At 34.8% G+C, this 144,179-nt stretch overlaps 2 protein-coding genes across 2 annotated transcripts; both read left to right on the top strand.

Annotated features, from left to right (window-relative positions):
• The first annotated feature begins 8,964 nt into the window (after positions 1–8,964).
• Positions 8,965–10,560, top strand: LOC145685155 (uncharacterized). The gene has a single exon (XM_081757508.1). The coding sequence runs from the start codon at positions 8,965–8,967 to the stop codon at positions 10,558–10,560; it is 1,596 nt and encodes a 531-aa protein (XP_081613634.1).
• Positions 10,561–61,924: 51,364 nt separating this feature from the next.
• Positions 61,925–135,859, top strand: LOC145685154 (pickpocket protein 11-like). Its single transcript, XM_081757507.1, has 6 exons — positions 61,925–62,001; positions 70,975–71,050; positions 75,013–75,304; positions 98,957–99,059; positions 119,734–119,840; positions 135,729–135,859. Exons 1-6 carry the CDS (start codon positions 61,925–61,927, stop codon positions 135,857–135,859), a joined length of 786 nt encoding a protein of 261 aa, XP_081613633.1.
• Positions 135,860–144,179: the final 8,320 nt, after the last annotated feature.

Genomic DNA, 144,179 nt, shown 5'->3' with positions numbered 1-144,179 from the left:
AAAAGTGCATGTAAAGAAAGCTGGAACAGAAAAACTATGCACATAAATATCAATGCAAGAATAGCCACCAAGATAGTAGTTAATAGATTACGATTACCATTATTGAGCATCGTAATCGCTCCAAGATTTTCAGTTACATGATCACCATTATCGTGAGTTTGAATAGTGCCCCAAAGTTGAAGATTCACATTCTTAACTTCGACAAGGAGCACGTATGGCTCAAGTAGATTATAAAACTTTCGAGCTGCTACGGCAGATTACGAAAACTTTTATTTAGACGTAACCACACCTACTAGACCTAAATTGATTCTAATTTGATTTCAGTTAGGTGTACTTATCAGCAGCGAGGCTATATGCGAAGTGGTCCTAGGGCTATCGTGGGATCTGAATCGTATGAACACCAGCCAGGAATCCAAACCGAGTCTCCTACGACTACTAGCACGACTATTAGCTACGATTACTAGCTAGGTAGGACGACTTTCTAGATTTGGAAACAAACATGATGTTATTTTTTTTAAAAATATCGTTAAACAAAAATCCGGTAACGTATGTATTGTATAAATGAATTTAAATGTAATTTGTGAGCATTCCTGATGTTACTTGATACTAACTATCAAGCTATATTACATTGTATTATATTTGCAGTATTTACAAAATATAACCAAGAAGATATAACCTTTAATTTGGTTTGCAGATGACACAGCCTCTTCCAGTTTGCAGATGACACAGCCTTTCTTGCTCTCGGCAAAACGGTCCATCAATTGAACACAGCACTCCAATCTGCCATCGATATCTTTGTTAGTTGGTGCTCGAAATGGCGATTACGCCTAAATTCTGAGAAGACTCAAGCAATAGTTTTTCTTGACCCTAATAGACATTCCCGCGCTCATAGAAACCCAACACGCCTGAACCTTACTGTTCTTGATACTCTCATCAAACCTACCAAACACGTTAAGTACCTAGGCGTTACATTCGATACTCACCTCACCTGGCGTCCTCACGTAGATCAGATTATCACTAAAGCCTACAATAGACTGAATCTTTTTCGCCGAATTTCTGGCACAACCTGGGGCCTACGAGCAGATACCATTCTCACAACATATAAGGTGTTCCTACGACCCGTCCTCACCTATGGGTTCACAGCTTGGGTCGCCTGCACATTCAACCTTTTACACCAAGCTCCAGATCCTAGAACGACACGCCCTGCGTATTGCATATCGTATAAAGCTACCCAGCCCTACACAAGGTTTGTATGATCGCACCCCCTTTCCTCACATCCTGTACCATATTGAAAAGCTTCGACTTTCCTACATCACCAATAGACTGGCACAGAAGCATCCCCTTTTCCTTGATGTTCTACACAGTGATATTGATTACGCTCCACAACATCCTGTTCGCCACCCGCAACTCTCCCTTCTCTTTACTTTATACCGTTATTCACTCCCACCAAATCATCCAGATCAAGACATCGCAGCTGCCTTTGCCATTCATTCAGATTCGCACTACATCTTCTAATCATATGCACAGTAATTTATCTCTTCTAACAGGGCTCATTGTGTCCCTCATCATGATCCTGAGCAGCACCAGGATAAGAAGATAACATTCATTCGTCTAACAGACCCTTCCCTTTACTGTGTTGTGGTGTTCAGTGCACCTCACTCTCATCTTCATCTCATCACCCATCCTAATAATTATGGCTAAAGGCCGTAATGTCTATGGTACTTTAATATTATATAAGTTATGATCAATAAAGTTAATATAAATTATTAAATCATTTAGAGCATCCCTGCTGCCTTCTTTCCACATTAATATTCCTTCTCTTCGCGAGAAAAGGGCGGGTAACCCTTGTAAGGGGCTAGCATGCCTTCAGCATGCTACCATTGTAAAAAAAAGAGCTTGGTCAACGAGTTTAATACGATGCTGAGTGATATGTGTGACCATTCTTTGCATCTAACGAAACTAAACAGATGGAAGATACAGATGCAGTGTTATGGACTAGGCTGCAAACAGATCTATAACCCTAGCAAGAAAATAGTCTCGATGATGCGAAGGCTCGAGATCTGAACAGTTAATTAGTGGTTAAAATTAAAGTTATATATTTAGTTAGTATTATTCTAACTATCGAAGTACATACAATTGCTTTTGAACTTGCATTAAATAGCAAATAATTAAAACCCAAATTGCGGTGACAATACAATAATGATCTATCTTGATGTTAGTGGATAAAACAAACTGCTTTCTATTAATATTGTTTTATATCCAAATACTCGTAAAATTTTATCGCAATTGTAATCAAGTGTCAGCTATGTGAGAAGATTGGGAAATGAATTAGGTCTCAAGTGACCCATTGGAGGTTCTTGTGTAATTAAAAGATTGATTAAGTTAATCAAACTGTACGAAATTACCAGCCTTATTACATCAGTAAGTTTTAAGTTATTTGGATCCTTAAAATGAAGTATTGTACTTTCAGCTCATATCCTATTAATTCCGTCAAAGTTATACATACTTACCTGTACGTTATTGTTTTTCAGTTTGCTTTGGAAGTGTTGGGAATCTATTCTTCGGTTGCAGCTTAATATCCATTCTTGAATATTGCTTCTTCTTTTCGTACAAAGTTATTTACTGTGTTGCATGTGCTATACAGAAAAGAAAGAAAAGACAAAGGATAGGGATAAGTGAAATACACAATCAATATGCGTTTATTCCACGTCCGAGAAGATGTGTTCAGATTTCATTAGGACAATATTCAGGCTCATTACCTCTTTCACATGAAAAAGGGGGCAGGAGTGTATGGGAGATTTTAAGGTAAGAAATTAGAATTGAGACCACATGTTACAAGTTTATTCCTATCTTAGAATAGTAAGACATCCTTACATTTCGTCTAAGAACAACCTAAAAAATGTTAATACTGCGTATCTAAGTAATAGTAGACAATCTGTCTAATTACATATTGATATGTAATCATTCAGATATTATGTTTCCTGCTCTCATTCACTTTTTCTTTTTTTAGATCATGGATGGATATTTGTTACATGATACAAATCCTATAATATCGGTATTCTACGATGTTATATATTTCAAATAATAATTCCAGAACTATAACTTTTGTCAAGCTTATTAATGTTAGTTTTAAGGTGATATAATGGCTGCTGTATTTTATCAAATTTCCATTGCCTACAATATAATCAATAATAACTTTTCACATTTTGATTAATTATGTGTGTTGTGCTTCCGAGGATCAGTGTAATTATTTATGAATTTATTTTATAGCTTTGCTTGAATTATCTGTGTTAAAATGTAGCTCCGAAATCACACACCAAAAACTAAATAATGTGAGTGATATTATTTCATTGATTTCTTCATTTCAATCTTAACGCGTTAAGACCCAAGAACAAATTTTTGAAAAGGGTTTCGATTTTCTTTCAATTTCCTTTAGTACGAACGCTAAGCATAAGCGATTTCACAGAATTTCTAAGAAACAAGATGCAATGGGACCAAAGGACCCTGTCCTCATTTAAGAAATGAGGAATTATGATATATACTTTTATATAAATTTTAGTAAATTAATTTAATGATAAGTTCCTAACCCTGCACTTGAGGTTTATAATGTTCCCTTCTTTAACAGAAGTTTTAATCTGTTTGCTTCGTTAAAAAATGTACCTAAATTTTATTATTATTTAGATGTGGAAAAGCATTACATACGCATAGCAAATAAACATATATGGCATTGCATTACAAACTTTTTTAGCATTTAGAAAGCTAATATGGACCATTGAAATATCATTTGAAAAGATACATATATTTCGAGAATTAGAAAAATAAATTATATATTAGAATACATTCCCAGACAGCATGCTTGCTTGCCGCAAGCTTGCCTGTTGCTTTTACTTCGCTTTGGCTTATACACAAAAGCTTATTTCTGCTTAGCGCAAGCTGTAGTCTCGGCAACCCATGCTTCACTTGTGAGACGCTTTTGTTTAGATTGAAGTAAAAAGCCAGCGGGCGTTCGATTTTCAGTTGTTCTCAAAAACCACGTGACGCTAAACTCTTAACTTTCGACGACAAGATAGTGTTCGCGTTGTTAGCGTCTTTTTAGCATTTACCTTGAATAAGGGACAATTTTATTTTTTTTAAATTGTGCCGTAGTATCTAGCCCCACGTACATATAATGTAACTCATTATTTCCTTATATTTCAGTAACCATGAGGCATAGCGAATTGTAGTATTTATGTATAAAGCATAAATGTGAACATAGATGGCAGCAGATTTGAGCCTACTTATTTCGCGAAGGAATACAGAATTATTGTAGATATTTTAATATAAACTTAAAGTTTAACTTACACTATAAACTTTATTTGAACGTTGTGTTCAAAGTGTAAATATTTTTCGGCGTTTGTATACAAAAACGTAGAAATTTCAACTAATCGCGGCTAACATATTAAGATATTGGTTATTACTAAGAAGCAACAGTGCGTTGCTTGTCCGAACACAACATCACGACGGTCTATTTTCGAGGCTGCACAGTTACTCTTGTCACCATTTACTATCGTCCAGGACGAGCTATTAATTACGATTTCTTCCGCCACATTGATTCCAATTTCCGGCATTACATTATCATGGCCGATCTAAATTTTCATAGTCGCTCACAACGTGACAAGGACAACTTTTTAGATTTTGTTCGGAATGAAACAGGAACTGAATTCCATAATTTACCGAAACCTACGCGTCCTATCAGTAACACTACTCCTGATGTAATCATAACCTCATCTTCCCTCTCTCAGTCCATCCAAATAACTGTGCTTGACTCCATAGGTAGCGACCATGTTCCCATCAAAGTCGAACTTCACTGTTCTCCTAGCACTCAGCCTAAGCCCTCTCCTCAGAAGGTCTACTGCTACCGTACGGCAAATTGGGAGCAATATCGTTCCGACTTAGACGCTGCAGTAACTTCATTCACTATGCCTAGCACACAACACGAACTCGATAGGACAATAACTGATCTAACTACAGCCCTTCAGGACGCAGCACAACGTTCAATTCCAACAATTGAAGTTCAGTTACATAAACCTAAGCTACCTCCGCAATACTTACCATTTATTACAGCCTCACGCAGAGCTTTCCGTGAATATCTAACTACGGGCAACCTAGAAGCACTTCGTCTGCATCGCCAATACTTAAGGATAACTCATAACTATATCGTTGCGTTTAAGAAACGTCACTGGATCGAAACTTGCAACACACTTGCTAATGAAGCACATCCTACAAAATATTGGCGCAAATTTCATCAACTAACTGGTAGAGTTTCTCGTACGCCATACTCCATTGTTCATAACCACCAAGCAGTTCTTACGGATACGGACAAGGCCAACATATTTACTTCCTATTTTCAAGGCATTTTTACACCACTACCTGGTTGGTATACACCCGACCGCCTACAGTCAGCTATCAACCGACGTACTGATGCAACATCTGCTTCCTTTCGCCCATCTGCTGATCATACTTTAGAACCAAATAATCCTCTAACCATGGAAATTCACCCCGAAAGTATTAGTAATGCACTTACAGGCAAACGGAATACTGCACCAGGCTTTGACTCTGTTACATATGTTCTCGTCAGACAGGCGTCTCATTCTTTCCTCCTCTTTCTTAGCAGCATTTATAACTTTATTCTACGAACAGGATTTTTTCCGCTCGACTGGAAGTACTCCAAAGTTCTTCTTTTCCCTAAACCAAAGAAACCTCCATCAGAAGTCACATCGTACCGTCCTATTCACCTCACAAGTTGTCTCTGCAAAATCTTGGAACGAATCCTTGTACGTCGCATGCACGAGCATCTCAATTCACATAACCTTATTCCAATTCATCAAGCTGGATTTAGGCCACATTTTAGCACTCTCGATCAATTATTCCGTCTCACCACAGCAATTTATAATCAGTTTAATACAGGATATCCTTCTTGCCTTGTAACCTTTGATTTAGAAAAAGCTTTCGACAAGGTTTGGCACCCTGGTTTACTATACAAACTTCGTAACTACCTCCTACCAACCTCTTACATCAGATTCGTACATTCCTTCTTAATAGGGCGAATAGCTTATATCTCGATCAATGGAACGTTATCTCATCCCATCTTCTTACAATCTGGGGTACCGCAAGGATCATCTTTGTCTCCTTTATTATACTTATTGTACGTCGCGGACCTAGTCGTTCCTAATACTACCACAATATTTCAGTTTGCGGACGACACTGCATTTTTCACAACTGCCCGTACTGTACGATCTCTTAATAAAACCATGCAAGTAGCTATTGACGCATTCGTGCGTTGGTGTCATATATGGAGGTTGAACATTAACTCTTCAAAAACACAAGCCATAGTTTTCTTGCCACGTAGACGCCGCTCTCGAATACATCGAAATCCGAATCTACTTCGTCTTCAGGTTGATCTTACGCCTGTACCCGTGTCAACCACTATTACGTATCTTGGTGTCATTTTTGACACTCATCTTACATGGATTCCACATCTTACCAAACTCGTAGGCCAAGCACAAAACCGACTTAATCTCCTGAAACGACTAGTTGGCACAACCTGGGGGCTTCGAGCACGTACCGTAATCAATACATATAAAACATTCATGCGGAGTACGTTAACATATGGACATACAGCTTGGATATCTGCACCGTTAAAATTCTACCAAAAACTTGCTATCCTCGAGCGTCATGCTATACGCCTAGCATATCGTATAAGACTGCCGCATTCAACGACATTACTTTATGAGATGATAGACTTTCCGCCATTACTAAATCATCTTGAACAACTTCGTATACGTTATATCTGCAAACGATTTGCTCAGCACCATCCCCTGACGTCTGAAATCCTCCGCTACGACCGTGATAACGATGCACCGCCCAATTTCGTTGATACTCCTCTTCAGCACTTCATGACACTATATCATTTACAGTTAGATAACGATATGCTGGACCCCGAAATCTTTGCAATTTATCGCCCGCATGAATTTTCATCTCATATCTATCCATCATACGCACCGTAAGAACCTACTAACAAGGGCCTCCTCTGTCAATCATCAGTTCCTGAATCGCCCCAGGAACAGAAGATAACTTCATTCGTCTAAACTAACATAACCTAGTGTTGTGACGTCTAGAGCACTTCATTTCATCTATTTCATCAACTCCATTTGCACCTTTATTATTATTATTTTTTTGAGTCCAATTTACCTTTTATTCCATGCTTTGTGTTAATGTAATACCTCACAATGCTAACATGTTCATTTGTAGCACTTAAAATATTCCTGTTCATGTACGTGTTTTTCAATTTCTGAATAACTTCACTTAATCCATGTTAATATAATGAATGAATGAATGAATAAAGAAATAATAAATATGAAACCTCTTAGACCACCTATATTTCCTTCAAATCAATAAATCAAATTGAAGCACTTACCCGAAGAAAGGGCACAACCCTTTAACCGGGATGACGGACAAAAAAAATGCGTTGCTTGTCACACGATACTTAACCAAGAAGCCTAGCCTCTCTTGTGTTTCTTACTGTGTCACCGAGGACCAAGTATTGCAACACGTACTTGCGAGCATAACACAATTAGGACACTTAAGGGATTGACTAAATTTTCACTTTAGGAGGGCAAGCTTGCTTTTTGAATATCATTTAATCATCTTCCTTTTCGCTTCCATCTTCATTTAGGCTTCGGCCCTAGGCTCGTTACTCATCATGACTGACCTTAGCAACGCTTCCGGACCACTGTATGTCGATCAACAACTTCTGTGAATATTGGACCAAATGGACGCCAGAAAACTCAACCCCGGATTGTTACCGGCACTTCACGATCAGGACTCAACACCTCTGGTTCGCTTAGTTACGCTTATTGCATTAGTAAAGGCCATCGCATTCGATCTCGGTCTCTCTCTGATGGAGAACAATCTCTGGATCCCAAGAAACAGCGCATTAATCCTATAATCGATCAGAGTAGCAGCTCCAACATGGATTGGGCATCAACTTCAGTCGATACTTCTAACAAACGCAACCAACCAGAACCCGTATATAATTTTCTATTAACAGATTATGATCGGAAGTATGATACAGTTCGCGCAGTTTTTCAGCAGCTTGTTAAATATGTACCTCGTCCTGAGATACGTGAAATAGTCAAAACTCGTAGAGCCATAATCATAAAGTCTAGGAATTCACACTTTGTAACGCATGTGCGTAACAAGGCCACTTTTGAAATATTTGGGCCAAAGGCTAAACTAACAGCACTAACTCCTACCATACGCAAAACTCCTCCTCCTCCTAGACGATCGCCAATGCTCTCAGTAGTTATACGCGGAGTAGAACCGATGAGGAAATTTGTGAGGAATTACATCAGAAAGGATTCCCTGTAAAACGATGTATCAGGATAAGGAACAACAATGGTGCAACTTATCTTGTAAGGGTACTCACAGATCAGCCACAATTAATAGACCAATTGTTATCCACGGGAGCTTACATTTATCGACGAGGTTATAAGGTCGAACCCTCTCGCACACCTCCTCCTCTCCCGTTACGATGCGAGAGATGCCAACTCTATAATGCACATCCCACATCCGAATGTACAAATGATATTAAATGTTGATATTGTTCCTTACAACATTCTACCAAGGATTGTCCCAACCAAAAGGCACCGCTTCAATGCAGTACATGTCCTGAGAAGCACCCAACTTATAGCTACAGATGTAAGGCTAAGCCACAACCTGAGCCATCTAAACCAGAACTTGTAGCACCTATAAGGTCTGCTGACCGTCCAACTCCACCTGCTAAATCTTTACTACATCCGGTTACTGTCGAAGATCTGCTCCGCTTTCTCACAATTAGTTTACAGAATATCCATCCGTTTCTTCGCACTCACATTCTCAACCAAATCATTCACGCAGCTAAAATCTTGTTTAATCTCCAGCTACATGCCACCTATTCTGGACCAACAGTCCATTTTCAAATTCAACCTCTTGAAGTCTACGTGTAATATGGCAGCTCCTATTTGCTACTATTTCTGTATTTTCGTGATGACGTACAACTTATTATTTATGGACATTCGTTCTCTGTTGACACATCAAGTGCTGTTTACGCAGTTATTACAGGAAGAACATATCTCAGTTTTTGCGCTCAACGAAACTTACCTGGCTCCTTACCTACAGTGTTACATACCAAAATTCAATATCCTACGCCATGATGCTTCGTCCGGACCACGACTATATGGGGGTACAGTTCTCGGCATTAGTAGTCGTATACCATACCGCACTGTTACAATACCGCAGGATTTCAATGTGCCTAAATACAATATAGCAACTATCTATTTTCGCGGTCGCACAATCACATTTGCTACAATCTATGTTCGCCCCGGAAAGATTATCAATTACGATTTCTTTCGTTTCATTGATACACAATCTAGGCATTATATTATCATGGCTGACTTAAATTTCCATAGTCGAACACAACGCGACAAGCAGCTCTTCCTTGATTTTATATATACTTCCACTACTGGGGAATTTCACACTTTGCCACAGCCTACGAGACCAGCTAGTAACATGACTCCTGACGTAGTAATAACTTCGTCTTCTTTATCTCCTCTTATCAACATTACTGTACTGGACTCAATCGGTAGTGATCATGTTCGTATTAAGCTGGAACTACAATGTACAGCAAAGCCAACAAATCCCTTACCAGCTAGGAAGATTTATCTCTATCATAAGGCTAATTGGGATCAATATCGATCTACCATCGATGATGCCATTACCGCACTCACTGTACCTACCTCGCAACATAGTCTTGATCACGTCATCACGGAACTTACTGACGCAGTTAAAAGTGCAGCGAATCATTCCATTCCATCTACTCATGTCCATCCGAATAAACCTACTTTGCCGCCAAGGTATCTTACATTAATTTCTCCTTCACGTCGAGCTTATCGAGAATATCGAACAAGCGGCAACTTGGAGGCACTTCGTTTACACCGTCAATATCTCCGAATAACTCACAATTATATTATAGCCTACAAGAAAAGACAGTGGATTCACACGTGCAACACCCTTGGCAAGGAAACTCATCCCTGCAAATATTGGCTTAAATTCCATCAACTCACTGGCAAAACGTCTCGCACGCCCTATCCTCTTATTCACAACAATCAAGCTCCTAATACTGACATCGACAAGGCGAATCTTTTTGCTGCATTTTTTCAAGATATTTTCACTCCGCTTCCTGGATGGCACACACCGCAACGCCTTCAATCTTCGATCAACCGTCACGCTGATCCTTCATCTGCTCATTTACAACCATCTGACCAGCATGTTCTGGAACCTAATAATCCACTAACTCAGGCTATAGACCCAGATGACATCAGAACTATTTTAGCAACTAAACGCAATACGGCGCCTGGATTCGACTCTATTACATATACTCTCATCAAACATGCACCTCCTTCTTACATTCTGATTCTCAGTCATATATACACGTTCATTCTTTCTAACTGGCTTCTTTCCGCTCGATTGGAAATACTCTAAAGTTCTTTTATTTCCTAAGCCAAAGAAACCACCATCCGAAATACAGTCGTATCGTCCAATTCATTTAACAAGCTGTCTTTGCAAAGTATTCGAACGTATACTCGTTCGACGGCTTCACGAACACCTCCTCACATATAATCTTCTGCCAATCCATCAAGCTGGTTTCCGAACGCGTTTCAGCACACTAGATCAATCATTGCGACTTACCACTGCCATTTATAACCAATACAATAAGGGATTTCCTTCTTGTTTATTTACATTTGATTTGGAAAAGGCATTTGATAAAGTTTGGCATCCTGGCTTGATATACAAATTGCATAATTATCTGCTACCCATATCTTATATACGCTTAATCAATGCCTTCTTAACCGGACGTATTGCATACATCTCTATCAACAACGCTCTATCACACCCAATTTTCTTACACTCTGGCGTACCTCAAGGTTCTTCTTTGTCTCCATTGCTGTACTTACTTTACGTTGCTGATCTCAGAGTCACTCCTCACGTCCAAGTCTATCAATTCGCTGACGACACAGCATTTCTAACAACGGCTCGTACTATCCAACATATCAACAGACTAATGCAGCCAGCCATCGACACATTTGTCCACTGGTGTGACGTATGGAGACTCAGTATTAACTCTGCGAAAACACAATCTATTGTATTTCTACCGCCTGGTAGACGATCCAGAGTGCTTCGCAATCCAAATCTATTAAACATTCATGTGGACAACACGCCAGTTCCTCTTTCATCTTCTCTTACCTACCTTGGGGTGATATTTGACACAAAGCTCACTTGGACACCGCATCTTAAGAAAATTATTACCCAAGCCAAGAACAGACTAAATCTCCTTAAACGCTTAGTTGGAACCAACTGGGGTTTACGACCACCTACTGTCCTCCAAGCTTTTATGAGGACTACTTTAACTTACGGCCATACAGCTTGGGCCGCTGCCCCCGACAAATTTTATAAACAGTTATCAATAATGGAGCGACATGCTTTCAGATTGGCCTATCGAATTAAATTACCAAGTCCTACTAGGTTCCTCTATGACCTCATAGATTTTCCACCATTGCTTGCCCATCTAGAACAGCTTCGCATCCGTTATATTACGAACACAGCACTAGTGACTCACAACACTCCATGCTTCAGGACGTAATACGCTATGACCGAGACAATGATGCACCACCACGATACGTTGATTCTCCGCTACAGCACTATCTTACATTGTACCACTTGCAAATAGATCCTGCCGACCGCGACCCAGAAGTATTTGCTATATATCATCCACGTCATCTGTCATCTTCCATATATCCATCATATGCACAGTAAATACCTACTAACATGGGCCTCTCCTGTCTACATCAGTTCTTGAATAGCCCCAGGAACAGAAGATAACCGCATCTGTTCACTAACAGAACCTCGTGTTGTGGCGTCCAGAACAATTCATCCTCATTTCATCTTCATTCCAAATAATTATTCCTATGAGTTCTATTATTCCTGTTATGTTTTGCTATGACTTGTTATTCCTTTTTATGTTTTTCATATTTGTTGTTATATTCACGCACTGAACCTAATGCACTGCACTAATTTTGTTATCTTCTTGTTTCATATTACTCATCGACTCCCTGCACATTTTCTGTTATTATTATTATTATTTTATTTATGTATATCACCAGTTCAAGTTATTTCTAATGTATATATGTTCATGTTTTAAAAAAATGAATAAAGAGAAAAACCCTTAGACCAACCATAATTGTTATAGCCTCCACAATATGAATGCAACACTTCCCCGAAGAAAGGGCGCAACCCTTTAAACGGGTAGACTGTAAAAAAATGCGTTGCTTGTCATAATAAAACCGTTAAAATTATGTTTTATTTTCATGTTTTGTACAAGCATGGGGAAAACGTGCGTGTTTTCACGGTTGTGTATTTGCTTCAATAATTTGGAAGATTAGGAAAAATGTATTGTACCATAGATTTAGTCAGACGATCGATATATACGGATTTCTTAGTGGTATGTTTTATCTAAATTCGCTTACCGCAAGTTTCCATATGGCTTGTTTGGCGTATCTTTTGCTCGCATTTAGCTTAATAACGCTTGTCATTGATGAATTTCGCTTATACTTGGCTTGCCTTTTGGGATAATTTGACTTGCGTTCCACTTGAGAAGACAAGCTTGCCGCAAGCCTTGCCCTGATGTAATAACTACCTTGTTGCAAGCTAATTGGCTTGCATCCTAGAGCTTGCGGTGAGCTAAATTGACCTGCAACAGCAAGCTTGGGCAAACTTGCAACAAGTTTAAATTGCTGTCGGTATGTGAAGAGTGGCTCTGGAAATTTTGTCCTGCTCTAGGCCAAAGTAATAGTTCTTCGAAAGTTCAACGTAGTAATTGGTTGTGAACTTATTTTTAATGTAACAGCCAATCTTTCGACACAGACATACCGGCTATGAAATACTCACACGAATATTTGTCAATACTATTTTTATGCACAGAGAGAAACTTGACACTTTGATACCAGCCAATCAAGCAAATCAACTATTCCAATGTTCTTGTAATTTGCAGTGATTTCATTTTGCGTAATAACTGTTTCCCTTCATTCATGATTGTTGTAATTTAGTTTTTCCAGTAGAATGTAATTTGTAGAATGAAGTCTTTTGTCATCGATTCCAATTTCTGCAGTTAGAAGCTTCTTGTTGCTTGCTAGTGAATATTTCCTCAATATATTTTACAACAACAGTTCCCATTGCGTTGAGTCCTAATGAGTTCATACATAAGTTGAAAATGACTAAAATAAGTATTGAAAAACGGTTTTTAGGAGAGTGGGTAACTTACACTGGTTTTCAAGAGCTTCTGTGCCCAGTGGTATCCTGGTTAATGTCAGATGCATGTCCACAATACAATGCAAAACTGAAGCAGTAATATCTGGTCCATACAGGGTCCAAAACTAGTGACTAAATCGAATGGTCTTTCCTTTCATGTATTGTTTGAGGCTATGATGCCCTAACATTTTACGAACATTTCGTCCACTGAAGGTTGTTTTTCGAAAACATCAAATTTTGAAAACCAGAATTTAACATCTCGATGAATAATCGAACTTTGAATGCCTTCCCAGAATTTACATCATTATTGTCGCTGAGATGTAGAGAATATATCAGATTTTGAAACATATTTTTAGCATCTACTGCGATACAACGGAAGAGCTTAAATCCTCGCTGTGACTCCAATATCGTTTCTGCTTTGGCAACATATTGTAACTTGAACTGGTAACAGTGTCGAGGAACGCTCTAAGTTCTTCCACTGGAAACACGAAATTGGTATCAGTATTGGTAGTAGTATCATAGAGAAAACTTTCCTTCACAATATGTTGCAATACACCAAACGCCATGAACTCTTCAAACATTTGCAGCGGACAGCACTGCAGCAGCATCACAGTCACTAATCCCATATTTAAAACAATACGGTTCTCTCTTCCTCCATATAGGAGTTTAATACTTAAAAGCACATTTGCTATTCGTGGGCACATTGTCATCTTGGTTATCAGAGTGCAGGTGTTCAACAATAGTACATTCCAATTCGAGTTCTCCCGGCACATCTACATCGTTTACTTCTCCACTGTCTTCCCCTTCTTCTGTAATTTCGCTCGTGGCACTGGGCGGAAGCATAAGAGCAACATTATAAATTATGGTTTCTCCTGAACCGATTCGAGCTAACGCATCTATAATTTCTTTCACTGTTAGGCATAGTTGTTGAGAATATGCTAATATGTTTGCGCCCATAGCTACTAGCCACATAGTAGTTCCTACCTTTTCACTTCACAAGCATAATTATATTAAATATACGAACAGAGATTATCGTAAAATAATTTTCACGATACTTTAGTACACGCCTAAGAAAAGCAGTTTCAAATACTTTTATAATCGAATTCTACACTACAAATGAGCATTAATTTATACTTCTTTATCTAACTGATAATCAATTTTAATTTGTTTACAGCTCCTGTGTAAACTGTTAGTAACACTGAACTAAAAATTGGAATGCCTCTGTTGTCCTCAATGTAGAAATATACTGAGAAAATTCAATAAAATGGGAGTAGGAACGTATTTAGAATTTATGGTGAAAATGCCACTGATGAACCTCAGTCTTGATTGGAGGAGAGCGAATTATTTATAGTGATGGCGGAAAACAATCAAAAAAATAACCAAGTTTTCGAACTACAATTACATTCCCCCTTTCGTGTGTTTCTTTACATCTCGGTTACATGTGAACGGTCATCATTCCAAAATTTAATTTATGATATATACATGAGAACCTACCTTAAAGCGGCAAAATAAATTTTATAATGAAAATAAAACGAAATTCATTTTAGGAGAGCATATATTCTATTTCTTTGGTTTTTCTTTGAACATTTTAAATACATATCAGAAATAAAAACAGCATGTCTTACGTAATCGTACATTAAGTATACTGTCCTCATTTGGAGACAGTAGTGGGATCTAACGGGTGTGCATCATTTTTGAATGAATCTTGAAGCTCATCCTTTTATTGTCAACTAATCACCTCGTTTTTGATTTTTTGCAGACCAGGAGTTAATAAGAGACATACATTTGATCCTTTTTGTTTTAGAATTAATTATCTAATTTGCTTTTTTTATATTTTCATGATTCTTTATCGGAAATAATAATCGTTTCAGGCAGTCATTATATTGGGACAAGACTGCATTTTAAACTCTTTGGAAAAGTTATGGAAAAAGACATGATACTAGAAGAAAATGATAAAATTCCGCTTCGTGACGTAAATTACAAACTATGCAGTGCTGGTGTAATGAAATGAAGAGAGTTCTTTATTTCAGAAATGTTCGAGCCAGGTTTTAATTGTTTGGTGTGCTGCGCCATTTGGTTAAATATACAGTATAAATATATCTGTTTAAGTCCCAGTTTGTTGATGGTGTCTACAATAAAAGTATCTGTATAATTGAAAAGAGCTATATAAACCTAAATTAACGTATTAATTAGCTATTGCACATTCAGAAGATCGTTATATTATTGTCTTGAAGAAACCACTGTATGTTTGAAACTGCCATTGATGCTGGTGCATATTTAGGCATGACCTATCATGGATTCTCAGGAAAATATTTCACACATTTCAGTATTTTGTTGAAACTCTAGAGGAATTAACAATAAGCGATTTATATCTAGGATTAGTATTAAATTACAGAAATGAGTAAGAATATGTAAATTAGACAGAAAGTGAAAATTATTTAAGTTTGTTACTTCTCTTTCATATTCATTCTTTGTTTCTAATGCAGATATCCGTTTGGTTTGATTTATTACTATGTTCTTTATGCATCTTTATGCCAATAGCTCTGTAGCATTTTAAATTTCGTTCTCAACTGTGAAACGAGAGAAAATTTTCTTACTATCTCGTAGGTAATAATATTTGAATCTTCTTGTAGTTAATAGTATGACTACTAAACTGGTCTCAGTAGATTCCTGCCAAGCGTGTAGAGGTTGCAATGCATTTCGCTTTTATTTTTTGAACTCAGAATATACAGCTTGTAGTTGATATATTAAATCAGATCATCCTCAGCGGACTTGGTTACAATGATTATCCGCCCGTAGTCGTTCTATTAAATCTTTTATTACACATAATAATTAAACAAATATTGATTCTTGTAGTTACTGTAACTTATTGAGTATTCATATAAATATCTTCTTATCAAATGTATATGCTTAAAGCAGTAATCACTATGTTATTTTAGTAGTATATATTTACGTTTTATACAGATTGAAGTATATTGTGGATGAATGACCATGGTTTAACTATGAAATTTGTAGTTGTATATATAAAACTGTACGTTTTGTTAAGGAATGTCTTTCATTTGTAGTTCTTTCGTCAACGAGAAATGGAGTGAATTGGATGCACAATTTATGCATGCATACTGCTCGTTCCAGATGGGAAATTGGTAGTATTGGTGTGAAGTTGAGTGCGTTACATTCTCCCTGTTAACTTTCGTGTTGATCATTACGATATATCAAGTGAAGTTGTACACATGTACAAAAGTTTTACGATTATTTTTCATGTTAGGAAACATAAACAGAATGTTTTCAGATTGAATATGTGTCTTTGCTCAAGAATAATGTTTAGAAAATACTTCCAGAGTACTTAATTTAAAATAATAAGCATAGGCTTTGTTTCGAATTAAATAATACTCAATTTGGGTAAGTAAAAAAGAGTTATTCTAGAAGGAAAATCAGAATTATGAGAGTGTAATCACGTAATCTATTCTATGGTAAAAACATAGTTAAGGTAATTATTCTCTTAGTAAAAAGAGTAAAGCGTGTACATATTACCTTACTTTACAAATTGGCACTGAATTTACTCTTAACATTACACATATTAAATATTAGGCTCAATTTTTCGTTAGAAAACTTGCTCGCTTCAACTACTGAGGAGTGGATGAGAGAGAAATCTTTAGTTCGTGTCTTGTGTCTGATTCAAGCTTTTGAGGTAAAGGAGAATATAAAGGTAATCAATTTTTAGATACAATGAGGGCATCTCCCGGAAATGAAAGTTCAGGGTTCGTTTCTGGGAGAGGTCAAGAGGACTTCTGACACAAACGGCCAATACGTGAATTTTCCCTTCTACGTTTCGTGTGGGTACTACATTTTTCAATATATGCTAGTTTGGGAAGGAAGGAGAACCACTGTAGCCTAATGGGAGATCAGTTACCTGGAAAGCCGGGAAGTATTACATCATACGTTGCTTGGATTGTAGTAGATAGCATATTTAACTAGTATATGTGTATTAGTTTTAACAAAGTAGCTGCTAATCATACTGAATGTTTAACCTTAATGTTTTTAGTAATTTCTCTTCTTTTCTTCGATTTATAAAAATAGCAAGTCAGAGCAAATTGTAATATATTTATTATCCTTTATATTTCACCATCACCGACTCACATGGACAATTAAGTAACAATGCCAATGATAGGATAAACAGTAACGGTATTAATATGTAAAAATTTTAGTTTTTGATTATGTAATTAGTATATACAGCGATAGCAGAAGATAGTGTGAAGAAGTTAGCAGAAGATTGGTCTATGATATAATCGTTCTTGAAAGTAATTGATATAAAAAAGGAACGATATATGTAACTATAATTTCTTAACAACTGACAAGATGGAATGATATTAGAAATAATTAAGTTCCATTTGACAAACAACACATTTTAAGGACTTTTTGTAAAACTAATAACAACTTCTCTACTTCTTTGCAGAAACATTACATCCAAATGCAGAGTATCTCTGAACTGTCAGAGTATTAGTTCCCACATTTTAGAATTTACACAAAATAGTACACTCGATGCTTTGAAAATTGTAAGCTATGAAACGTGGCCCTGGATTATCAGGTAAGTTTCTTACATATATACGTATATTATTAAACAGTGCATGGTATGATAATAATGTCAAATGTGTTACTTCAAGAAACTTCTCCTTAGGGCGAAAAAAAAATGTGAAATATATTATGAATAATGTAAACATATTCAAGTGTGTTTGCCTTATTCCAACGAAATAAAATTATTCATAAACCTTATTGAGCTCTTGGATAATGGTGTGCAATTAAATTCGAGAATTTTTAAAAATTAAATGATTTTTAGGTATGGGTTTTAAAATATATTGTATCAAAATACTCATCGAAAGATTCGAAAATGACTTTTTTTTGTGAATAATGTTTTAATTTTTATTATAGGATATAAATATTTCCAACTGTTTTCTTTTTTATAATATGGAATAAATAATTGTTAATGTTTATAAACTTTGTGTTCATATTTTACACAGTATTTGGGATAATAGTAAGTGCATCATGATATTTATTTGGGAGATATAGTTTGTCATTCACGGATGAGATGACCTGCAATTTTAGTCTAACTTCCTACCTAGTTGAAATAAACATTTTGAATATAAAAGTTGCGAAATTTCAGCTTGCAATTATTTTTCTGTTGTTATTTTCGTCATATATGTGATTTGTGAATAACCCTATTGAATGTATTGATTTTGAGCTGAATGTGTAAGTAATTAAAATATTTACGTACATAGAGGTTATAATTATACATCTATTTGTTTGCTTAATAATAACTTTTTTCTAAGTTAGGTAGAGAGCGATTTAAAATACTAAAATTAATGTAGGGATACTGCAAATAATTGCTGGAGTTCGTACAAGTGTGAGCGGCTCAGATGTACAAATATATAATCGTAATCGCTACTTTTGATAACATTAGATTAACAAGTGGAATTGGTTAGGATTAAACCATAGACGAATATGTAAATAGTGTGTCATCGGTGATGTGTCTGCAGTTTGTAGGGGAAGATTATTTGTATGTTTCACTGGATGGAATTTTATGTTAATGTTGAACGTTCCTTTATAGACGAGTATTAGGGTATATAGGGTAATAGGATTAATCATATCTCTTGATAACTCTTGCAATTTTTAAACTAATAAGTACATAAGGCTAGAATTTTGTAGCATGCAAATTTCTCATGCATGACATTGTTTGTTATACTCAGTGATTACAGCAGGGTAACACTGTTTCCAAGCTGGAATAAAGTTAAATTTTCCAAATGACAGTACATTATTATCTGCATGTTCAACAAAAGCTAAAAAATGTAATTATTATTCAGTGGTGGAAAATAAGGATGCTACAGCATCACAAACATAGGAATGCTACAAAGAATTGTAGAGTTCTACAACCTAAGTGAGATTTTTGAGGCAATCCACATACAAAGCACCATCACGCGGCATATATCGAGCAAGTAGAACTATGTTGAAAGGAATAGGCAATTTCACTTTTACCGAAAGACTTCGTTTCGAAAAAACATGATTAGATAGGTAGAACATCGTCTTACGTATTTGCGTTCAAATAGACACAAAGATCATAATGAGCAAACAGAAATTCGGCATCATAAACCGTTCCTGGGATACAAAGGAATAGTAAAGTTTGATAAAGTACCTAAAATACCATGTATGTGGGTACTACTTAAGAAATGTTTGGTTTACTTTACTCCTTATAATATTATGAAATACTTTTTGCTACATATAATTACAATAAGACGTAGGAATACATAATTTTGAGAAGTGTTGTAAACTTACCAGTATTTACCGTATCTTCAGAACGGGTTAAGATATCACAGCACAGTAACCGGCATTGTGATCTCTCATCTATTAAAAAGTATCTACAGAATTAAATTTGATACTTATGTAAGTAGTTTCTTTTTAAATAAAGTTATTTTTATATCGAAGTTTGAATCTTTGTTCGAATTAATTCAAAATCGGCCACATTATGATCATAATATGAAACACAATTTCGAATGGGGTTCCTCTTGCGATATTACGGGTGTAATTGTCACGAACGTTGGATATTTGAGATATTGTATCGTCCTGACTTTGAAGGCCTGTTTAAAGGTTCGGTCTTTTAAGCTTACATTTAACACATACATTAGAAATATGCAATAACCTGACGTGGTACTATAGATATAGCTTGTTTGGCATGGCAACACGATAACACGCTGGTATCACAGAACATGAAAGTGATGTTTTGTCAATACTTACATGGTACAACATTTCAGTGTATTTTGTCTATTAGTTTCATATTTACAACTGAGTATCAATTATATGTTCTACTCTATATATCACTTTAGCCTCATAAATAGAAAACGATGGGATCGTATTGCACAATAAAGCAGTAAATTCGTAAATTTTGAGAAAGACATTCAAATAGACTATTTCTTAGCCACATTGAAAGAATATTAACCAATAGTTCTTCAGTTTTTCTAATAGTACATTTTCGAACGTGTTTGAAGTCCAATAAATAGAAGAACTCTGATAGAATTATCAGCGAAGAATAATATTGCTGTTGTTTGAGATTGAAATACTTTTAGTCTTCGTTTTCGGTATTGTCCATCCTTCTAACTGCTCTTCTGTCAGTCTGAATCTTGAATCTCCCAGTTTCTCTGGATAACAGCGTTTTATCTAAATGCAAATTTCCCTTTCCTCTGATCACTGTCTAACAAACAATTCATTAAAATATCCCTGTAAATATATAGGAAATGTTTTCGCTTTCCAGTTGTGCAATAGCTGAGGCTAGTAGTTTGTAGACAAATAAGAAAAGGTAAAGAAAATTTAAATTTTTTAAGAAACACACAAGTATCTCACTCTTACGTAAAGAAGAAAATTACTACTTGTATGTCAGTAACCAATACAAAATTGAACATGGAGTACAATATGAGAAGAAAAGTACACCTTAAGCTTTCAGTGACGCGAAGTATTAAAGTAGATTGTGGTGTCACTGTATAACTGGCAAAGCGACAGTTACTCTTTCTAAAGTACATTCCCACAAAGAACAGCAATGTTAAACTGTCTTATATAGAGGTGATGTAGGATGCAGTTAATTCAAAGAATTGTTTCATATAGCACAAAATTATTATAACTGATGAGCAGTCAAAAGGGTATATTAAAAACTAATTATCCGTGCTTACACTGGGAAGATAAATAATAACCTTATTCTATTATTGTTTGAATTAACCCTTCACAATGTGAGACAAAACGTAAGGTCTTGGCTAAAACTAGATAATCTTGGTATCAAACAAGTCTAAGGCCATATCTCTAATATATCGCCATATCAGCTGTATTAAAGGTCCACATCATGCCACAAATTAGCCCTTATTTACCCAACACCAGGTCACATTAAGTGCTTATGGATTACCATCAAATAAATAATACACATATATTAAATTATATACAATAATAAATCATTCAAAAATAATAAGTAATATAATTATTACTAAAGAATGAAATCACAAAGACTTATCTCGTCTTAGGGCAGTTCAGATACTCTGAGGTCTTCTGAGGTTATGAAAGGTCATCTTGGAAGCGACTGGAAACCTTGAATCTGAATCTGAATCCTGTTATTCCAAATATTTAGATATGATGAACTCAAAAATATTTTTTTCTAGTTCAGCCCTTATAGCAATGTGCCTTCTATCTAACCCGTCATATACACAGGAGATATTTAATAAACACACCACTAACAGTATCTACACGCACGTATTACTTGTTTTGCGTTATTTGTCTTACATTATTTTCATAATCATATTTATGACAATCTTCAGTCGCGTATAATCTGTCACAAAAGAAAATGCATGTTTTTCACTGGGTAGTGTACTTCTAACCTTATTATATCAACCAAATCGGTACGTATATCTGGCTACAATTCTAGATTTAATTAAATGTTTTGAAAGCACATTTCCTTACCAAATCGATAAATGTGTTTGATATCTTTCCCTTAGCAGTTTACATGTGACACTATAGAAAATAATAAAACTTAATCAAAACAAAATAAAATACGACTTTTCACATATAGAAATTAGCCACATATTTGCATAATTCACGAACTCTACTACATGCTGATTTGTGGCTCATTGGATATATATAGAACTCCCACCCACACGTCCGGTTTTTTGTACCTGGTTGCGCACTACTTTTTATTTTCATTCATAAGGTAGTAAAGCAAGAGACAGGAAACGTGATTGTAATTTTAGTTGTGATTAGACACTTGTATTCTTTTTTTATTTTAGGTCAAATAAAGAGGATTAAATATGATTTTACAACCATAAAGAACATTTTAGATTTTTATATTAATAAAAAGTAGAAACAGGCTTCCAGCTAAAAATTAAATTGCATTCTTTCAACTAAGTTCAGGAGATGGATTTCCGTTGTTATGTGTAGGCTAAACACATCTTCTTCCATCATCTTTATTTCTGAAACTAAATACACCTATAGAAACAAAATACCTATCTTTAGTTCTAAACGATACAGGAAGCATAGTTCAAAGTGTTAGTATGACATTAAATTTCGCTACATAAATAAATAAAAAATGCACTCATTTATATTTTAAAATGTTGAAGGTAAAATAACAAACGTTATTAATAATTGTGTAATAAATTAAGACTGTGGTTTATGTTAAAATAAATCTGAATGAAATGTCAGACAATTACAAGATCTATAAAAGTATAAACACGTGAAAAATACAAAGAAGATAACTTATATAATTTTCTTATAAAGGATCGTGCAAATTTAATAAAGCTAGTTGATAAGACTTGGCGTCTAGAATATGACATACAGCTGAGACCAAACCATATTTTGATAATTTTGTTGCAAATTTTGTATTGAAAATCGGTGAATTACATTTAGTAAAGGAACACAAAATCACGTAACATTATACTTGAAATAGTGAATAATTGGAAAATTAAGAAATATCACATTTGAAATCAAATATGTTTATATTCGAACTGGAATAGATCACATTAGTAATCGTATAGAATGTTGTAGAGCTGAAATTTCGGTTATTTCGGTAATCAGGTATATCTGAATAGCTACGTTCATTTGGTTACCAGATGTATCCGACTGAGACCTGGTCTGAAAACATATACCTAAGACGAGAGTCAAAATTGCAGTAAGAGCAAATAATGTATCAAGTAATAAGAGTTTACGATATTGAATGCAAACAAACTTTTTCAAGGTGAGGGTGTGTTTGAAGGAGATTTCTCACTATTTACTGTTAATAAATAGGTTTAGATTGCAAAAACTAAGAGAGCTATGTGTTATCTGCTGACACAGTCGATTTAATAAGAGTCAGTACTACAGCCAGTTTTAGTAGTTGAAATGCTGAAGCTATCCAAGACTTTGAAATACAATATTGTTATTAAGCTGATTTGTACTATCTCTATCACTGTTAGCTTAATGTATATTTTCCTTTCAGAATATGTTGGTTGCTTCTTTGGATGTTTGCTCTTATTGCGTCTATATGGACATCATTTTCTCTTGGGAATTCATACTATTTCAATTCGGTTGCGTACGAAATGGATCCACTCATCTCAACAGGAAATACGACTGCAGCAGTGTCCTTTTGTTACTCTAAGAAAATAAACTGGATCTCAACGTAAGTATTTTTAAAGCGTTCTCAATTCTAAATACGCAGTGAAACATTTTTTTCCTTTGAAAAAATATAAGGATTGCTACTCCTTGTAGCAACCACTATGTAGATCCCATTAATCTCGTGTTTTTATTCAGTACGAAATGTCTAACCAACGAGTGGAAGGACTGAAAGGCATCACGATGTTCATACATGAACGATAGCCATTCATTTGACTACGGCTTAGAGATATTTGTTAGCAGATATGCAGCTACTTATAAGAAGTTAATTGAATTTTGGAAAAGAAAACTGAGTACGATAATTTCAGTATAGAATATTCCATTCTTTATTTTGTTTTTTTTAAATCATACTTTCTCTTTTGTTGTTTTACCTTACTATATGAAAAGCAAACTGTACAGCCACCTACAAATGTATTTCCCCATAAGTGATCTAATTCCATTAATTGGGGTCCAATCGTTTGCAGTTGTGAGAACGCCTAGACAGATGCAACAGAACTTACACGTAACTTTTCTCGGCACTGACACAAATAGGTATACCTGATTCATCTGTTTATGGAGGTACACTCTGTAAAGAAAAAATAGCGACACCTCAATTCTCAAGCTAACTTACACAGAAAACCATAGTTGCAGCCCGTTAGAAGAGGAATAGAAGGAAATGAAGAGTGGGATAGTTCATTTGCGTTATCTGAGACACCTGTGGTGTACGACATCGCTTGCCAATTCTTTGTGTATCAGAAATATTTTCGCTAGATGGCACTGAGTACGTCTCATAAATTATCGTAGTGAGAATTTTGCATTGTATTTGTGATGTGTAGGCTGAAGTAAATAGCATTTTATGATTTTTCTTTGCTTTCTCATTGTTTGGACAGTATCAAGTGGCAAAATTATTGTTGTGTAGCGTTGTTTGTGTGTAATATTGTTGCTACATGTGGACTGTCAACAAATAAGATGTGTAAGAAATGTGACTTGTTGCCATGTGAACAAGACATAACTCTTACTTTGCGCAGCTAAGGCAAATCTCTAAGAAAATAGATGGATTACTGAAAATCCATCATTCTACGGCAGGAAGAGTAATTCACAAGTGAAATCAGCATAACAAATCGTCCCTTCGTCAACAGTGTGAAAGAAAAAAGAAAGCATCACCCAGAGCAGATTGCTAAATTAAATCAATAGCACTGCAGATTTAAGGAGTGATTTTCCCAAAAATCGCTTCTGTACCTTGACATGATCTTGGAACTGCAGTTACTCGTACAAATGTATTGTCTTGACTGTATGAAGAGGATATTACAAAGACGAAACCGCGTAGAAAGTCCAAACTGACAAAACACAGAGGACTTCAACATGTAGTTTTGTGAGTAGATATGCAACTTGGACTTATGAGAACTGCAAGCACGTCGTTTTCTTCGTTCAAGAGAAGTTTAGAATAGTGGGAAACAATAGTCTTGTGAAGTTGTGGATACGAACAAGCAAGGAACTTGTGAAGGATTTTGTTTAAGAGATGCAAATATTCAGTTACTGAGTAATGGTATGGGCTTGGTTCACCGTTAAAGACGTCAGAACGACGGTTATATGTGAAGGATCGATTGTTGCACGAAAATATCTTCAATATCTGGTACGTAAAGTTCTTACAACAGCTAAAGATGACTTTTCGGAAGAAAATTTGGACCATTTCCTTTTCCAGGACGATAATGCTTCATGTCAACGAGAGAAAGTCGTTAATACGTGGTTCAAGAATATGACTATTTAGAGACTCATGTGGCCTATAAACTCACCTGACATGAATCCAGTTGAAAATTTGTGGATCAATATGAGCAGAAGATTCAATAGACAACTATCTATTCAATAGATACAGATAATCCGGGTGTTGTTCCGTAAAATCGAGGTTGCATTTTGCAATAGCCTTGTTACCAAAGGGCTCCGATGATTCGCTGCACTGCAGAAAGCCCATGGTGCACATACAAAATACTAGTTTGGTGTATGGTACTTCCCGATGTTTGCACACAATATGTCTTACCCTTAAGAAATTTCATTTTTTGTTTTCTGCTATTGTTGTTGATCTTTCTCAGTTTTATGTATAACTATTCCTATAAACGATTTTGCTCAAAATACACACAGCTACTTATATATGCATCTAAATTCATTAAATACATGTCAAAAGCCTGAAACTCTGGGGCAAGTATTAAGAATGAACTGCTCATTAGGAATATGCATTGTAATATTATCAGGAATTCATGTAAAATATCATATTGATTAAAGTATGTTGCGAAAGCCATTTCCGAGCAAGTGTCGCTATTTTTTCTTTACAGAGTGTAAAATAGTAAAATAGTTGACTAACGAAACAGTCATCCATACTATAATGAATCTCTATGGTCAAGATCTTGTTTCCAAAAGAACATCATACATTAATTTCAATATTGCTGTGTATGTAATGTATTATTTCTTTACATTCTCTATGCTTAGAGAAATAAGAATACTGACCACGCATTTACCAGGAAATGCTTGAAAGTAGCTGTCAATATGAAATCTAAAACAAATGCTGGAAATAAGTTTGTTAATGAGTGCCTCCATTGAGTGACCTCCAATTCCCCTCATTCCAACATCTTTTTCTTTCTGCAGGAGGGAAAATCTTTCTTATCACATTGAGTACGTATTGAAATTGAAACATTTGAAAAAGTTTCAACCTGGCCGACATTCCAACCCGGATCCGCCGAACAGAAGTTCCATACCCTAACCCCTTACCTACCACGTCACTACATCTTCTAGCAAGATAAATAGTTGCGTGTAGTACAATAGAAAAAACTATTGCTCGTATAAGAAGACGTTCCTTATGAGTATCACAATGACTTACTCGAGATTCATTTCTTTAACTCCAAGATAAGTTATATAGACCTCCGCCAATGAGGAAAATATCACGTTGCTCAAGTTGTGGCTGCCTCAATGTTTTTAACTGCTCCCGATTTACATCACTACTATTCTTCCTCACCGTAACTTCTAATTTCCAAAGAACAAAAACCCATTTACGCCTATCGCAAGAGTTTCAGTATTCGCTCGCTACCCTAAACAGCTGTTAAGAGTTTCTCATGTAAAACGTACAGAGAAATTTGAGCAAGAGAAGAGAACTTAACCGGCTTCTACCCCGTTCCTACTGTTACTATTACTACTACTACTACTACTACTACTTTTATTATTATTATTATTATTATTATGGCTTTTACTATGGATCCATATAGTAAAACTGCAAGTTTATTTTAATGTAAAAAGTGTTATGAAAATTTGAAATCCTTTGGGGAGTTTTGAACCCACGCAAAAATCTATTTTCATTACCAGAATGTTGCCACGAGGGCCGACAGCAGTTTGTCTTAATTTCCACTTATGTAGGTCATGACTGTTGATATCCTATATGTATCGGCCAATAAGATCAGAGGATATCTGAAATTCCTGGAATCCGCGAAAATCCAATGAAGTTTTCCTTATCGCCGAAAATGTAAGAATTTCAAAGAGTAAGTAATATTAAAATTATTATTATTATGAAACCAATAGTGTCGTTTGTTGAGAAGTAGGGGTGAAAAGGAATTTTATCTTAATTCCTATTATGGCCTAGTGTGTTATTAGATCCTTTTTGATGGACAAATAGAAGATGTATTATAGATATAGCAGCTACGATGAAAGGTAGTAGGAAATTAAAGGCGAAGAATCGATTTAAGCTAGCATTATCTACAGCAAACCCTCCTCAAATTCATTGAACCAGTATCGTTCCTAAGAAAGGAATAGCTGACAGTAAATTTGTAGTGACTGTTGCACCTCAGAAGGACATTTGACCTCAGGGTAGTACATATCCCACGAAGGCTGTTGCTATAACTAAAAGTAAAATGGCGACCCCTACTCTTCAAGTGTGCAAATCAAGACAAGAACCATAATATATTCCTCGGTCGACGCGTAAATAAAGACAAATGAAGAAAAATGATGCACCATTAGCATGTACTGTACGTAAGATTCATCCGAAATTGACGTCTCGACAAATGTGAACTACTCTATTAAAAGCTAATTCGATTCTTGACACATAGTGCATTGCTAAGAATAAACCAGTGGCGATTGAATAATTAAACATAGACCAAGGAGGGACCAAAAATTTGATCAATATGAGATGTTAATTGCTGCATGTAAATCGACTAATGCATTGTTAGCGATCTTAAACAGAGGGTGATGTAAGCTAATTAGTATTGACATATGTCTTATATGGTCGAAGAGGACCCTGATATAGAAAAGTAATTTTTACTACACCAATTAATGTACTAAATAAGTATGTAGCAAATATAATGGTATTTATTGATGTTATGTAGTAGATTGATGCTATGTAAAATTTTATGCCGGGAATTTCTTGATAATTGGTTGTATCTAAATGAGAATCGGAGATTGAGACAATATTTGGTAAGAGGAGAGGGTCGATAATTCAAATAAAGAGCAAGAGAGGGGGCATGAGTAAAGTTAGTAAAAGAAGGGTAGATGTTAAGGTGAATATTTCATTTGAAACTAGACTTGTAACATAAATAAGTAAAACTAGTATACCGCCTTGGAAAACTAAAAGGAGAACATAAGCGAGTAAGGGGGATTCTCTTATAGTTGAAATAACTAAACAAGTGGTAATAGTATTGATAATGAGTATTAATAGTATTGATAGGGGTGAGATATTTGATTTAAAATGAATATTAGAACTATTAAATTTGTAATTAATTTCACGTTATTTTAATTTCAAGAGGTAGTTTATTAAAAATATTAGTTTTGGGGACTAACGATAGGTTCATACTTGCTCTTGATGCTTTTGCAATATGATTCATTAATGGTTTACAAGACTAACGTTTTAATTAAACTATAAAAGCTTTTGAAAATATTATTTATTTTGTCTTCTTTTTCCTTAATTATTTTAGGGATAAGCTTGTTTTATTATTCAGCGTAAGCATTTATTGATGGTTTTATTAAGCCTTGAATTTATTGTGTTGATGAGTTTTTTAGTGTTGTCTTATTCCTTAGGTAGTTTATAGGTTGATAATTATTTTTGTTTATTATTTTTAACTTTGAGAGTTTGTGAATGTAGCTTAGGGCTATCTGTCTTAGTGTCCATTGTTCCAACCCATGGGGGTGACTACTTGAATTCTTTAGTTGTATTACGATGCAAAAATATTTAATATTTATGTTGTTTTTAATACGCTTGGGCTTTCATTTTAAATTATGGTGCGTTGTTCAGTTTTGTATTATTATAGTTTGTTTTTTCTTCATAATAAGAAAGAGTATAGGACCAATTCCCTGAGAAGTGGGTTATTTTCTGTGAAGAGATAATTTGAGATATTCTTTAATTTTGTTGAGTATCTGAATTGCTGTACTTATAATTATGGCTAGAGAAGGGATGTTAAATACTTCATTCTATAATACAAGTTTTATTTGTTTAGTTTTATTGCTGCTTGTGTTACTTTATTTGAGATTCTCTTCTTCCAGATTATTTATATTTTGTTTGTTTGAAGGTGCATTAATTCCTAACTTGATCTTCATTCTGGGTTGAGGTTACCAGCCCGAGCGAGTGCAAGCAGGGAGATATTTACTATTTTATACTTTATTTGTTTCATTACCCCTTCTAATTGGCATTTCTTATTTAGAATATGTTAAGGGTAGTTTGTTGATATTTAATATAGAAAGTGTTATGGGTTTAGGTATTACATATTATATGTGATACTTTGCTTTGTTTGTTGCTTTTTTCATTAAAATACCTATATCTCAGTTTCAACTTTGATTACAAGGCACCTGTCAGTGGTTCAATAATTTTGTCTGGAGTCTTGTTGAAATTAGAAGTCTATGGATTATTACGTATTATGTATTTTATGGAGAATGTGGCTGTGAATTTAAATCTTATTTGGTTTAGTGTTGTAGTAATTTGAACGGTCAGATTAGTTTGTTTGCGGCAGATTGATGTGAAGTCTTTGATTGTCTATTCCTCTGTTGCTCATATAGGCTTAGTATTATTTGGGGTTAATAACGATGGGCTTATGGGGTTTAGAGGTGCTCATACACTAATAATTGGATGTGATCTATGTTCTTCGTTATTACTTTGTCTTGCAAATATTTCTTATGAGCGTTTAGGAAGCCGGAGATTGTTAATTCATAGGAGCATATTATCTTTTATACCAAGTATAGGTTTATGGTGGTTCTTGTTAAGAATTGCTAATATAGCTGCACCTTCTACATTAAATTTATTAGGAGAAATTAGATTGCTGAATAGAATTGTTTGATGGTTATGGCTGAGTATATTGGCCTTACTTTCTTTTTTTAATGCTGCTTATAGATTATATTTATATTCTGATACTCAACATGGTATACCTTATTGTATTCTTGCTGAGGGGGAAGTGTTCGGGAGTATTTATTGTTAATATTACACCGATTGCCTTTAAATTTATTAAATCTTTTTTGCAGGGCCGAGATTTATATGGCTGTAATTGCTTGACTAGTTTAAGAGTAAATTTTAGTTTGTCGAACTAAGGAAGGTTTGGAACCCTCAGGCCCTGGTTTGACCTTTTTCAATTTGTGTGACAAGATTCGTTTTTTTTTTGAATGGTTTGAGTGTTTTATTATTTATAATAGGTTTGAATATTTTAATTAATAGTTATAGAGTATTTATTGAGTGGGAGGTTATTTCTCTTAATATAAATAAAATTGTTAAAACTCTTTTATTTGATTGAATATCATTTATATTTATAAATTTTGTACTTTAAATTTCAAGCATAGTAATTTATTATAGTGAACAATATATAGGTTTTGAGCGTTATCTAAATCGAAGTATTATATTAGTGATAATGTTTGTTCTTTCAATGGTATTGTTAATTATTTCCGCTAATTTAGTTAGAATTCTTCTTGGGTGAGATGGATTAGGATTAGTGTCATATTGTTTAGTTATTTATTATGAAAATGTGCGATCTTATAACGCTGGCATATTAATAGCTGTTTCCAATCGCATTGGAGATGTAGCAATTTTGCTTGCGATTGCCTGAATATTGAATTATGGTAGTTGAAATTATGTTTTTTATTTGCATAGAGTTTTGAGAAATAATGAAATAGTGATTATCTCTATTTTAGTTATTTTAGCGGCAATGCCAAAGAGTGCAAAAATTCCTTTTTCCGCATGACTGCTGACAGCAATAGCAGCACCACCACCAGTATCCGCATTAGTTCATTCTTCCACGCTTGTAACTGTCGGTGTTTATTTATTAATTCGTTTTAGAGATGTTTTATTATCAGGTGTTACTCTTTTTATCAGGTTTAACAATATTTATAGCAGGTATTGGTGCTAATTATGAATATGATTTAAAGAAGATTATTGCGTTGTCTACATTAAGTCAGCTCGGTCTTATATTAATGATTTTATCCATAGGATTCCCAATAGGACTAGCTTTTTTCCATCTGCTTACACATGCGCTGGTTAAGGCATTACTTTTTTTAAGTGCCGGGGCGATTATTCATGGTGTGGCGGATACCCAAGATATTCGTAGAATGGGAGCACTTGGGGGTTAAATGCCCCTTACTTTGTCTTGCTTGAATGAAGCTAATTTAGCATTATGCTGAATATCATTTTTAGCTGGATTTTATTCTAAGGATTTAATTTTAGAAGTTTCGTCCTTGTCTTTAATTAATATAATTAGTTTTTTCTTATTACTTTTTCTACGGGATTAACAGTATGTTATTCTGTTCGTTTAAGATTTTATCTGACGGCAGGGAGTAAGGGGGAGCTATTATTCATTCTGTTAGAGATAACGAAGGGTGAATTATGTGTCGGGGCATATTAGGATCAGTAGTAATAGCAATTTTAGGGGGGGGGCGAGATTAAGTTGATTAATTTTTACTAGTGTTAATTGTGTTGTATTACTTTTACAACTAAAAATAGGTGCTTTGAATGTTAGTGGGACAGGTCTGTGAGTTGGTATTTTATTAGCTAGTTATTTTATTGGGCAGTCTTTAGTATGTGTAAAGTTTTATTTTAATTCTACAATAATAGGAAGCATGTGATTTTTACCTTATCTTTCAACAAACTATATTATTAACTTACCTATACTAACAGGGGGCATATATTACAATAATATTAATCAAGATCAAAGTGAGTACCTTGGAACCCAAGGGGTATATGACAGTTTAAAGGGTGGTTCAATATTTATTCAACAGTCACAAGACAATTTATTTAAAATATATTTGTTATTTTTTTATTAATTTTTACTATTTTTCTTTGCTTCTTTATGTTTGTGTATTCCGGTAACTTATATCAAAAGCATAGTATTGAAGATACTAAGAAGAAGAATATTTTCTGAATAGGCACTCGCACTCCCTGAGAGGAGCATTCTCTTTTTTACCTCGTAAAGGTAATGTAATGTTATTATACTAAGGGGTTTATAGTTATCTTATGTTAAGAGATGTTAAGGCTAATGTGCTAAAGATAGAAGTTAGCAGCTTCTTCTTGAATATTCACATCTCCTCGGTTCGGTAACAAAATCCCAATAATATCATTAACCCTTAAGAGATCCGGTGTTTTTGGGCTATTTTTTAGACTTTCAGTCAAGCAGCTACTGCATCGTCACTATTTATCCTAGGATCATGGTTTCTACCTCATTCTCTTCAGAATGGAGATGGCTTTCAAATGATACCACTTGCTTGCTCATATCATATACCAGGAGCGGTAAAAATGATGTCAAAGGGAAAATTTCAGAGGGAAATTTTTTCTCGCACTTTGGGCCCCCCTGGAGCGACCCTGTGTGAACGTAGCCATCTAATCTGATAAATAGTACTTGGTATACAGAATGTGTGTGCCAAATTTCAAGTTTCTATCTTGAAAAAAAAGGGCGGGAGAAATTTTATCAGGAATTCCTACCATGCCCTAAATTACCATAAAACACCATGATCTCAGGTAAAGAATTTCCTGAGACATCCCTAAATATCCTAGGGTCACGTTTCGCTCATCAGTCTCTTCAGAATAGAACTGCCTTTCAGGCGGTATTACTCAAGTGTCACCATCATGTATCTAAGGCGGGAAAATGAGGAAAAAAGGGATTTTTTGGGTCTAAATATCCTTTTTCCAACTTTTAGCCCCCCTGGACCACCCTGTTTAACAAAAAGATATGAAAAAAAGCTGGTAAATACTACTCGGTGGGCTGAATGTTTATGCACAATTCCAATTTTCCAGGTGAAAAAGTAAGCCCGCCAAAAAAAAAATATACCGACAATGTTCCATATACCCGTATACAGAGGGAAATTTTTAAACATTCCCTGAGACATCCTAATTACCCTAGGGTCATATTTCGCCCATCATTCTCTTCAGAATAGAACTGTCTTTTAGGCGGTACCATTCACTTGTCCCCATTATGTATCTAAGGCGGGAAAATCCCGTGAAAGGGATTTTTTGGTAAAAATTTCCCTTTTTCAAAGTTTAGCCCCTCTGTGCCCCCTTGTTTTAACGCAGAAATCTGAGAAAGAAATCTGGTAAATACTACTCGTTGGACTGAATGTTTGTGCACAATTTCAATCTTCTAGGTGCAAAAATAAGCCAGCACAAAAATAATTCCGAAAATGTCCAAAATTCCCCTATTCAGAAGTATATTTTGATAAAAATTCCCTGACACTTCCCTAATTACCCTAGGGCCATGCGTCGAACATCATTCTCTTCAGAATAGAACTGCCTTTCAGGCGGTACCATTCACTTGTCTCCATCATGTATTTAAGGCGAGAAAATGAGGAAAAACGGGATTTTGGGGTAAAAATATCCCTTTTTTCAAATTTTGACCCTCTGGATCCCCTCTGTTTTAACGAAAAAATCTAAGGAAAAAATCTCGTAAATACTACTCAGTGGACTGCATGTTTGTGCAAAATTTCAATCTTCTACGTGCATAAATAAGCCCGCCAAAAATACTTTACATAACCCCCCAAAAAATTATTACACGAAAATATAAATTTTAGACTTATGACGTCATCACATCCTATGTCTCGACACAGGAAGGTGTGAAACCATCCGTAGTGTCTTCTGCAATACATCTGGTCTTGAGAAACAAAAAAAAAAAAAAAAAAAAAAAACGGACGAGAAAGCTCAAATAGGAGAGTTAATAGTGAAATGGATCCCATAGGATCCCCAAAGGGTTAATAGTGAAATGCCTCTTTTTGGCTTCAACTAAATAAATAGAGGTCAAGGAGACCAAAAGTTCAGGTCGAAAATGAGTGCAATTTTTGCTTCCTATTAAGATAAGTTGATAACAACACGTTTAGGATGCAACCCAAATATTATATTTAACTATTATCCCTGTTATTTAATAATTTCATGTTAAAGATCCTTGATTTCATTAATGGTGAAGTTCTAGGAGTAGAATTACTAGAAATGTTAGTCTTACTAGGGATCATGATAATATGTTAGTGGTGTTAATGGTGATTGTTATTGGTAGGAGAAGGACAATTTCTATATCAAAAATGAGGAAGATTACTGCAAGCAGAATATTAAAGTGTGTATAACGCGGCACACAGATGTGTTCAGCAAAGTGAACAGTGTGCCGCAAACTTTTTTCTATCATTTGCAAGAATATTTGTCGAGTTTCTGTTATTTATTACTATTATTATTATCAACGATTATTCCATGTATCAGCTGTCTGTATGCTGCTAAGCAACCATAAGTATCACATTGAAGTCATGAATATAATGATTTACTTTAGTAGTAATACCAAAGTCTATTTGCTTGTATATTCCACCGGGAATAACTGCATACATTTAGAAATCTAAGACTAACAACAAAGGTATCCGATTTTCTCACCACACACCGCCCCAAAGTCGTGATTGCCACAAGTTCTCTTCTACGCCTTGGTACAGTAAGGGCTGTTGCGTTCAGAGAGAGAGAAAAACAACTTAAAATAATTCTATACAGTTATTTGCTTATTAAATATTAACTTATGTTTATAAATTGTGTAAGTGATATTATTTTCTGTTTATTATTATTATTATTATTATTATTATTATTATTATTATTATTATTATTATTATTATTATTAATAATAATTCTTATTACTGTATATTTCTTAATACGCTTATTGCCATATGTATGGAATTCCATTCACACGGCTCTTCTGTTCCTCACAGCGTGATGATTTTCAAAAAAAAAATGTAGATATTCCAAGTTTGTTGTGTTCGTTCTATAGGTGTGAATGTAATTAGATACATTTGGCGTAGAAACCAAAATTTAATGTCCATGCCAGGTATATGCAAAACCATACAGAAAGAAATTTATGAAGAAAGACATTGATTTTAACGTTTTCTTCTACAACGAAGCTGTATGGGACGACGGCCTACTGATTAACGTGGACTTCGAACCACGTGAGCTCTCGCCGGGACTTCCACGCCAAAGGCGCTTACGCTAAACGCGTAGCCACGAAGGAGCTCATGAACATGGACATTTATGGGCTAAACCAAAGGCGAAATCAAAGATGTGTGATGATATTTTCAGTTTATCCTCCCTTTCAACAGCGAGCCTATATGAGACGTGGACCTACTGATCAACGTGGAATCCAAACCACATGGGCTCCTGCTAAGCAAAAGCAAAGAATTACTGGAGGATTGCTGTCCGGGATGCACAGGTGATAACGGTGAACCGTTTTAAATTTAAACAAATACAGTTTTAATTAAGCACGAATTTAACTTACAGTGTACAGTGGGGTAGCCTCAAAGGTTCGCTGGGATCGTTACAATAACAAAACCCGTCAAATACACCACTGAAAGCCTGTCAGCAAGCCCCTATCAATATTGTGTTGTAATGTTCATTTCAATGCAAACCTATGTAAGCCTACGGATTTCAATATTCGCCCTCAAACGAAGGTGCATACTATCCATGATTTGCAGTATTCCTATTAAACTCTCTCTCTCACCCTCTGTATTCTCCTAACGTGTCTCCCAGCGATTACAACATTGTTTGGTATCTCAATCACTTCTTAGTAGGATAGCTTTATCTAGAGGCCACTGCTAACCTTGCATAGTATTTTTCACTGTTTTACCTTTGGAATTGACAATTATCTTTTGGGCATTTCTGTCGCACTTGCCTGATATTAGCAACGTTTCTTCGATAATTTGATAACATTGTATTATATCTTTGGAGATTAGTTTGGTAATGCTTATTTAAACACTTTTTCTTTCCACCGACGTGTCACATCTCTTGGACAAAAATATACTAGCTCTATCTAGAAATCAAATCCAGAACCAATGCACTTGAACCATTTGACGACATCAAACCACATTTATAACATTTCGATTTTGATCACAAAATTGTGATTAGGCGTGACACTTAAAAATACATTTAAGGAAGAGTACGGAGCAAAGACACTGTACTTTCTCGCTCGAATTTCTTACACTGGCTCATGTTAGGCTGCAGCTGTTTTTGAAATATTTATTTGGGAAATTGAGAATAAAATATTGTTTTGGAAAACTGCTGTTTGGGAAAATTTAGGCCCAAAAGTAAAGTACACATTGGTCATATTTCTGTTAGAAATAAATTAACCCATATATAAGAATTATTAAGGATATGATTGTATGTAAACTATAAGCAAAAGCGTCTAAGTAATTTCTGACAAAATCATTTAAAAAGTCACCTCCAAGAATAAATTTTCCCTTGTGAATCTTTTCAGGACAAACGAGCTATGTTATATTATCAATTTCTTTCATAAAACATTTATTTATGAAATACGAACACAATGGCCTGAGTCGTTCTTGATTAAATCGTACGGAAAACTAACGCTCAAAACTAATATACCGCTTCTAGATTTTCAGGATAAGGGGATTATACCATTAAGCTAGACTATTTATGTAACATGTATTTATGAAATATGAACAACAAACATCTCCTGAGTTGTTTTTGGGAAGGTCATCATGAAAAGCTTATCCCCAAAAGTAAAACATTCCATCTGTAATTTTGGCACTATATCGAGCAATTTTTAAGCAAATCCTCGGGAAAAATTTCACTGTCAAAGTAAACTATTTTTTTTTTTGATTTTTCTTTTCGGAACAAGCGAGTTATACCATATTCTAAGATTACTACAGAAAATATTTTTACTGAAATTGGAACAAATTTGACTCAGTTAATACTGAGAAAATCGTCAAAAAGAAATTCAACCCTTGAGAAAACCACTTCTTCTGTACGTTATTGAGATAAACGATTTATGCTGCATGTTAATTTAGTAATGAAAATTTTTTTTTTACAAAATATGAACAACATTCCCTGAGGCGTTAATGGGAAAATCATCGGCGAAAGCTCACACTAAGAGTAAACTACTCCTTCGAAAGTGTTGCTATATTGTTGGGTTGCTAATGATACGTTTATTTATGAAATGTGGTTGAGAAAAGTGTGCGAAAGAACGCATACCATACAGTAAATTACACCATATATATTGTTCAGAAAAAGTATTCATATACGGTGATTTGTTAATGAAATATATATTTAAAAAAGAAAATTAAATGATCACAGCTTCTTTTTGCAAAAATAGATTTATTTCTAATTTTAATCCTTCAGTAAACTACTCTTATTTTAGGTATCGACGGATATAAAATTTGAAACGATAGTATGTAATTAAAACGTTATGTCTAGAATTCAGTGCTGATACGTTGAACACTATTACTTCTATTTTAGTGCAGTTAAAGTGTGACGAACCGAGAGACGAATAGATGGACATATATCCAAATATCATTTTTTCGATATGTTGGAGCTATGTATTAAATAGCTTAAATTCATTAAAATCTGGTATTCGATTTTTATACCTATTCCCACATTTTCTTCTTTCTTCGCTCGAATGTGAAAACGAATAGGCCTGCAACGACACGTAAAGTGATAATTTTTAATCCCCCAAAATTTAGTTTCTTATGTTTAATGTGTTATCACGCTAGAAAGAAAAGCTTATGCATTTTATTATAAGTGTTCACGCTACTGTATAATTCGGAAGAACGATATGATTATAGTTAATATCCATGGGATCTTTAGGAATCATTTGTGTTCCTCACAAATAAAGCTGTAAAATTTAGTTTTGTTTAAAGAAAGCATTCTTTATTTCTTACACAGACTTATGATTGCATTTCTTGCAATTGTGGATGTGAAAAAAAGGAAAGAGAGAGAAAGTCAATATTCTAAAAAGAAACACATACAGCAACACTAGAACAGTAATTTAACATCCGATTTTTTCTTCATGACAACGAGCTATTCTTCTGCATTCGCTGTGACTGTTCGTCAGGTTGTGTGTTATTCTGCAAGTCGCTCATGTTTTTTTCTTTTCCTGTCTCAAACACATACTCTAAGTAAGTTGAAGTTACTTCTGCTGTGGAAAAACGGAAAAGGAATGATTAAGCATACTATACCATAAACTGAAAACAATAGCTATTACTAATAGAAAACTAATTCTAAATAAATACGTCATCATAAAAAACAAAAACTTATATCCTTATTATATTGTTTCGGTTCTTATTAACATAAAAATATATACACTTCCTGTAATGTTTTGTAAAAAAAATGTTGGATGGGATCGGATGGGACTCGATCTGGTGTCAAAACAGTATAAGAATTACCAGTCCGCCACTCTACCCAGTTGACCACTCCTACTATCTTTTGTTGCCCGTCCTTTCCTTAACAAATAATTGATGATGTTATAGTGCATGTAACTTCCAAACTTAAGACAACAGTTTTTCTCTTTATTTCCGTACAACCTCTTGGTTACAGAAACTAATTTATATTTGGCAGACAATGTACAACTTAGATTTAAGACAATAAATGCATTATTTTACTCCATTTTCGAGTTTCTTGATTCAACTCTTCCCCTACCAATCCTGTCATTCCCTCTGCAATCGAGCTCTACTTCTGCAAAAAAGTCCCTCGGAAACAATTATGCCAATATACACGAAACCGAACATATTTTTTGCATATATTTTTATTATTTCATTATACTCTTGGGAAATATCTCCTTAGATGAATTGCTTTCTATTATCTGCACTTACTAATAACTGAATTTTACCCATAATCGTAAGGAAAATGGAATAATTGCGAAAAATTGTGAGTTACAGTATACGCGCATTTTTTTGCGCATGAGGGTACATATGTGTGCGGCACTTTGTTAGTGACAACTACTTACAGGATCTGAACCAAATTTGATGGACAACCACCCCATAGCCAAGGATTGAAAATATGTTATGTTTGATGACTGGGATCCACAAACAGTAGGCTCGGTACTGATATTTGGTACTTCCTTTGCATTTGGTACTTTACTTCCCCGTAAGTAATGGTCGAATGTAAACCAAATTTGTCGGGCAAATAGCCCTTGACAACTGGAATAAATGCTGTTATATTTGGTTCCCAATCTCGGCATGTAACAGGATCGCCTCAGCTCGTCAAACCTAGAATATGGTATACTATTTCCTGGGAACTACTGCCCAGTTCTAAACAAAATTTTGTGAACAAATTCCTCATCTGACACGAAAAAAAAATTGTATAATGTGTAGCAATGTATTTGCTTGCCTGGTATGTGTTATCTTCATTTTTTATTTAACTACTAGGCCTAATGTGCACCAAATTTGATGGACAAATAGCCCATTGTCCACGGAATAAAATTTACTATATTTGCTAGTCTAAGTCTATCAGGGAGATTCTCTGGTTCACTTGTCTCATATTGTATGTGGTGCGTTAATTATTTGCTACTACTGACCGGATCAGAACGAAATTCAATATTCAAACACCCAAGCTTAAGAACTGAAGATCGCTGTGTTTGATTACCTTACTTGCCCAGCGGCAGGTTTGGTTCGGTATCAGAAAATGTGTTCCGCAACTTTGTACCCCGAGACCTTCTGAGTTCACTACATCTTGGGTTGTTGATTATTCCCCCTGATATAAGCGTACGGCAGCTTATAATTACTACAGTGTGTGTTTCTGAGTGTGTATGGTAGTTTATTCCTCGGTAACTTCAACCGGATCTGCGCCAAACTTGGCGGGTTAAGATCTCATATATGAGAATACAAAAATACTGTATTTGAAACCAGAATTGACTGGACTTGACTTGTCTTGTATGTGATTCTTTATTTTTAGGTAACTATAGGCCGAATCTCTGCAAAATTTGGTTTCGACTAACATTCGTCTAAGAAATAGAGATGGCTGTATTTGAAAGCCTAGTTTTGTAAGGGCCGGACCAGACTTAGTTTGCCTTGTATAGGTTACTTTATTTCTCGGTAACTGCTGGCTGGCTATGAACACAATTTAATGAGCAGATAGCCGACTTAGTCAGAGACAGGCTCGTCTTGAATCTCTTATTAATTTGTATTATATTACTCGGAACGCACGAGCTAAATTTGAACAAAAATTAAAGATTAGTACAGTATGTAAAAAAACGTGGTCAGCTGCAGGATTGCATTACATGTTACTGTATCGTTCGGCATACACTGGCCAGATCTAATCCATTGCGTAGAAAGTAAAGGAAACAATATTGTGTGACCAACCGTGGCCAAGGTCAGGCTGAAATTGACAGTAGAGAGATTTTCATGCCAAGAATTCGGTTCTCCTCGGCTTATTTTAGGATTTTTTTCTTTATCGTTGTTGTTGCTGTCTTTACTTCTATTTCAAGCGCATATGCTTTCGTTAAAGAGTTTCTTCGTGACTAAACACTTAGCGTACGTGCCTTCGGCTTGAGGAAAACGCGTTCGATTCCTGACAGGAGCTCATTTAGTTTATCAACGTTAATAAGAAGGCTCACGTTTCATATAGCCTCGCTGAAAGGTTAAACTTGCCTCCTGACCTTCCTGAGTTTGTGATGCTAACCAACACTGTCGGATGTACATTCATACATTATTCATTTTCTACTTTTAGAAATAAACACATTTTCTGGGTAAAATATACTCAAAATCTAGTAATACTTATACTTAAAAGAAAAATAGAAAATATGTTTTCTCTTAGAGTAAAAAATTCGGTTTGAGAACAGTATGTACAATATAACACAGCCTACTAAAGAAGGTACAATGTTTTATATGATCCACATAAAAGTGGTGACATTATATACCAGGATACGTAAGCAATAGAGTTTAGCATAATGTATTTTGTATGCCATATTAAATTGTCACCTGAAATATATCCAATCAATGCTTCATTGCAACCTATGTGTTCGTTGTTAATATAATAAGAAAACTTAGAAATAGAAACTATCACGTATATATTAATGTTAAGAGTAAACGTAGAAAGAAACAATATTATCTTAGTTTTGCCTAGGTATAGAAACTTACTTTCTTATAACTACAAATACACTGTATTGTCTCTAATATAGGCCTTGTGAAACACTATTTGTAAACTGCTCGATTAATGGAGTTCCTATGGAATGCTGCCAGTTGATAAAGAACATAACTATGGGTTACTACAGTTGTATGTCAGCAAATTCGCGACAGATAAGGTGAGAACGTTTTTTCAACTCATTCAGGAAATGCATTCTTCTTCGCTGGTGATGTTCAACACTTACTAATAAAGTATATTCTTATGCAAATAGTTTATACTTTTCCTGGTAAAGATTTGTTTTGTTTTCCTATTGTTTTCTTTAAACGATTATTTGTGATCTCGAATTAGTATACCAGAATTTAGAATAAAGTAACAATAATATAACACAACTTATTGTATTGTCATGAAAAGAAAGAAAATCAATGGTTATGCCATGTAGCTTTCCTAAATAATTTTTCCATGACTATAAAAACTTGTTTGTACTTCTCAAATCTTGGCCCCACAAAATAAAATAATGGTAAAATGAAACGATATGGAAACACTGATAACGTGTATGACCCCTTACTTCTATATACCGGTACATTTTCCATAATTATTCATTATATTATTTGTATAAAACTATATACAAATGTCAATTTAAGACGAAAATGAAATAAATGTCTTCGTTTACAACATTATATTTTCTCAGAAAGGTTTTAGTCCAATGAAAATAACGAAAAACCCGGAAGAAATTGCAACAAAATTATTGTTGTTGTTTGAGACACTATGAAATGCCTCGAATAATATACCGAAAGCGTACAGAAATAAAGTCAACCAAAGTTTGCCATTTTTCTCAACCTTCTTAGATGCTGACGAAATATCACTCTTGAAACCTATATTGACGAAATATCATGCTTAACCCTACAGTGGTCTTGATGAGAAAAGTTTCATAAACGGTCGGTGTGGGTATGAGAAACTCCAAAAAGTAAAACTGCATAATTAATTTGTAATTAATATTTTTAATACAAAAATACGTTAATGTTATTACAAGTATTTTTAAAGCATAAAGAAGCGTTCCAGCTCAAAGGTGGCGTTTTTGCTTATTTTTAAAAACATATTTATAATAGTTTACATATTTTTTAGTAAATTTTTCATCTTTTCCAAAAGAATAGAAAAGATAAAGATTGTACGTAATAATAATGCACGTCTATTCATGCACGTAATAATCCTTTTTTATTTCATAACATACTAGTATTAAAAAACATTTCTGTGTAACTTCGATTTTGTTAACAAGTTTGTTAGATAAACTGTTCCGGACAATTGAACCAAATTATTATTGGATCTAACAAGTGTTTGATGTATATACATGTGTTATTATTATTATTATTATTAACAGTAATAATAATAATAATAGTAATAATAATAATAATAATTTTACGATGGTGATGAAGTTTAGTAGCATATCACTGCAGTGTTGCAACGAAAAACTCTTACATTCATATGTATATAAACGTGCTTTAAAAGTGTTTGATTCTTACATCTTAATTTAATTATACAATAAACGTAATGATAATGAATAGTTTTAGTGGTTTGTTTCTTCGTTCTTTCTCTCCTGTAAACGGGAAGAAGTAAGCTGCTATTGTTTGTTTTCAAACATGTGTAACGTAATTCGGTAGGGTACACTTCCTGTGAGAAGCTTAATCCTAAGTTGTAAAATTGGTAGGATGAAAGGGTAGTTCGGACTGGACCCGTGGCTAGAACAAAAGTCCCTTATCTGGCTTCTATATATACTTAAATGGAAATTTCCACGTACTTCTGCATATTGAATACACGTTTAACTTTAATATCTGGATCTTTGTTTCTATTTGTGAGAAATCACACTTATTCGTAGCGAGCTTCTTTGTCTCTTGGTGTCTTTGTGTATCCATTTCATGCATTTATGTGTTTTGGGGAGGATATATATAATAGAGAGAGAAACTGACTTGCTCACCACTCACTCTTGCCTTATTGCTTTATTTATCTTACGAACCCCACCTTCAACTTTCAATCTCTCACGGCCATTGAACGTAAGCTACTTGAAAATTTTTGGGAGTTATTTCATTGTAGGAGGTCTATCCTTAAAAAAAATCTGGTTAGTTCAGAGCCTTTATGGTTTGTATCTCCCTCCGAAGAGAGAATGAAAAAAGAGGTTCAAGCACGTGTCACGGAGACAGAAGAGCCCAAATATTTGTTTCCCCTGAAGAAAATTAACTGACTTCAAGAAGGAGGAAAGATTCGTAACTTTTTCTTTTTAAATAAGAAAAGGGATATAAGAAAAAAAAATGATTTGAAATAAAACCATATAATTGCAATTTAGTTGTCCAAAGTTCACGTCAACCCTGTTTAAGACTAAAGAAGAAGTATTCCCATATAAGATGTGGTAAGTTGTACCGTTGCGTACCCCTAGAAATATATATTGCTAAAGAATGCATCTAGTTTATTACACGTATCTATACTCTTCTTAACTAGTCTATATTTTCTTTGTACAAAATCGACCACAGGACTTGAGCTCTTAACATAATTATTTATTCTGTATCTTTGACCCAAGTTATTCTCCAACGACGTAAATCACATTTGTAATTCCACAATCATATCTCATTTTACTATATTCCGTATCTTCATATGAGTGATATAATAAAGTTAACTAAAAATTCCAAAACAATAGTTATTTTTATACGTAAAAATTCCAAAATAGCGTACCGGCCAATAACATCTTAGCAAGCACTTTTCGCCCAACATATATATATATATATATATATATATATATATATACAGTTAGGCGCGAAATTCGTTGTACAAAAGCAGAAGAATGATTTCGGAGAGTAAAGCAAACATAAAAGTTCCAATAAACATTGGGTGAAAATCCCATCGATTACGTTTGTGTTATAGGCTGCCAAAAACATGAAAAAATGAATTCTAAAGGTTCATAGCTCCAGAACTATGGGACCTGCCGTAGTCGGGTCAAGACTTAACTTAGGAACTACTACGTGCCCTACCCAAAAATACCTGTTCCAGAATCCTGAGGTGCGTTAACAACAATTTTTATAGAGGTAGTTTGACTACGGACATGTGATATACAGTACTCTCAACCTACCTCCTTAAATTTGTTCCGTGAGTACCTTAGGATTCTAAAACATTTATTTTAGGGTGGAGCTTTTGCACTTTTGTTGGAAATTCAATGACGGCTAGTGGGCAAAAGGTGCCGTTAGCGGCACTCACCTTACTGATTTGTAGCTCTATTTTTTTCAACCCCTTACCCTGCCCCAACGGATTTAAAGTTTTTAACTTTTTGATTAGGCAACACGCAAACAACACCAATGACAGAAGAGCTACTTGTTGTTTTTATAGAGTTACCTGATGACTATTACACAATTATTTTATTAAACGAAACTTCTAGCAATGCCAGTAAATCATTTTAAGATGTTTATAAGTCAAAGTACAGTGATATTGGCTCAGTTGTTGGAATTAATGTCATGATTTTTTTTTTTGGAATGCTACGTTAACGATGATTATAGGCATAGCCCTTGATATAACACGATTCTTTTTGTACTTAAAATAACCCAGAACTCACTACGGGGAGGTGGTTGGACATCGAGTTCCGACCACCTACCCACCCAGTTGGCATGTGTTGACATTTGACCTTAATTCACGTAGTTCTCCTTGGTATCGAAGCGGGACATTCTTGTTCTAGACTTCAGTTTGGCTCTAACGTCGATATCTGTTGCGTTCTGAACTCACCTTTTCGACGCTGTCTTGGACACCACCTTCACTGTGCATTCCACATCTTGACTATGGCAAGGGAACGTTGTTGTTAGAGTAGCTGAAGTTCGGATGTTTTCTTCAAGCTGCTGATCCGTTATGGTTCGTGTGGTTGGACGCTCTGTTAGACAGTTAGGCCAATTAATCATTTCGTAGTGATTTTCAGCTGAAAAGTTTAGTTTCGGAACAATGAAGTCACATGGGCGGCTTTATCTCGGAGCCTTCTGGCTGCGACACTTTTTTTATCCTTGTCCAGTCTAACGTTCGAATATGCGGATTTTTATCTGATGTCATTGTCATCAGCAGGCATGATGAGCGTAGTATCGGTTTGTTTGTAGAAGAGAACGAACTATGTGTTGTAGATTTTCTGGTAGAAAACGTGATAACTTAACTATGCTAAACAGATGCATGGCGCCCATTTCTGAAGAAGTATTATGCCGTATTGAAAACCAGACTGGAGCGTATACTTTAACAATGTACTGGCAAAGAAGACACAAATTTGAACTAGGTTTATGAGTACTGATGTTGTGGCGAAGCATCCTACAGAGAAATGAAAGCCATCGTGAATGTGATAATGGTCCTGGTTTTCTGTTTGCTACATCGGTAGTACACATTTCTGTAACAACAGTCTTACAAATTTCAAAGGGATAATTCTGGTCGCTGCTTAAACCATCTGGTTTTTCCATTTCAGACACCAATTCAACGGGAATCTGTGTAAAGGAGACAATCCGTGAACGTTCACAATCCTCTAATTTCTTTCCGATGGGGCCGGAAAAAGCGTTAGGTCCGGGGGTCCAACCATCCAATTTGGTAACCAGTTGTCGAAATGGCAACTCGTTGGTATGAAGAAGGCGAATGAGGTACTGTAGTTCCTTTCCTAGGGATCTTTGTATCTGACTTATCACGCCGTTATCCCATCCCATGTTCGTGGCTTCACCATCGCTGCCGACTGCCTCAAGACTTGACACGTCATATTGGTTCTTCTGTAAAAGATCCAATATAGAGTCGGTAATATCCTTGCCAGTGCCTGGCTTAGGTGTGGCATGACCCAAGTATTCTGAACCGGGCTCCGATACAACTGTGATATGTTTTTCTGTAGCCTCACGTTTTCGTAATTTGTGTTAATTTTTTCTTGCACTAGAGTTGCATAATTTTTTCCGTCGAACTAGATACTTGTAACCGCCCGGCCTAGGCGAGCCTTTCCTTTCTGGATCTTTTCACCCAGTTTATCTTTTCCTCTTCGTACCTTGGATCTGTAAGAAGATTTTTGTCCTCTGGCTCTGATTTTGTCTGCCTGAAGTATGGCAGAAGCGATCAAAGCTACCTCTCTGTCCGAAGCTCCAGTTCTATACTCTGCCTCCGCTGTATTTTGAAGACAGATTCGCTTTAGGCTATATTTCTTTCTTTGTCGCGCCTCGAAGTCAGATCTCAACGTGCTTCCCGATTCAACAGCTTAGCTGGATTCCCCTGATGACGCCAGTATCTTTGACCTATGCTTATGCCTAATCCCACTAGTTTAAGTACTTGCTTCAACACTTCCAGCATCTTTCTTGGATGTTTGCCGTTAAATCTGCTCACTTTACGGGAAAACATCTTTGACAGAGATTTGCTTGTTCGGACGTCAATTTACCAATGCTTATTTTCCGTGCTGTCCTCTGGTCCCAAAGCAACTGGAAGTCTCGCTTTGGAATCCTGCGTGCCCTCTTGCAGTTGCAATCTTCGTTTTAAATTTGCAAGACGCGATACCAAAAAGAGACTTTCCCGCGTGTGCAACAAAACCTGCGCGAAGTGTTGCTTCTTATCCTTGTCAACTGAAATGTTTTTCTCTGGTGCGAAACTTACTATAAAATGTTTTCAACATGTCAAAAGCTCTCTTCTCTGAAACCACAGGAATGCTTGCTTTACGCCAAGTATGCACAACTCTTTGTCCAACTAGTTTACAAATGTCAGTCACTGGTAATTTAGTTACACTTTCATCACCAGTTAAAGCACTTCGCAACCAATGATAATGTCTCATAACGTCAGCGTATTTGGGTGACTGCACTTCAGTTATTTCACTTGGAGTGTCGAATAAGCTTAGTTTCACACTTTTCCGCGTTAGTCTGCTATTGTGATTTATTTCATCTTGCGTGCCATTGCTTCCGAACTTGGTAAGCAGAGTATACAAAATATCTGTGAATCGTATCGCACTAAGAATACTATAACTTTTGATACAATGCACAAACTCTCTGCCTTAACAGAAACAATAGCGAACCAAAACCGTTGAAACTTAAGCTGCAATAAGCTGGCTTGTTGGATTGGTTGGCCGAAGTACGCAATATTTATTCCATCGATGAACTTCGAGCGAGAATATTCTAGAAACGTGGGTGTATTTTCTGGAACCAACGAAGCGTGCGAGAGATGCTCGAAACTCATCGACGGAGCCGGACGTTGCGACGACGCTCGAAAAGCGTGGTTAAAGTAAGCAACCACGAAGCTGTGCAGCCTACCGCTAGATGGTATTTGCTTTCGGTGTACATAACAAGCGAAGAGTTGCCAAAAACAAATCATGTTATATCAAGAGCTATGCATATAATTATCGTTAAAGTGGTATTCCAAACAAAATCTGGACATTAATACCAAAAACTGAGCTAATGTGGCTTAACTTTGACACATTAACACTTTAATATTATTTACTGGCAATGCTACAAGTTTCTTTCAATAAAATAATTGTATTATAGCTATCAGATAACTCTAAAAACGACCACAAGGAGCTTGTCTGTCATTGATGTTGTGTGTGTTGCCTAACCAAATACTTAAAAAAACTTTAAGTCCGTTGGGGCAGGGTAAGAGGTTGTGCAAGAAAATATAAAGTCAGTAAGTTCGGTGCCACTAATGGCACATTTTCCCCCTAGCCTTCATCGAATTTCCAACAAAAGTGCAAAATGCTCCATCCTAATATATATATAATGGCGTGTTCAAATTATTAGACTCAACATTTAGTTTCTGAATATTTTACTGTTCTTATAATATTAGTTCAGAAAACGCGTTTTAACTTTGTCTAAATTCTGTAACTGTGTTTTAATTTCTTGTGCTCAAGGCGCATGCTTTCAACATCAATAAAACAAATGTGTACCTGACATTCAATATAAACACTATACAGTGTGTGTATCTACATTGGAGCAAAACATGAAATGGAATTCTTACAAGAAAATGATATTTTACACAAAGATTAATATTTCGTATGAAATCCATTATTCTTTATTAAATCTTTTATCTTTTGTGGCATACTACATACGAGATTAGCACATTTTGACATTATTCAACATCATGATTCAACAAATTGTTGCTCTTGTTGATCAAGTGATGTTTGGTTGTAATGCACTTCTTAACTTTTCCTTCATGAAGCTCCAAAGGTTTTCAATCGGGTTCATATCAGGACTATTGCCCAGCAACGGAAGAACAGTAATTTCTTTGTTATCGAAGATTTTTTTAACAGTTTTGACCCGGTGGCATGGGACTCCATCATGCATAAAGAAGTGAGCGTCATGAAACCAGGCTGCCGTCTGGGGAAGCAGTTCTGAAGAACTTGTAGTAATTCGTCTTTCTCCATTTTTCTCTTTTATGTAAGTTTCCCAGGCCCGAAGACAAACCTACACCAGAATGAGAGAAGTAGGATGCTTCACGGTTTGTAGGAGACATTCTAACTTGAATTCTTCCTCAGGTCGACGTCGCACATATTGTGAACATTCAAAAAGATACGAAGACACACGATTCATCACTGAAACATCTATTCTCCTATCATCAGCAGTCCAATTTTCTAGGCCTCGCGCCCACTCGAGGCGCTTCTTTGCCATTATTGGTGTAATTTTTGCTTTCTTTCTTGGTCCTAGTGCTTTTATTCCCTCAGCACAGAGAATCATTCGATCATTTTCAGGCGAAATGTTTACACCATACACAGCCATTTTTATGCTCAAGTCTTTAGAGGTTGCGTTTCTGTTTCACAAAGCAAATATTTTTTGATACCTCTTAGCGACAGCTTTGGATTCCGTCCAGAGTTCTCAGAACTATTCTGCTGATATATTTACTTCTACCTCATCGCAAAGGCGATTTTACTTACAGATTAATGCCCTACCACAATTGTAATAGCAATTTGTCGTTGTGTGTATCTTCCTTCCGCCAGAAATGTTTTGACAACTTTTACTTTACGCGGAGAAATATCTCTGCCTTTTTCCATTATGCCGTGATCACAAGACTTTGCAGAATAAAAGATTAATACGAAAACACGACACGATCACTTTAAACTGCTCCATTCGACCTGCTGAACGCTTTGAATGTCGTAAGTGCGTACGACTGCCACCACAATACTGCAACTAAAATATTGTAACTTCCCAGATAGCACAGAAAAAAATTTAAAAATGTTTAAAAATGTGCAAAGGCAAACTAAAAAGTTTGCAAAAAACTTGCCTTTTCAAATGAGAAAATTTGCCGAAAGTTCAATGCAAACAACGAAGTTGACGCTGGCTGAGTTTGCAGCAAAGTTGCCTCAGAAAATGAAAATATCTGCCAATACAAACGAAATGTTTGCGACTGCACAGCAAGAAAGTTTCCCAGGACTTTGCTGCAAATATTTTGTGCAAATTTTCTTGAAAAAATTTCCGAAAATGAGCTGATAAATTTGGCAAAAATATTAAAAGATTTGCAGCAACATTGCAGAAAGTGTTTTCACGATCGCAAGATCATGTTTGCTGCAAATGTATCAGGTAATGTTTGCTGCAAATTTATAAAGTGAAACCTAACTTTATGAAGCATCAGCATTTTTATAATGTGGATCCGTCTTTTCTCAGTGGCAAGCATTAAACATCTTTAGCTACTTGCAAAGATAAGAAACTTACGAACGATAAACGCACAGACAAAGGATATCGCAATTTATCTACTTACTCAACGATCATATTTTGTACTTCTCTCACACAAGTTCATAAAATAACGTCAGACTGCCTGGGTCAATAAAAACGTCTTGTTTTGATTTTTTAAAATTATCGGATTTGAAGCTTTAGAGAGACAATTAGGAAAATTTTTGAATTGTTAATTTTGTTTATTGAAAGGAATGATTTTAATTTGAACGGTAACTGGTTTATTGGCTGTTGTATTACAGGTAGTACAGTGGGTTACAATAAGGTATCTTATTCCCTCACGGGATACCGACTTTGCTACCCAAATCCACAGCTCATAAATTAGAGAGAGGAAAGAAAATGACTTACACTGTAGGTTTTAGTTCCATACTCCAGGAAGGTTAGCTTTTTAATTACTTTGTTGAGAAGATTTACTGCGAAGAACGGCGATGAGAGTGAGAGTGAGTGTGAGATGCCCCCGCTGCTCCAACCCACTTTTTATTTGGAATTTTATATTTGTTTTTTGTTTTATTTAGTTATTAAAACACTTTAATAGTTATTTATTTGAAGGTTGGGTTTTAGCATGCGGGGTCAGGTTTTATTTGGTTACATACTGGTTTTTGTTGTTTTTAGTTATTTTTATATTTTAAACTGTTTTTAATGCTTAAAAATAACAAAAACAAATTTTTGTTTGTCCTTCCTGGCGGGTACATAACAATCTGATAAGAGACCAGTGAGTTTATTCTGGAGTTCTCTGATGTATTGTTTTTTTTCTCGATTCTCACTTTCCGCTTGTTTTGTCACAGTTGATGTAGCGCAGTGAATTCTGGGTACGATGCGCGCGCACTCGGTAATATCATCACATATTTGCTTTCAGCAAGTTTTCGAAACAAGTTTTTTACAGAGTTGCAAACTGTTTGCGACGGCAAACTTTCAACGCTATATTTTCAAAAAAGATGCAAGTTAATTCCAGTGGTGAATTTATTTTTACAAATCAGCTAAAATTTGCAGATCATATTGAAAGCTTTTAATAAATATTAAGAAATTTTGCCTTCGCAAACTTTCAGATTGTTTGCTCCACTAAACGAAGCAAAAATTTGCCGCAAGTATTCGTGCTATCTGGGTTGTTGATAGAAATCACAATAGCTGTTTAAAAATAAAACACCACTTTCAGAACTACCTACCATTAATAACATTGATAAGTTAGGCTCTCTTGTAGCCTTGCAGGATGATCCAATTGCTCGTTTACTATTCCACTACAGCTTATTATTAGAAATTGAGAACAAAAGGGAAAACTTAGGAGTTTAAAGTAGTATTTCTCAAAAGAGGCGTAATCGTTTTCAAATTAGAAACCGGATAAAAGAGCTATTGGGAGCAGTAGATTATTTAAAGAACGTTTAAGATGTTATGATCTGTTACACTTCTTCGCTATTATTGTAGGAAGACCATTACGCATTTTACAAATTGTCAAAGGTTCAGACTTTCTTATAAATAATAATACAGACTTTCCAATGCTGATGTAATGATTTAAAATTTTCTCTGGTTCTTACACTCGTCCATGCAACTTTTATCACATGCTTGGATTGAGTTCAAATGACTGGGTCTGTTCAGGACAAGTGCACTCACTAAAGGGGCACTAGGGTTGATAAATGGTAAAAAGGTCTTTCTAAAATAGGAAATCCTTTCATAGCTAGCTATCATTGTCTTCTAGCATAGAGTAAGTGTAGATGCATTATTGACATTTATATACGGTAAGAGTTTAAGTTTGATTTTAAAACTTTGTTAAAACAATATCATGAGTGTGTGGGCACCAAAAATTCAACATTTTAAAATTAATTTTCACAACTGGACTACCACTAAAACGAATGATGATAAAGATAACTTAAAATTCTACGAGAATAAGCAGTGCTACTTTAGAATGATATTCGGAAATAAGGAAGAAAGTGTTGATAATGGAGCTAAAGAATCGTGGAATGAAATAAAATTGTTCTAAACGAGAAAAACACCAAAAAGACCCTTGTACACGTTGTTTCGCCTCCACTAAATGTACTTGGAGGAAGTCGAATTGTACCAGAGACACAAAAGAATAGAAATGAGCGTTCTATATCAAAGCACCACGACCCGATTTTAATTAACTTGCTGGACACGAGATCGTTATGCTACGAGAACGGACATTCAGATTTTCCTTTTAAACAGTCGGTTCGTTGTTTTTATATAACCCGTAGATTTTGCTCTGTAACGATTCGTCTTTCTTTTGGATCCAGGGGGCCACGAAAAATGGACTCGTCCAAGAATGTTGGAAAGAAAAACGAAAAGAGAAATACATGTAAAATAATAATTATATGTATTGTTAAATATTGTGAGTTAAAAATGTCTCAGTGCAAGAAATTTTACAAAAAGTGAGGGAGCATTTTTTTTGAATGTGTGGAATGTGACGCGAATTATCTTTGAAGACTTCGAGATCATTTTTGTGAAATCAGTTTTTAATTTGGTTAATCGGTTCAAATGTTTTAATCGAAAATGTAGAATTCGGTTAGTGTGCTAAAGTTACATTTTTGAAAACTTTAAAACAATGAGCATTCTTTCAACGAAATATCTGTACCTTTATTGCTTCATATGGAAAATAATACTGTGATTTTATTTTCTTAATTTAATAAAAAAACACAATACGATCTAATGGAATCATCAAGTGACGGTTCAAGTGTTCCATCGTTTGAATCAACCAAATCAGATAAAACTAATACCACAAGAAATGATCCAGTTGCCAACATTAGCAGGCCTAGTAATGGCCATTCATCTACTACTACTTAATCTACGAATGTGTTACCATGTCCTCACTGTGGAAAACATTATGCGAATCCCAGAGGATTAGCTATACACATAGGTAAAAAGCATCAGGTTATAAATGGGGACGAAGACTTGTCATGTCGATAATAATAGCTAACCTGATCATAAAACTACTGTACTAACATCTCTAACCGCAATAAAGGCACACAGAAATTATCATTGTTTAACCTGGGCAAAATGGTAATATCGTTAAGGTCCTCAACACATATTTTAAGGCGTGTCCCTCGAGGTGCACGAGCTGCAGTTGCTGATGCACTTGCCGATGTGTTACTTCAAGTAACTATTTCAAACGACGAAAAAGATAGGATCAACTTGTTTCTATTTCCATTAGTTGCACTAACCGCTCCCAAAAAATCAGAAAATATAAAGAACCTTACTTCCTGCGTAAAACAAACAGTTCGTCTTTGGTGTGAGGTAGGTATTGACGCCTTAACCTGGCATCCAACAAAGATCAAGAAATCTCTTCCAAAACAGAATGTTTCCAATCTTAAGATTGTAGAAAACAAACTTGCAGATGGTGACATCCGTGGAGCAGCCCGTCTACTAATGTCAGATGATACTGTTGCAACCGGCGATATTTCTGTGTTTGAGACGCTATTAGAGAAGCATCCAGCCCACCCTGGTCAATTTATTTTACCGAATCTTCCTGATGACCAAAAGAGCTGTCAAGGAGTTTCGATTAATGAAGCTAAGGTAGCTATTAATTCTTTTCCATCTGGTAGCGCGGGAGGTCTCGATGGTCTTCGCCCTTCTCAAAGATCTCCTATCCTGTCCAGTACTTGGATCGAAGGAAAAGCTCTTAAAATCATTATGCGATCTGTTCAATTTAATTATTGCAGGAAAAGTCCACTTAGAAGTTCAGCCATTGTTTTTGGGAGCCAAACTTACTGCTCATAAAAAGAAATGTGGTGGAATTGGACCTATCGCAGTCAGTAATGTCTGGCGCAGAACAGCAGCCAAAATTATATGCTTCAGAACACGAGAGCATTTTAAGAACTTTTTGTCTCCCCACCAACTTGGTGTTTGTATTCCGAAAGGAGCCGAAGCAGCTGTACATGCAACCCGCGTTTATTTTTCTTCCATTCACAATGCTCCTAAAGCTATCTTAAAGCTGGATTTTCGCAACGCATTTAACGAACTTCGCCGGGACTCCATGCTCACTACAGCCTTGAATGAATTTCCTTCAATCTATCCATATGTTTACCTATGTTACGCTCAACCCAGTGATATTTTCTTAGGTGAAGACACTATTTCTTCCCAGAGAGGAGTACAACAAGGCGATCCCCTGGGCCCAGTACTCTTTGCAATAACCATTCATTCCTTAGTTAAATCAATCAACATTGAATTAAACATTAGGTACTTGGATGGTGGGACTATCGCTGATGAACCTGATGTAGTTCTTTCAACTCTAGAACAAATAAATGAGAAGGCATCTGCACTTGGTCTACATTTGAATTTTTCAAAGTGTGAAGTTTGATTTGTTGGATCAGATGAAGCCAAGTTCGACCTATTATTTAAAAAATTGACTAAGCTGCCCCAGGAATACGTCTTCTAACTAACCATAATGCTTGTCTTCTAGGCGCCGCTCTCACAAAGGAAGCATTTACCAATGTCCTGTTAAGCAAAATATCGAAGTTAGAATATTTTTCGTCTCGTCTCGTCTCATTCTGTCCATTTGTCTCGTCTCGTCTCATTCTGTCCATTCAGCTTTCTTTCTTCTACGTGCCTCTTTATCGATCCCTCGTTTAAACTACTTCTTAAGATACTTTCCATCTTGGAATGAGACTCCACAACTGGAAAAATATGATCTTATCCTTAAAATGGGTCTTGAGTCAATTTTGAACTGCTCCTTGAGTGACGACTCTTGGATGCAAGCATCCTTACCTGTTGTATTATTAGGTCTTGGTATTCGACGAACCGTTGATATGGCGATTCCTACCTTTTTAGCGTCCTACTACGAATCTCTTCGTTTATCGTGGATCTTGCCTGGACCCAGATGAAACAGTTCAAGAAGGCTCAAGTAAATGGATAAATATAACAGATACGGCCTTCCAGAAATCAGCAAAAGAGGTTTTCAGGCATCTTGGTACACACCAATAGCAGCACATTTTCATGAACTTCTTTTACAATCCGTCACTGTTCCTCAGGATAAAGCTAGGCTTCTTGCTGCGTCATCCCCCCATGCTGGGGCATGGTTAAATGAGTTACCTTCTTCCCAATTATTTTCACATGTCTAATGAAAACTTCCGAATCTCAGTAGCCTTAAGACTAGGTTCAGATGTTTGTGAGCCACATCTTCATCCAGCTTGCGGGGATCAAGTTACCCAACGCGGCCTACATGGCCTCTCATGCATGAAGAGCATAGGCACGAACACAGACATTCACCTGTTAATGACATCGTTTTGCGAGCCCTCACAACGGCAGGAATTCCTTCCATTCGTGAACCGTGAGGCTGTTGTCGTTCTGATGGTAAACGATCTGACGGCATGACATTAATACCTTGGATGAGAGGCAAATCACTAGTTTGGGATTTTACATGTTCGGACACATTTGCCCATTCAAACCTCCCATTGACTGTTATGAATTCTTGCGAAGTTGCTGGACGTAGAGAGGCAGAAAAGGAAAGGAAATACAACGATCTCCTCGAAAAATTTATTTTTGCTCCAATATCCATCGAGACCAGTGGGGTTTGGGGTTCTAAAAGCCTTGATTTTATTAGAGAGGTAGGCAGACGCATATCTATCGTTTCTGGAGATGTTCGTTCAGCGTCCTTCTTAGTACAACGTATATCCATTGCGTTCTGTGGCGGTGACAGCCTTCAGAGCCGCCACTGAAATTCATTTCCATCAGTGTTCTCTGTCGAGATATCCAGAGGACTAGAGGATTTTGAAGAACAGCTGGAATTGGATAGTAAAATAATAAAAAAGAAAGATTATAAAATGGCGTGTTGTAAAAGCATGATTAAAAGGACTTTATTAAAAAAGAAAGAAATTCAGGAAGGAAAAGAAAAGAATAAAAATGTATGGTTGATTACTTTTTCATTGGAAACTTGTGTTCAACAAAAATGTTTTATTCTTTTTTTCTACTTTTGCAGGGGTGCCCACAAGGGGGGGCTATGACGCAAACTGCGTCATTGAAATATTTGGGGGGGTTAAAAATCTATATAAATATGTTTGATGGGGGGGTAAAATTAATCGAAAAGAAGATTTTTTCATGGAAGAACACCTACGGATAGACAATTGGGGGGGGTGCGTCATGGACATAAGGGGGGGTGGGCACCACTGACTTTTGTGTGTGTAAATAGCAATGAGTGTAAAGTCAAGGTGTTCTCCTCTGGGCACGCGGCCGCGAGCCGCGAGCCGCGTGACGTATGACGTAACGCGTGTTGTTTTCGTTTCTGCCGGCTCGCTGTTGCTGCCTTGAGTTGAAGCCTTGGATTGAAGCAGCTAAGATCTAATTCAGCAAGAAAAGAGTAGAGAGAATGGAGTACTGAAGTTCCTTATTGTCTACAGTCCGTGTATTCGTTTCTTTCTTTCTTTTTTTTAATCTACGAAACTTGAAGGTTCCGAGGTTAAGGAAGTTGATCGAAATTGCTTTTGCCATTGAAGTATTTCTTGGAGAATTTGTCTTTTGAACCTGGATCGATTCCTTTGAGCTGAGGTTTGATGAGTGGTGAAGGGGATTGGCCCAGCTGTTACTTTCTTTGGTAAGTACATGTTTCGTAATTCTCTTTGGTTTGTTGGTTACGTTTTTATTTGCCTTTAAATTCTAGTTGTTAATTAATTTTGTCCATAGGATCGACTTAGGCAGCTGAGAATTTTTGGTTGAATTGTTAGTCTTTCTTTCATTAGATTTTTGACTGGTTAAATTTCGTTTGGCTATTTAAATATATTCTACATTTTCGTAAGTAATTAAATCCTCCTCGATTAGGATCATTAGCCTTTGGAAACGAATTCGACTAACGATTTATTTTGCCATTTGTTTTTGGGAACTTTGATCATTACGTGATTTACGGGAATTTGACCGAAGAATTTTCTTTCGTTTTGATATAGGAAGATCCGTACTCCATTTGCAGGTATTCAACCAAATGAAATTTGAGTAAAATCCTAATTTGTGAAAGAATTTTGTATATAATAGTTCTAATGAAACTGTGTAATTAGTCAATTGAATATTAATTATCAGACCGTAATTATCAGAACTTGCTAGTCATTTTATTATTCAAGTTTGTTCAAAAAAATTGTTGCTGTTAAAGTCATTAAAATTATTGTTATTGAGTGAGTTTTTTTTAAATTTGTTAAATAAATTGTTTACTCATTGGAATTATTAATCTTTCTGAATTTTCAAATATATTTAATAATAATCGTCGTCTGGAATATATATTAGTATTTAGAATAAGATTATTTACTGACTTCAAGTGTATAACATTCAAGGAATCTTAGCGAATTGCGCCCTGCAACACCGAATTTTCACGACGGGATTTTTTGCCTTATTGGAAGTTAAATTTCCGCTTGTTGATTAACGGCTGTAAGGTGCGCTACAAGATCCAAGGCTTCAACTCCATTAACCTACTACATTCGTTGTTTTCAAGCTGGTAGTATTTGAAAAGTAGGTTTGTATTAAGAATTTGGATTCTAGACGAGGTCAGTAAATTACAGTTAATTAAAAATTGTTCAATGTATTGAAATTATTACGGTGCTTTCTGAAAAAAAATAGGTTTTCGGGAGTCACTTGCTGGCGGTTGATTGCGAGCGGGGAGGAGCTCTTAATTGCTATAAGCAGGTCTATCGTAGTTGCTATTAGAATCAAACAGTGGTTTTTGTGAGAATTATAGTGCCTTGTAGTTGGTTTTTGTTTGGAATTTTTGTAGTTAGTGTAGTTAGAAATTCTTATTTATATAGTTTATGTATTTTTGTTTAATATTAATAGTATTAATTATGTCTTCCAATAATGATGTTTATATTGAAATGCCAGAAGAAAGTTTAAGCGAAAACTTAATTACGTTAGATCAAACCGGAATGGTTGACATTATTAGAAGTGTGATGAATATGAGTTTAACGCCGCCGAATCGTGATTCATTGCTTTTTGTTAATCGAAACAGCATTAGCTCAGAAAGTAATAGAGATTTCGGAAATGGGTCTGGATTAGGAATTAATTATTACTCAGATAGTAGTAGTTTGAGTTTAGAGAATCCTCCAGTAAATAAAATTAGCAGGATGGCTCAACCTCCTACCCCAATTAATAGTTTGTTTGATGGAATTAGGTTTGAACCCGATATGCCTTCAATGAGAGGGATATTAAGGGCTAATATAATTGAGCCGAGAGAGTCTGTAGGATTAAATCCTCAGGCGGGAATCGAACATAGAAACAATTATCCTGTAAGAAACACTTCCGGAGTAGAATGTTTGGAAAATAATATGCCATCTAGGCAAGTTGATTTTGACTTGACTAATGTTAGTAGTACTCAGGGTGCGAGTCCATCAAAGGTTACAAACTATCAGAGAATAGGAAACTATTATAAACGAGTAGCTGCAATAAAGAATTCTACTCCAGTTGGAAATTGTCGTTTGGGATTGATTGGAAATGTGTGTGAAAACTCTCGAGGTGAAGGTAGTTTATCGAGGAAAGAGCAATCGAGCTCCAATGAGTATTTTCCTGGAATTTTTCCGAAGCATTTGTGTGATCAATATCTTTTTACAAAAACAACTGAGCTGTTAGATTCTAAATTAAAAAACTTTAAAAATATAGACGGCAAGAACAGTTTAATAGTTTCTGAAATTTTGTTGGCACTTGAAGAATTTAATGAAAACTCGAATTATTCAATGAGTCTGGTGTATTGTTCCTTATTGAGTAAATGTGAGGGAGAACTTCTGATTGAAGTTCAGCGGGCTATTCAACTTAACGTTCCTTGGAAGTTGTTTAGAGCTAGGATTTTTGATAAATTTATTTCAAAAACAGTTAAACATTCTTTGATTGCTGATAGATTATATAGAAAACAGAGATTAAATGAGGCGGTTGAACACTTTGTTAATGATATTTACTTCACTTCATTAGTGTTAGATTGTAATAGTGAGGAGTTACAACTTATTAATATTATTCTTGACGGGATGAATCCAGCTGTCAGGTTTAAAATGCTAAACTTTCATATTCCTGGAAGTATTATAGAACTTAGAGAGCGAACTGAAGAATATTCTAAAATATTTCGAAATCAACTTGAATATAATAGGAAAATAGGAATAAAAACCAATACGTTTAATGCTAATTTAGCTTCAGCTGCTTCATCGAAAATTTTTGGGAGGAATAATCATGAAAAGAAAGTTGAAAATAATGTAAAGAGTAATTATACTTCTGAAAGGAAAGAATCTGATTCACTGATAAAATCCAATGCTCGGTATGATAGTTTAAATCGATCGGGAGTAGTTCCGGCACAGATGGACAATGTGGTGGCAACCTTCGTTAAGGCTTTAATTAATAATAAACTTGTTAATGTCTGCATTGATAGTGGATCTTCATATAATCTTATTACTAAAAGATTAATTGAACGTTGTGGGTTGGCGCACTATCATGTTGAAACCAAACCATTAAATATTCGTGCACCTCTTGGATTGACTTACATAAGTGAAAGGGAAATAACTGTTACCATTAATTTATCAGGATGGTTTGAGCGTGTAAGATTTTTAGTGGTTTCGGAGTTACCATGTGACTGCTTACTAGGTACACCATTTTTAAAAAATACTTCGTCTTTAGTGGATTTTGCTAAAAAGAGATTACTATTACGCAATGGTAGGAAATCGGTTCTATTGCAATTTGGTGATTTTCCTTTGAAAGAAAGTGAAAGATCATTGTCGACCTCAACGGGATTTAAATCAGGACATAGTGCCGGCCACCGAAAGGAGATTGAAGGAAGTGATGTAAATGATTTTAGGAAAATACCTTATTATTTTTTCGAGACATTTCTGGTATGAAAGGGTTTACATCAGGAAGTCGTGCAGGCCATTTGGACAATTTCGATGATTTATCTGAAGAGTTTAGGCGTGATTTAAGACCAGTTGACATGAAATGCGAGATTGGTGTTCAGTGCGAGATCGAATTAGCGGAAATTGAACGACATCTTTTGGAGATTACTGTACCATCTCAAGATCAGTTAAGGGGACTTAAACAATTCATCGAATGTAAAGACCATGTGGATGTACCAAAGAATTATGAGGGTACTAAAGAACTGTGTCATTTAGATAATCCGAGTTTTTCTTCGGTTGATCCAATAACATTTTGGGAACAAGGTGGTGCGAGTGCAATGTCATCTAATGGAAATGAGGAAGAACGACCAGTGGTAAATCCTATAGTTAATATGGGATATTTGGTTGATGATAGACAGGATATTAAGTCAAATTCAAAGGTTGAGGAAAAAGTTGTCTCTTTTCATGAGGATCCTATTGCAGAAAGACATTGTGTTCAATCATCAGGTCAGAAAAAGATGAGGAAGAAGAGGAAAAAGAAGTCAAAGCAGACACTAAAGGAAGATGGTTCACAAATGATGGAATGTATTGCGGCGGTCCAAAAGGATGTAGTTGATAGTGACTCTACTACTTCAGATATTGATTTGGAACAATCAAAGAATTTTTGGATTTGATTAAGAAAAATGAAAAACAGTTTTCGGTTCCGGATAATATTGAAATTTCGAAAGTTAGTTCCGGGAATAATAATAATAGTAGTTTAGGGAATTCGAATTACTTGGATTGTTGTGATGATCCAGAAGTTTTGGAGTTTGTCAGTGAATTGCGTTCAAGCTTTTCAGATGTTATAAATGATAAAATTGGTTGTATTAAAGACTTTGAAGCTAAATTATATCTTAAGGAAAACAAACCTTTCAAAGAATCTCCTTTTCCGGTTGCTAAAAATAAGGAAAAAATTTTCTATGATTGTATTAAAGATCTTGTATCCCAAGGTATTCTAGTACAGGTGGATCACTCAAATTATGGTAGCAGCTGTTTCCTAGTAAAAAAATAAGAATGGGACACATCGTATTGTTGGGAATTTTTGTAATGCTAACAAGCTTATAAGTGACGATGTGTTTCCTTCGCCTAATTTGGAGGAATGCTTGGCTAGTTTAGCGGGGAAGCGTTGGTTTTCATCGATTGACTGGACCAAGGCATATTTCCAAATCCCCCTTCATAAAAGCTCTCGAGAGATAACTACGATTGTTACTCCTCGTGGAAGTTATCAGTTTACTCGAGTACCAGTTGGTATAAAGACCGGTAGTTGCATTTTGGCTCGAGCAATGGAGAATATATTGGGTGATTTAAAAGATCAAGGCGTAAGGATTTATTTTGATGATCTGCTGGTAACGACAGATACCTTAGAAGAACATAAGAGGGTACTTAAATTAGTGCTAGAAAGATTAAGGAAACATGGAGTTACTATTTCTCCAGAGAAAAGTTTTTTCTTTAGGAAAAAGATTAAATATCTGGGTTTCATAGCAGATGGGGAGACAATTGAGCTCGATCCATCTACAGTTACTGCAACTAAGAATATCCCTCCTCCTCGTAATAGACGTGGGGTTCAAAAAATTTGTGAACTTTTTTCATATTACGCGAGGTTTGTTAGTGGGTTGCAAGAAATAATGGCACCTATTAGTGAATTGAAATCACCTAAAAGACCTTTTGTTTGGACACATGAACACCAGAAAATATTGAATAAATTGAAGGAGTTATTGATTGAAAATGTCGTTTTGAAGACTCCTGATCTATCGAAGAAGTTTTTTGTTCATATTGATGGGTCAGGGAAAGCGATCGGAGGCCTAGTATCACAATTGGATCAGCATAATAACTTGGCCCCAATCGCGTTCTATAGTAAGAAATTAACGGAAGCGGACCGTCATAGAAGTATCTATGAAATAGAATTTATTAGTTTGGTAAAAACTATTTATACATTCCGCAACTATCTTGTCAATGACTTCGTGGTGTTCACAGATAATAAGGCTCCTTCCTGGATACTCGGAAATTCGAAGAGACTCCTTAAATATGGACCTTTGGTTGAAACTCTGCCAATTTAACTTCACGGTTAAGCATATTAGATCCCACGAGAACATAGTTGCCGATTTCCTGACACGTTGTTATGATCCCTATGAGTTTGCGCAAGTAGATGGTCCAGTTGGTCTTGCTATTATGAGGAAAAATTTAAAATTGCAAATAGTTGGAATCTTCCTCTCGTGAAAGAACCAATTGAGGTTTTGCAGAGAGAAGACGAAGAATTAAGAAATATTATGGAAAGAATTGAATATGGGGAAAACGTTAGAAATTATATTATGAATAAAGGAATTTTGATGAAGAAAAGTAAAGCCTTAACCTTTCCATATAAAATAGTAATACCTCAACATTTGCAGAAATTGATTATTGAATATTTTCATGACCAACATTTCACCGGGGGACACCCAGGGATTTTCCGGACGCTAAAAAAGGTGATGCGTCGTTATACATGGGGAACTATGGTAGAAGATGTGAAAGAATACGTAAAAACGTGTCCTAAATGTCAGCTAATAAAAGATAATAATCAAAAGAAAATGGGACCTTTAATTTCTAAATTTGCAAAGAGAGTTTTTGAGAACATAATGATTGATATAATTGGTCCTCTCCCTGCCTCCAATGGATATAAGTTTATCCTAATTGGAGTGGATAATGCTTCACGGTATGTCTTTCTTGAGAAATTAAGGAAATTAAGTTCTCAAACAATTTGTAATCTCCTTCTTGAAGTTTTCAGTAGACTTGGCCTCCCTGAGTCACTTTCTACTGATAACGCTTCTGTCTTTGTATCAAACCATTTTAAAACTTTCCTTTTTGGTTTGGGTATCGAGCATATTAGAATAAGCCCGTACCACGCTGAGGCAAACATTTCGGAGAGATTCGTGAAAACCTTAAAAAATTATCTTCGTTCATATTGTTATGATAAGCAAGTCAGCTGGTCGCGGTTTATTCCCGAGCTGCAGTTCACTCTTAACCTATGTGAGCATTCTGGGTTAAAGTCTATACCATACGAGCTATTTTATGGACGTCCAATTAACACCCCACTTGAATCTCGATGGAAGATTAATAATCCAGAAATTATGAATTTTAATAATACCGAAATTTGGAATCGAGCTCTTGTCAATATGGAAAAGTCTTGGATGAATAGAAGGAAATTATTTTCAAAGATAAGAGGTCCAGTTGTTGTTAAGGTTGATGATCAGATTTTGATCAAATGTCACATTAAATCCTCTTTGTCTGAGAAGATAACGAGGTCATTGAGTGTGAAGTGGGAAGGTCCATTTATTATTAGAAAATTTTTAACTCCTAACACTGTGTTGGTCTCTGATTTGGAGAATTCGAGAGACTCCTTCAGAAGAGTTCATGTCTCTGAACTTAAGAAATATTTTCCTAGAAGAAATGAAAATGCAGGTAACAACTGACTTCCGGAAAGCTATTGAATTGTAGTAGAATTGTGAAGTGATATAAATTAAGTCTTATGCTTGAATTATAACGAATTTTTAAAGTGTATTTGTAGTTTTATTAATTGTAAAGTTTGGAAAAATTTTTAAATTTGTTTGAAAAGTTTGAATCTTAATAATTTTGTGAAAGATAATATTAAATGTAACATTTTGGAAGAATTTTAAATAGTTTTGCGCAAAACAATAAAGGAAAATTTAAATGAATATTCAAATTAATGGAGTAAATAAAATTGAAAGAATTCTAGAGTTTTAAAGTGTAAAAATTTTAAGTTGTTATGTCCAAATTCATTTGTAAAAATTATAACTAAAAAAAATGAAGTTGAAAAATATTTATGTGAATGAAAAATTTTGATAAATTATCACTAATGCGTCTTTATGTTGTAATTTTTTTATGAGTTTTCCAGCTTATAGATTTCCCAGTCCAGATTGTGACAGAAAAATTCTGCAGGAATTTTTCCATCGAGGGTGGGAGATCTGTGGCGGTGACAGCCTTCAGAGCCGCCACTGAAATTCATTTCCATCAGTATTCTCTGTCGAGATATCCGGAGGACTAGAGGATTTTGAAGAACAGCTGGAATTGGATAGTAAAATAATAAAAAAGAAAGATGATAAAATGGCGTGTTGTAAAAGCATGATTAAAAGGACTTTATTAAAAAAGAAAGAAATTCAGGAAGGAAAAGAAAAGAATAAAAATGTACGGTTGATTACTTTTTCATTGGAAACTTGTGTTCAACAAAAATGTTTTATTCTTTTTTTCTACTTTTGTGTGTGTAAATAGCAATGAGTGTAAAGTCAAGGTGTTCTCCTCTGGGCACGCGGCCGCGAGCCGCGTGACGTATGACGTAACGCGTGTTGTTTTCGTTTCTGCCGGCTCGCTGTTGCTGCCTTGAGTTGAAGCCTTGGATTGAAGCAGCTAAGATCTAATTCAGCAAGAAAAGAGTAGAGAGAATGGAGTACTGAAGTTCCTTATTGTCTACAGTCCGTGTATTCGTTTCTTTCTTTCTTTTTTTTTAATCTACGAAGCTTGAAGGTTCCGAGGTTAAGGAAGTTGATCGAAATTGCTTTTGCCATAGAAGTATTTCTTGGAGAATTTGTCTTTTGAACCTGGATCGATTCCTTTGAGCTGAGGTTTGATGAGTGGTGAAGGGGATTGGCCCAGCTGTTACTTTCTTTGGTAAGTACATGTTTCGTAATTCTCTTTGGTTTGTGGGTTACGTTTTTATTTGCCTTTAAATTCTAGTTGTTAATTAATTTTGTCCATAGGATCGACTTAGGCAGCTGAGAATTTTTGGTTGAATTGTTAGTCTTTCTTTCATTAGATTTTTGACTGGTTAAATTTCGTTTGGCTATTTAAATATATTCTACATTTTCGTAAGTAATTAAATCCTCCTCGATTAGGATCATTAGCCTTTGGAAACGAATTCGACTAACGATTTATTTTGCCATTTGTTTTTGGGAACTTTGATCATTACGTGATTTACGGGAATTTGACCGAAGAATTTTCTTTCGTTTTGATATAGGAAGATCCGTACTCCATTTGCAGGTATTCAACCAAATGAAATTTGAGTAAAATCCTAATTTGTGAAAGAATTTTGTGTATAATAGTTCTAATGAAACTGTGTAATTAGTCAATTGAGTATTAATTATCAGACCGTAATTATCAGAACTTGCTAGTCATTTTATTATTCAAGTTTGTTCAAAAAAATTGTTGTTGTTAAAGTCATTAAAATTATTGTTATTGAGTGAGTTTTTTTTTTAAATTTGTTAAATAAATTGTTTACTCATTGGAATTATTAATCTTTCTGAATTTTCAAATATATTTAATAATAATCGCCGTCTCTAATATATATTAGTATTTCGAATAAGATTATTTACTGACTTCAAGTGTATAACATTCAAGGAATCTTAGCGAATTGCGCCCTGTAACATCGAATTTTCACGACGGGATTTTTTGCCTTATTGGAAGTTAAATTTCCGCTTGTTGATTAACGGCTGTAAGGTGCGCTACAGTTCGAACGTGGCAACGTTTCGTCAGTTCTTTTTACATTGCCGCCTGGAAGGGAACTGGAGGAGTTATTTCTTCTCTAGTAGAGTAAAGCGGGGCAAAATGTCGCACTTAATGTTCAGCATGCTATTGCTGCTATTCCAAAAACAATATTGAGATGATTCATAATTGTTATTTTTCTCGAAAGTCATGTGAAATGAATCGTTTTAAAAGGCATATATAAATATGATAAATGAATATATTGTTATGTTTTCTCCGTTAATTATTTTGAACTTCTGTGCATACAAATTCTGTAGTTACATTTTACTGATTATTACACTGTATTTCATATAAACATAAGTGAATAGAAGGAAACATGTAAAATAAAAAAAAATATTTAAAAAAATATAATAAAATATGATCACAAGTATTTTGGAAGCATCTCCATGATGATACGTGATATGTCAACACTTTTTCGAAGTGAAGTCTTTAAAAAAATAATTATATTTATTATTCTGGCTGATAATGTTTAATGACAATATTGAACTGTAAATCTCTGTTTATTCTCTTTAGATAAAATTTTATTTGTAGATTTAAAAAAAAGAAGAAATTATAAAAAGAACGTTTGAGTTGCTCAAAGAGTTGAACTGTTGGAGCAAGAAAAAGAATTGCGCGGATGGGGGCATGGCTTCTCACGCGAGGAAGGCTACTTGTCAACGAGCTTCCCGTTGCTCGCTGCCTGTTGCCTTACGACCCGTCAGAAGAGGAACGGATTGTCTTGTTGTGTCTCTTCGTTGTAGTTTAAATGTGCCTCATTAGTAGTGATTCTAAATGGAGACCTTACGAGCGTTTGGTTGTTGGTGCCAGTGAAGGCAAAAAGTAAGTTTCGCAAGTGCGTATAAAACGAGATGATATACTTAGTTTTCTATGGTTAAATTTCGTAAAGTTAATCTGATAAATAAGGCATTCTCTAAGATTGAGAAAAGAGCCGGACCAAGGAGCTTTTTCTTGGGGCCTATTTTATGCCCGCAGAAGAGTGAGTTCAGGGCATCTAATTGTGGATATTGTAGTTGCTGATGTATTTTTTGATTATTATTATTATTATTATTATTATTTTTTTGCGTTTGTGATGAGGTTCAGAGCAGTGTGTTTAATGCCGACAGTGAAAGTTTGCATGTATGATCTACTTTATTAATTTGCTCTATTTTGCCAGTTTAAAGTGGGTTCACATTGCCTTTTGTTTAATGGTTTTCGAAGAACCAACTTCTTGTATAAGTAATCTTTCTCTCGTGCGTGGATTTCGGTAGCAAGTGGTTAGTTTCTGCTGTACGAAAATTGGTCAAATTACGAGGAAACTTCCGTCTGGCATTGAGCAACCAAATTCACTCGTAATATAGGATTGGAAGGTTCAGACAAAAGAGACCAGTTTGAATGTCACTGCTACGTTATAAAGGTAATAAAGCCCACATTATTGAACGAGGTGAGTTGAAATTTTTCATTTATAGATAAATAGTTGTGTCACGTTTAGTTATGAGTATGTGGGGTTGTGTTTTCGCCTCTCAGTATTGTGGTTAGCGTGCCCGTTTTTAGCTTTAATTATTATCGTTCTAATGGAAAATTTCGTCGATTCCCAATTTAACGGCTTATACATGAACGGATTTTGACGCCATTGATTTCAATTCATGATCGACGAAAGTTTAATGGAAGCATCCAATGTTCCTGATAGTTTTTCTTTCAGATGTATTTTTCCTTGTAATATTAAGTTTAATGTTCAGAGATATTTAGACTCGCAAATTTGTGCTTGTTGACTATCCCTTTTCTCCAGCAGTCAAATCCTTTGTTAGCAATAATATTGAATTGAGAAAGAGTACAACTTCTTTGCTTTTTCTTGAAATAAGCAGATAATTTTTGCAGACAAATATTAATTCAGATTATCTCATACAGATATTTTTGAAATATTTCGTAATGAATCATATTAGTAAATTTGTTGAATTTTGCAATATTCAAACATGATTATTAATTCTTTGAATTATGAATTACCTGAATTTCGACATTTTAGTAATTCATAACTATTTAGAAAACGAATACAGGTTAGGAAATATGCTTTGATTAGGAGGTCAAGATTGTTAGTAATTTCAGTAACATAAAGAATAGGATATTTTTATTGTTGAAAATTAAGGTTTAAATATTTCTGCTAAAGAGATTTTGATTATCTTTTGATAAGGCTATTCAGATTAAATTATTTAGAATATATTAGTTCAACAGATGTACCATATTACTATATTGTTCTTAATGCGTATTAGTATTATTCTAACGCAATATGACACATATACTGCAACACATTTGTTTGAATAAAGTTGTTATTGAATATTCGAATTTTTGGACTTAGTTTGTAATTATATGTTTATTTCCCATTTCCTGTGTGAGCAATTGGAAATATTGAATCGGAAATTTTGCTTTGAGAATTGAACGAAACAATCTGGCCTATCCTCCTAGTCCCTTCTGTCGGGCTTGATTAACTAAGTTCGAATTGACATTATTTTATTTTTAATTTATTATTATTATCATTATCCGTGTAACGTGGGTTCCTGTCACCACGGCATGGCGCGTCTTCAGGTTGCGGATCGAGGAGAAGGCCTCTAGATATAGAGGTTAGCTGCGAATATACTGAATAAGCAGTCGCGGACAGACGACTAGGAGTGGTCCTCCAGCTTGGGAGTTTGGATAAGGCTAACACCCTCATCCTGTAAAAAAAGGTACTTGTTCAGAAACATTCACAAAAGCCTCGGACAAGGACTGATAACTTGGCACGACATCAGCAAAAGAAAATGGACATGAGATTTGGAACATGGAATATTAGAAGTCTTTATAGGGCAGGCGCGTTAAAATCTGTAACGAGTGAGTTAGAAAAATACAGGATGGACTTAGTAGGAGTTCAGGAAGTTAGGTGGGAAGGAAATGGATCTGATAATTCCGGAAATTTTACGTTCTTTTACGGGGAAGGAAATAAAAATCACCAGTTAGGAACAGGGTTTTTCGTTCACAAACGAATATTACCAGCAATTAAACGGGTTGAATTTGTTACTGACAGACTTTCTTTTATTACTCTTAAGGGACGGTGGTGTGATATTATTGTTTTAAATGTACATGCTCCAACTGAAGATAAGGGTGACGATATAAAAGATAGTTTTTACGAAGAAGTGGAACGGAAATTTGACCAACTCCCGCGATACCATATGAAGATTTTATTAGGGGATTTCAATGCAAAGGTAGGACGAGAGGATATTTTCAAACCGATTATAGGGAACGAAAGTTTGCATAAGGAAAGTAATGACAACGGTGTTAGACTCGTGAACTTTGCAACATCCAAAAACCTAATCGTGAAGAGTACAAAATTCCCACATCGCGACGTTCATAAATACACTTGGACATCACCAGACGGAAAAACACATAATCAAATTGATCACGTTTTAGTAGATAGAAGAAGACAATCTAGCATAATTGACGTCCGGTCGTTTAGAGGGGCTGATTGTGACACTGATCTCTACCTGGTAGCAGCGATAATACGGGAGAGATTATCGTTGAATAAAGGTAATACTCAATGTCCGAAAACGGAGAGATTTAATTTAAAGAAATTAGAAGAGAGCCAGGTAAGAGAGGAATACCAGATTGAAGTTTCGAGTAGATTCTCGGTTTTAGAAGACTCGGAGTGCACTAGTGTTGAGGATACTTGGATTGAAATTAGAGATAGCATTAAAAGTTCAGCAATAGAAAAATTGGGACACGCGGAAATACGTAGGAACAAACCATGGTTCGACCAAGAATGCATTAAACTAGCAGAGAAGAGAAAACAGGCAAAATTACGGTGGCTACAAAATCCGAATGAAAAAACTACACAAAATTTCGCAGATACCAGGCGGGAAACTTCCAAAACTTTTAGAACAAAGAAACGGGATTTTTTGAAAGCTAAAATTAAGGAACTTAAAGATAATAGTAAAAATAAAAATATTTGGGACATGTATAAGGGGATCAGCGAATTTAAGAAAACTTATCAACCTCGTGCTTATATATTAAAGAAATCTGACGGGACAGTTCTCACTGATACGGATAGCATCTTAAATAGATGGAAAGATTTCTTTGACGATTTGCTGAACACGCAGCCAAAAACTAATGTGCGTGGAGAAAAGGAGATACACACCGCAGAACCGGATATTCCAGAACCCAATCGAATAGAAGTGGAAGCCGCTATAAAGAAATTGAAGAAACACAAATCTCCGGGTGTAGATGAAAATCCGGCTGAGTTAATTTTAGCTGGAGGCGAAAAATTGTGGAACAAAATACACAAACTCATTCTCCTTATCTGGAACAAGGAAGAATTGCCACAAGAGTGGAAAGAGTCAATCATTGTTCCAATTCATAAGAAAGGCGACAAAACTGACTGTAATAATTATCGAGGCATTTCTCTTCTGTCAACATCCTATAAAATCCTTTCAAATATTCTGTTAGCAAGATTGACCCCATACGTAGATGAAATTATTGGAGATTATCAGTGCGGATTTAGACGAAATCGATCAACTATCGACCAAATATTTACCATTCGCCAAATACTCGAAAAGAAGTGGGAATACAATACCCCGGTACATCAACTATTTATTGATTTTAGAAAGGCGTACGACTCGGTTAGGAGAGAAACATTATACAACGTTCTTACAGAGCTTGGAATACCGAGAAAGCTAATTAGATTAATTAAGATATGTTTAGTGAATCCCAAAGTAAAGTCCGGGTAGGAAAATTTTTGTCCACGAGCTTCCACGTCGAAAATGGCCTGAAACAAGGAGATGCGTTGTCGCCATTATTATTTAACTTTGTGCTGGAATACGCCATAAGGAAAATCAAAGATAGCAGCCAGGGCCTAGAGTTGAACGGCATTCACCAAGTTATGGCATATGCTGATGATGTAAATTTAGTAGGGGATGATAGGAGAACAGTAGAAATAAATGCAGAGATATTATTAAATGCTTGCAGGGACATGGGTTTAGAAGTAAATGCAGAGAAACTAAATACATGGAAGTACGTCGGGACCGTAGTACGGCAAATTGTGGAGGCGTTAAAATATTAAATTATACATTTGATAAAGTGGATACTTTCAAATATTTAGGATCAATATTAACAGACGAGAATCATATTAACGAAGAAATGAGATGTCGACTAAAAGCAGGGAATTCGTGTTATTATTCGGTTCAAAATCTCTTGTCGTCGCGAATTCTGTCGAGGAATTTGAAGCTTAAAATATATAAAACGATAATCATGCCTGTTGTTCTGTATGGTTGCGAAACATGGTCGCTTACTCTGAGGGAAGAACATAGACTGAAAGTATTTGAGAACAGGATCCTGAGAAGAATATTCGGACCCAAGAGGAACGAGAATGGGGAATGGCGGAAGCTTCATAACGAGGAACTACATAGTTTATACGGTTTACCCAACATTGTTAGGGTCGTGAAGTCTAGGAGGCTTAGGTGGGCAGGTCATGTAGCTAGAATGGAAGGAAGTAGAAACGCTTTCAAAGTCTTGACTGGTAGACCCATAGGAAAACGACCATTAGGAAGACCTAGGCGCAGATGGGAGGATAATATTAAGATGGATCTCGCAGAGATAGGAATACAAAGTAGAAACTGGATCCAATTAGCTAAGGATAGAAGTCAGTGGAGAGCTTTTGTGAACGCGGCACTGAACCTCCGGGTTCCGTAGGCCATAGAGTTAGTTAGTTTAATTATTATCATTATTATTGGAAAAACTCTCTCTTAGAATTATATTCGGTATGGCCGGATGGAAAGGGATGTTACAGCTCCAAGGCGTGGATATGTGTGCTCATAATTATACACACTGAAAGACCTGCAGAGAGTATTTATTATTTTTCATTAAAGTTGAACAATTACTCTTATTGCTTGCTTCACATTTTCTACTATTGGTATATTGGAAATCAATGGGGCAGTAGTTTTTGACTGAAAATGTGATTTACAAAAGGGATTTGTTGATAATTGTATGCCTGGAGATCACTATTTCCTACACTAAATAATTCTTGATTCGTGTTTAACAATTTGTTTTCAAGTTTTTGTTCGATATGACATTAAGTATTATTGAATAGAAATATCTATAACTTTTATTTACTAATTTAACTTATTTTATATTTCAGTGATTCAATAATTACCTTCAACAATGAAAAACTAATACTTGGGCTCGATCCATTGATTATGAATACTAGTGCACACGTAAGCATTTTAAATATACTTTCCACAAATGAACATGAGTAGATGAAATGAAATGATATAAAAATTTTCAGCTTAACGTTCTACGATTATGCCCTAGATGGATGAGTAATTCAAGTGAAAAATAATGGCATAATTAGTGGAATAATAATGTGGGATGAAACCAGAGTACCCTGAGAAAACACACGAACACAATGATGTCCACCAGGAACTTACTTGAGCGGTGAACTGGCCAGGTACCCTTTCACCAGAGATCAGGGCTATACCACTAAACCACAGTGCTCCGCAAATATATGTAGTAAAATTTGTATTTTAGTAACTATGATAAACGTAATATCAAATTATAAGATTTAGCAATAACAAACCTATATTTAAGACCATTCTGGTCTGAGGAAAGGAAACTAGTTATATAGTAGACCCGCATCTAAAGTGTGATAACTATAAATGATAGAGAATCATGTAACTTTTGATAAAAGTAATAGTATATGTTGGTTTCATTTAAATATTTCAACTCAATTTGAAATACCAGAATTTGCACAATGTGGAAACGAATGTTGAAACACAGGACTAAAAATATACATAAAATGGAAATAAAAATATTATTCTGTAATGATTACTAGAAAGTGATGAAAAAATGGTAGAATATTTCAAGGAAAAGTTATAAGTTTTATTGTGCCTGACTGCTGTCCCAAACTCCCGTACTCCGATTAATAATATAAGAACATTGAATAATTAGTTAAATATTAGAATATTATATTGCAATGCACTTTTACTACAATATTATATTACAATGCACTTACAATGAAATGACCTATCATAAAATTATACGTTTAATAATTTAAAATACGAGGGCTATCCAGAAAGTAGATTACGTTTTCGTCTGTGTCCGCTAGGGGCGGGGCTAGCGCGGCCATCTTGGGGTCAGAGCGTTGCGCAGCTCAGTCGGCATCTAGCCGTGCTAGTGAGAGGTTCGTGCTGTGCTCCGTTAAGATACTGTGACGGTTTGAAATGTCTGCGTTAATTGAAAATCCCGCGAGCTGCGAGGTGCGTGCAGTAATAAGGTTTCTGACAGCAAAAAACTGTAAACCGATAGAAATCTATCGGCAGCTGTGTGAAGTGTATGGGGACAACATTATCACTGAAGGTGGAGTGCGACAGTGGGTCATAAGATTTAAAAATGGCCGAACCAATGTTCACGACGAAGATCGAAGTGGGAGACCCAGCAAAGTGACTGCCGAACTTGTCGAAAAAGTCGATGTTAAAGTCCGTGAAAATCGAAAGTTCACAATAACGGAACTTTCTTTGAGTTTTCCACAAATTTCGCGAAGTTTGTTGCACGAAATCATCAGCGAAAAGCTTGGTTACCACAAGTTTTGTGCAAGATGGATTCCAAAAATCTTGACAGAGGACCACAAAAATCAGCGAATGGCTGCAGCGTTGCACTTTTTGGACGCCTACAATAAGGATGGTGACTCTTTACTCGATCGCATCGTTACTGGTGACGAAACATGGGTGAAACACGTGAACTGTGAAACGAAATTGCAATCAATGCAGTGGGGGCACACAGGTTCTCCCCAAAAACCCAAGAAATGCATGCAAACAATGTCGGCAAGGAAGATGATGGCGACTGTTTTTTGGGACAGAAAAGGTGTGATTTTGGTGGACTTCCTGGAAAGAGGCACTACAATAAACGCTCAAAGGTATTGCCAAACTCTGCAAAACCTCAGAAGAGCAATTCAAAACAAGCGCAGAGGAATGTTGAGCTCTAAGATCTTGTTGATTCACGACAACGCCCGGCCCCACACGGCAAATGTCACGCGTGAAGTTCTTGAATCTTTTCAGTGGGAGTTGTTTCCTCATCCGCCGTACAGTCCCGACCTGGCACCGAGCGACTTCCACCTATTCCCAGCAATGAAGAAGTGGCTGGCTATGCAGCGTTTTGATGACGACGAACAGCTGCAAGAAGAGGTAACGAAGTGGTTGAAGTCGCAGGCGGCCGAATTTTTCGACGAAGGAATTTCCAAGCTCGTACATCGCTACGATAAATGCCTTAATTTGAATGATGACTATGTCGAAAAGTAGTATTTGTGTGTGGCTTTCATCTGTATATAATAAAATTTGTTTCCTATACTTTGTTGATTTTTTATTCCAAAACGTAATCTACTTTCTGGATAGCCCTCGTATGTCAATGTCCATATAAAATTACCGACTTTTCCATATTATTATTTAAATTTATTGCCCAGTTATCCCATGTGGTTCACCTTCACCTCAATCACATCTGTGTTAAATAAGATCTTTTGAAAATGGCTACCAATATTTAGTTTCATCTTAGTTTTTTAATATCAAAATCAATGTTATTTAGGTTTCTTAATTTTGTTAACAACTTGTATAATATATTAATATGTTTATCAGGACGAAAGAACATATATTTATCAAGATATATAAGACGTTTCTTGACGTTTCATGCATCAGGTCTGTTTATCTGTGAAGTGTTACATTTGAGAGGCAGGTTCACGTTAAATCCTTTCCATCTGAAAGTTTTTGGCCTTTGCACGTCCATCCTGATATGCACCTGTGTGAGTTCAATGGTTCTCCTTATCCCGTTGACTATAGGAAATACAGAAAAATCAATCATAAATTTATTAATGATTTTAAAATTCATCACTATTTTTTAATGATGCTTGTTTCCATTTTGAGGGTTGCATTTTTCATAGTTTACTCTGCTTACTAATTTTGATTTGTGTTATGCATTATTGGTGTCATATTTTCTGGCTACAGAAATTGTCATTCAGTGCCCTTTCCGTTTTCGTGACCACGTTAAGTTCAAGCTAAGGGTGTGGTAAAATATGTTATCGTTTGGGTTTGCTAAGGGAACATCATTATTCTATTTTCTAACAGTCACTTGATTCTTTATTTAGAATATCTCATCAAAATATCGCCTTCCCCTCACATTTTCGGGCGAAATCTTATGTGATACAAACCTAGCCATGTCTTGCGCTCCAAAGGTCTGTAGCTAAATTTTGTATGGCCAAATCCTTGCAGTCCAAAGTATCTTCGTAGCAAAATCACACCTGACCAATTCTTAAAGTCAAAACCGAGCGGACCAAATTTCACTGGACTAAAACTCGTATTTTCCTCCGAAAATTTCGGTTTTCCTCTTAAATGCGCTCGATTATTCTCTCCGTGCACAGCAGTAAAAATATCATGTCAAATACTCAAATGTACGAGCTAGCGAAGGTAACAAGTTTGGTATATATTTTGAGGAACCGAAAGCTCAGTGAGGTAATTACCTCTCCTAGTCATAACTCCAGAAAGTAATGTTACATTTGTTGTATATTTTACAGTATGTAAAGCCATGTTAATAGTTTTCCACGTGTGTTCAATAAAATTGATGTGCTCGATGCACTGTTGAACTCGTGCTGAATGGCAGGTACAGTTTGACAGCAATTGCTTGATATCATCCATTTTAGCACTCTCCAATCCATGCCCTTCAATTTCTTGGGTCGTCCGGGCAATTAAGAGACACAGGTAACACCGTGACGTTTCCATTTCAGGATCACATGCCTCACCTTTGATTTTGTGTGGCGCAATTGGGCACTATTGGCACGATTCAACAAACCCGCAATATGACAGCGATGATGGCACCCCTATCGAATTCACTTAGTCCTTGTATGCGCGCCATTCTCAGCCAAACTAACTCCTCCCATGACACATGATCACTGATAATACCATATGCACCGAAAGAAATGACTGGCGTCGTGCAAGTTGCTCTCGATTCCTTACGTGGATATTCAAACAGACTAACCGGTGACACTTTGGTATAGATAGATAGATATAAATAAAATATATTTAATTTTGGAATGAGGATGCTGTACACACTTTTGTTGTACATTAGTTATCATTTAACTATTTTATTATTTGTTATTTTATATTTGCGTTTTTTTTCTTTTTTTGTATATCTGCAGCTATTTATCCATGATATTTATGATGTTCCCACACAAGGCTCCCATCTCACAGGAGCCATTATGCTTTTTAATGTAAAGGAATTGCATGCGGAGTATCTAATTAGAGGCGAAATAGCAGATGAGGATGTCCGCAGACTGAGTATAGAATCTCGTCAATGCAGATTCCCAGAAGAAACTGAAGGACTGTGGGTACTTGAACATTATAGTTATACCGCTTGTCTCTGGCAGTGCAAAATAGAAAAAAGTATGGCGCTCTGCAATTGTACAGACACCATGGTAGGAAACAACAGAGGTAAGTTAAATGCTTTGGTTAAAATAGAAATTAGTAATCGTTGTAGTTGGATATGGAATGGTAGGGTGATTAACACTATACGGTATATCACGGAGCGAAGAATATATCCTAGATTTACCACCAGTTTTTCATTTTCCAAGTATTGCATTATTATGTTTTACGTATTTGAACTTTATGGTAGAATGCAAGAAACCTACAGAGTGATACATTTATGATAAATATTGTTGTTCACTATGCGGAATAGATAATATGGTAAGTTTTAATCGTGTAATATAAAACGCCGTCAATATTATAGAATTAATAATCTTTTTCCAGTATACAGACACTATTTATTATTTACAGCATTTGATGTCATACTATTTTTTTCAAATAAGATATTACAATTCGATTCCAGCAAGTCTTGACATTATGTAATATGTTTCTCGTAATATGCACTGCCCCTGCACTCCTACAATGTACGGTAACCGTTACGTGTTAAGGTGCACAATCATTTTGATAAGCTTATCCTTGTTGTGTGCAAGTTAAATGTTGGAGAGAAAACTTAAGATTATTTGACCAATTTCGTTAGGTCACTAGATATTATGGATGCATGACAGGCAGCGTAATGTTCCTTGCTGCAATTCTTACTATACACAGTTATAATTCTTTATCAAAAGTGCTATAATTTTCAATCATTTTAAAATGAGTGCGTAATAATTGTTTTGGAAACATAGTTATAGAAATGCTTGTAGTTTATTAGGCATATATATAGTACATGTAAATGCTAATAATAGGGTACTACTACTACTACTATTACTACTACTACTACTACTACTACTACTACTACTACTAATAATAATAATAATAATAATAATAATAATAATAATAATAATAATAATAATAATATATCTTACCCATGGCTAAATATATATGGATATATATTTTCGGTTTTAAAACGTATTATGGGCATTATTTATACTCGTATAACAATATGTTTATTTCTCTTTATTAATGAGTCCTGAAACAACATTTAAGCAGGTACTTTCGGAGAGCTTAGCTTAGCTTCGGTTTGTTCTGTAGCGCAACTTCTGTATAGTGACGAGTTTTCTTATTTCCTATCCCATCATCCTGGTCACTGAAGATGGGTTTCTGTTTGTACCGTTTAAGAGACTACTTATCTGGCCCAACTCATAAGATAGTTACGCAGGTTGATAACCGCTTTCGCCCACCTAGACCACTATCAAAACGAGTGTTCTTCTTCAAATATGTAACCCTCTAACAGAATAGACGACAAATCATTATTCTCTTTTTCTGCTGTTTACCCTATACTATTAACTCCTTATAGCATATAGTTCAGACTTTCAACTTCTCGCAGACTTCCTCATTGCAATTCCTCTACCTTACATCACTCGATCCAACATAAGTGTTGGATAATAACCCCACCGTAATAATAGGGATCCCCCGGTCTTCATTCCACCCAGAGCGACCCCTGAACAGATGATAACACTCCTTCTTCAGTCTAGCTCTCTTCTCTATGTTGTGTTGTGATGTGAAGTGCACCTCACAATTTCATTTTTTACACATGTTCTGTTCTTCCCTCTCTCCTGATTAACTGTTGGCTAGTGTTCATATCCTTTTTAGGTCTGATGATTATAGTTAACGGCCATGATGTCCTTTAGTTGGAGTGAATTTGTATATAATAAAGTTAATAAAATCTCCTTCGCCTGACAACAATAGACCTAAACCTAAAGTTCCTATTAACTTCGCATCCCTAATAAAGGGCATAAATCTTTCGGTGTGTGCTAACTGCGGCTACCAAAAGAATCCTTTGAAAGTAAAGGAATGATATTGTTCGTTACATAGTATATTATAAACCGTTCTCCGTTTCGCATTTAGTGCATGATCTTTGTACAAGGCGGGAACGAGATTGGCAACAGACAGGAAAATAATAATGTATATGTAGTATGTTAATAATAATCTCTTCTTTAAATTGACATTGCGAAATAGCTCTCTTCTTCCGAATTAATAAATTCTTTTTTTAAGTATGGATTTAGGAATTCTAAACTATGTACTATAAGTTTGTATACCTGAGACCCTAGCAAGAGGGATGAGCTCAGTGTGTAAAAACATAAAAGTGAATAGTGACGGAAGTCAAGACGAGAGTACTATAGATATTGTTTTCATGCGAAAGAAACTATCTTTGGACTGATTAACCTAGACAAATTATAATTCCACAAATCTGAAAAAAAATATTCGTAAATGAGGCTCTTAGCATAATTAATTGAACTTACTTAGAGGAGAACCTGACGGTTCATTCAGTGTTCATGTGGAGATGGGGGCCGAATAAAATACAACTTTTCCATTGAATGACTGGCGGTGGAAACTAAATTGTATAGTGACTTTGGGTTTCGAATTTTAGACTATGGAAAAAAGAACTAGCTTGCGAAGTAACTGAAGATACCTTAGAAATAACTTTAAGGTAATCTCAAATAAAAGACTCACGTTGGTGAGTGGCACCCGGAACTTCACACAATCTCTGTAGAGCCCATACTGATATAACGCGAACACAGTGAACAATTATTTGATTTGACTTTCTCAATAGATTAGCTTTATTTGATTTGTTGAAATACTTTGCATAAAATGAACCTCAGTTAAAGCATTCTCGTACCATCAAACATCTCATAATAAATTGTAAATGGTAAGGATTCTGAACGCTGAAGAGTTAAAAGCATGGTTATCCCAATATTTAATTATGCTCTTCTGTTCTGCGATGGTGGCACAGAATGAAGCTTTGTTTTTTAGGTTTGACAATCACTGTATATTCACTATATTAATGTTGTTTTTATTTATTTATTTATGTATTTATTTATTTATTTGTTCCTTACTTTGTTTGTAGTAGCGTAAGCTTTTTTCCCGTCCTTTGTATACACCTTTAATTGTGAAAAAATATTTAAATCTATTATAATGATTCTTTCTTTCCCCTGTAACAAATAATTGTTGGAAAGATGAATTCACTTTATTTCCTTTTCATTTACTATTCCTTCTAAAACGCGTCAAATTATTCTGATACTAAAAGTGAATTCAGATTGGCTCGGGAACCGGTCAAAACCCCCACAGCCAAAACACCCACACTCAAGAAATGTCAAAACGCCCACACAAACGGTCATAACCCCCACACAAATGGACAAATCTTCCAAACACACGAACGGTCATAACCCCCACAGCCTAAACCCCCACACTCAAGAAATGTCAAAACGCCCACACGATCGGTCATAATCCCCACACAAATGGACAAATCTCCCAAATGCACGAACGGTCATAACCACCACAGCCAAAACCCCCACACTGGTAATCGGTCATAACCTCCAGCGGTCATAACTCCTACACAAATGGACAAAACAGCCACACATAGCAACGGTCACAATCCCCACATAAATGGACAAAACTCCCACACAAATGGACAAAACTCCCACACAATCGGTCAAATCTCCCACACTCTGAAATGATCCTGGTTGTATGTCTTGCCCTTGTACTTTTTAATAACATTTTTATTCCACTTAAACGGATGTTGCAACTATTCTTCTTGCACTGTTTTGTAATGACAGAAACACTAAAGTAGGCGTCGTAAAGAGCCGCAACAAAGACGTGCAATCATGGTATTTTCAGAGTGTGGGGGATTTGTCCGATTGTGTGGGGGTTTTGTCCATTTATGTGGAGATTGTGACCGTTGCTATGTTTGGGAGTTTTGTCCATTTGTGTGGGAGTTTTGACCGATCGTGTGGGCGTTTTGACATTTCTTGAGTGTGGGGGTTTTCGCTGAGGGAGTTTTGACCGTTCGTGCGTTTGGGGGATTTGTCCATTTGTGTGTTGGTTATGACCGTTTGTGTGGGCGTTTTAACATTTCTTGAGTGTGGGGGTTTTGGCTGTGGGGGTTTTGACCTAGATCCATTGGCTTCATGTTTATTGCGTTTTACATTTGTTGTCTCCCTGTGCAGCCGAAGTTCTTTTCAGCTCGTATTACCTAGTTTTTTGTACACTTATGAGCTATTCATTTTATTTTGTGTGTCATCTCCATTAGTAGATATACCCTTCATTTTATAATGTGGTAAGTAGTAGGTTTGGAATTTAATATAACGTTTGCCTCTTTGTTTATTAGCCTTCCTTTTTGCTCTATAGTGTCGAAGGAGTAAAATTTTGTCAAATAGTAAATATATAGTGAAGAACCTATGTCCAATAAGGATACGTTTAGCATGAATGTAAACATGCTCAAGTGATGTTGATCCACAAATTGGTGACGGATGGTTGAATTAAAGAGAAACTCCATTATTTAAATGGAAATTGTAAAAATTCAGAAACATGATGTGCAGACTAATCTAAATTCATTTCTAATATGAGAATATCCATCTACGCTGTTCTTCAAAGAATAGGAAATTTAAGGAGTCAAAGTAAATTTATCTTTCCAACAACTCTATTATTTTTGGGAAGGGGAAGAAAGAAACAATCATTATGATATTGCAAAACATTATTTACCATTAAAGATATAAAAGAAGAAAATGCAACCTAAGTAAGGAGAAAGAAAACAAAGAAGAAACAAATAAGAATAATACCAATATAGTGAATGTGCAGTGACCTTTCTAAATAACAATACATGCGACGTATCATGCCATCCGTCACTTTCAACAGTAAAGCATTACTAAACAGGAAGATTATCATGCTTGGAAGTTTTCTGTCTCAGGCATAATTATGGCATTTTCCAATTTTATTAATTACGTGAAGGCATACGCTAAAACAATATGTATACTAAACAATATATATGAAAACAACAACTTTACATGATTTTTATTATTACTATTGTTCAGAATTTCTTCCCACTATAGTTTGTTATGACATGTGTGACAATGAGTGACTGGTTAGTTGAGGTTTTTTCTTAATCAAAATTTTTCTATAAATCAAACAACATTCAAACGAAATGTTTTTTCAGTATCTTCTCCTTACTTCACTGTGAGCGCTACAGAAGTTTTGTTTCTATTCCAAAGATAGGGATACCATTCCCCAACATGTGCCTTCCGGTTATTATTACGTTAAAGATACTCCTGCGATACGTACAATTATTTTGTAAGTTGTTCCCCTTTTCCATAGATCCACCGTTGCTTGATTCCGAAATCCATCATTGTTTTGTGCAAATCAGGCTCCACTGCCAGCCGTTCAATGGAAAAATTAAATATTTTTTTGTTCCTATCTTAACATAGGTCACAAAGATACAATAAAGTTTTCCTTCGAAAAAAGTTCACTTAAATTTTCTTGGGAACCCCATGTGCGATTAAAATTTTACACTTTGGCAAAATTTTAATTTGTATTAGCTTAATGATTCCAAAGAAAATTTCCTACATATGGAAAGTATATTTATCGTACTCCCTTCTAGAGTTCCGTTATTAGATCCTTTGTGTTATACGCACCCATATTGTTAATATTAGAACAAATGAATTTATAGCATGTATTTTACAATTCCTAATGTTATGCTAAAATAAAAGGATTTGTTAATTCGAACGAAGTGTATTGTGTAATTTTAATTTATAACAAAATTATTATTATTATTGCAATACACTTATTTCAAGACAATTTTATTTAATATTATGTTGATGTTCCTAACCTCTATCCTTAATTGTCCAAATATGACTGGACTGTACTTCAATACGAAGCGGATAATGGTTGATAATACGTGAAGTAATTGGTATAATCATTGTTTTAACATCATTTGCATCTTCGGACTCGTTAATGAAGAAAACTACACACATCGTATTAACAATTATTAACCAGGGAACGGTCGAGTCTTGATTTGTGACGCGAGTGGTCGACAGGTGAGCACGGCGCTCACTTACAATATAATCGTTTCCATATCTGTTTATGGCTTTATATGGAATTTATTTTGAACACATTTCTGTATGTTGACATTTTCTGATGTATTATTATTTTTATTAAAATAAAATCGCTAATAAAATTATAATGCGTTTATATATAACCATTTCTTATTACAAGTTATATCTATTTTTATTATCAAAGTTTTTTTTATGAAATCAAATTCATCTTATCCCATAAACAATATGATTATGTGATTATCACTGTCGCGTAGAATAACATTTTTATTGTCATTATCACATAAGGATTACTTTTTCTAAAAAAATATTTACATAATTAGAGCGAGGTTTCAGTATATGCTCTGCATATGTTCATACTATTTATATTTTGAGTTGGAAATTTCTAATGAAACTAAAGATATATGTATCTTGATACAAACAGTAGGTATTTCAATAAGACGCTGTTCTACACCATGTTTCATCACTTTACTGATGTCACCCATCACACTTCCAGAAGATGCTGACACTGTGTTTCGCACAGATTGGCACTTGACAGGCAGCATATCATATCGTTTTCTTCTGATTTTCGCAAGCCGTAGCTGAATCTGCTCCTTCTTGTTGCCCATGATCTCGGAAAAATCACTCAAGCCGTCGGTGAGCGTGGCGCTGATAAAATACGCATAGTCACATTTATATGACCAATACTACTCCAACAGGAGAGAATGAAATGGTTACATTTGACTCTCACACACAAGACACATCAAGAGACAGCTAGACGTCGCCTCAAGTCTGCGACCCCACTAGGGCAGCTTTGAAACGAAAATATAAACCAGGGTGAGTGCTGCGCTCACCTGTCGACCGTTCCCGGGTTAAGAATATTCACAATTGTATGTAATTGTATGTTTAAAAGACAATTTCTGGAGACATTTTTTATAGCTAAGTGGACTAATAATTTCCTTAAAAACAAAGAATCAAACGAATTACCTAACTATTATAAAAACTGTTGTTAAATAGAGCTGATCGGAATGCCGGTCAGCTAAAATCGCCAATATTACTGCAAAGCAGTAGGATTGTCACGAATAATCAATTTAATTTCGGGAAACCACATATGTAAAAAAGTTTCTAATAGTAAAATTGCTGGTTTTGTGATGAATATTACGATAAAAGTTACGATGATGTAGAGGACTATTTTTCCCAAAACTTTAGACGATACCAACAAAACAGTGTAGGCAACATTAAACAGATGACAACTTCTATATAAGTCAGCCAGTTTTCAGTATGAATGTTTTTCTTATATAATATATTTAGAACTTCTATACGAAAAAGAACATAATGTAGGCGTTTGCGACAACTAACCTTAAAGAACTTATAATATATATAAAACTGCTACGCTTCAAATAATTGTATTTAATGACAAAGTACCGATATCTAAAACTATACATAATTAAATTTCTACTCTATCGCATAATTACCCTCATCCAACTTATTTACATGATCAAGACATATATAATTTATTATATAAATAATCTAATGCTAGTTCACTTACAATTACAGTAAAAATATCATCATCTTATGACTTCAGGTTAGGTTTATAATTTTATCGACATTTCTCATAATCATCCCATTTCATTTACTTTGCTAGTACTGATTTAGTTATTTCTTTTTCAGTTTCTTTTCTTTATTATCCACTTTAAATATTGACAACCTTCTCAGTTCGTGCCTTTGAAACGGGGATGTAATCTTTGAAATGATAAGATCACCTTCCACTCACCATCTAGAATAAGTGGGTACGATACTGATTTCTATGCGAGAGGTAAACGCTTTAAGCAGGTTTCTTATGGGGATTAACTTAAAATGACAACTCAAAGATTAAATGGATAATTGACAGTTATATTTCTGATTACTATGTGTTGCTGTGTAAACGGTGTGTTCTAAGACGGATATCTAGAAAGTTTGCCAGAATAGCAACCCATCCCAAGCATTGAGCATTTGATCGCTGATTTCGAGGTCACACATACCTTGAATGATGTCTTCCGTCGATGGTCGCTGGTGGTGCTCTCCTGGGGCTGGACTCTGAGTGTCGATATCGCCAAGTTGATATCGTCCTAGATAGGTGTCTCTCTGATTAAGACACGGCCAACATTGGTAACGGCTTCTCTGACCAATGTCCTAGATAACTAACTCCCAAAGTTAGTTCGTTGAATATAACTGCTTTGAGACTCCAGTCTCAACTTTGTAGTTGGAGCGGTACTTTTAAGACACATACAAACGTCTCCGTTGTATTGGAACTTCTTCACTCTATCGACTCGGTACTTCTCTCTCTGATCTAGAGACCTCCTGCCCTCTGGTTTTGTTTGAAAATCGTCCTCAGGAATTCGATGTTGCTGACTGACGTCAAGCACGTGTGTCCTCCTTTCTTTGGAAAAACAAGGTTGCTTCCTTGTTTCGCGAACAACAACTCAATACTTGGAATGCTCTGATCTCATGATTCTAGACAATTTCTACATACCCGTGAATGTGTTTCGTGTTCACAATCATTATACAATTGCAACTCAAAAGGTTTTACAAATTGTTCTTGCCAACACATTTTCTAAATTTAGTCCCTGCATTCGCAGACTACTAATTATGTGCTTTTACTTGTTTTTATTAGCTGACAACAGAATTGTATAAATTTCATAAAACTTGCATTATCAAGAATCTTAAGCTTGACAAATTATATTCGTTATTTTTCCTTCACCAAACAAAAATTTAAAATCTTTCATAAATCCAATATTCCAAATAAACATAAAATTAATCGTTAAATTATGAGCTCTGCTATCTGAAAATACAGGCTCTGCCATATGCCCCTTCTTGAAAAATTATTAGCTACGCTAACAAACTAGATCTCATCGGAGATCGTGATTAAAAAAAACGCCCTGTAGATATATGACAAAATATATGAAAATATAACTTGAAATCGAAACATAATATTGACAAAAATAAAGAGTATATAACAACATAAATAAATATTTACAAGTCAATTGAACCATTTCCTAACCAAAAAAATTAATAATCTATCAATATTTAATAATTATTTAATTATTTCATTTGATTAATATGTGATATGCAAAATATACATTTAAAAGTGTACTTTCACTCCATCTCGTGAGTGCAACAAGAAACAGAACGAAAGCATAATTTGTTCTGTCTTAATTGCGTCTCTGGTAGTTCTTATAATTCGAAATTAAGCTTATCTGTTACTAGGTGGATAATGAAAATTTTCCGTTGCTTTATTGTACATACTTGCCAACTTGGAAACTTGTTGACAGTATATACAAAGTTTTATTTTCCACTTTTTCCACACCATATTCATTCTTTGTGTGGAAAACGAAACTTCTACACTAACACTAATATTATATGCAGTGTTGTGATATTGTGATTGACAGAAATAAGTATCACTACATCATTACTTTATTTGTTAAAAAAAATAAACACTATATTTTCTCTGGTAGAGAAGAAAATTCTCCTCTAGGCCGTTTGCAACGCTGCGAGTAACTTTGAGTGTGAACCGCAAATTCAGCCTTTTTGCACCAAGGTTAATCCGAACTTCCGTTGCAAGATCCATTTGGGCGTCACCTCGGTTGAATGTTAGCACGGTGTTGAAACGCACTTGAAAATTTAAGAAATTTTACAATAGTTTTGCGTTTTAGAGTATTATCACGTCGCAGGGAAAGAAAAACTCCCTGTTGGCGTTGATCTAGCATTTCGTTTTGCGGGTTTTTCGCAGGTTATCACAAAAATGTTCGATTATTTATTCGTGACGTGTCCTGTTTCCGTTTTGTGGTGCTCATCTAACCCAATATTTGAAGTGTTTTTACCAGTGTAACCTAAATTTCAGCATGAATGCTAGTGCATTAGAAAGCTATGCTCAATCTGGCTTTTCGTGAATTATATAGTGAAAAATATAACAGTGATACAATATAACAGTGTTCTCTTACCATAATAAATATCAACAATGTGGACAATAATAAAAGCATCTACCAGGGTAAGTACAGAGATTTTTTATTTAAATATGTATATGTATATATGTATAGATGTCTATACTTACTTAACTATCCTACCTTATAAAATAAACAATGTATTTATCTAACACTAGATAACCGAACACAAAACCCGGTTAAAATTCAGAGGTAAAAATCGATGGAATCTCGAATTTGTGCAAGATTCGATAGACCTTTCGTTGTTAAACGGCTGCTCGACTAGCCGTCCATTCTAATCGAGAATTGTTTCCAGTTATCACATTTACAAACAACTAAAAAATATATCTGTACAAAATTATAAAAATCTGACAGAGTAATATAAATTTAGAAAATCTGATTCTTCTTCATACTCAATTTCTTTTTTCACTAAATTACTCGTGACGAAAGAATAATTGTTTTAACTTAATTAATATTAACTTAATGAGTAATTAATCTATATCGACATAATCGTTGATTGAAATAAATTCATCACTCCGGTGAACATAGACGTGATCATTATTTATCTAACTTCATTGCTTTGGTTGGCCATTCCAAAAACAAATTCCATTAGCTAATGACAAAATATTTATAAATTAATTATGCGCGCGTTAATTATCATTTACTATAAATTTTATTTATATTATATTGTTATTACTATTACTATTTGTTATTATATTCATTATTATTTATTACTCTTATTATTATTAAAATATGCCTACAGGGCCTTACTTGCGAAATGGAACCTCATAATCAGTCGTCAGACTCCGTTATTTTTCTCCATCTCTTAAAGGTTCCTTTCTTGTTTAGGGCTAACCCTTGCAGAATCTCCTTGTCTGCTTTCCCCAAATCTATAATTCTTCTTTTCTTCTGCACTATATCTATATTATTTTATATTCTATTCTATTCAGTATTCACTATTATTCAGTATATTAGCGCTAATAAACTCATATTTTCATCATAAATTCAACGTAGCATGCTCTCTTTTCTATATCACTTATTTCTATTAATATACTTTTTCTATTATATTTATTATCTATTATCTATTTACTATTTACTATTTATTTATTATTTAATATCTTCATTCATCTTTATACTCATATTTATACTTTACATACTCTTATGTCTTTATTATGTATCTATTAATCTTCGTCACGTCTAGTTTTATTCTATTTATCTATTAATTTACTATCACTCCTATAATCTATTTTATTACTATTTTCCTTCTTTTCACTACTCACATTCCTTCCAACACCTTCTCAATTTCTTTACCTCCTTCAATCCATATACAAATTTATGAAAAATACTGCTAGACTACTTTACTTAATTCATTAGCAATAAAACTAAAAATAGAGTTCTATTTTAGTTCTTATTACTTTTACTCTAGTTCTACTAGATATTAATTAATCTTTCTGTAATCAAACTTATTCGCTATATCCTATTTTTACATACTAGGATACTAGATTACTTATTAACTACACTAATTTTACTTTAATTTAGTATTCGCTAGGATCTAGTCAAAAAATGAAGGATATCACCCACCAAAAAAATATTCACTGCTTTGCACGTGATAAACGAGTCACTCTTGTGTCTCTTTGAAATTATCATGGAAGGCTTATGTGATTTCTTAAATAAATTATTCTCATCGACGTTCGGTAATCGCAAAATTTCAACTCGACGAGAATGTGATTTCCTTTCTAATTAGAGTTTCCCCTAATGAAAGGTTTGCCAAATCTCACTGTTTCACCTAATTTTAAACTCCTTATCTAGCTTAACTTTACATAATTTGCATCATTCATTGTATTTTGTTATTTATTCTTTCTTGCCTTCCTTAATTCTCCTTTTCCCTAATCTTATTCTAATAGCAAAAATCTTTCAATTTTTTTCACTTCTCTATAGTCATTTTCCCTAGAACTAGTCTTTTACTTAAAAATAATCATGTCACCATTAATTTACTAAATTCTAGTCTCTATAATTATCTATATAACTTAAAGACATAGTCAAAATTTCCAATAATCAAATGTCAGATTTCTACTTATTTATCACTAATAATAACACTACTGCAAATTAACATATATGCGTATTTACTTACTACTTAAAAATTCACTTATTCCTTAAAACTAAATTTCTAACCTAAATAATAACTTTACACAAAATATTAATAGCTAATAATATTCCTAGTCTTACCCTGTATATATATATATATATATCTATAACTAAGTATTAATAATAATATACTATGTACAATAAACTCCATATGTTTACGTCATCTTTAGTCAGATAACCAAGTCGTTCTCTGCTTGAAAAACGAAGCAAAGGCCACTAAATCTAAAGCTGATTTATCACTGGCAATCACAAGCTTGGCTTGCTTTTCGAATTGTGATAACGTTGTTATGAAATCGGAAATCTTTATTGCCTGTATACATTCTAACTTATTTATAAAGCGGTGTAGCCATTCGTTAACTTTCTCCTGGCTAGCTCCAGAACTAAACCGAGCACATATCTTGTACTTCAATTGCTCATTTTTCATTGTGAAAAATATAGAACTACGCACTATAGTATTAGTTTCAGCAATTCCTGTTATGACGGATATAAAATGCCGTCTGAGTCCTAATTCCACCAATTCGTCAATACTGAAGTTTTTCTCTTAAAACTCTATCAAATAATAATGTTTATACCTTAACCCTAGTACATTATTCCTAAACATCTGTTCTTTCTCCTCATTGTCGTTATTACTGTATAATAAAACAAATCGTAAGATCTTATTATTATTTTGCTGCCCTTCGCTCGACCTTGAGTCGCCGTAAAGGATGGAATCAAGTACTCTCTCGCTGTGTGCGCTCGTGTACCGACGTCTTCGATCGGCAACGTTCGTAACTACTCGCGCAAGCCACACTCTTGCGTTCACTGTGAATGATTTACACAGCTTTCTCGCTCTACACATTCATTGAATTTCTTACAAATATTTTATTACGTTATTGTTGTCTAACTTACAATAATAATGTATTATATTATCACTAAATATGTCGTAAAAGTAATTAAATCTTGTCGACCACACTCCAATAAAATTACTTCGTTCCTTGAACGCTATCCGTTACAATAAATTGAAAAATATCACTACGACCCATAACTATATTGGATGTTACTCAGAAAAGAATCAAACTCGTAACTCTTACTCATTCATCGCTGTACTTTAAACTTTAGTCTTAAGTAGTAACAAGGGCTTAAAATAATTATGCAACTACTGTACTTCCACTGTACTTCCCGTAACATTAGTAAGGGTGGGTAGGTGTGAATTATTTATATTTACTGCAACTAGAATCAAACCAATTAATCTCCAACCATGACATTAGTGAGGGTGGGAATTTAGCTACGTTAATAATCTTCTGCGAAAGTTAATCTTAACATGATTTTTCTGAGAAAAACCCAGAACATCTCCGCCATGACAATCTCTGTATTATACGCTATTAATAATAAAATTACAACTTGGAGATTACATGAATAATTGACAGTTATATTTCTGATTACTATGTGTTGCTGTGTAAATGGTGTGTTCTAAAACGGATATCTAGAAAGTTTGCCAGAATAGTAACGCATGACAAGCATTAAGCATTTGATCACTGATTTCGAAGTCACACATACCTTGAATGATGTCTTCCGTCGATGGTCGCTGGTGGTGCTCTCCTGGGGCTGGACTCTGAGTGTCGATATCGCCAAGTTGATATCGTCCTGGATAGGTGTCTCTCTGATTAAGACACGGCCAACATTGGTAACGGCTTCTCTGACCAATGTCCTAGATAACTAACTCCCAAAGTTAGTTCGTTGAATATAAGTGCTTTGAGACTCCAGTCTCAACTTTGTAGTTGGAGCGGTACTTTTAAGTCACATACAAACGTCTCCGTTGTATTGGAACTTCTTGACTCTATCGACTCGGTAATTCTCTCTCTGATCTAGAGACCTCCTGCCCTCTGGTTTTGTTTGAAAATCGTCCCCAGGAATTCGATGTTGCCGACTGACGTCAAGCACGTGTGTCCTCCTTTCTTTGGAAAAACAAGGTTGCTTCCTTGTTTCGCGAACAACAACTCAATACTTGGAATGCTCTGATCTCATGATTCTAGACAATTTCTACATACCCGTGAATGTGTTTCGTGTTCACAATCATTATACAATTGCAACTCAAAGGATTTTACAAATTGTTCTTGCCAACAGATTTTCTAAATTAAGTTCCTGCATTGGCAGAATACTAATTATGTGCTTTCACTTTTTTTTATTAGCTGACAACAGAATTGTATAAATTTCATAAAACTTGCATTATCAAGAATCTTAAGCTTGACAAATTATATTCGTTATTTTTCCTTCACCAAATAAAAATTTAAAGTCTTTCATAAATCCATTATTCCAAATAAACATAACATTAATCGATAAATTATGAGCTCTGCTATATGAAAATACAGACTCTGCCACAATATATATATATATATATATATTATTTAATTGAATAAATTCGTCATTACTTTGATTTATTTTTATATTTCACCTTTCCCAATATTTTTTATTAATGAGTGCTATCTTATATTTATTATCTTGTAGATATTTCTTTGCGACAAAATGATACATAATTTCCTACATTCCTTAACAAATTCGAATAGGAGCCCATTCCTGCGATGTATCTCTCTCAATTCGGCTGTTTTGCGATACATTTACATTTTTATACAAAATAGCGTAAAAACGTTAGAGCAATAAAATTTTTATTTTCTTGAAATATGAACTTAGTACTACAGAACACAACATTATCAATCTGTTTTCTCATTTTTTATGTAGCTTTTTATATTGTTTTATAAATGTACCTTTTTCAGTTTTATAAATGTACCGACAAGCAATATGATTGATTATAAGTATGCACATATGAGACTTTTGGCCCATTACAGCCCTTCAAATGTTACAAACCATTTATACAAACATTAGATACTTCGAAATGAGAGAGAGGTACAAGTATAAAGTAAAAATATAGTGCAAGACCGTTTATTTCTATTTTTCGCCTGGAGTCGCCCTTGTCAGTCGCCTTTTTGCATTCGCCCTTCTGTCGTGCTACGAAAATCAGAAAATGTATTAGAATATAAATACATAAATAAATAAATAAATACGATTGTTGTACCTGACAAAATATTACAAAGAGTTATTTCCTATGTACTCATATAAATGCTTATGTAACAGTCATCCTTATTGGTCAGTCATTACAAATTATAAGAAAAAAAAAGAAAATTCAACGTCCCTGCCAACATAATTTGGATCAAAATTTGAATCATGAATTTCGTATCCAGAATCAACAGGAAACTCATCAAACATATTCCATATTTCTTGTTCAGATAAATCTCCAATTTTGAGCCAAAAATGCGTATAAAGACGCGAGAAACGTATCCTAATTGTTATCGCTCTAATGGGCTCTGTACCTAATGCACTGTCACCCAGATTTTTTTTACAAGTACTATAAGAATTACAAAGTATATATGAGAAGTCGTAAGTCGTCTACGGGTAGCCATACATTGTTCAAATTAAGGGAAATTTCATCACGTCAGGATGACGTGATCCGTCGACTTGGAAAAAAATATCAAGGCTATGTGACGTGCAGACACTCGTAAGTGTTAATAAAATCCATCTATCTTAATTTCAAATATCATATAACATAATTTATGTTCTTCTCATACCTTGGCATCATAACGTTGTAGTGAAAGTCATTCATTAGCGTTTTTGATAATTGAGGGGGTTAACGCAACACCCACCACGCTAACCCACAGCTTTTGGAAATGATGAAAAATCAATTTAAAGTTAAACACATGTGGCATTTTGTACAATTATGTATGTAAAATGTATAGCACATTCAACTACTTGTACTTGCTTTTGGTATATTGTACGAAAAACCACATGTGTTAACTTTAATGGATTCTCTGTATTTTTAAAATATGTGGGTTACACTGCTGTTCCCCAAACCCTCTCAATTCTAAATACCAGTTGTACTTTTTCAAATTTATTGCACAGAGAATTTTGGTAAATATTATTCCCTAATCAAAGTCTAATTTCGTTATTTATATCTCAAGTTTCTTATGTTCACCTTGTGAGATAATACATGTTCTTATTCTGATATTTTGCATAGTTTGCCGGGTGCAGATATGTTAACGAGTTTATAAACGTGTTTTTCGAAATCGTTCACAGCATTTCTTATTCTATAAGTATTAAAATAAATATATTTTTAATCAATCTCATTGTACAAACTCTAATGTTCTATGCATCATATTTAAGTTGGTTTTAAGTGCCATATTTTTTTAAGTTTCTATAGTTAATTATGTATCTGTGCTCATTGTAAAGTGCTATTAATAGCTCTTGATATTTTTATTCTGCAGAAGACATGTTTTCCGGATCTAATGGTAAATCTGACTAATCGTTTGTTCTATACCTGCTTTTCTTAAAAACTATATAAATTTCTAATATGTAAAAAATGTCAGAATCGTGTGTATTATTCATTATATCTATGTACGGTAAAGAGTTTAAAGTCTCTAAAAGGCATTTAAAGCCATCTCAATATGTTAAATAACTTTAACACTCATCTTTATTACAAAAACACATATATTTGTTATTTATTTTTATACCTTTTGTCACATTCAAACATTCCACCATTATTACCCTTTTTATCATTAAGATCTTATCACAATCGGGCAAAATTTCTAGTTTTATATTTGTTACTTTTAACATTTAATTCCATGGTATGCAAAGTGCTGTATAATAAAAAGCACCATCTAAACTGTATGACTTTAAATGCTCATCTCTAATTAACGTAATCACAAACGTAAATTTCACTAATTCAACTAGAAGAAAAACTTCCCCAAATCATTACACCAGTAGAGTACCTGGAAGTTTTTACAGTGCACGCACAATTAAGTGCTACTCCAGTCATGTGATAAACTCTTGCCGTGAATTATTGTCCTAGATGTTATTTTCGTTTCATTACTAAACCTAACTTTTTGCCACTGGTCATTTGCCCAATCCTTGTGAGTTTTGGCACACCTACGCACTTTTTACGTTGTTCAGTTGTAAGAAATGGCTTCGTGGCAACTTTATGTGAACGCAAACCCATTGATTTTAACCCATTTCTCACTGTTCGCGGACAAACGTCGACAGCAAATGATTCCCTCCAACTTCAAGCAAGATTTGCTGATCACTCAACCCTGTCTGCAAGACACCTTTCACAGTACACTGTTCTGTCTAGGCGGGAATTTCATTTTTCCACCTCATTTGTTAATTCTTCTACTTTTTATGCACCCTGCTTTCCGAAAATTTGCCAGCTGTCTACCCACTGTACTTTTATGCAGTTGCATAATCCGGGCTATTTCACAATTACCTTTCTTACACTCACTTAATGTTCTAATTTTAGTGGCTTTCTGCGTTGCAAAGTCTCGTTTTACCCATGTCAATGCCGTATGTCTTTAATTTATGAAGGGTAAATCAATATTTATGGGTAAAACTATCACTTTCAATTTTTTCAGTAAAAGGAAGACTACTTCAACAACACAATTAAGTAACCCAGGGCATCTACACAAGAAGTAGGGAATCCGGAACCAAACTGCACGTTTGGATCGTGGATTATCGTGTTGTGAGCGGTCCTCACTGAAAGCAACATCAAGTCATCCGTTAAATGAACATTAAGCATGACGGATTTGTGTTTCCTATCCACACTTTTGTTTAATACCATTAATTATTGTAAAGATACGTAACACCCGTGAGTGGATTAGGATTATACAAACAATTTCCATTAATTTGACATATATCATTGTATGTTTGTACATATTTAGGTAGAAACTTCTTTAAAATACTTATAAATGCTTAAAATTCCAAGAAGTTGGTATTAATTTTGAGATGACTGTATACATACTGTTACATCTATGGTAATTAGTTTTTCTTATATTAGTGGATAATTAATCAGTGTTTCCATCTACATCTTTTTTAATAATTATAATGATAATTTTGCTACTGAAATTGACAACCCTAACTAGATATGAAAATGTTCAAACCTTAAAACGAAGTTTCAACCCCTTTTTTTAAAATTTTGATTCGGAAGCATTAGCATTTGTTGAAAATTATATTTGAATTTACTGATCAAGGGAAGAGTATATTTCCAATTTGCTAACAGTTTGTTGGCTTAGCAACAAAATTCTGTTATTCACCGCTAGTTTATTATTTTGCTTATAGATGGCGTTACTTGTAGAAGTGCTTTTGGCTCGTTCTTGGGACCAATAAGAGAGCAGATAAATTTTTAGTGTAAGCATTATAGTTTGGTTGCATTCTATACAGATTTAGTATATGTCTAATGAGGATCTTGGTTAGAAGATCGAAACATAACAAGTAAAGTATTGATTTTTATAAATAATACAGCCTTGTTCAGCAGTTCAGTGTTTTATGACTGTACCTTATTGATATATGTTCTACTGGTTTTAACTTATTTCGGTATCTCATATACCTCTTTCTATGGGAGAATGTCCCTGGTGACCGGATTACATTACTGTTAATTTTCAATTTCAATACTCTATTGGAAGTGTCTTAAGGCTCTAATCTAGATCCCCACTTGTTTCTTCTTGTTATTAATGATATTCCTTTCTGTATTAAAATTTCGCATGTTTCTTTTGGCGGCGATCTCAAATTATACACCAAAGTAAGTTCAATTAATGACTGCAGGAAACTTCAATAGGATCTACAGAGAGTTGAAATGTGGTATGATAAGAATAAATTAGTCCTGAATGTGTCCAGATGTAAATCTGTAGCTTTCACGTGGAAAGAAAACCGAATTAACTTTACCTATTCAACAAGTAGCACTTCCTTGTTTAGCCTAATACAATCAAATATTTAGGAGTTATATTTGATAGCAAATTAACCTTTGCTCAACACATTGATGCAATAATGAGTAGTGCATATATAAACCTCGGTTCAATTTATAGGATGGAGAGGATTTCTACAAGGAATTAAGATTTATAAGATTAGATTTTTCGTATTTGACGTCAAAATAAGAATACTGTTGCATTGTTTAAACAACCATTTTCAGTATATACTATGATACCATAAAAAATATACAATTTAAATTTTAAAAAATGATTGCATACAAGAAAACCGGTTTGTACCCAAAGTATATCCCCTATGAAGACTTTCTAATGAATTTTAGTTTTCAAATATTAGAAACAAGGAAATGGGTGATTGATCTGTTGTTCTTACATAAATTATTAAACGATAACATTGATTGTCCAGAATTAGTTTCAGAACTTTTATTATGTGTCCCAACAGGTAAGACTACAACAGCAAACGCTGGGACATTCTGTTGTAGAAAAGGAAGAAATAACATATTACATAAGTCTTCTGTGTGGAGACTGTGTGCTTCAAATAACGAAATTATAAGATTTAATGTAGTAGAGGTATTTAGTATGTCCTAGAACTAGTTCAAGTCAATTGTCAGACAATAACTTCTGTAAAAGCGACGTTTATTTGTGTATGTATAACAGTGTATGTTAGATAATTATGTATACGACACTATAATTGGGCATTAAAAGTTGTACTGTCATTTTGAAATGAATAAATAAATTTTACATAGTCGTATTCTGATCATTATTAAAATATCTGAATAAACATTATTTAAAAGTACATCTATAAACTTAATCTGAATTCCTTGAATTTGGTTGATTTGTCTTACGGGTGCCCCCTTAGTCACGGCGCACGGGGCAATCACCGCGGTTGCTCCACCCACGCGATGGCCCTGGTTTCCATGTTTCCCTTTTGCATACCACGGCATGCGCGTCCTCAGGTTGCGGATCGAAGAGAAGGCCTCTAGATGTAGAAGTTTTATAGGGCAGGCGCGTTAACGTAACGAGTGAGTTTGAGAAATACAGGATGGACCTAGTAGGAGCTCAGGAAGTTTGGGGGCAAGGAAATGAAGCTGTGAATTCCGGAGATTTAACGTTCTTTTACGGGGAAGGAAATGCAAATCACCAGTGAAGAACAGTGTTTTTCGTCAGCAAACGAATATTACCAGCAATTAAACGGGTTGAATTTTTTACTGGCAGACTTTCTTTTATTACTCTTAAATGACGGTGGTGTAATATTATTGTTTTAAATGTACATGCCCCAACTGAAGATAAGGTTACGAAAAGTGGAACGAATATTTGAGCAATTCCCGCGAATCAATATCAAAATTCTATTAGGGGATTTCAATGCGAAGATAGGACGAGAATATATTTTCAAACCGATTACAGGGAGCGAAAGTCTGCATAAGGAAAGTAAAGACAACTGTGTTAGGGTCGTGAACTTTGTAACATCCAAAAATCTAATCGTGAAGAGTACAAAATTCCCACATCGCGATATTCATAAATACACTTGGACCTCACCAGATGGGAAAACACATAATCTAGTTGATCACGTTTTAGTAGATAGAAGAAGACAATCTAGCATAATTGATGTCCGGTCGTTTAGAGGAGCTGATTGTGACACTGACCACTACCTGGTAGCAGCGATAATACGAGAGAGATTATCGTTGAATAAATGTAATATTAATTGTAAAAAAACGGAGAAATTCAACTTAAATCAATTAGAAGAGAGCAAGGTAAGAGAGGAATACCAGATTGAAATTTCGAATACATTCTCGGCTTTACATGATTTGGAGTGTACTAGTGTTGAGGACAGCTGGATTGAAATTAGAGATACCGTTAAAATTTCAGCAAAAGCAAAATTAGGACACGCGGAAATACGCAGGAACAAACCTTGTTTCGACCAGGACTGCATTAAACTAGCAGAGAAGAAAAAACAGACAAAATTACGCTGGCTACAAAATCCGAACGAAATAACTACACAACATTTTATCAGATATCAGGCGGGAAACTTCGAAAACTTTTAGAACAAAGAAACACGATTTTTTGAAAACTAAAATTAAGGAACTTGAAGAGAATAGTAAAAATAAAAGCATCCGGGACATGTATAAGGGGATCAGCGAATCTAAAAAAGGCTATCAACCTCGTGCTTATATATTAAATAAATCTGACGGTACAGTTCTCACTGATACGGATAGCATCTTAAATAGATGGAAAGATTTCTTAGACGATTTGCTTAACAAACAACCAAAAGATAGTGTGGTGGAGAAAAGGAGATACAAACCGCAAAACCGTATATTGCAGAACCCAACCGAATAGAAATAGAAACCGCTATAAAGAAATTAAAGAAAAACAGATCTGCGGGTATAGATTAAGATCCCGCTAAGTTAATTTTAGCTGGAGGCGAAAAATTGTGGAACAAAATACACAAACTCATTCTTCTTATCTGGAACAAGCAAAAATTGCCACAAGAGTGGAAAGAGTCATTGTTCCAATTCACAAGAAAGGCGACAAAACTGACTGTAAGAATTATCCAGGCATTTCTCTTTTGTCAGCATTCTATACAATCCTTTCAAATATTCTATTAGCAACATTGACGCCATACGCAGATCAAATTATGGGAGAGTATCAGTGCGGATTTAGACGAAATCGATCAACTATCCACCAAATATTTACCATTCGCCAAATAGTCGAGAAAAAGTGGGAATACAGCACACCGGTACAACAACTATTTATTGATTTTAGAAAGGCGTACGACTCGTTTAGGAGAGAAACATTATACAACGTTCTTACAGAACTTGGAATACCGAGAAAGCTAATTAGATTAACTAAGATATGTTTAAATGAATCCCAAAGTAAAGTCCGGGTAGGAAAATTTTTGTCCAGGAGATTTCACGTCGAAAATGGCCTGAAACAAGGAGATGCGTTGTCGCCATTATTATTTAACTTTGTTCTGGAATACGCTATAAGGAAAATCAAAGATAGCAACCAGGGCCTAGAGTTGAACAGTATTCACCAGGTTATGGCATATGCTGATGATGTAAATTTAATAGGGTATGATAGGAGAACAATAGAGATAAATGCAGAGATCTTATTAAACGATTGCAGGGACACGGGTCCTTTTACTTCCGAATGTAGTAAATAGTAATGAGGTGTGCCGCAAATTTTCGCACTTTAAAAGAAGTCACCAACAGTACAAATATTATTATGATGACTTCCTTTTTCAACTAGTATATTATTGTCTATGAGTCTTATTCTCGTAATGGTAAAACATATACAACTTTCAGAAAATAGTTCTCAATTGATTTTAATTTTAAAGGATTAAGGTTGCGTTACAAAAGACTTAATGAAAACCCAAATACATAATTCCTTTTAGGTAATACCTAAATCATCAACAATTTGACAACAACAATCTGACAATTGACAACAATCTGCTTTCTGCAACAATCTACCTTTTAGGTAGTAAACAACACTAGACGTATAGTTGATGGAAACGTTGTTGACGTTGTGGATCATTTAGTTGTCTTTAATTATATAAATAATGCAATTTTGAAAATATGTATATATTGATATATCCTACATTATTAACCATTCAAGATAGCTACAGTTACATATACATTTGGTTTATTTCTGATATGTGAAGCGAGATAGTAAATATTATTAAATAGTTCCGTCAATATTTATTTTTATTCACACTGTGTCATTTCAGAAAATCAGACGTCATGTGATGAGAAGGGAATGCGGTGCATATTAGAGAACAAAGGTTTGTGGCAATTGTCTATAGTGGTGTACAAATTAAGTATATTTACGCATTACTGATATCGAAATAATACATTACTTTTGTTCTTTTTTCGTATATGTATATAAGGTATCATGTCATGGTAAATTTTAAAACTTGTTCTTACAAGTAAAATTAAAAACTGAATAAAATGAACAAAATATTTTTGGGCGAATCTTCAATCAGAATCTGAAGACTTGGAACAACAAATAATAAAGTACAATCTATAGGGAAGTTTGCGCAAAATGGCAAGCTGGGATAATTCGTTTACGCCACGAATATACACTTCGCCAATCACAACCAGAAAACTATGTGGAAAAGAGGTAAGAAGCAGGTACAGACAGAAAACGAGAGCAGGTATTTCAAAACAAAACAAAGGTAAGTTATATTTTTATTGCTCGAAATAACTTTGATGTAATTTCAAAAAGAGTCAAACTTCAAAATAAAAGAAACGAATTCTTTAGGAAATAGTTCCAGCACATATGAAGTATCTGAAGATTTTGTCTAGGTAATATTTCATACAGTGTGTCATCACATACCATAATCTTTGAACAATAAGTTTTCGTTCTCGCTTTTGAGATATATTATACCATGCAGCGTTGTTGTTTTGTAGAAAAATAAAATTTGTATTATCCGCATACGTGGTAGTAGACTCGCCATGACTGAAGTTGTTTTATGCCAAGTAAAGCTGTAGCTGTTTGCTAAATTTAAGCGATATTCATGAATACAAGCGGTATGCTGCCATTGAGAAACAACCACTTGAAAACATATTTCAATTTAAAGAGTGTAAACGTACATCAAAACTATTAATGAGAAATTGATCTGCTAGTCCTCCAAAGTTAAATTACGGGATTTTTTTTAATTTTTAGTTACATTTTCTTAACGAGCAAGTTAGAAATGTATTATTTGCTTAAATATGGTAGATAAGTAATGTATGATATCACACAATCTTGGAGAGAAAGAAAATTTTTATTGTATGAAAGATAAATAATATCACATGGAGGGACTTCTAGGCCCCTTTTGTACATTCGGAGGTCAAAACAGTTGTCTCCCACTAGCACATTACATTAAAGAATGCCATTTATCATTCAACATTGGATTCTTTAATATTTTAAAATTATAAAACACTATTAATGAATTATTTACAGAAAAGCTGGAACTGGTTACAGATGGCTCATCAGGAACAGGTCTCACGTGCAATTGTCTGAAGAACTGTGTTGAAAACAGCTACAGCATTGTAAGGAATACAGCGTAAGTGGTTCATTTAGTTCAATTAACTTTCTTGTGCATCACTTTTTAAAGCATGAAACTATCCATACTGATATGATGTGTTAATATATATATATATATATATATATATATATATATATATATATATATATATATATACTTCGAAAATTAATAACCAACTACTTATAAGGGAGGGGTTTAATTTAGAGGAATTAGATATCAGATGAGAGGTAAGTATAATATTGAGTGTCTAATGGATTCTGTTTTATGAGGGCCATATAAATGATTTTATAAAATACATAAAAGATCTAATTTCAAAGATTAGGATAATTATTCAATAATTTTTGCACATAATTCTCTGATACAGTTATATATTTCTCAAGGCGTTTAACTTATACCTGAAAAGTTTCAGCCTGGAAATAATTGTCAATACGCCTAAACAATTGTATGACAGCTTGCCTCACTTCGTCTACATTGGGGCCGCGATAGCTCAGTGGTAGAGCGTTCACCTCTGGTGCATGGGGTCCCGGGTTCGATCCCAGCCTCCGCCAAGTGAAATTTGTGGTGGACAAACACCGTGTGCGTGGGGTTTCTCGGGGTTCTCCCGTTTCCTCCCACTTTCTAAATTCCACCATTTTATTCATTACTCATCATCACCGTCTCCTTTAGCCTAACCAGCATAACTCTGGGACGTACAACTCAAAGATTTCATTTCATTTAGTCATCGTTGTGAAAATCTTGACCTTCTTTGAATTGTTTTAAAGATAGAGACGTAATAATCACTTGCTTCGTCACAAGATGATACGGCTCATGGAATACTGGCCTTCCTTCTCAAAGCAGCCTTGCAATTAAGTGAAGAATTGAATTTACTGTGCCGGTCAAAGTAATAAGTTGCTTTGTAACCCACACTTTACTACTTTTTGGAACATGACCTTTATTTATTATATTTAATGTTCGTAATGAATTTAATGTTCGTATTGGAATTTCACAACTGCTTATGAAGTGGTCCAAAATGATAAGCTGTTCAACTTCTTAATGTTCGAAAAAAAATTGCTGCTGGCTGATATCTTTTACGACCAAGATTGTCAGCGATAGTCGTATTCGTTTACCCCATTCAAAGATTGGCTACGACTGTGTCTCTGCTAATCGTATTGTGTCTGATCCCGTATACTAATCAGATGATTTTATATTATTCTCCTATAAGAACTTCATCAACACACACTGTTTCTTATATACTTTCATACTGCTGTTCGCCTTCTTAAATAATGGTCTGCGGTTTGGCGTAACAAATTATTGCTGCCTCCCTGTAACATCACAGTTGCCAGTTACTGCTGGTGTTCTAACTCCACCAAGGAATACACTTTTAAACCTAATAAAAATTTAACCCTTAACAGGAAATATGTGTCTGTCAGAGACGTATGGTTTTTCTTTGTATTACATTGGCAACACTGATTCACACAATGTATCGGTTTTCTCAGTACCTTCCTATTATTTAGTTGTACGTGTGTTGCAGTCAGTGGCGTATTTACGATTTTGTTTCGGGAGGGGCTTTGCTAACTTTCGGGGGGGGCTTTGCCTGGAAATGTGAAAATTCTGCAAGATATTTCATTTACTTTACTATACTAAGTAAGATTTGGGGGGGTTAAGCCCGGAAGCCACCTCCCTAAATACGCCACTGGTTGTAGTAGTTCATTGTTGGCGTTAATGTCTGAGTGAACATTTATAGATGATTTTAGAAAACCTACGGTGTCTGAGAGACACACATTTCCGCTATCGTCTATATTTTTGCGTGTTTATTCGACACACATTTCCTGAAGAAATAGTTTTTCTTTCAAAAGGTTTTGTGGTTCACTTTTATTTACCATGAAATAGAAACTATAGAACTCTTTAAACATACTATTTTATTTGTTTGAGTTTTTATGTATTTGCAAAATATAAACCTAGTACTTCAAGACACAAATGTAAGAATGAAACTGTAAATATAGCAGATCCTTATTTCACGACAAAATAAAATTCCAAAAATGCTGAAAGTAGAGAGGACTTTATGTTGTTGTCTTCAGTAGATTCTGATTAAGACCCCTCATTTTTCCTGAAAGTCAAGAATTACCTACTTATAGTGAGGGCGATACTAATTGTGATACAATGTAAGGTGTGAGGTCAAGTAGTAACAGAAATGTCAATGTGAGCAGCCCTAGTTTCATGTGATAACGAAAGCCTTAGATACAGAGTTAAAAACAGGTTTGCTTGGAATTCAGATTAATCACTAAGAAACCGAATGGCTCTTCATCAAAACATAGTAAGAGGGATGCCTGTACAGCCACGCATGTAAGAAATCTGGAGAAAAAATCCGAGCAAAGTTGATATTTGGTCTACCTTATGTGATGATGATATAATTCAAGAGATTTCAACATGACGTTGGAAGAAGGTGGAAACAAATTTGAAGTAGAATAAAGTCAAACTACAGATCTACTGACCTATCTGAAAATTAAGCCCTTATTGCTCTCGTAATGTTGTGTTCCATTTGTAAATCAGGATACGAAGACATGTATTCATAATTTTCAAGACACTTTGGGACGACTTCTATTTAGAGCTACCATGTCTGTCAAATGTTTCCAAGCTCTTTTGGACAAATAGCACATTTGGACAGGGTAGCTACATGTGGACAAATAGCATATTGGCAGGGTAGTAATGTGTAGAATTATATTAACTCAAAATTTGTCAGTTTTTAAATTTATGTACTATTTTTATTTAGATGTTGAAATATTTTCCGAATTTATATGCCAATAGAACCGAATTAATGTATGTAATTCTTCTTTATCATATTTTGCTCAAAGTACAAAATATAATGTTTCATTAACCTACCTTACAAATATGTTGTTTTTTTTAATATATTGCTTTATTTATGTCCGTGTCCCACAGACACACATTTCCTGAAAGCGAAAAAAGAATAACGTTTCCTGTTACGGGTTAATTGAACGCCTGTTATAGAAGATTCGAGCTGCACAAGGCTTCAGCTATTTTAACTAAAACTAGAGATAGGATTAAAGTCTTCAAAAAAGAAACTTTAGCTCTTTAAAATACGTAGATAGAGATTGTTGTTCAGAGATGTACTAAAATGATAAAAATTAGAAATAGTGCAGAACCCCATTGTATAACAAAATCCAAACGGTAGAACTGCCCAAAATTATACTGACATCAAACGGTAAACTTAGAAAACTTTTAGAACAAGGATACATTATAATGTGAAAACTAAAATATTGAACTTGGACATACAATGAGCAACATTTCTTAGAACACTTATGAAGACACCAATGCAATTATGAGTATATTAACTAGTTGAGTCGATTTTGAGTGTGATGTCTCCTTCAGCAGCGAGGTTAAATGAGACGGGGACCTACAGATTAAAGTGAAACTCGAACATCAGCTCCCGATGAGAACCGAACCCGGGTCTCCCACACCAAAGGCGCGTATACTCACCGCTTAGCTACGAATGAACTCGTGAATACATTAAAATCGCCCTTATATGTATCCGATTCAAGTAACATTTGGAATAGGTCGAAGACTTCTTTACAATGCTCCTTGTGCAACTACAGCTTAAGGTTAAATTCAATTACTTAAAGTGATCCCACTGAGAATAGAATTTAGGTTTCCATAGCCTATGGCGATACCATTAATAAATATATGTGTATGCAAGTGTGCGAATCGTATCGAATCAATACGCGGAATCATATCTAGAATTTAATAATGGACTCCAATTTTCGTTGAGAGAACTTTGAAATTTTAATATGTTACTATGGTGCCAATTCCACGTTTAACGTCTTTTATAGTTTCAATACAGTTGAAATTTCACCAAACCAAAGTACTCAGATCAATTTGAAAAAACGAACTAGACGTTAAAATGGGTAACTTGATCCCAGATAGCTTTCTAGGCAACTTATTAATGACAAACTATTAATAGTTCCTAAATAAAACTCAGTATAAGGTTATGGTCAATCAGATAGTTTGTTAAGCAAATTGAACTCACGACTTCAAAAAATCGATACAATTTAAGTTTATAGTAACACTACTGATCGCTATGAAATAATTGTAAAGAAATTCTTTTAGGATGATTTAGAATTTAGTGTCCAATGATGTATGTGATGAAATCATAAATTATGTCTATGAAATCTAAGTGTAAATCACTGAAGTTTGCGTAAGCATTTTCCCGATTAGAAGGACATATTGACTTGAAACATCATTTGTTTCAAATAACACTAGAAAGTATTTGGTGTTTCATATGTTGAACTCCAGCACCCGGAGGTTTTTGTCAGACCTTGAACCCCTGTAAGATTTCTCCAACTGAGAATTAAGCTCGGTAGTGTACAATTTGAGCCTATAAATGTTGAAGAAACACTATCTTATGAGTGTGGAGAAGTATATTAGTTTAGTTGTGCTCTTTCGCTTTAGTTGTTCGCTTTCTTTATTCTTGTCTGAATCAGACTAAACCAGAGAGACAGCTCCCATTAAGCAGGAAAAATTTCGTCCATGCAATTCTCAAAGACAACTTAAATGACTATAACAAAATATTGCTCGTTAGAAATGAAAATTACATAAGGCTATTTTCAGTCAGGTGATTCACCATAGGAAATTAAACTTGGAACCATAAGCAAAAAGCTCGATAAAAAAATAAATGTCAAAGTGCAATGTGTTGATAGCTGCTAAATGAAAATTACTTCATAAGGGTTATAAGTCAGCAGACAGTTCGTCATATGATATTAAGTTCCCGAACTTGCAAATTTAAGAAGAAACTTGATTCTAGGACAACATAAATGAATCAGTTTCTTGTAAAACGATACATGTCAGGAAAATAAAGTTTTCACAAAAATAAAAACAATTATTTTACATCCTTGCGTATCCAAGCATAATAGCATGTTCCGATGTTTTATGTGAGCAACATGGAATTGTTTTTGTGCATGACACGTGCTGTTTTACAAAACGGGGAGGAATTAATACAAGTAATTCAGCTCAGAATATCCATTTAATTATACATTGTTGTACAGTGCCTTGTATAATGTAATTCACAAGTCACTTAGCAGGCGAACTGATAAGTTCATCATAAAAGGCAAGGTACTCGTGTTGTATATATTGCAGTACCTTCTTAATATTGTTAATTTTTGAAGTTGTGGTTGGTAGAAAAGTACACTGAACTTTTCGATATGGTTATAGGTAGAGGAAGTTTAAGTCCCAGACTTAGATATGTTTTCCCTGGCTGTCGATGAATATTGTGACAACAACAGTGGCAGCTGCATTTTCTGAATATGTGAAATGTGTCAAATGAGAATTTTGTAAGGACTGCTTCACATCACGTGGAGCAGTCCTTACAAAATTCTTGATTCCACAGAAAAACATTTTCCTTGAAGAAAGAAGGATACCAAGACTTATAACCTAGTATACCAGAAGCATCAAACATTTTGACAAAAAAGCTTCATTGTTTGCTCGAACAGATGATCATACCGGCATACTCCTTTGATGTGTAAACTCGATCATTTTCCTTCAAAACTCTTTCGACTATAGAAAAATGCTTATCGATTGGGAAACATAAGCCTTTTCGCTGCAAAAAATACTGATTTACTGCATGAAATCGACCAAGATGAACTAACATTAAGAAAAACCTGATCATTTTATGATTACTGTTTTGGCCTTGGCTACCACATGAGAAACCATGAAGATGTTTAACTGCGGTAACAGTATTATCATTGATGAAATCTAAGACAAAAGGTCCAACTTCTTTTCCCTCCTTCTGCTTAGTGTTACATATAAAATGCAGTTTTGACTGTTCCCCTGGAGGTTATACTGGAGATGTTGACAGTTAACTGTCGAAACTAAAATATTTTCAAAACGTCTGTTAGTAAATTAATCTCTGTTTTTTAATAAATTAATTAATATTAAAACCATTTTGTACATTAATTGTCAAATCTAAAAGATTGCCAAAACATGTTTTCGTTGATAATCAGTATCAATCGGTAAATGTAACTATTATTATAAGTGTATCTAACATGCTTTCAGTCAATTTAACGTTTTGTAATCGTATGTTTGATGTTAAAAACACACATTCCGTCGGAGAGCACTAGGTAAGTTATAGAAAATGCTAAGTAATGACATAATGCTCTATGGAAAAGAGTATTAATTATCTAAAAAATTCTACAAAAAATCTCAGACAAACGTATAATTCCATCCCTTATTTTGAAAGCACATGCCGCAGTGTAACCACCTATTTGCTGTATAAATACTTCAGTTTTCTTCATTAAAGGCTGTGGGATTCAATTATAGTAAATAAAATACAATCCGTGATAGTCAATAACACAGCAGGTCAGAGACGCAGTCAAGCGAGACACCAAAATTCATTAAGATCTAGAAACCACATATTCACAAAGTTAATCAAATACACTAAACACGTAAACATTAAAAGTAAATGCTCTCAACTAATAAACTTCCTAACTTTGGGCAAAATCATAAAGTTCAGAAGGTATAATCTATTTAATATTTACACTTGTAACCTGAAAAATGCCACACAATGTAAAATAACATCACATATATCTGCTACACGAAAACACATTTCTACAAAATAATTATAAAAACTAATACAGGTTAAATACGTATATGTCCAATTTATGTTTCTGTTTTGCAAACATAGTTAAGACAATTGTAAAAGTCCCCATTAGTACCTAACTAATATATATAGATGCGTACTTTCAACATTAACAATAAAGGTATTTTAAGATATACGTTAAACTAATTCAGCCAGTCTGGATTTACTCGAAATGCTCTACTTTATAACATCTACATACAAACTTCAATTTTAAAAGAGTAACAAACCAGGTTGACAATATCTTTGACACTAATATCGGACACTTTGTATATGCTGTTTTTTACACATATCAACCCCCTTCACGGCTAAAGTTGCACTTTAATCGCATCTGGAGTATTACTATTCATCTCTACGTCCCGGAAAATTATGACTTGACACTAAAAGTTAGAGGCTTGGATATTTATCGTCTCCGTTTATGCATTCATTTTGACCCTCTTAATTCCCCCTTGTACTGAAATTCTTAATAACAGTTTGCATTCGCTGAAGATCTATACAGTTCCAAATTTGGATGCACTGGGTCCTCCTTTAAATACAAAAGCTTACGAGAAGTAGACAATCGTACAGAAGTAGACAATTGTACACAGATACGCATATTATTTTACCGTTTTAAATGGTAAATCAGGATTGTACGGGATATTTTAATGGATGAGTAGATAATGGAAATAACTTCAGAATCGAACATTACGCACACGAAAGTTCATGCAGTAAAGAAAAATATATAGAATAATTTTATTTGCTTGTTGCTTTGCTTGCAGCAGAGGAAGCTATTCTATTTTATGAACACTAGTGTTACTGAATGAAGAATGCTTTCGATGTAGGTTTTCCATTTTATATGCTGCTATTTAGCACAAAGTTTGCATTGTCATTTTATTTTGTGACGAAACCTTAAAAATATAGTAATCAACAAGAAAGAAGTTGGAAAGAATCAATAGCAGTAAGAAAATGCCCAATAATACACTATTCAGACGAACTCACAATGATGTACCTGATTTCAGGAATTTCTTATGTAAAATATAATAACCTTATGTTATTGTGACACATGAATTTCGAAAGGTTGATGTTCAATATTTACATTCCACGCAGTCTTTTCACTTTCTACCGCTAGGAGTTTGCAGCGAGCAATTAAGAAAAATCATTGACTGGAGAAATCTTTCCGTGTATTGATTATCATGTAATAGAACTAGAATGCCTAATTTTACCTTGAGAGCCCCCTTAAACTAGCTAGTTACTAAGTGCCATATAGTGAGGACAAGCTGGTAGATTACTGCAACCGTCGAAATCAGAAAATTTCCATGGGAACTGGATTTTTTGCCAGATTTCATCGAAGGTAGATGTCATAGTGTATGGTGACTATATATTGAAAAACTGATTATCAGATTCAATCGAATTTTTGCCTTAGTTGCTAACATTTCATGGTCTTTTTTTCGACGGAAGTATATAATGAGATTTCATCGAATTAAATTCCTCATAGGAAAATTGTATGTCACTATAGCTAATTTTTCAAATTTACGTTTCTGGCGGAAGTATTGGCTCAGGTTGTGTGTGTGTGTCATAAGTTTTGTCGAATTTAGCCTTGATTTTCCACGCGAGATTTATTAATTACTAGATGACATAGAATAATATGGGAAATTCCTGATATTACTATCTTTTTTGTCAAAGTCACGTTTTCTCCCGGAAATATTGGGTCATGTTATTGTATGTGAGTGTGTGTGTGATAGAATCCTGTACAGCAGTGTATGACATAAATCTTTATTGATAGTTGATGAAGTGTGTTTGTGTTTGTTCGTATCAATACGTCTGTAATCAAATAGAAAATGACTTGTTTCTGCGTCTGTGTATTAAAATGGGTGAGTATAAAGTGAAAAATATTCATATTGCTTAAAGTTTTACGTCCCTTGATTAAGCCAGAAGCATTGAAAGCTTAACGTACCTTATATATCAGAATAATATGTGAAAAGAAATCGAACAAAGGACCCGCCCAGTCATTTATCAAGAATAATGAATGTTTGTTACGCATACATGCAAACGTAATGTAGTTCAAGGAATACATTACAAGATAAGTTAGTGTCTATCAGAGCTCTGTCGTTCCATATTTTATTAGTAATTCAACTCATTGTTAGCTTCCGTGTGAGACGTGTTATAATGCTAAGATGTCTGGAGGTGAAGAGAGATGACTAGTCGCTAAGCGGAAAGGCATGCTAATAAATGTCATTACTATAATATGAATGGAGAAGTGTATGTGTGTGCTTTAGCTTTGATAATATTTTATATTTCATATCAAACGATAGATCTTATTAACCCTCAACAGTTCACTACCTTTGAAAATTATCAAAAAATTATGATATTTGCAGTATGTCGTCTATTTGGTTTGTACATCATTTGAAAGTAGTTTTCTAAATTTTCCAGCCATCAGTTTTCGAGAACTGAGTTGTGTCCAAATGGTTACGTTGCACAGTTTTCCGTAAAGTGATTTTGAGTACTTGTAGCCATATAGTAATAAAGAAAAGTAGTCTCAAAAGAAAGGAGAAATAAATGAAACATGGTAAGAGTTGTTTACTTTATAGGATTTAATATCTAAATCTGGAATATTAATTTATAAGAAAATGTAAGGTACTATCTATAAGTCCACATAGAAAAAAAATAATATTTAAATTTCGCTGAAAATACATATTGAATAAATATGATATTCAAGTATATGCGTAGTTTTATAGAATATTCTTCTTTTTTATTTAATTTTTTATATTTTTTAAATTTGAATATATCAACGTAGTGTAACAGTGACTTGGGGGTCTAGAAAGGATATCAATTACCAAGTGACAAAAACATTCCTTATCGTGATACATATACTTACAGATGGAACTACGTAAAGGAATTCTTTAGTGAGCTTGTTACTCCCGACTTACAAAAACGACATCTTCCTTTAGATGTGTGGGCTGGGCAGTGTGCACAAACTCTTTCCTTGTATAATCGCATGTTCACGTAGCCACAGGTCGACATATTTTCACTTGAGGTTCGCCCAAGCTTTCTAAAGATGCGATTGTCTTGTTTAGGTTTTCTGCATGATACTAGTGCAGATGCAGTATCAACCCGAAACACTTTAAGATGTCTGGATAATTTCCCAAGTACTTTACACTCTCTTTTGTAAGGTAACCAGCTGTTTACAACAACTAAATTTCGCATGTACCCAAAAATTCTAAGACACCATCGTTTTGATTTCACTGGTGTACGGCAGAGTTCTATGAACATGTTTGACTTGTCTACACTTCTCATGTGTTTGCCTCAGAAGATAAGAAAAACAATCTTATCTTCTGCCTCCTAAACGATTTTGTCATATTGTTGGAAGAGTTGAGATTTTCATTACATCCTTCAAATATTGCATTAATTTCACATTCGTAAAAGTTATCAATGTACACGACTAAAAGCTCAAGACTCATCTCTTGAATGAGGACGGTGACTTCCCATAATTTTTCAGCAAGATGGAGCTCCACCTCACTATGCCTTATGTTCATGCCAATGGCTCGATAGACCATTTCTGGGACATTGGAATGGGCGACGGAGACGGATAGAGAGGCCCAGATTTTACGCCACTAGAGCTCTTCCTCTGCTATCATCTGAGGAACCTTATTTATCAAGAACTCTCCCATGATGTCCACCATCTGATGCAGAGAATTTTGCAATGTTGTGAAACCGTTGACATGCTGTTGCGAATCCATGCGGATTGGCAGACGAGCTTTGCAGTTTGTCTTGCTCAAGAAGGATAGCACATAGAGCAAATAATGCCAAATTTTCACACTTTGTGACAAAATAACTTCTGAACCAATAACGGTAGGTGAAATAGTCTGTATCACTGTTTCTCTGAAATTGGGGTCGTGTCAAATGATACCCCACATATTCCCTTCCATTTTAAAAATCCAAAGTTGGATTCAACATTGCGGTTTCCAAGATGGCCGCCAGGGCAGCCATGTCAAACAATATGGTCCATTACCCACCCGAAAAACACAAACCATGAACCAAATGTGAATGTCAAGATGTTCCTGTGCTACAGGAGTCTTAACTGACTGATGCCTCATTCTGTGCTATATCTCAGGTATATAATCTGGACCTGAATCACTGAAAGTAAGACCTGGTTCTGATTCCGAGGTTCGGAAATCCGATAGATTAGAAGAGAAAGAGATCACTACTGTTGGTCTTATGCTTAGTTTCCTTCCATAGGATATATCAACGGAGGTAAGTTCTTCATCCATTTTTGACGGAACACAATCACCTGCAAAAATGTAAATAGCCTATTACAATATTTCTCCTTTGCATCTGACATTAGACTTCACAGTAAAACTTATTTATACACACATATACATTTACATATATAGCTATATATCCCATACTGAGCCTCTGTGTGAAATTTAAAATTTGACGAATAAACAGAGTACTATGCTTATTTTTCACGTTAGTTTTTGTATAAAAAATATCAAAAGATACATCAATATAAGCTAGTCCAATATTTTGTATTTTTTCCTGTACAAAGTATCCGTTTGATCCGTTACTGAACAATGTAACCGAATGGTTACATAGTATATTTTTATTGTAAATAGTAATCATTTTTTCACATTATGCTGTTTTCATACTTGCACATTGTTGGGTAAAGACTTACAAACAAGAACATATCAAGAAAAATAAAAATATAAACTGCTTACCTTAAGTATGTAATATTTTCTGTCTGCTTCCAGCACTGCTTGCAAAACAACAACATATCCACGCACTACTTCCCGCATAGAATTCACCAGAGTTGTCACAAGGGAGCAGTAGCTGCGCTCCCTTCGCAGAAAGTATGTACACAAATAACTACAACGAACAATACCGAAATATAACACTCTTCAACCCAATAGGCAAAATCAAAAAAATGTGTAACCAAATGGTTACGAAAACTCGTTAAGGGTTAAGCTAAAAGCTTATCGTGGGGAGTAAATCTTTAAAGATTTCATTTATTTTATTGTAAACAGAAATTGTGATTTTACTAATTACATAAGTGTTTCTGTTGCAGGATACGATTGAGTATTGAACGGAATTTCATTTCCACGGCTCCCCTTTTTTAGCCTTACAGATTTTTATATTATTGGTATCCATTCAAAATCCTCACTGGCAAACTAGAAAAAGCATACAGTGTTCGTTGCAGGGGCTTTATGCGTCAAAGATGAATGTTTGACAGTGAACAAACGTGCTCGTTATGTATTATAAATAAAATAAACTGTATGAATGTGTGTATGTGAGTGTGAGGCCTGTGAGACCAGACTAGTGAACCGAGACTTACCAAAAGTTTTGTCACGGATATCTTGGTCCGCTACTCGGACCGAGACACCTACAACTTATATGTCAAGGACCGTTATCATGGCTGTTTTTAAATATAAAGTTTCCATTCATTTTATTACATGCAAATGTTTTATTATAATAGTCCAGCAATATAGAATTGATAAACCCCTATTAACCGAAATTTTTTATTTTCATAGGTTTCGGGCATAATTCAACGTAGAAACTTAATCAAAATTTCATGTAAGCAGAAGATTGGGAAATTACAATTTATGGAGGGTTAAGAATAGAACTGATACCAAATTCTGTATCTGAAAGAATACAGTTCTATTATTTGTCACAATTACCCTCTAATAGTATGGGAATCTGAACATAAGCACTACTTTAAAATGAATTACGTTAAGATCATTCGGACATTAGTCTGTTTCAATAAAGTAACGTCCTCAACATTTACAAGATGCTGGATTTTTTTACACGAACAGAAGAGAGCAGACTATTTTTTTTTTTTTTTGTGTGGTGAAGATTTGAAAGATTGCACTGATAGAGCTTATTCATGCATACAACACAAGAATTTTTTTCCTAAATGTTCAGTTTTTCAATTCAAGAAGGGAGATGAATTTATAGTACGAATAGACGAAAGTTACTCTGATATGCAAGTATTTCGAATCCTTCAGAATGATCATATATGAAATGTCAGTAAGAGTTCCAATAATGAAATTGACTTTCAATACAATCCAGTATGCTTTGCATTTCGAAGTCAAATTTCAATAAGCTTCTACTAGATATTTTGTTCTTTGTATATAACTCCCAAATGTACTTGTACATATTCTAAAGATTTCAAATATGTGTATTTATTAAAAATAATTTATGGAACTTCGTATACAAATAATTCATGAATGTCGTATTAGAATTTTGTTAGTATTTTTTTTTAAAAGATATTTTTCTTGTGTGTAAACATTATCATCATCTATAAACGTTTTGTTTTATTTAGTCTGGTTTTATTTTTAAAGAGTTGTTTCATTTCTTTCTTTTAAAGAAAAAAGTTTTCTCTTATGGGTACTCCCGCGGTCCAGCACTTTCGTCAACTATGACCACTAAGATAGTAACTTCTTCAATGATAAATATGAACATTTTTTTTTTCTGATGTGACGATCATTTACCAAAAGTAGCGGATTAGTTCATAAAGGAAGGTAAAACACAGTAAGGTGTAATCAATTTAATGTATTGTGTCCTTATTTTATGATTTTTCGTACTTATGTGTTCACTTACGCAGAAATAAAATCGCACAGCAATTTAGCCAAGATGGAAAGTTCTTCCTCTTTTTGCCTCCTCCTAAAATTAACGTTTAACTTAGTTTCTTCTTTCGAACTTAAAACAAAGAAAAAAAGCTCAATAAGAGGTACACTTTAAATTTGTGGATTCTTAATCAAGAAAGAAGTTATCGTCTCGTTCTGATTTCTGAACTTTTCATCTTAACTAAATTCTTGTGTAAAATGAAGCATCGTCTTGATATTTTCTTTCTCCATAAGTGAAAACGGTCTACTAAGCACCATTTCGACATTTGTCTTATAAGAATGAGGAAAATTCATTCAGAATGATTGATCTTTAAAAAGAAAGAAGCTTTCTACATTTTCGATCAAGTGCTACTACAAGAATTGAACCCGTTAACGTGCTTTACTATCAATATGAAATAATTATATACTTTACCGTTCTACAATTATGGCCTTTTACCTAGGTATATAAAGAATAATTAATTTAATATTTAGGTTTGAGATTTCTGTCCTTTCGTCCTCTAAGGTTATTTAGTTCGTCACGTGTGATTAATTAAGACATTTTTAAAAATATCGGTTCATACCTTTCTCGTCTCGTTTCGATTTAATTCTCAAATTCTTAATCAAAAATAATTTTTATTTTAACGTTTCGTCAGGCATCAATTAGGGAGAAAATCTTCATCGTCTCGACTTCATTCGTGGATTGTTAACCAAGAAAAAAGGTTATATTTTCTTTTATTAGGTTTTGTCAGTGTTGCCAACAAGATAATACAAAAAGTCGCTAAATAGTAGACTCCAATTTGGGGTGAAAAGTCGTTAAAAAAATTTTCGTTGAATTTTGTCTCTTTCATATATATATATATATATATATATATATATATATATATATATATATATATGTGTGTGTGTGTGTGTGTGTGTGTGTGTATAAGATACGTGATCAATTCAAACCATAGTACTATGTACGCTACAAGAACAAGAACATATATGAAAAAAATATATAACTAATAATTATTTCACTTTTATACATTTTTAACTTTATGATCAATTTTGCTTCAGCGAAATCGAAAATGAGTTTAGAAAAACGAACAAAATTAAAGGTCTAGGGAAAAATCTTACACACTTTACTTCTACTCTCGCTTCTACAGATAATCTATTTGCTGTCGGCAATGTATTATTTGTGCCTCTAAAGGAAGCTCTGTAAACTAAAGGACATTAAAAGCTAGGATTGGTCCCCATGAGGAGGTTAGAGATAACAGCAATCAAAGTGGGAATATAGAGATAAATGTTATGCACTTTCCCAGCTCGTCAACACCTGTACTGATTCAAATAAGCAAAAGGAAAATAAACATATATCTGAACTGATTCGAGCTAATAGTACTTATTTTAGGACAAGTTGTTCTCAGCGCAAAAGTCGCTAGATTTTCAAGTAAATCGCCAAATCATCTTTCCAAAATCACCCAAAAAGTCGCTAATCGGAAAAAATATTTTTTGTCGCTATCCTGGAAGGCGAATCCCCTATATTTAGCGACTTTTCCCCCAATTTGGCAACACTGGGTTTTGTAGAAGTATCGTATCGTTCTGAATTGTGAAGAAGAAGAAGAAATTTTCATCTTAGCTAAATTCGTAAACAGTCTGGGACGTATAGGATAGATATCATTCTGACATTGTCTGGTGAGAATGAGGGAAATCTAGGAATACTCATTCAGGATAATTGATTTGAAAAGGTAACTTCTTACATTTTCAATCGAGTGCCACCAAAGAATTCGAAACCTTGCAGAGTTCAAAAGTTAACTAATACACACAACAGTTTCACAAACTTACATATAGTTCCTACAGTAGTGTAAATAATAACTGTTTTTTATGACGTATTCATAAAGACAGAATGTAAACGTTCTATTAGGCATCAAGGGTAAGCTAATTTTTGAAGTAGAACGAAACTGACAGTACCTTAATGTTCATCTTATTTTATGCTATCGCAATACAAACGAGAAGATCGTTTCTAGTGCAAATTATAAAAGCTGTATGCCGAGGGACGTCGAGGATATACTATCCATACAGAAGAATAGGATACGATAAAGAGTAAGCAGTAACCTACTTTCCATTCAGATGAGATCTCGGCTTATTGGTACGTAATTCATGATAATGATCAGTTTAATTTAAACTAGAACCACATGAAGATGTCAGACTAGAACGGTGACGAACGCAGTGTAAGCATTTTCACTTCTGGCAAAAAAATGTGTCTGGTGTAGTCGCAACCAAATATGCCGTGTGAAATAGCACCTTGCACGGAGAGTGTCATTTACGAATTTGATAATCCGCGTTCTCGGCCTCGTACACACATACATAACCCAAAGAATTATGTGATACTAGGATTTATCTATAAATTATAATAGCGTTTTCTATATATAAAGTTTTCCACAGTATGCTACATATAAATATGTGATGTCTTATACAGTGTCTTTGTCCATCTCTCTGTCGACAAATATCAAGCAGATATGGTGAGAGAGAGAGATCGAGAAGTGTTCTCCTTAACTGATTTAGGATGTCAAGAATAGTGATGGGTAAATTACCGGGAAGATATTTTTCGGGAATATTCCCGGGAAGATTCCCAAAATGGGAATTTATCCGGGAATTTATGTACAATCAGAAAGAAAATTGCATTCTATTACTATATTATGATTTCAAAATTGAATTAATTTTTATATTACAGCATATTATTACTGTTGTCCACAGAGGATTCTTTAAGATCTATATATTCTGAACGGTACTATGTTACTTTATTAACACTTTATTATATTTATAGAGTACGCAAAAATGTATATTAATTTACAATATGTTCTATCGATTAAATATGTGTGAAAAATTATATAGTAACAGTTTAAATTTATATGTAAGTGGATTAGCTCAACTTGACTCTATTACTGTTATTATACACACATCAAATTTATAAATGTTATAAACCAATTAGATTGGGTAAATGCTAGGAGATACATGTTTCACCAATTTATCAGCATTTGCGCATAGATATTTTTGTTCACAAAATTTTCAAGGTACTTACTTATCTTTATATTTTAGCACGTAACATTGCCATACACGACCTCTCATTCTACCTTATTTTTCGAAATTCCATACGTTAATTTACATGTAAAAGAAGTCCGAGTACCTCTTCAGAAATTCGAGTCAGCGAGAGAAGACAGACCGACGTCTATTACTAATGGTGGTTCAGGGTTTATTAACAGTACAACATCTCTATTTCTATATAATTCTAAATTACTTTACAAAATGGTTCCTTTTCATCATTTGTAAATTAGTACTTTGGTAATTTTGGCTGTTCTTTAGCATTGGGGCCAGCGGTTGCTTTATGGTTTCATACGTTAAATTACGTTACCAACATTAAATGCAAACAACATTGCAGAGCGAGCGTTAGCGAATGAACGCGGCTTACAGCCCCGCATGGCACGTTGTTTTCTATCTTCGTTACCAACAATTCATTTTCTTTTCTCACATAAATCACTTCCACTTACTTTTCCGTTTTGTATAAATCCCCTACTGCCATAAAAAACGTGTGTTCGATACTTTCTTCACTACTTGAACATCACTATCAACTCATTTCTTCCGTAAAACATCCTACTTTTTGCATGTTTTGGCCCCCAATACTAAACAATTACCTTACATTTTAGTGCAAATGGAAATGAACTAACAAAAATCATATTATTAGTTATATACAGTACCGTCAAATAAGTTTAAATTATTTAACCTTCAAATTCTTTAAAACCCAGAAGTAAATCACAATATATTAAAATAAAGTAATTAGTCATTTGGTTCTTATAATTTAGAAGATAAAGTTAAAAAATGAAAATAAAATCCTTCCCGGGAATTTATAGGCCAGGGAAAAACCCGGGAATATTCCCACTTTTTAAATTCCTTCCCACCGGGAATATTCCCACTGCCCACCGCTAGTCAAGAATATGTCCCATCTCATACGTTATCTTTAGTCGAACTGGAAGTTGTACAAATTAATACTTTTTGGTCTTAACGTTGATCAAAACAGAACTGGTGAATTTAATTTCACATTGCAAAACTACGGTAGTCTTCCAAACTTTCAGAACTTAATAATAAAACTAGAAGTAGTAAATTGATTCCCTCGGAAGAATAAAGATCGAAGATTTAAATATATTCTTGGCTGCACTTAATTCACATAAAAAAACTGCTTCTCATTATATATTATCGTTTTTGCTCTTTGATGATCAACGTAAATCAGAAGAAAATAACTACAATTTCCAATTTGAATAGAAAATTAAAAGAAATGACAGGATCTATTCTGGAAATAATGAATTGATTTCAAAGAAACCGATTCTCGCTCTTATCGTTTTGTCCTATGAAAACGTTGAAACTGAAAAAGTTTTAGTGAAATTAGTGAAAAGAATAGAGAATCAGTTCTCAGGACGTTAATCAATTCTCCGTAGGACATTTAAACTGCTTGTTACCTTCCTTAACAATCATTATTTGTGATCGCTTTTGTAGAATGACGATCCACATTGAACTAAAAATGGTTATTTTCTCCTCTTCCGGTTTGAATAAGGATTAACGATATACATGGAACCTATTGGCACTTTGAATCGACTTTAGAAAATCGTTTTCCAATATCTATTACATCTTTTATTTTATTTGTGACGATCAGTGGTGAACCCTAAAATGGTTTACTTTAACCATTTCCGATTTGGTCGTGAGGTTAACTGATATAGAACGTGTTTTGGGACCCTGAATATATTTCAGAAAACAACTTATTAGTATAAACCCGTTTTTGCTCTCTATAGATTAAGTGGAATCCGAAAGTAGTAGTAGTACTTTCCAACCACTCCCGGTTTTATTAGAGAAATGCTGCTGAAGGTATATGCTTTCTTCATATGCTGGGCCGATTCTAAAAAAGAATGTTTGTCACTATTGCGAAATAATCATTCCTCTTCCTTTCCTTTGATTAAAAGGGCATACCGTAAGACGGAAAACTTAAAAAAATCGTTTCATTTTGAGGGTGAAGCATTTTTGTGTGTTCCAAAACACATGAGTTTTTTCGTAAAGAATCGACTCCCTGATCACGAATATCAATTATTTTAGAAGAGGATGAACATCATTGTCCTGAAATCGATTTCGAGTGTGGACACTCAATCGAACAATTATACATGCTACATTAAAGGGTATGATGAAGATAAAGATGAAGAAAGTACAAGGAACAGGAGAACCCTCGGGAAAACTCAGGAGCACCACAAACTTCCTTAACCACGGATCAAACCAGAGACCTGAGGAACAAATATAGGTTAACTTTTTATCAATATTTTCACATGTTCATATAGTTCCACAACTCTTGCAAAGTTATAACACTGACTTATTTAATAGTACGACTCTCAATCCATAAGTGTATAAAATTGCCTTCTTCAGCGATTCTTATCTAAGAAACAAACTTGATCTTCATCACACATGGCTTAGAGTGTTTGCATCAAACTACGATCGCGCGCGTGTGTGTGTGCAAGTGTTTGTGTGTGTGTGTGTGTGTGTGTGTGTGTGTGTTTCTACTTGTTTCACGATTTTAATTTTCTTACGAACGATATTCAACCTAAGATTTTTTTAAAGTTACGTTCACCAATGATAATATATCAAACGTGAACCCTACTGTTTAACTTATCTCTTCTGTATGATGGGTCGTTAAGCCGATCAACACCAAACTAAGTAACTTTCTAATGAATTCTATTTATATTCAATACAAAAGCTATATAAGACATAACCTACATTTTAAGGGCAATATTACTTAAGCATATTAGTTCCCCACGGTAAGGATTATCATAATGGATGGGCCCGAACGAAGAACAATCTGATTACCTTATCTTCATGCTGTGTCGTACTTAACCAGGGACCCCAACCTCTCACGTACTACATTTCTTATGAATGAAATAACTTGAAGTCTGTGTTGCAATTATAGTGATAATAATAGTGTTTAGTTTGCAGAATTAGTTTATTATTATTATTATTATTATTATTATTATTTTACTTAAATACCAGAGCTATATAAGACGTAATCTACATTTTAAGCACTTCAGCTCAGACAATCTATAAGCCTTACCTTACAAAGTTAGGATCCGAACCACGTGTGCTGACTCAGAGCATGATGTTCCTTATTAGATCTTGCCAGCGCCAATTCAACAATTCGCTTCTTAAGCTACGCCGTTAATGGATAATATAATATCCGGACTGAATAAAATTAGGAACATGGTGTCTCTCTACAAAATTATATATCCACCAAAACAAAAAAAATAGTATTTTAGGATCATTTAACCACAATTCTTCCGTCAGAATGCAAAATCTAACATTTCGGCGCTCAATACCAAAACAAAGGGATGTACCGTAAGTCCATCTTTTCATCACATGATCCTACTATATCAGGTATATGAGACCACACACACACACACACGCACATGATCTGAGCTAATACCTCCTACAGAAACGCTCAGGGGAACTTGAGTCGATGTCAATTCACATATTACACTATGGCACATAGCAACTAATCAGTCTTACGTGAAAAAAAATACTAAATTCGTCGAAGTCTGACATGCACATATAACCTGACCAAGTACTTCCGGCATAAAAGGTAACTTTGAAAAAAATAGTCATAGATATATCCACTTTTCCTATGGGGAACTTCATTCGATGAATATCTCATCACCATCTCATAACCACGTCTTCAAAAAGACAGCACCGTCATCATACACAATAGTATCTAGCACGTGGGACCCAAGGCCAAGTTCGATTCTTAACTTCAACATAGGCATACAACGCTATACCACATACTAACTAAACACCAGCGCCCACGAGAAATCAATTCAAATTGGAACTTCAGGACTTTGACGGTTGAAGGCGTCTTCCTGTGTGTCCTCACTATATAGCATATGCAACTAGCTAGTTTAAGGGAGCTCTCAAGGTCAATTTAGGCCAAATATCCTAGATCTACTCATGTCAACAAGCCTGAGATTGACGTGCAACATCACTTCCGTAATAAATATTGGAGAGACCTGTCCACGGGAAAGGTCATTCGTACCTCCAATTTCATCAACTTTTGATGTCCTGCATGGCTACAACACAGCAGCCATTGCTGATGTTGACAGAAACATGCTAAAAACGTTGGGTAGATCAACTATCAGTTTGATATGTGCTGTGTTGAAAAGGTGCTCACACAGGTCACTTTTTATAAGTTTGAAGGACATCTTGACAGTATGCCTTTCATAGTACATGTCTAAAAATAAATATGTTTATAAGATTTCACAGAATAGCTTTCTGATACCGGGTCCATCATTTTGACTTGTTCTGTACTACAATTTCAAATTGATTATATTAAATTTGCCTATGATTTATTCCACTAAGTTTCAAAAATATGTATCAATGCGTAATATAAAATGTTAATGTAGTATTGATATAAACAAACATTCTTAACGTATATTTTTAGGTATGGTGCTTCTCAACCAGGTGAATATTATAAAACTACATTAGCAATGACAATATCAAAGGTAAAGCGAAGACTGAAAGTTGTCCATGGATTGCTCGATATTACAGGTAACACTGCAATTCTCTTGAACCATTCCTTATAAGTTTAAAATTATGACATTTATGGATACGTTAAAATTGAGTTAAAGTAGACCTCTACGACTGATAGGAAACTTAGGTTGTTATGCCATTAAAATAAAAAATGAGGTGCAATTTTGAATATTTTGTGCACATTTTTCAACGACGTTTTTCATGAATGTGTTACAAAAAATTAACTAATTTTACCTTGTGAAGTGAAATCCAGAAACTATTACATTTTCTAAAAATTGGAAAAAGTTTAAAAATTTTTAAAAATGTGTCATTTCTGAAAACATTTTCTAAAGTTTCTTTCAGATTTATATATTTTTTTTTAAAAAAAATAAATATTCTGTCCTGAACTAACAAAAATAGATTGATGATATATTTGACAATCTAATTACTTAAAGGTATTACTTAAATAACTATGTTCAATCTTAAACTATCTAGTTACAACGGTGTTGGCTGAAATGTGACGGTCGACAAACATTAAAATACATATCATCGATGTAGATGTAGTATATTTCACATATTTTGACCGAAAAAATTTAAATGTTTTATGTTTCATGCTAGATCTCAAAAACTACGAATGGTTCAGCAATTACGTCCGCATTTAGTTGTTTTCAGTTGTGCAAAAGCTTACGAGTCGCGTTTGTTCCGTCTTTGTAGCTCCATGATCATTGTCACGTCTACGTGGAAAGGGTGTTAGCTCGTCCTTCACTCACGACACCCATCGTTGAACTGGACCACTGTATTAACCCGTAGCTGTGCTGGTGGGCTATAAAAATACCTCATTGTCTCTATTATGTTCCACATGTTTATTTCTCGCTAACAGATGGCGCAGTCCTCCACAGTAATTTCACTTGGCAGTGCGCTTGTGCATCGGCGCAAATCTGTCTCCAACATTGGGGGGGGGACGGGTAAGACCATTCCCATATATTTATAAGGATACAGTGGATAAGGATACATCGCTCATATATATATATATATATATATATATATATATATATATATATATATATATATATATATATAAGCGATTTCGTCTATCATATTTTATCGACCATTGTCAGTTGTGATTGAAGTCGGCCGTCATCAGTAACACGAAAACTAAGAGGAGTTGATAAGCAAAACTGGTGTTCCACACCAACTTGCGCGGATATCAACATGACAGGACTTGAGTTATTATAACAAAGAAAAAAATATAATATATTGTTTAGTTATTTTTAAAAGAAGGAAATGTTTGAATTTTAAAAAATCAAAACGGAGGAATAATTAGCCCGGGAAATTAGGAAGGCCAAAAGGATGCTTCCTTTTTCTTGTATGAATAGAATAAAGGGTTACATTCATTCCTAAATTTTTATATTATGTCATATAGGATTTATCGGTCTGCAATTCTTGCCATTATAACTTCAATTTATGCATAAATTAAAATATATTTAATCCTCAAACTCAGATGGGCAATTGCCTACTACCTTCCTTGTATTGGGCATAGCCCCTCGAAACAAAATCCTAAATACGTCATTGGTTGTCTTCAACATTGGGAGGTGGGCACATTTGAGGCTTATTCTAGAGAAGGGAGATGAAAATCATATTACGGTAGATGGATCTGATCAACTGTTGTAGAGTATATTATATATTAGGCGATGTAGATGAAGTATTACAAATCAGTATTACAAATCACTGCCATGAACACATTCTGAAATTTACATGAATACATGCAAATTTACAATTGGTATGTTTCTAATTAGGGATCCACACAGATCCACGTTAAAATTGTATTATAATAATATAAATAATGACTTCCCCAAAACTATGAAGTAAGAATATCAATTATGTATGACGCAACAATACTCTTTTAGCAAAATGATGATAATCTCAATCAAGGACGCCGATTTTTCTGTAACTGGGGGGGGGGCACTCATAAAAAATACATCAAACAATACATATAACAATTAAATACACATAAAAATACATATTCACATAAATACAGGGGGGCCACGTAAGCTTTTGGGGGGCCTCCAACCTCCCAGGATCGGCCCCCTTGATCTCAATCCGCCTTATGCAGAATCGTTTTGACGTTATGATTAGCGTCATTCTAAAATCCTGACTACTGCAGGGGACATATGTTAGTCGAACTCTTTAGTATGCCATTAATCAAACATCAAAACGACTCTGCATAAGGCCCAATAAAATTAAAGGGATCACTACAGAAATCTAACCCATGTCATACACTCTTTAGTTAACAGATGTAACCTTAAGATTATGGAGAAAAATATACCAGCAATTGAATTCTTTTCTTTGCTTACGAAGCATCCTCTCTCAAAAGAAAAATTGGGACGCGCGGAAATACGTAGCAAAGCAACAAACTATGCTTTGAACGAGCAGAAAAGAGAAAGCAAGCAAAATTACGTTGGCTACAAAATCAGAATGAAATAACTACACAAAATTTCGTAGGCATCAGGCGGGAAACTTCCAAAACTTTTAGAACAAAGAAACGCGATTTTTTGAAAGCTAAAATTTAGGAACTTGAAGATAATAGTAAAAATAAAAACATTCGGGACATGTATAAGGGGCCACGGCCACGGGGATCAGCGAATTTAAGAAAAGCAATCAACCTCGTGCTTATATTGAAGAAAGCTGATGGAACAGTTCTCACTGATACAGATAGCATTTTATAAAGATGGAAAGATTTCTTTAACGATCTGCTTAACACACAGCAAAAACTAATGTGCGTGGACAAAGGGAGGTACACACCGCAGAAAAGTATATTCCAGAACCCAACCGAATAGAAGTAGAAATCACTATAAAGAAATTAAAGAAACACAAATATCTAGGTTTAAACAAACTTCCGGCTGACTTAATTTTAGCTGGACGCGAAAAATTGTAGAACAAGATACACAAACTCATTCTCCTTATCTACAACAAGGAAGAATTGCCGCAAGAGTGGAAAGAATCAAACATTGTTCGAATCCACAAGAAAGTCGACAAAACTGACTGTAATAATTATCGAGGCATCTCTCTTCTGTCAACATCCTATAAAATCCTTTCAAACATTCTATTAGCAAGATTGACCCCATACGCAGATGAAATGATTTGAGATTATCAGTGTGGATTCAGACGAAATCGATCAACTATCGACCAAATATTTACCATTCGCCAAATACTCGAAAAGAAGTGGGAATACAGTAGCCCGGTACATCAACTATTTATTGATTTTAGAAATGCTTACGACTCGGTTAGGAGAGAAACATTGTACACCGTTCTTATACAATTTAGAATACCGAAAAAGCTAATTAGATCAATTAAGGTATGTTTAAATGAATCCCAAAGTGTAAAGTCCGGGTAAGAAAATTTTTGGCCACAAGCTTTCACGTCGAGAATGGCCTGAAACAAGGAGATGCGTTGTCGCCATTATTATTTAATTTTGTGCTGGAATACGCTATAAGGAAAATCAAAGATAGCAACTTGGGCCTAGAATTGAACGGTATTCACCAGGTTATGGCATATGCTGATGATGTAAATTTAATAGGGGATGACAGCAGAACAATAGAAAGAAATGCACAGATCTTATTAAACGCTTGCAGGGGCATGGGTTTAGAAGTAAATGCAGAAAAAACTAAATACATGGAAGTATTAGTCGGGACCGTAATACGGTAAATTATGGATGCGTTAAAATATTAAATAATTCTTTTGATAAAGTGGATACTTTCAAATATATAGGATGAATATTACCAGACGAAAATCATATTCACGAAGAAATTAAATGTCGACTAAAGGCAGGGAATTCGTGTTACTATTCGGTTCAAATCTCATGTCGTCGCAAATTCTGTCGAGGAATTTGAAGCCTAAAATATATAAAACGATAAGCAACCTGTTGTTCTGTATGGTTCCGAAACACGATCGCTTACTCTAAAGGAAGAACATAGACTGAAAGTATTTGAGAACGAGATCCTGAGACGAGTATTCGGCCCAAGGGGAACGGGAATGGAGAATTGCGGAACTTCATAACGAGAAACTACATAATTTATACGGTTTACCAAGCATTGTTAGGGTCATCAAGTCTAGGAGGCTTAGGTGGGCAGGACATATAGCCAGTATGGAAGAAAGTAGGAACGCTTTCAAAGTCTTGACTGGAAGACCAATCGGTAGCGGTAAGACCAAGTGGTAGCGGTAAAACGACCACTAGGAAGACCTAGGCGCAGATGGGAAGACAATATTAAGATGGATCTCGCAAAAATAGGAATACAAAGTAGAAACTGGATCCAGTTGGCTAAGGATAGAAGTCAATGAAGAGCTTTTGTGAACGCGGCATTGAACCTCGGGGTTCCATAGGGTATAGTGTTAGTTAGCTTACGAAGCATGAGTAGATGCCTAGGCTGATACTACAAATAGATTAAATTCCCATTTACTGAAAAGATGGGTTCTACTGACATTGGATAGTTTGTATATTATTCGGGTGCTAGGGCCTAGGGAAGAAAAGGAGATAAGATTTCATATCAGGTAACGTCACGCAGTCCCACGCCTTCATTTTTTTCATTAAAAATGTAAAAGCCAAGAGAAACAAATTTCATCTCACTTCCCTTTGTGGCAGTCGGACACAAATCATCACACTTTTCTGCAAAAAGCACTTTTCAAGTCGGATTATTGAGAGAGCCTCCAGTTACAATGTTGGGGTTGACATGTATACCCGTTTCCCCTGAATTTGTGCCCGTACCTACAGCTGAGACAACTTTTCAGCATGAGGAGAGGAGTATATCCTCCTCTGACATTTATTGCAATTTGTGTCCAAGTAGTGGAAGTGGAATTAATACATATTGATTAGACTAGTAAACGCACTGCAGCACGAAGTTCAGTTTGAAATACTACGGATTACGATTCTTTTTTAAAAATGGAAAGGCCAAGATGAATCAATTTCATCTTACATTCCTTTGGGGCAGTAGGACGCAAATCGTCAAGCTTATCCCAAAAAACAATTTTTAAGTCAGATTATTGGGGGGACTGTCCCCCCCAGGTCCAACATTGGGGGGGACATGTCCCCCCCGGGATTTGTGCCAGTGCGCTTCTGCATGTGATGCTGTTAAGACGTAGTTGCGACTTTATTGCTGCGAATAATACGTTATTGGTGTGCAATAATACCCCAGGAGCAGAGTAATGTCAGTTTTTTATATAAATTATATTTTTACTTCTTTCTCACTGAAAGTATTTCTAGGTTTTATTTTAACATATCTATTTGTGTTGTTATACTGAAAACATGGCAGACAAATATCGCAATATTAAATCCTTGGGTGAAGAAGAAACTACTGCTATTCTGCAGAACGAATTAAATCTGATGTTGAATGAAATGCAGATAGTGATTTCAATATCGAAAGCGGCCATTAATCTAGTTCAACACAAAATGAAGACAGTATGTTTTCGGATGATGATAACGATGATGTTTCAGATGTTTTCTATGGAAAAAATAAATGTTTTAAATGGAATAAAAGTGCTTCTGTAAAGAAACGTACCAGGTCTTGCAATATAATTTTGCATTTAACTGGAACAAAAGGCTGTGCAACAAATGTTCCTTCAGAAGATACTGTTGGTTGTTGGGAACTGTTTTGTTCACAATATATGTTACGGTGTATTTTGGAAAACACAAATGTGAAGATCCAAGAAGAACGTGGAAACTTTCGTGATCCCAAACCTTCGTTCACAAATGACATTGTTATGATAGAGCTGCGATCGTTCATAGTTCTTCTCTACTTATCAGGGAAAGATTAAATAAGGACACGAGGATGTGACAGGTTTATTTGTTTCAAATGGAACTGCAAGGGATATATTTCGTTGTACTATGAGTGTGTCGAGATTTATTTTCATACTTTCGTGTTTACGCTTTGAATGTGCGGAAACAAGAGAACTATATAAACAAGATGATAAACTTGCTGCAATAAGAGATGTGTTGAATTTTTTTATGCGTAACTGTCAGACATATTTTGTTCCCAGTGACAACGTCACTATTGATGAGATACTTTTGCCTTTCCATAGGAAATGCAGTTCCAAGATGTACATTCCCAAGAAACCCGCCAAATACGGAATAAAAATTATAGAACTTTGTGATTCAAAAACTTTTTATATGGTTAACGCATTCGTTTACGTGGGAAGGGATCTTGTCAGAAACCAAGATCTTAGTGTTCCAACAAAAGCTGTTCTGAACCTGATATCACCAATCGAGGGAATGAACAGAAATATAACTGTGGACAACTAATTCACTTCGATTGAGCTACCAGATAAATTGAGGGAGAAAAAGCTAACGATCTTAGGAACAATGGAACAAAATAAACGCCAGATTCCGCAGGGGTTCAAATCAAACAGGAAGCGACCAGTTGGGACAACAATCTTTGGACACTCGAAAGATTATACGCTTTGCTCTTATATTCCTAAGAATGGGAAAGCTGTTGTTCTGCTTTCAAGTATGCATTTTGATCAAGCAATTGATGCAGAAACGGGGACTCCGGATATGATACTTGATTATAATAGAACAAAAGGAGGTGTGGGCACCTTGGATGAATTATGCGCACACTATTCAACGTCCCGTCAAACCAGAAGATGGCCATTGGGTATATTTCATGCTATTCTGAACATAGCCGCAGTAAACTGTCAAGTAGTTTCTAAAACAAATGAAACTTTTTTCGGAATTGAGTTATCTCCGCCTGAAAGAAGAACCTTCTTGAAGGAGCTAGGTATGGCCCTAGTGAAACCTCAAATTTCCAGATGAGAAACAAGATATTTACCTAGGGAATTACAAGAACTCGTAAGACGGATGAGCGGGGAGAAACGTAAGAAATCCGAAGAGACAGCAGCAGAAAGAAATGCAACTAAATAGATAAGGAGATGCGCATTTTGTCCGCGTTCACTGGACAGAAAAACAAAAGTGTTATGTAACAAGTGCCACAAAAGTATCTGCAAGGATCATTAATATTATGTTTGCCCGTTTGTGTGTAATATTTTCTGTATATATTATGTACAATGAAAATGCTGTTATATTAATAAACGTAATTTTCACTAGGCGATTTTAGGTACCCCACAAGGAGGTAAACGTGACTTTTTTTACCAGCGCAGTTAAAGGTTAAGTTAAAGATCACTTAATGTATAAGCAAATTATCATTGAAACCCAATCCTAGTTACGGAAGTTAATGTGTTCATAAGGTTGCATCTCTCTTATCTTGCTGAAAATGTGTATTTGAGGAAAAAATAAATGATTGTTTTTTCCCTTCTCTTCAATAGCATTACATCAATAGCTTTTAGTAGCTGAAATTACAACAAGTTCTTATAATTACACGATTTAAGCAGTGTTGCAAACTTCAACAATCTTTATCATATCTCAGGAACGGTTTGAGATATCGAAGTGCTGTAAAAGGCAACATAATTTACACATCCATTACAAACCACACAAATAACTAGATATGATAATTATCACAGCATTTTTTAAATAAATGCTTTCAAAAAATTAAAGTTTTCAAGCCCTGGCAACTTCGTTCCTGTTAATTTGAAACACATCGTACTAACGATTTGCATTATGCTGTGCGTCTCCATTACGTTGCATTTGGATAGAGGCATTCGAACTTTGTATGTTTGTGGTACTATAGCATCCTTAATTTCTAACAGTGAATAATAGAAGATATATTTTAAGTTTACGTTTGGCACCTTAATTTGAAATATGTAATAATCCATTTGAAAAAAATAGTAGTAGTGCCATTTGAAAAAAAAAATATAACTTTATATTAGGTTGGTAACACTGTTTGTTGAGTCTTTCTGATTATTACATAAAAAACATGTTCCACTTCTTTATATTAGCTTTCACTTTTCTCTCTCTTTTGGTTTGACCGTTATAACGGATTGTCAAGATATATTAACCAGTCTGTAGACGTGGCAATGATCATGGAGCTACAAAAATGGAACAAACGCCACTCGTTAGCTTTTGCATAGCTAAACACAAGCAAAATTGGACCTGATTGCTGAACTATCCGTAGTTTTTTGAGCTCTACCATGAAACATATAGAATATTTAAATCTTTTCCGGGCTACGACCAACGTGACGCGTGTACTTTTTTCGCGTTCTTACCATGTCCTCACTTTTCTCCATGTGATATCAGTCATAATTTTTTTGCAATAGTTTATTCACATACAGAATTACATCATGGCCTAAGCAGCATTTTTTAGCACTTTGCTCTCCCGAAATATTACGTCTCAAACTTGACAACAAAATCACAAACTTCAACTTTCGGACCCCTATAAATCTACGATATCAGTAGTATCATAGATGTGAACATTTTTGCAGACTCTTTACATGCAATAGTATTCAGCACATAACATATGAACCCCTCAGTTTATGCCATTCCAAAATGCAGCCCCTTTAAACGTGTAATTTTCTCTGTTCTCTTTCTAGTGATTTCATGTGTTGGTTTGCAATCCTGTGTATTTATTTAGAAGCAAGAGTGTATATTCTCCGTTTACTTCAGTCTCTCCTCTAAACATTCGTTTTTGAGTGTAGTTCTTGTGATACTACGTCCTGAGCAACTGTAGTTTTGGTAAATGCTTGTAAATGCAAATAATGACACTCCACCGAGAACAAAGATGGCCGTCATTCAGGAACATGTGTACATACATGAACGTGAATACGGTTATTGATCTTCTCATACACAAAGTTCATCACACTCGAAGTTTTATAATTTTCGGAAACGGTCGAACAACCATCTCTCGACCACTTCGTACGGTTTGGCCCATCTACGTATTTGGTATATATATGTATATATGTTGATAGTTATGTCCTTTTTGTCATTTCGCCTTTATTGCAAGAACTGGTACTCTTTTCTTGAACTCGGTACATATTCCATTTTTAATTTACCACTACTTCTTTTACCTTCAATTTTGTGTATGGAGACGGTATATCTATGGAAATACATTTTATCTTTGTTATTTCATATAGGTGCATTGCTATAAGGAGAACGAAACACATTTTACTGAACTCTGATTAGTATAGTTCTTATTTTGACTATTTGCTAAATGTGTGTAATATTAAGTAAATTACAATAAATCGTTAGCTACTGTTAAAAGCTTAAGACTGTATTTGTCATAAAAAATCTTAAAACCAATTTTCAAAACTATATTCTCCCAAGGAATCTCATTTGTGAAAGGGGTTTGTGTACAAAATAACGCTTATGCCAAATTTATCTTAAAATTATGTAACTTTATGAATGTTTATCGTTTAAAATCCATCTTTTTATAATGCAATTTTCTTAGGAAACTACATGATGTGGTGAAAAATTATTTAGAATGATGAGATAAAATTTCAGAGAGAAGAGATTTGGTTCATAATTTTCAAACTACAGTGAACTACCAAACATTGCGAATTAAATATAGAATTATGCCCCTAACTCCCTGTTGCAATAAGGAGGTAGTGAGAGATTTGAACATGTTAAATAGTAATTTCTACCACTTCTTATCTTAGTAGAGAGTTACAGGATAACATGGAACATTTTCATTGCGACACTGAGTCGCTTTCGAAAAACAATTTCAAGAGTTGTGTTACCGTTTTTGTTCTATGGCGACCGAACTTGAAACCAGAATGGTTAATTTCCACAAGCTTTCGCTTAAATCAAGGAATAATGGAAAGGACGGTATACTATCTTAGGACTCTCAATCAAACTCAAAAGTTGCCTCTCGTTATGTTTTATAATTTTGACTCTTTTCAAGTTAATATTAAAACCGCAAGAAACATCAGTTATACTACTTCTAGTTTCGGTAGACCGTTCCGAAGCCGATATGGCATTTTCGAGATGATAAATTGATTCCAACAATACTCTTGTTGTTATTTTTTCCTATTTTTGTTGTATATCGAACAACATCAAAACTGTAAGTACTCCTTAAACTTCAGGTTTTATTACAATAATACGTTGATCAGAAATTTCCATAACTTGTATAACTATACTGATCTTTTTCAAACTGTTCCACGGGCCATCTTTGCTATCACCCAGTATGTTTAATCAAAAAATTATTTCTGGTTTTCGAAATCATTTTATAATGAAAAGTGTAAGTATATTACCAACAATGACCAATGTAGGGCTAATAATTCAGATTTCTAATTGCTTTTTATTTTAAGAGTTTGTTTAGTTTAACTTATGGCTAGTGTTTATTTTTTTTGAAACTATCAAAAACTAAACTTTCACCTAAAAGTAAAAGGTAAACAAAGTTATTTTTTCGTTCAAGTTTAAAATAGTTCTTCAAAATAGAAAAGTTCAGTTTGTTCCTTTTTACATGATTCTCTAAGACATTCTCCGAATTAGTGGTTCGCTAGCCCCTAGAATTCATGGCGGGCATTATTTACATTTTAGAATTTACATACTATGTAAATAATACCATGAACCCCTTATGTATATATGCATACATTTTGTTTATATAACATAACTAAAGTTTTGCAATTAGTGGATAATATTATTACTTATCTCTCAACAACTACTGCTACCCAGCTACCAAAATTTGAAGATGTGCACCCGTACCTCGCCTGACAAACAAAATAGTGGTCGGCAACTCCACACCAATGAGAATTCAGGACTGTTGTTGTTTTGAAACATGCCCAGATAGTAGTTGCGTGCAGATTGATAACGTACGTGAAATCTGGTGTGCAATAGAAACGAATTTTTAATAAAAAATCTTACCAACGTGTGTTAGTGTAGATTAGAGTATAGTAGAGCAGACTCGTAGGGTAGGTTACATTTGTACATTAGGGTTCAACGTCTACTATTGTAGAGTAGAACAGGATAAGTTAGATTAGGTTAGCAATGCATGTGTCATTCACAAGAACCTTAGAGTGGGTTACTGATTAGAAGGATTCAAAGTTATAACACTTATAATGGTTTGACACTACTAACATTACTCTTGTAAACACCCTGTATAAAATTACTCCGCCGATGAAAAATATGTGAAATAACCATTAACTATATGTACAGTTTAACTGGCGTATACTACTCGTAATAGCTTTATAATTGTACATTTCGTCGCATGAGAACCAGAGGAACGTAACTCCATTTATACGCTTACAATCGAGAGGACAAAACTATTATTTTTTTTTAGAAAGTAGTGTCTTTAATAAGATCGACAACGAGAACAGATGGCGTTCCGTTCCATTTACACCAAGTGGGGCTTTCAAAATTATGTCCAAACATGAAGAAGACGAAACCTGCATTTTTGGAGTTACTTTTCTCTGGTTCTCATGCGACGATTTGTAAACATAAAATGACATAAACAAATATGATAATCAATCAGAACGACGTGATTAAATATACAATAAAACATTAAAGAGACGAAGTACAGAATATGTATATCATTAAGCAGTTAATTTTTTCAGTTTTCTTTTAGAAAAAAAAGTAGTAAAATAAGCAACTTAATCGTAAGTATAGTTATGAACTAGTGACGGAGCCAACAGTTTTCTTTTTCCCAACTTGAAAGTTGTTTTTACAGAACTCTCAATATATACTGATATTTCCACTTACTGCGAAGACGTACCTTAAAGCAGGAAGCATCTAATTATGCTCATCTTGAAGAAAACATGTTTGAAATTTGTAATGCCACAGGGAAAGTTTACATAATATTGAGGGAATAAATTCCTGAAATCAAAAATTTTGGGTTTAATTTTGGTATATGCTGAGAATTAAGCATTGTATTCCCAAAGTATTAAAGACTAATAGTATTAACTATTTTAGTTTCCTAATTTAAAGCTAATCCTGTGCACGCAAAATTCAGAAACAAAAGTTCTATGAGTAGTTGAAAGATGTTATTTGAGTTTGAGATTTGAAATTTAGTAATTTTTAACCTCTTTCCTGTTAGTGTGGCAGTTCTTGACACGCTTCTTAGGTGTGATAACTACGGCAAATGTTATACATTTTGCAGTTTCATTTAAGAACTTGATTTTATATTCGTATGAAATTTTCACAAATATTATGTGCAAAAATTTGAGGTTTTACAAAACATATTGCTTAAGCTTCGCTCGAAGTATTTCAGATAAAGTTCGTATTTTACATGTTTATTTCATAATCATTTTTTGCAAAATGTTAGTGGAAACTTCCCTTATTAAGCTGAGCATTAAGATAAGTGACAGATGCAGATGAATAGTGAGATATATGTTATGGAATGGAATCAATATGTTCATATATTTTAATTATGATGGCAGGTAAAATAACATTAACGTGTTTGCCACGCTTACCACACTTCTCAATAGTGACCTACCGATACTGAAAAAAATTGTGCCTAAGGACTTATTTGTAAAACTCGGCATGTAAACTAATGTATGACCCAGAGATGGTCATCCTCCCTCATTTTGCCCTCATGAGGGCCGCTCTCACCCTCACCTCACCCTCATTTTAGTAGTTGAGGCTGAGGGCGTTGGAGGGTGAGGGCAATAAAGTAATTGAGGATGAATATGAAGGAGGGTGATGTGAGGGAGTTAATGGAGGGTGAGTGTGAAGGAAGGTGAGTGTGAGGGCATCAATGGAGGGTGAATGTGAGGGAGGGTGAGGGTGTCAGTTGAGGGTGAGTGTGAGGGAGGTGAGGGTGAGGGCGTCAATTGAAGGTGAGAGTAAAGGTTCGTAAAATTAATTATCTTGCAATTCTTCATTTCTGGAAAATATGTTAGAAAATGTAATGTAGTTTTTTTTCTTAGAATTAATCGTCCTTCACGAAAAAATGGTCATATCAATATTCCATCAGTTTCATACGCTCTTCATGCGTGAGGACGTTTCTCATAGCTATATTACTTTTCCATATTTATATATTTTCACTTCATAGAAATAACAATTATATAAAAATATCTACAGCAAGTTATTGGCTACTGAAAATTTAAAACTTTAACGAAAGTAACCCATTAAAAATACTAGACTATTTTTTTTTCATATATTCGTTCAGAAGATAAACTAATAAGTATTCATAAATTTATTCTTCTCAGTAAGAGAAAAATATATATAAGAAAAGTACAAAGCTGCAAGCCGCAATAATTTTTTTTAATTATCAAATAAAAAGATATTTCCTGCTTTTGGCTATATACGTACTTTTACACTTTTACACATTTACCTTTTGGCTATATAGCATACTTTTACAAACTACGCTATGCATATGAAAGGGAAGTCTTATAGAACGGCTGTGTCCGTCTGTGTGTCTGTCTGTCAACATGTATCACATCAAAATCGGTAAGAGCTATTGACAAGCGGTTTTCGAGAATCGATCCAGCATCCCAATAATAGGCTTCATCTCTTTCAACAACCTTACTTAAACGAGAAATGGCAGAAGTCGACCATATCTGTTTTCAGCAAACATATTCATAACCAATATACGAATATAAAACAGAGCTAGCGATAAAGAGTTTTCAGAAATCGATTTTAGGTGTTAACGGGACAAACCACCTGTACTCCTGTATTTCCACTAAAATCGGAAGTGGTCTAAATTCACTACTACTGGCAGTAGTGGGCAGCACAATGCATGTAATAAGAAAAACATATTTTTTGCGGGTGGTCCGAATACTTATGATCACATAGTGTACCTGTAGCTAGTAGTTTGATAATTAAAACTGAGGGAGGATGCTCTGAATTTCCTGAGTGAGTATTTTCCTGAATGTGAGTGAAATAAGTTCAATTACATTCTCAGGTAAACACAACTTTATTTTTCCATGTGGGCCTATTACGAAGTATTCTATTTTGAGAGTAGTCACTTCTTTTTTCAAATGTTGCCGCCCATTAAACTTGCCGCCCTGGGCGGTGGCACGGTTCGACTCCCCTCGCGCCGGCCCTGCTACATGGTAAAAATGAAAGGTTAACTACACGTTAAAAAAGAAATATTTAATTTAGATGAAATGACTGACACCTGGTGTTACAACACAAAGCCAGATAGCTCTGTTCTTCACTTTAAAATAAATCAATCGAATTCAATGAGGCTTTTTCCTCCCCTATTATTTTCATTCTTTTTATTTGAGTTAGCATCCCGTTAAGCGTAACATGGGATCCGAACCACATGAGGTGATGTCGGAAATCGAACCCGTGTCTCCTGCGCCAAAGGCGCGTACGCTATTCGTGTAGATACGACAGATCTCTCGTGTTAACCGCCAATCACTTTTAAAATAAATAATCTTATCAGATTTATCCTAGGGCCCAGTGCTTCCCAATCGTTTTACCTGGCGCTCCCCCTCCGTAATTCCTACATACTTCCCGCCCTCCCTCATACCCGCTTCTTTGTCATACGTACTTTTTGTCTGGCCGTTTCTGGGATTTCAGATGCAGCATTTTATTTTCAAATCTTCACTAATAATAACAATACTATGCTATTATTATAGAACAGTTGAAGTGAGTGACTCATTATCAGCCAGACCGTATTTCTATAGGGAGGAATGTGCAATTTACATAAAATACTCCTTTTGCCACAAAAACAAGGGATAAGAAAGGGTTTTAAGAAACGCGTATCTTAAAAGAGTAAATGGTAGTTTTTTCAAGGAACTTTATCTCCCAGATTTCTGAAGTTAGGAAGATAAAACTTGGAACACCAATTTACCATAAAAGGTAACTTTTTTTAGCTTTCTTGAAAATTCCATACTTTAGAGGGGAATTACAGGTACGTACTATTTTACACGTTCTATATTGGGCACATTTAAGTCTGTCGTGCCCTGATTAATTTAGTTGCTTGACAGTAAGTGTGAGTGCGTCATTTGAGTGTGGGTGTGAGCAAGGGCGAGGGTGAAGGCGTCCATTGAGGGTGAGAACGTTAATGGACGGTAAGTGTGAGGGAGGGTGAGGGCGTTAATGGAGGCTGATGATGAGGGCGTTAATGTAGGGTGAGTGTTAGGGAGGTTGAAGTTGAGGTCGTTAATGGAGGGTGAGTGTGAGGGAGAGTGACTGTGAGGACGTCAAGGTAGGGTGAGTGTGAGGGAGGGTTAGGAAAAATGACCATCTCTGGTATGACCTGCTGATGGTTGGTCTCATAAATCAAGTCTTTTTTATCAAGCTACATAATTCTATGTCTTCTTTATTTTTATGGCTACAAATTTGTGTATAATTATTGATATTACAGTTTTTCCTCATTCAGTTTCACTACATACACCGCTGGGTCCAGTTATTTTATCTAGGACAAGCAACCACTTATTCCTACTAAATTCTTCAGATCGGCTTATTTCCCTTTCCCTTGTAATATTCATCTTTATTAACATTTAGGTAAAGAACAAATAGGGTTTAACACTGCCACGAACTGTGTGTTACCTTTTAATCAAATCAAACAAAATTTAATCAACTTCATACTACCAAAAATAATGCATTACAGCTCGTCTGAATATCGACTAAATGTAGTGAGCACCAGGGCTGCAGCAAACATATACTAAGTGTAACTGAGTGGAAAGAATCAACACGTTCCAAAAATATGTTCATTTTTCTGATCATATGTACCTAGAAGCCTCAGTATGGTGGACATACAATTAAAAAAAATGTTTTTCGTTCCTCACCCCGACGTGCACGTAGATATATTTTGCTTTGAACATTACGGGTATTTTTTAAAAAAATGTAAAGAGAAACATTAAATTTATCTTTGTTTCTTTATGTTTGATACACCGCTTCCAATCCTGTTCGGTTAATGCACCGTAAGCCATGTATATACAGTATCATTGTATAAGCCAAGGAAAGGAACTAATTGAAATCGTTTGTTAGATAAAGGATCATTACGCAGAAAATATAAGATTTCCTGTTTTCCATCTTGAAAGTTCTCTAACAAATATAAAGGATTATACAGTATTAGGTTAATACACTTAACGATGAATGGTTAATGTGGACTACGGAAGAAAAAATTAGTTCTAAGTACATGTTTTTATTTATTACAGTTTCTATCGGAGGTGTATTTGGTCTCTTCGTTGGAGCGAGTTTTATGAGTGTGGCAGAAGTAACATACTTTCTTGTTGTGAAACCAATCTTCAAAATATTTAAATGTCTTTTTAAGTTTGAGAAAGCTTAGGAAAGAAAGGAGTAATATTATATTCCGTGATGATTTCTACAGACAAACAAACTTTGTATGCTTGAAATGACTGAATGACCTTTGAAATGTAAGAAGATACCTACAATATTAGCTCATTCCAGCATTGTTTCCAGTACAATGTGTGCTCAGTCAAAAGACTTGAATATATTTTCTTCCTCATGATTTACGATGTATAAATAATAATGTAAATACTAATGTGTATGATAATCTATGTACACACACATCAAAAATAGGCTAATCAATTATAACAAAGGTCAGTTGCTCCATAATCACTACTACTTTAGACTTTATTTTAATATCGTTTGTCTTTTGAAGTTTTAAGTAAACATTACATTTTTCTAGTTTCACACAAAGCCAGTGCTGAGTAGTGAAGGTCTTTATAAAAATCATAAAAACTTCCTTGCGTGATTCTTAATTTCGCAGTTTCAAAATAGCACAATAATGGAGTTAAAGATTTAAAAGGGCGATGAAAAATGTGCCGAAATAGAAATAGCAAGAAAATACTTTCTCAATAAATACCACGTTTGTTGTTGGTAACACATCAGCACGCATAGTCCACGCAAGAAATAATAGTCAACAATAATCTAATATTTACTTTACACGTTGACTTACAGGGATTCCTTAAGTATCAAAGTGCTTGCCATTAACAATTTGAAAGCAATTTTCGGTTCTAAGATTTGTCTGCGAAACTTTGCTGTATGATAAATGTTATCAGTTCCTTTTATACACTTCCAGTTGCTATTGCTGCATTTCATTCCATTAAAACTCTTTAATTTCGAGCCATTCAGAAGAACATTTGATTCCAAATTTAATTAGTTTGTTAGTTATTATTGATACTATACCTACACATAGGTTAGTTCATTATTAGCCCACAAAAATTAATGTCTACCTTGTTCTCTTAACCACTAGTAAGAGGATAATAATAGTCATGTACTTTACAATGTCTCAGATTCGTAATTTTCATTTAACTAGAAGATTTTCTTTGCATACGTGTTTTTTTGGTGATGTTGCTTTAAAAATGTAATTGCATGTTACTTACATCAAGGGATTTAGGTGCTCTTTGAGTGTTTATCTTTGTCTATGTCTTCTATTTCATGTTGCAAGCGGATAGAAACAAATACCAAGACATGTAGTTGATTTATCAAAGTAAACATAAATTAAGTTATTATAAGATAAAGCGAAGTAGTAGTGAATTTTATTGTACGTAACAGTTAAAGAAAGGAAAAAGGAATGCACGCATTCTAATAGTATAAATATTCCTCCATTATGCTGTCTTAAGAGCTCCTAATGCATACTATCACAAACAAAGAGTAGATTTTATCTAAAAAATCGTCTCAGATAGGATTGACAGGAATTTAAGAAGAGAAAATTCTTCTGGCAGAAGACAACACTTATATATAACTAGTATTATAAGCAAATTTATTGATTAAAGGTTTTTGATTAATGGTCTTAAAGCATAATAGAAATTCAATGCAACTTACACAAAATTGGAACCTATGAATGTTTAATGTTAATGTCCAATGTGGCATTAGATCTAATCCTTCAGATCCTAACACTAACACATATAATGGTTTACTTTGAATACACGTTTTCTAACAAAGTGAAATTATTATTGACATTCAGAGTAAATCACAAACTTGCCTATCTATCTCAAAATTGTGTTATAGTGATGGTGTTGGTATATTCTAACTATTTATTTAATGGTTCTGTTATACATGTGTGTTTAATGTATTTCGCTGTACAACTAATACATATATCTAAGCAAAACTCCTTATCATATTTCGGAAAATAAGTATACATTAACTCTATCTCTCTGGAGTATAGCGATATGTTCTAAATATATATTTTATGTCATAGTAATGGTAACGCAATAAAGTTCTATGATACATCTAGGTGATATAATCAAAATATTGAGGTAGAGATGCGTTTAATTTCTAAAACGGCTCCATCATGAAACAATCAATAATGATCCTTTCAAGCGAATATTTACTGTGCAGCGTTTGTTCCTTATTTGTACATGCTACATGAGTTACCAACATTTGCATTAGGCATATATCAGTGTGGTTATTCGGAATAAACAACACCTCTTAACATATTTAAAGTTGCTTTTTGACTTTATATTTATCAGTTTGAGGATCTTTTTATTAAGAAATAGACGATATATCCACTACCGGAAATATTGACTAGATAGGTTAAACCGAACCAGAATTTACTTCTTGTAAGTATTTCAAGGCGTTCTACGATAAGACTATTTTAAACGACACTTGGTACTATTTATAAACATTATGAATGCACTTGTCTATGTTTCCAGTGCAAAATATGGAATTGAGTGCATAACAAAAAAGTGTGATAATTTGTACATAATTTGATGGAGTTTGTGTTCAGTGTAGATTTGTAATAATTGTAAGTACAAACGCTGTTGAAGCAATTGTTTTGGACGGGTTTAGGAGGCATTGTATATACGTTTCATTACAATGTAAACTACTCATAAACGCACTTCAATGTGAGAGCACTTTCTACGTAAAATTTGTCTGCATTTTAAGAGTTTCTTTCGTGATTTTCCAAGTTTGAAACAGAGCAGCTTATATGTTTGGAATACATTTTTGGTTTCGACCGTGCGCATTATCCTTTCACTCTAGAATGTGCTGTTAACACATGTCGTGGTCTGTCCATTGGGGGATGCGGCGGTGATGCATTCTTACGACCGTGAGCAGTATGACTTCATTCGCCAAAATTTCTGGACAGAGCTTATATATATTCCATCTATTTACATATATATATATATACAGGGTGTTTCAAAACTGCAACAACATGTTTTGGAACGTGATTGCCGACAACAAGATAAGGCAAAAAGTATAGACCAACCTGGGTGCACCAATGCTTCCTTTTGGAGTTATAGAGATATTTCTATAGAGAGATAGAGATATAAAAAAAAGATATTTAAAGTACCATAACTCCAAACGTATAGCACCTACCATAGTCGGATCAAGACTTTACTTAGGAACTAACATATGCGCTATCCAAAAATACATGTTTCAGATTCTTAAGGTATTCTGGCAAAAAATTTTTAAAGAGAGAGTTTGGCTACGGGCATATAATTTGAAGTACCCACCTCTATAAGAATTGTTGCGGAAGTAACACAGAATTCTGCCACTTGGATATTTGGATAGTACACATATTAGTTCCTAAGTGAATTCTTGACCCGACTACGGTAGGTGCCATACTTTTGGAGCTATGAACCTTTAAGGTTCATTGTTTCATATTTTCGGCAGCCTATAACTCCAAAACGAAGGATTTGTACACCCAGGTTGGTCTATACTTTTTGCTTTATCTTGGAGTCAGGAATCACCTCCCAAACGTTGTCGGTGTTTTTTTAATACACCATGTAAATTTTACTTTTTTCGAAGAGTATGAAAAAATTTTGAACATATTGAAAAATGTGCATGGATGGAAAAATGTGTTAAGTTCCATCCATTGCAAGAATATTTAGCTTCTCCTGTAACTGACAAATGTATAGATAAGAGATCTTTTTCATTGTATTATGTGTATATAGGATTCGTTAGCTTACCTCAAGGAGAATGCTATTGCTATTAACTCTGTGATATTTTTATGCGAAAAAATGTAGATGAATTTAAAGCTAAACTACCTCTATGGACTACCCGGTTGTAGTAGTGAAGGCACACATAAATAATTGTGAAGAACATTATTATACTTAAGGTTTAATATGGTTATTGGAAACAAAAAGAATAGGTAAACAATTCAACATACAATAATCATGTATTACAAAACAAACTCATGTAGTAAGATAAATGTTTGGTTTAAACATGTACGGAGGTAGAATACTAAAAAGAAAAGTCATTATTGGTGCTTGAAGTAAATCATGCTAACGTTTTCTATAATATTGGTGGTATTGACACTACCTTAGTGCATAAATTTTCGTCTTTATATATCGTTATATATACACTACTACTAATAAATTATAGTACTCTTTAAAGTCATTTTAAAAATATTTTGTCTCTAATATTGATTTTTTATCTCATTTTAAGATGTTTAATGATAACTTATTTTATGTATTTGTATATAGACTAAGTATGTATCGGAGTGTGTGTTTAGATTTATTCATTTATTACTTATTTAGGTTTTCATTATGCTTATGATTATTGTTTCTTCATATTCGTTTATATCGAAATTGCGTATTCTAGTTGAAACTTGGTGTAATTCAACAGGCGATACCTAAAATCCTAAATTAAATTTGCTCAGCATGGAAATAAATAATTAAAAGAAAAGATATCGTTAAAATATATGCTGACAATAATAGAAGAGTACACAGTCTAAATGTACAGTACACCTAGCAAGTAAGAAGCTTGAAAGCTATATTTATTTTTAAAGATTTACACAAGATAATAAAAACCAATTTCAGGAACCTGAAAATATATCGAATCGGCATTCACAATCTGACTTCAAAAATAATAGACAATATCGTTAGTTTTTTAGCCTGAAATGAAGTAACAGTTATTTAAATTCACTTTAGTTTAATCATTTTAACTAAATTTTAAATGTACACCTTATCTCAAAAAGGTTGAGCGCATTCTTTAACGGCGCATTGAGGAGAAAGTTTTCTAAGTCCAACTTCGGGTATCTTCGGAAAAAAGTAAACCAGGTTCGAAGCTCCAAGCCAGTCTTGACAATCGGGAAAAAGTTTGCAGATGTGTTTTCCTTTTTAAAATATAATAAGAGTTGTTTCCAAGTGTAGAAAAAAGCAACATTGATTGAGATACTTAATTATACAATATTTCGAAACCTTGTATTAATGTCAGCACATGCTTCTTTGTCATTTAGCTCTCGATACGGGATTGAACATGTAGATACATAAACGAATCTTTCCACATGTAAAAGAATGTTCAAAGTTAAGGCATAGAATATAATTATCCCCTGAGTACTAAAATAAAAGTGAATGTAGAAGATGAACAGAGTGTCTAGTGGATATGCATGTCATAAGTCTCTTGAGAACCGTTATGTTCACTAGAAGCATGTTTCAAGAAGTCCTTGTGTTAGCTGTCTGGTAATCTGTCGGATTTCAATCTTAACATTATGAATTCGATTCCCATTTAGATCAATGATTTTTATTAAATTATATTTTCAACAATGCATCAAAAATTATATAAAATAATTACATTAAAATACATCAGTTGTATATATATAACATAATAATTGCAGAACAGTAATTTAATTATTATTAAAATATAACATCTGAGAATTTTCATAATAGGTCGGTATTATATATGAGAATGTTAAATGTAACTTAGGAAAATCGTTTAAGAGCAATAAATAAATTATGTAGTGTATTTATTTGCTGCTATTTGTCATACAGATGTAACTTCTCAATATTCTCATTACAGCATGTCATTTACATTCGTGAAATACAACATATTCCAACCGAAAGAGTGTATAAACAGAGTATCCAAAGTCGGTCCTCCTTCAAGACACATAATTTTCCCGATCCCCTTAACATCACGGGAAGAAATACAAATCCTCTTGAGAACGGAATATCGTTACTTGGAGTCTCATTCGAATATGTTGAATATGCTTTTGTATATTCATCTCTCTCTCCCTCTCTCTCTCTCTCTTTCGCTTTGTTTATGTGTGTGTTTGTGTTGCGGAATATCCCAAGTTAAATACATTTGCAAAGTATATGAGCATCAGTTATCGAATACCGGAAATTGAAAGTCGTGTTTCTTCAGGTTGGGTTTTTGTGTTCATGTTAGCTCACTGGTAGAGTACGGGCTTGGCCAAGAAGAGGTCTTGAGTTCAAAGCCTGCAGTGAATTATCAGTTTTTGTTAGTAGAATTGCACAGAAATCGGTTACAAGGAATGGTTTACTCCTAGAAATATTTTGAGAAGCGTTTAGGTAGCCCTGAAAAGGGCTGTTTACGGGAGTTAAAGCGGGGACATGAATATTGTGTCCAAAACCCTTTTGAATTTATTACACGCCCCATTCTTCTGAGTATGGAATCTATTAAAAGTGTGACAAATCTATCTCGTTCCCCTTCCTCAGGCCATGTATCGGAAACAAGATGCCACAGGTCATCCTGCTGGATCTGCCTCAGGCCAAGTGGCAATTAGAGTACGATTCACTTCTGCCTACATATTTTCCATGGGATTGAGGTCTGCTCCACGAGGCGGTCAGTCAATTAAATCAATCTCAGGCTGCCATGCGAACCATTCTTGAACCACACGGGAAGTATGTATTGCTGACTGGTCTTGCTGGAATAGAATTACACCCTAAAGCCGAAATACTCGTACAGATGGCACCATTATATTACTCATAATGTCTAAGTACTGAACACTGTCCAGATGTCCTTCAATTCTGTGTTGCTGTCCTGCTCCGCGACTGGAAATCCAACTCCAACATGAAATAGATACATGGCCACTGCGATTGCTAGCAGCCACATATCCAGGGCCATATCGGGTGCCTCTCGGACGATACACAAAGCGGCGTCCCTCATTTGATGTTGTGAATATGGATTCATCTGAGAATACTACGTTTTCCCAATTACGACCCACATTCGCCTGTGCAAACGCGAGACGGTAAATATTGTGGTCGTCTGAGAGTTTTTCCTTCACGGCAGCAACACGGCCAAGTAGCCAAGCATGACAAAGCCTTCGCAGACGTGTATGCTTACTACCAGAAACGAGACAAGCTTCCTTTAGCTGTCTAGACGTCCTTAGTGGGTCTAACCGGGCTTCGTTTACTAATCTCGCATCTTCGGCTTCGGTTGACATATGCCGACGAGCAGGAGATCTAAATTACCAGTCTGACCTGTAGCACTATATCTCGGAATCCATCGCCTTCTTGTACAGGCAGGGACACAGACTCGCCTGCAAGCTGCAGTTGCAGAATAGCCTTCCAACTCCCACAAAGAAATTACTGCTGTACGTCTATCCATAGTTACCAATGTTCTGAGCTGTGAGCAGGAAGCAAAAGGTAAAAGCTAGTACCTGAAGTGTGATTGGTTACTTGCATGACACGCCTATTGTGGGGAACTACTTGGTCTATGACTCGCGAAAGAAATCTGAAAATGGTGATCCGTAATAATTATACTAAAAACAGTTTTTATAAAGAAATATTAATACAAACGAAAAGCTGCTTAAAGAATGAATTGTTATGCTGGTTTTACACGCATAAAAACATATTAAATATACCAAACCGATTGAGCGATATGATGATAGTTGTTTCGTGACGAACACTTTCGAAGTCCGACTTCGTGTATCTTTGGAAAACAGTAAACTAAAGCTGCTGGTTCGAACCTCCAAGCCAACCTTAGCAATCGGAAAAGAATGTACATTTATGTATTTCCTTCTGTTAAAAATGATAAGCCTTGTTGAAATGGTATTAAGTGCAGAAAAAAGTAACATTGATTGAAATACTTAATGATACAATATTTCGAAACTATATATTCACACTCTCGTTTCGGCATTGTGATTTACATACGGAAAAGAGCATTTAGGTATGAGCTCAGTTATATTTCAGAACCAGCTTCCGAAAAGCGGCCATGTTAGCTCAGTGGTACTTCCCCGAGCGTTTAAATCGTGAGTTCGATTCCCGTTCAGGTGAGATTCTTTTATGATATTCTACTTTCCTCAATGCATTAAAATTATGTAAAATAGTTACATTACAATTCATCAGTTGTATATATCGGATGAATGTATATGTTCATATCAACAGTTGTGTATATATATCTTGAATATATATATTCAGATCATTTCACGACATAAGTAATTCTTATATTTAAAATCAAACATCTGAGGTATTGACAGAACGTCGGTATGTTATATGTGAATATTAAATACAAATTTAAAAAATCGTGTAAGAGCAATAAGTAAGTTATGTAATGTATTTATTTGGAGCTATTTTCATACGCAGGTAACTTCTCAATATTCGCATTACAGCATTTAGGTAGAGCATATCGAAAAAAGGATCGTGGTTCAAGACAAAAAACTAGCTAGTCCCAAAACTGTCACGTAAGAAATTCACGAATCGCAAAAGGAAAGTGAAGAAATTGCGAGCGGTAATACCTTAATCGCTCTCTCTCAACTCTCTCTTATCTGCATTTACGCATATAAAAGTGTATGTATGTATGTTCCAACGTACTCCTGTATGCCTAGAGTAGGGCTTCTCAACCTCGGAGTCGCGGCTCCTAGGGGTCGCGACGGTAAGCGGAAGAGATAAATATATTTAGAATCTAATACCGGAAATTATTTTTAATTATTATTTTGAATTTTGTTCTGATAGACACAC

The sequence above is a fragment of the Thermobia domestica genome, chromosome 5 (genome assembly GCF_964235325.1).
Source record: "Thermobia domestica chromosome 5, izTheDome1.hap1.1, whole genome shotgun sequence".
NCBI lineage: Eukaryota > Metazoa > Arthropoda > Insecta > Zygentoma > Lepismatidae > Thermobia > Thermobia domestica.
This window is presented reverse-complemented; position numbering and strand designations above follow the sequence as displayed.

Coding starts and splice junctions, on each gene's coding strand:
- LOC145685155 (XM_081757508.1), top strand. CDS start 8,965: ATGCCACCTATTCTGGACCAACAGTCCATTTTCAAATTCAACCTCTTG.
- LOC145685154 (XM_081757507.1), top strand. CDS start 61,925: ATGATTGATATAATTGGTCCTCTCCCTGCCTCCAATGGATATAAGTTT. Junction 62,002..70,974: donor GGAGTGGATAATGCTTCACG/GTATGTCTTTCT, acceptor TTTATATTTCAG/TGATTCAATAATTACCTTCA. Junction 99,060..119,733: donor AGCATTGTAAGGAATACAGC/GTAAGTGGTTCA, acceptor GTATATTTTTAG/GTATGGTGCTTCTCAACCAG.